The sequence below is a fragment of the Phyllobates terribilis genome, unplaced genomic scaffold, assembly GCF_046119375.1.
Source record: "Phyllobates terribilis strain yellow unplaced genomic scaffold, ASM4611937v1 Scaffold_4__5_contigs__length_816908805, whole genome shotgun sequence".
Taxonomy (NCBI): domain Eukaryota; kingdom Metazoa; phylum Chordata; class Amphibia; order Anura; family Dendrobatidae; genus Phyllobates; species Phyllobates terribilis.
The window spans coordinates 655547246-655691424 of record NW_027362764.1 but is presented as its reverse complement, the minus strand read 5'-3'; positions in this window follow the sequence as shown (position 1 = coordinate 655691424).

Sequence of the window (144179 nt, the reverse complement as noted above, 5' to 3'; positions counted from 1 at the left end):
GGTGGTGGCAAAGTGACTGGAAGCATTATCTGCTATCCAACCAACAACACTGCTCTGGTTTCAAAAGTGGTGTGCTGCGGTCCCCTAGCAATTGGAAATGGAAAGTCGGGCGACAAGATGTGGGTGTTTGTTGTGGCACAATTTCAGCTTGCCCATGGCCTTGGCCTCTGCATGCTCCATCAGCATTACGTCCACTTTCCCCTCCCTTGCCACTTGCCTTGCCCATTTTAATTGGAAGGCAATATTTTCCACGGTTGATACAAATGGCTGGATTTGTACCACAGTTATATGTGATACGTCTGAAGGACGTCAACTGTTTTAAATAGCGGGCTTGTAGTTTCCTATTATTCACAGTGACCTTGTGTGAATAGCTTCACTGACACACTGCTACAAACTCTAAATGGAAGACAATATTTTCCATGGACGCTACAAATGGCTGAATTTTCTACCGCAGTTATATGTGATACATCTGACGGACGCCCATGGTTTTAAATAGCGGGCTTGTAGTTTCCTACTATTCACAGCGACCACGTGTGAGTAGCTTCACTGACACACTGCTACAAACTGTAAATGGAAGACAATATTTTTCATGGTCGCTACAAATGGCTCGATTTGTATTGCAGTAACATGTGATATGTCTGACTGACGCCAAAGATTTTAAATAGCAGGCTTGTAGTTTCCTATTATTCACAGTGACCACGTGTGAATAGCTTCACTGACACACTGCTACAAACTGTAAATGGAAGACAATATTTTCCATGGTCGCTACAAATGGACTGATTTGTGCCGCAGTTATATGTGATACGTCTGACGGACGCCCACGGTTTTAAATAGCGGGCATGTAGTTTACTATTATTCACAGCGACCACTTGTGAATATCTTCACTGACACACTGCTGCAAACTGTAAATGAAGGACAATATTTTCCATGTTCTTTACAAATTTCTGGATTTTTATCACTGTAATATGGGATCACGTCTGGTGATGGAAAAGATCTGGCTTTATTCTGCAGTGCTAACAAGAAAATGGAGCAGTAAAATGGTGTACTCTGTATTGCTATTTGAGAAAATAATCAGGATTAAGATTAAAAAAAATAGCCCTGGCCACTGATATCTGGGGCTATGTCTACGGATATCGGTAACAGCAGGAGCAGACAGAATGTGCAATGGAACCTATTGTGCTGTATACACTGCCACAAACCCTGCCTGCATGCCTAACTCCTGCTATCAAGATTAATATATGCAGCTGCATTAGTCCTCAGAAGGACTGTTAGTTCAAATGGATATATATATACTCCAGGAGTACCACTATCTATGCCTAACTATTACACCATCAATTCTGTCCCTCACACAGCAGGAGCTCTCCCTACTCTGCCTGTTTCCGGGATAGACTGTGACGAGTCTAGCGTCACCAGGTCTTATATAGACCCAATGACACTATGCAACCCGCCAGTCACTGTAATGCCACAACCAACATGGCTACAGCATTACAGTGCGTGGCAGACAATCTTTGCATGTTCATTAGCTCTCTAAAGAGCACAAAACATGCAGGGCAAGTATCGAGCAGTGGCATCACTAATTAGGACAAGTCTGATTGACCTACCAATACCATAACATTTTTTGGATAATAGACACTTTGTGAATCAACATAGATTTATGGTGATAGATAGGGTACCTATTTAGAGAAGAGGGGTTGATAGATTAAGAATATTGAAAAAAGGAGCTACGTTGGATTTATCAGTTGGATTAGGTATGTCCAACTCTTTTTTGACCCCCTCCCTCTTTTTTCTCTATTTATATTGTTTTTTCTTTTTTTTGCTTTTTTTTTGCATTTTTTTTCTTACTTTTGTTTTGATATTGGTGACTGCATAATCTATATTTTAGTACTTGATGTAACATGGCTGTGCAGTCATGCGTCCACCATTTCTATGATGATAGATCGTGGTATGCAGTTGATCGTGTTCATCATGGCACCAAGATGTGGGGCCTTGTCCAGGATTAGACATATGCACAGTGAGCTGTATATTAATCATGCGGCCTTGATCATGTGACCTCGGATAGATGACGTGATGCGGCTAGGATTAGACATTGTCAGTGCTTTTTTATATAAAAACAAAAATCAAGAAAAAAAGTTCACATATTTCTTATTGCCACACCCGGAACAATTCAACCTATAAAATTGTCACATTGAAACACACACAGTAAAAATCCTGATTTTTAGTTATTCCAATGCAGAGAAAAATTAAATAAAATGAGATAAAAATAAGTCATGCAAAAAAAAATGGTATGACAGAAATCGTCATCTTGTTCCACAAAAAAGTTACAGCTGTCAGAATGCGGCGATAAATCTAAAAAAATTTTCAGGAAAAATGTATATCTGGCATTGATGTAATCATACTGACCTAAAGACTAGGGTTGTTTTATCACTTTTACCGCACGGTGATTTGCTTAAAAAAAATTAAAATTGTGAATTGTTATTTTGGTTCATTCTGCTTCTTAAAATCAGAATAGAAAGTTATCAAAAATCACTATGTAAAAATGATAGGAATAAATACTGCAACTCATCCTGAAAAAATGAAACCCACATACTGCTCTGTTTGCATAAAAATAGAAAAGTACATACTTACATTGGGGTTTATGTCTAAATTTCAGAAAAACAGGATTCAGACAAAACCCTCAATGGAAAAATACACTACGAGGGTCAGTCAATAAGTAATGCCTCCTATTTTTTTTCTCCTTAAATAAGGTAGTTATGTTAAATATTTGAATTTGGCACAATTCCTCAAATCTTCTTCTCCAATCCACAGCAATTGCAACTTCCTGCACCAACAGGTGGCAGGACTGTATCCATTTGCAAAATGGCTGACATCGATGTTCGTATTAGACAACGTTCTGTGATTGAATTCTTGCATGCAGAAGGTGAAACGCCCATTCGAATTCATCAGAGACTGAAAAATGTGTACGGTGATGCAACAGTGGATGTCAGTACTGTTAGACGATGGGTTCGTCGCTGTAACACAGCAGAAGGGCCATCACCGTTGGCTGATAAAATGTGGAGTGGCAGGCCAGTAACAGCAGTGACTCCAAGCAACATTCAGCGAGTCGATGACATCATTTGTGGTGACCGCCGGGTGACTGCAGATGAATTGTGTGGCATTATCTGCCTCAGTAAAGGCACTGTGATGAAAATTATTGGACAACTGGGATACAGAAAAGTTTGTGCACGGTGGTTCCCAAGAATGCTTTTTACCATGCTGGAATACATGCCCTTGTTAAACGGTGTACCAAGACTGTGGAAATGGATGGAGATTATATTGAAAAGTGACAAATTAATTGTTAATGTTGTGGTTTTCAACCTATGTAATTGCATTTGAATTTCTTGCCAATTAAAAGGAGAAAAAAAATAGGAGGCATTACTTATTGACTGACCCTCGTATAATGAGTCATATGGAGTCACTTAGACTCTATCTGGTTGCTTTCCTGCTGGTGTTCCATCTCTTTAGACAAGTACAAAAGCCCAATCAACCACGTTTCTGTGCACCACTAAAAAGGTGGACACCGCTGGGGAAGAAGCGATACGGAATTCTGAGTAACTTTGCCTGCCTCTTTAAAGCGAATGGTTTTGTCAAGGTTTTTGTCTGAATTATGTATTTTGGAGATTTAGAAGTAAATGCTCAGCATAAATCATTGAATGCATGTAAATTCATTCAAAGCAATTATATACCCCAAGTAATACCAATAAAATCTTTAGCTCTTCCTGCGTAAAACAAACTCCCACTCAGGTCCGTCATAGGTTGCTTTGTTACTGGTATCAGAGAGGCTCTGGGAAAGAGATATAGCTCCCCTAAAAAGGAAAAATTGAGGAATTATAGAAATTATAGAAATCACATGACTGATAGAGATGATATGCAAATCATGAAAAAATGGAAATGCAATTTTCTAAGCATCTCGATTTATCCAGAATGAGCACCACGTACAGAATGAGCACCACGTACAGAATGAGCACCACGTGCAGTTACACCACATTACTTTCATCGACATGCTATCAATGATTGATCAAGGAATGTTCTGCCATGCCCAGTCTCAAATTCTAGATCTGCAGGAGCAAAGCAACTGGGTCAGGAGTTAAATAGGGGATGGATCTGGCATTCCAGGGACTTTGCAGTGATGTAGGATTGTAGTTCTAATGATGACTCACACCGGGAAAAAAGACTTCCTGTTTCTACATAGAGTTTAGAAGGATTCAGCTAGTATGTTTTTCATCACATTATTTCATAGATCTAATGGAAAAGAGAATATATAGCTGGGTAGAAGGTCAAAATGATCAATTGTAAGTGCACAGTGCTGTATAATATGATGACTGCAATATATTAAGAGGATAAAAGCTTTGATGGGTGGAGTGTTTCTTTAACAATCTCATTAATAGCATGCCAAGATATTCAATTGCCTGTATTTCTGTATATGGTGCTCATACTCGATAATGAATAAGTCAAAAAGTTTTGAAAATTTGTGTTCTATTTTTTCAATATTTACACATTATTAACATGTCTTTTGATCCTGTGATTTCCATATTTGCATAATTCCTTGACTTTTCCTTCTTGGTGTTGCAATTTCAATGTTGTGAAATGTATATATATATTAACCTCTAGGGCATTCTTCACTTTGCGCTGGGGTTACCGAAGCTGAATAAGCCTCTGACATACTGTACATTCCAACTTTAACAGCAATAACTTGGAAGGACACACCTGTATCTTTATCACAGTATATTAGACCCAGTGCTCATTTCTGATGTCACGGGCACTGCTCCTGCCATCTACGAGTCATAATTGTAGATTTTTGTGGCAAAGCCTTCTTCATTTTGAACATTCATGTAACCCCTCCTCAATTGGGCGAATTTCCATTTTTGCACTTTCGTTTTTCCTCCACTTCTTCTAAAAGCCATAGCTTTTTTAATTTTTCCATCAACATAGCCGTATGAGAGATCAAGTTGTGCTTTTGAATGACTCCATTAATTTTATCATGTTACATACTGGAAAGCGGGAAAAGAAAAAGAATGCAGCAAAATAGCAAAAAAGCACAATTCCACACTTGTTTTTTTTTATTTACAGCGTTCATTATGTGATGAAAATAATTTAGCAGTAAGATCTTTCAAGTCAGTACAATTACCCCAATGCCAAATTGCATATATATTTTTTTTATTTAAATGGTGAAAAATAATTCAGAAATTTGTAAAAAAGAAAAAAAAAATTGCTTCTATTGCCATTTTCTAAGTCTTGTAATGTTTTAAATTTTTAAGTAATAGGGCTGTGTTCTCAGGACTTGAACCAGTGATTGCCTGGTAGCTTATGCCATGTACTGAAATACTACAATATTGTTAAGTATGGGAAAACCACAGTTATTATGAACGCCAGCTACAATCACGTCATTACAGCCATGGGGGTGTTCAGCATACCACCAGGTGTGATGGTAAAAATATTGGCACCAATGTGTGATTAGAACTGCATGCCCTCCAGGACATGCACTGTTAATGGCGTTGTCAAAGATTGTCAGCAACATTTAAAAGATTAACAGCCGTGTGTGGTGCTCCTCTCCAGTCAAGCAGTTAGAGGCTGATGATGGCTGATAACACAGCCATCATCTGCCAAGAAAGATGCGCACTCAGTCTCTGAGTCCACATAAGATACAAGGAACCAACATTTAATGTACCAGTACACATTGGGAAGGGTTTGAAGGGGTTATCCACCTTTAGACATATTTGTTTTCTTTTTTTATTTAAATGCATGTAGTTGTGGAGAAAAATCATTTTATCAATGTGGTTTCATTAAGAAATTTTTACAATTTGCCTTCAGTAGCCTCTGTGTCTTGCTGAAAAATGAGTTAACTGAAAAATACATCAGTCTGCTTGCTATGGTGGAGTTTGGCAGGAAGTTTTGAACTGTTCTGACTTTTTCTGCACTTCTTTTATCTGATTTAATACCATAAACTACTCCAAAATTAAATGTACAAGGACACAGAGAGCCCGTAAAAGCCAAACAGTATTTTTTTAATGCAATTCAGTTACAAATATGATATTTTTTAGCCCTAAATGCATTTAAGTTAAAAAAAATATCCTCAAAGGTGGGGTGGGTGAGATTCTTTGGGAATTGTACTAGTAACAAAAATATTTTAAAAGGCAAAAAAATTAAAGGCAAATTGCAGAACAAGTAAAGTAAGTTGCATATACTGTAAGTAAACTTTTTTTTTACTTTGAACCAAGTAAACTTTCCAAAATGTTCCATTAAAATTAACTGTGCCTCAAACAAATGTATCTTAACAGAGTCAGAAAAACACTAAGTACCTTTTTTCAGTATAATGTATTTTAAGGAAACATGCTAGTGCTTTCATTTGTAGATTCAACCTAAGAAAAGATTGCCACTGGAATAGCAAATAATCATCTGAGGCAACCTTCACAAATGAAAAGCTAGATTAAAAGAAAATGTTCGCAGCCTATACCAATGTAAAAAAACTACTTAAAAAATACTATATGTATTGTTCTGTGGATTTTCCAGATTAATTAATTACACAGTTAATTTTTTTTTTTTAGGAAAGAATATATATTTTTTTATTTTAGTCTAACCCTATTCCAAGAGCCATAACTTCACTTTGATGTTGATGTTGTGATTTCTTTTTTTTTTGTGTGTGTGTTTCTGTATGTATTTCTTAAACAATTAATTCTGAAATTTTTACTTTGCATTTCAAAACCCTGTCTATTACATGGTAAATGTACTGTATACTATGCTTCAAAGTGATAAAGAATAATTATATTTTTATGGTTTATGACTATTTTATGCCTGCTTTTTATAAAACATTTTGTACATGTTTGTTCCAAAAAAAAATTTTTGCTTAATGTTTTATTAAATGTCATTTTTGATTTTGTAGAAGGGGGCTTCTACTTTTTGATATATTGCTTTGGTATAGCTATAATACATTTATCAAAATAAATGAGAAATATACAAGTAACTGTTAGGCTGCATGCTTACTATGCGTTTTTCAAGCATTTTTGCGGCGGAATTTCAGCTTAAAAAACGCTTGGTAATACGTGCCCCATGGTCCCCAATGATAATCCGCATGTGCTGTGCACATGCTGCGGAAATTTCCGCTGCGGGTTATCATTGTGGAAAAAAACGCAGCATGTCCTTTAATTTTGCGGACACACAGTGTAATTGCCGCCATTGACTTGCATTGAAATGCTTAATATCCGAGTCAGCACATTTGCACACATGGATATTAAGCGATTCAATGTGTGGATGGTACCAGGGACGTCGGCGGTCGCGTGACCTGTCACATGACTCAATGATGTCATCGTAGGTCCTTCACACCACCGCGACACATACAACAGACCGAACGCAGCGGAGAAAATACCGGGGGACATCGGAAGGTAAGTATAATCTTTATTTTTTATTTTTTACCATTCTTATTCTTTTCTTTTAACTATTATTTGGTGACACTATATAAATCCATGCCAGTTGAATGGATTTATATAGTGTGACCAAGTTGTCAAGCACTTTTCCAAGTGATGCTAAAATTGCTTGGAAAAGCGCTTGATAACTCGCATGCAGAAATGCATGCAAAAACGCTTGACAAACGCTTCTACCTGGCGGGAAAAACGCATGTAAAATCCGCATGCGTTTTCCTGCCAGGGAGATGCGGAAAAAATCTCCAGCATTTCTGCATCATGGGCACATAGCCTTAGGACGCACCTTAAGTATTCTCTAATAGGCATTAGCTCAGGATAGGTAATGAGTGGCCCATTCATCAAGACTGGCATAGCTCATGCTCGCATTACAACAGTCTTGCTAAAGCAGCATAACATCCCTGGCGGCGTGCTTGCATGGTGCACCACCTCCCACCATGCAAGACCGCAATCTTACCTGTCAGTCCAGGCTGCACACTTGGCTCCAGTACCTGCTGTGTCCATGTCTCTTGCCTGATTGCTTAGGGCGTCGGCGCGGTTTCTGCCTGTTTCTTATAGCTACTGTGTGCACAGTCCTAATGCATCCCCAGCCTATTGCTGTGAGTCACTGGATACTTAAACCCCCTCCACCCAGTAGGAGGTGCCTGAGCAACACTTTCTTACAGTGTGTTCTGTGCAACTGTGAGTTGCCAGGTCCTGTCCTGACTCTAGTCTGTTTCCGCCACCCTGGGGGCTGAGTACCCAGAGCCGCTACCTGTATCTCTGACTTCTAGTCTGTTTCCGCCACCCTGGGGGCTGAGTTCCCAGGCTCATTCCTGTATCTTATTCCTGGTTCAGTTCCTGTCTGAACAGTGTCCTAGCCCGTTACCTGTTTGTCTCTATGTCCGAACCTTCCTTTTTCCTGCAGTGTCTGAACCTGCACCTAACTCCAACTCGTTGACTCTGTACTTCTGTTTGTGAGTTTTGTGTCCCCTCGCTACTTCATTGTAAGTACCTTGTGTGTATCTGGTTCTGCTCGTTCTGTTTCCCTGCCTCCATATTTACCCCCTGTGTTCTAGCTAGCTTCCTGTATTTTCCAGTCTGTTCCATGTGAACAGAGCCCTGTCCTGTCTGCCTTCACCTTCTGCTCTGTTCTGCTCTGCTTGTTCACCGCTCCGGTGGTTCACGACTCCGGCGGTTCCGCTCTGCTCCGCTTGTTCACTGCACCTGCGGTTCTGTTCTGCTCTGCTTGTTCACCGCTCCGGCGGTTCCGCTCTGCTCCGCTTGTTTACCGCACCTGCGGTTCCACTCTGCTTGTTCACCGCTCCGGTGGTTCCGCTCTGCTCCGCTTGTTTACCGCACCTGCGGTTCCGCTCCGCTTATTCACCGCTCCGGCGGTTCCGCTCTTCTCCGCTTGTTTACCGCACCAGCAGTTCCGCTCTGCTCTGCTTGTTTACAGCACCTGTGGTTCCGCTCTGCTCTGTTTGTTCACCGCACTGGCGGTTCCGCTCTGCTCTTCTTGTTTACCGTGCCTGCGGTTTTGCTCCGCTCTGCTTGTTCACCGCACCTGCACTTTTGCTCCGCTCTGCTTGTTCACCGCACCTGCGCTTTTGCTTCACTCTGCTTGTTCACAGCACCTGCGGTTTTGCTCCACTCTGCTTGTTCACCGCATCTACGGTTTTGCTCCGTTCTGCTTGTTCACCGCACCTGCAGTTTTGCTCCGCTCTGCTTGTTCACCGCACCTACGGTTTTTCTCCGCTCTGCTTGTTCACCGCACCTGCGGTTTTGCTCCGTTCTGCTTGTTCACCGTGCTTGAGGTTTTGTTCCACTCTGCTTGTTCACTGCACCTGCGGTTTTTCTCCGCTCTGCTTGTTCACTGCACCTGCGGTTTTGCTCCGTTCTGCTTGTTCACCACGCTTGCGGTTTTGCTCCGCTTTGCTTGTTCACCGCCCCTGCGGTTTTGCTCTGCTAGTCCACCGCACCTGCGGCTCTGTTCCTGTATCTCAGTCTGCACTGGTCCCTATCCAGCCTGCGTTCATACCTGCCAGTATCTGCCTGTCTGCATTCCAGCCGTGCCTGTCAGCACCCGCCTGTCTGCATACTAGCCGTGCCTGCCAGTACCCACCTGCCTTCATATCAGCCGTGCCTGCTAGTACCCACCTGCCGTCATACCAGCCGTGCTTGCCAGTACCTATACCAGCTAACCTGCTTGTTCCTGCATTCCCCGGTGTGGGTCAGCAGCTGTGACCGGGGTCTGACCTGGAGTAGCACCTGGTCCCTCTGCTCGGTTCGTCCCTGATTCTCGGAGTCAACTGAGCCGCCGTGTGACCTTGGTCAGACCGGGTTGATACTTAGTTACGCCCCTCCAGGCACTCCTCAGTTCATGGTCCAGTGGAATCACTAATCACGCTCACGCCAATCAGTCCGGGCGCGAGCGTAACAAGCAGAAGGTGCCAAATTCATTAAAATGCACATGCCACTTATTGAATTCAGAGTATCTTGAGTGGGGTGCACCTCCATATGCCGCACCAGAAATGCTACTCCAAAAAACTCAATCTTTTCAGAGGTGCTGGTCAGCTTTTTGGCTTATTTTCTAGTAAACTATTTGAAATGTTTTCTGACTGAGCACTCCTACCCCCATGAGCATAAGACTGGTTTTAATTAGTGCTGGATCCTACCTGCCCTTTTAATTTGTATATATAAAGAAGGTAAAATCCGGTGCCACATGCGATAAATCCTTTTATTCCAAAATTAAAAATCACAACATGTCGCTAGGAGGGGAACAACTGGACGCGTTTCGAGGACACAGCCCCTTATTCGTCAGTATCTTTTAATTTTGGAATAAAAGGATTTATCGCATGTGGCACCGGAGTTTACCTTCTTTATATATCCTTCCAAGTGTATGCTCGACACTAATCCGTGAGCCTGGGATTCCTGTGAGTATCAGGTGATATGAGCTAATTATCTTTTTTTAGTCCTTTAAATTTGTAGGCTTTTAACCTAGGGAAGATTAGTTAATAAATATTTGGTTTTTGGTCCCAAGAACGAAAGGTACACCTTGTCATATCTGGTGGGCACACATGAATTGCACAATTTATGCTGAGGTTCATGTTATAAGTATATTCTCTATGGCAGTAATGCAGTCTATATTTCATATATTCAATGTTTAAATACATTTAGCGCATACAGAGCGCTGTATACTTTTGTTTGTAACAAATGCTGTTCCAGTCAGGGACTACATAGCATTTCTTGTGTACAAAGCGGCAGTACATTTGATTAAATTGATGGGGGGTCAAGCCCCTGCTTCCGTCTCACCCTGGCTCCTTCCCAGCTCTGCCCTTTGTGGTGGAGTTGATTAAAACTAGGAAAATTTTGTGACTTTTCAACATTCTTATGCCAACTTTCTGGCATAATTGCTTTAACAAATCATGACAAGTTGTAGCTTTCTGCATTGGAAATCAAGGGGAAACGTTTGCCTCATTCCAGTTGTTGATACTTTGAATTTAGTTAGGTGCAGCATCACTAATATTAAGCAGGAAGGGGTTTGGAAAATTAATAACTATATATTAGAATTAACTACTTTCTAAAGTAAAAGAAAAACAATATCAGTAGAAAAAGTTAAAATTCACATTAAAAAATCCTAGCTATAGCTAGTAGATATGAGCAGAGTATCTGAAGTTTGAACTCGCTTACTTCGCAAAGTATTCCACACAAAATTTGATTTGTAGCGAATAAATATGTGCAAATCTCAATAGTGGAAAGCTTGTAATTGCTACGAAATTTAGGGAGAATTTTGCTGACCATAAGAGCTTACACTCTACAGGCAAGAGAAAGAGAGAACCCCACTGACCAAAAGAGCTTAAATTCTAGAGGAGAGAGAGAGGACCCCACTGACCATAAGAGCTTACATTCTAGAGGAGAGAGAGAGGACCCCACTGACCATAAAAACTTACACTCTGCAGGAGAGAGAGGACCCTGGTAACCTTGAGAGCTTACACTTAACAGAAAAGAGAGCGTTGTCTCCCCTGACCATAAAAGCTTATACTCTACAAGAGAGAGAAAGAGTGGACCCTGCTGACTATAATAGTTTAAATTTTACCAGAGAACGAAAGAAAGGACCCTGTTAACCATAAGAGCTTACACTCTATAAAAGAGAGAGACTTGCCTAGTGGTCCTGGAGATGAACAACACTCTGATGTACAAACTGTGCTCCACTGGGAGCCGCTGATCTGTGATGGCCAGGTACTGACTTCCACAAGGTATGATCACTAGATATCACAGTTACAGGTTATTACAGGGAGCCCTCAGGGCAGCACAAAATGACTTCACCTGCTCTCTGATGCTCCAGCAGTGTTGCATTTGGTGCTTGACCAGATATTAGTGATTGAATTTGCATGAAACTTTGAATTTCAGGAAATTAATCTCAAACTCAATCCTCCGCGGATCAATCTGCTCATAAGTAGTAGATACAATATTTTGATTGCATTGTTTAAGGGATGTTCAGAATAGCAAAAGAATGCAATTCTGGTCTTTCAATTTTTTTTGATCAGGTTGATTAGATTCACACATTTATAGATTGGACTGCTTTCTGATGCTCCAGCAGTGTAGGAAAGGGTGTCGGAATCTTAAAATTTTGGAATTCTGGTGACACCACGAATTTCAGAAAATTCAACTGAAACTCGAACCTCCGCAGATCGATCTGCTCATCTCTAATAGCCAGACAATGCACTGACTTAGCCACTGCAAGAACATTGGCTCATAAGGTACTGTATATAATAATGTAACAGTAGGTAGCTAATCAAAATATACTAGCTCCTCTATGCTTGAAATTAAAAAAAGAATATAATAATGTAAACAAAACAACAAAGAATGACTTTCACTGATGGTAAAGTACAGTGCTGTGGAAAAGTTTAGAAGGATATAAAAAATATGCTGCAAAGTAAAAATACTTTAAAAAATAGAAGTGCTAATGGTTTATTTTTGTCAATTAACAAAAAACAAAGTGAATGAATCAGTACAGCATCAAACCATCAATTCTTCTAGATACACTTGCACATATTCTTCGAAGAAACTCGGCAGGGAGGTTCCAAGCATTTTTGAAAACTAACCACATATATTTTGTGGATATCGCGTGGGCAAATCCTTCTGTCACTTCATGTAATCCCACACAGACTCGATAATGTTGAGGTCAGAGCTATTTGGGGGACATATAATAACTTTCAGGACTCTTTGCCCATCTTTACGCTAAACACAGTTCTAAAAAAAAATGCCTCGAAAACAGTTAAAAAAAAATTGAGAGAAAAAGCATGTGCCTTTAGAAAGCTTGCCATTGTTACATGCCTTTAAAAACAAACACTAAAAATATGAGTGAAGAAAGCCTTGCTGCACCAAATTCACTACACAAACTACTATATTAGCATTTGCAAGTATTTTAACCAGTTCACATACAGTAACTCTAAGTGGCTTCTACCACTTCTTCGCTTACCCATCCAAAAATGTTTTACTTATCATATGGAATGTTTGTATTCTGGTAATATCTATCCTGCAATCTGAATCTTTCCCCATTTTTCCCCATGGTTTCAAAAATGTTCTTTACTTATGCTTCTGTTGCATGCAACATTTTGGCGCATTTCGTCAAGAAAAGATTTTGCATGTCAGTCTTTTTGATAAATGTGCTGGAACAAGATGTGTCAAATTTATTATGAAACATCACTCAACGATTCTTGCATATCTTTCAGCTGCAGAGCACCATTTCGGGTTTGGAGTACATTCCTGCCATAATTGTTTGTGGCGTAAATTATAAAGAATATCTCGGCCGTGTAAACAGGAGCTCAAAAACAGACATGCATATTAAATGTTTTCAAGAAAAGATAAAAAATTTTAAAAAACTTTTTTTTTTTAACAAAATTTAACCCCCTTCCAAAGAATTATGTTATTAGAAATGCTTGGTGGGTACACGTCCAAAAGCCAGCACATGCAACAAATGCTGTACTCCAGTGGCATGTACAGATGTAGAATTTGACAAGTAAAACACGTTCAAAACAATTGTTTGTGATTGTGACTCACACTCATTCTGAGGTAGACAGGCACAGGTACGTAAATGTTTCGATAATGAGGAATTTTCTTTTGTATTTTTTAAAAAAAACTATTATTTCCCCTTAGCAAAAAGGATTGCACAAAAAATTAAAAAAAACTCATTACATGTATGTGACACATTGTCTCTGTGTGACATTGGTGTTAGATTTTATTTTCTGCAAAAAATATTTTCCTGCCTTGCTGCTGTACCATACAACTGTGGCCCATTTACCCTGGATAAGTAATTTTCGAATAAAGAAGATTTTTACATTTAGAAGTACTAGATTGAGTATTTAAGGAGATCATTGTATCTTATAGATTTCTTCTTCAGTTGCCTGCTGGCTGTCGTGCTCTTTACACTTTGTGTGTTATGGGACAAGCACACAATATGGAATGATGAGATGGATATTCCTCTCTTTTTATACTAAACCCATCTTCCTGTATGCTGCAGTTGTAAAAAACATTTCTATCTGGAGCAATTGTTTCCAAACGAAGAGAAAGATGATGGCACTCACAAATCTTCAATGTGCATTTATTCAGCAGTATAGTCTGTTTAGAGCAATTATCCAATGTTTTAGGGCTTTCCCTTTCCATCTCTGTTGCTGGGCTGTGAGCTCTCATATCCTATCACTATCATATTTCACCCTACAATGGTTGCTGAATTCCATGCCTAAGCTTTTATATATGTAATAGTAGTCCCTTCTGATTGGCCATCCTATACCATGTGATGGTTTTTATGGGAAATCACACACATTTGCGCTTGAGGCCCTGTGAGCCATCTGTGGTTGATGCAATCTCCTGCAATGTGCAAAAAGATAGTGGGCATTTTTTTGCCATATCGAAACGCAAATTGTTCAAATTCACTAGGACCAGTGAATTTCTCAAATTTTGACATAAATTTGATTAATATCAAAAAATTTTGCTAATCTTTAATGTTATCCAAAAAAAATCTAATGGTTCAAGAGCAGGTAAATCAAGAAATTATTATATTCTCATCACCAATATATCAAGAATTGATTCATGTTGCCAGGGCTAGATTTCAGGATTCCTTATTCTCAAGGAAGGAAATACACTTATTGGGTCATGCCTAATTTTTAAAATTTTTACCACAAATAGAGCTTCATTCATAAAACATGAAATTATTATAATCCATATTAATTTATTTCCTGAAAGTAGACACCTTGCACAGTATTAGTGAAACCACTTTCATGCAATTTTAGCAGCAATGCTTAACCCCTTTACCCCCCAGGGTGGCCAATTTTTACAATTCTGACCACTGTTACTTTATGAGGTAATAACTCTGGAATGCTTCAACGGATCCCACTGATTGTGAGACTGTTTTTTCTTGACATATTGTACTTTATGGCAGTGGTAAAATTTCTTTGACATGACTTGTGTTTATTTGTGAAAAAATCGGAAGTTTGGCAAAAATTTTGAAAATTTTGCAATTTTCAAACTTTGAATTTTCATGCCCTTAAATCAAAGAGATATGTTACACAAAATAGTTAATAAATAACATTTCCCACATGTCTACTTTACATCAGCACAATTTTGGAACCAACTTTTTTTTGGTTAGGAAGTTATAATGGTTAAAACTTGACCAGCGATTTCTCATTTTTCCAACAAAATTTACAAAACCATTTTTTTAGGGACCACATCACATTTGAAGTGACTTTGAGGGGCTTTTATGGCAGAAAATACCCAAAAGTGACACCATTTAAAAAAAACTTCACCCCTCAAGGTGCTCAAAACAACATTCAATAAGTTTATTAACCCTTCAGGTACTTCACAGGAATTTTTGGAAAGTGGAAGAAAAAAATGACCGTTTAAATTTTTTCACAAAAATGTTACTTTAGACCCCAATTTTTTTATTTTTGCAAGGGTAACAGGAAAAAATGGACCCCCAAAATTTGTTGTGCAATTTCTCCTGAGTAAGCCGATACCCCATATGTGGAAGAAACCACTGTTTGGGCGCACGGCAGGGTTTGGAAGGGAAGAAGCGCCATTTGACTTTTTGAATGTAAAATTTGCTTGAATAATTAGTGGATGCCATGTAGCGTTTGGAGGGCCCTGATGTGCCTAAACAATGGAAAGCCCCCTCAAGTGACACCATTTTGGAAGCTAGGCCACTCAGGTAACTTAACTAGATGTGTGGTGAGCACCTTGAACCCAGGTGCTTCACAGAAGTTTATAACATTGAGTCGTGAAAATAAAAAAATCAAACTTTTTCCACAAAAATGATGTTTTAGCCCCAAATTTTTTACTTTCACAACCGTAATAGGAATAAATGGACCCCAAAAAACTATTGTGCAATTTCTCCTGAGTATACAAATACCCCCATATGTGGAGAAAATACACTGTTTGGGTGCAGAAGGGAAGGAGCATTGTGTGACTTTTTGAAAGCAAAATTGGCTGGAATTGAGAGCGGACGTCATGTCACATTTGGAGAGCCCCTGATGTGTCTAAATAGTGGAATCCTCCCACAAGTGAGTCCATTTTGGAAACTAGACCCTTCAAGGATTTTATCAAGGGGTATAGTAAACATTTTGAAGCCAGAGGTACGACACAGAAATTGATAACATTAGGTCATTTGTCTTGAGCGCAAGTGGTCGCTACTTGAGTTTGCATCGGGTACTCGGGTATGCACCATGTATTGCGGGTGCTCCAGTGACATGCTTGAGTCCCCGCATCGCCTGTTTCACGGTTGTTAGACACCCAAAAAAAACATGCAGGGATCACTCGTGCATGGCAGGTAATCCCCGCCAGTTTTTTTTTTGCCGCAAAGCATATGGGACAGAGACTCGAGCATGTCACTCGAGCACCCGTTATACTCGGTGCATACCCAAGCACCCGATGCAAACTCAAGTAACAAGCACTTGCGCTCAACACTAGTCGTCATATCGCTATTTTATTTTCTTTACTTTTGAAAAAATCCCAACCCAACACAACCCTAATCCTAGTACAACCCTAACCCTAGCACAACAGTAACCCTAACCCTAGCGCAACCCTAGCCCAACCCTTATTCTAGCACAACCCTAGCACAACCCTTACCCTAGCACAACCCTTACCCTAGCACAACCCTAACCCTAGCACAACCCTAAGCACAGCCCTAACTCTAGCACAACCTTAACTCTAGCACTACCCTAACTCTAGCACTACCCTTACCCTAGCACAACCCTAACCCTAGCACAACCCTAACCCTACAGTTTATGTTTTACGCCTTTCCTCGTGCCGTATAAGTGGCTAGATGACTTTATTCTTCGGGTCAGAAAGATTACAGCGATACCAGATTTATAGCGGGTTTTTATTATTGACAGCTGTCACACACTAAAAGACGCTTTTTTTGGCAAAGACTAGTTTTTTGCATTGCCATATTTTAGAGCTTTCATTTTTCCATATTTTGGCCGACAGAGTGATGTGACGGCTTGTTTTTTTGCAGGACGAGTTGGCATTTTTAATGGTATCATTTTCAGGCATTTGACATTTTTTGCTCACTTTCTATTCCGATTTTTGGGAAGCAGAATAAACAAAAATCAACAATTCAGGAATAGTTTATTGGGTATGTTTTTATGCCGTTCCGCGTGTGGTAAAATTGATTAAGTCGGTTTATTCTTTGGCTCAGTATGTTTACAGCAGTACCACATTTATATTTTATTTATGTTTTGACACTTTTACACAATAAAAACTATTTTATAGAAAAAATAATATTTTTTGCATCGCTTTATTCTGAAAGCTATAACTTGTATTTTTCGGCTGATGGAGCTGTGTGGCAGCTTGTTTTTTGTGGACAAGATGACATTTTCAGCGGTACCATTTTTCTTTACATTTGCCTTTTGATCGTGTTTTATTCCATTTTTTGTTTGTCGGTATGATGATAAAGCATCGTTTTTTGCTTCATTTTTTTTTTATCGTGTTCACTGAAGGGGTTAACTAGTGGGAAAGTTTTATAAGTCATGTCTTTTCAGACGCGGTGATACCAAATATGTGTACTTTTTTTTATTTTATTTTTTTTTTTATAATACTATTTATTGATGGGTACATTATATTTTTATTTTTTGGGGATTATTTTTTTCATTCTTATTTAATATTTGTAAAAAAATATATATATATATTTTCACTTTCTGATTAATTTTTAACTTTTACACATTGTCCCACTATGGGACTTTCACTTTTTGCAGGCTTATCTCCTGTATAGCATAGGGATGCAGCACCATCCGTGTGCTATACAGCCTGTCAGTGCTGCACAGGCACAAGATACTGTGATCGCGCACTGCGCATGATCAAAGTGTCTTCCTGCTGTCTGGTGACCTGGATGTCATCATGGCGACATCCGGGTCACCATGACAACCACGGGACCCAGCCACAGACAGCGCGGGAAGCCGGTGAGGGGGTAAGTAACGGCACTTGCCTCCTCTTGCCACCAGTATGCTGCGATCGACTTTGATCGCAGCATTTCAGGAGTTAATGTGCTGGGAGCGGTGCGGGACTGCTCCTAGCACATAGCACCAGGTGTCCGCTGTGACAACCAGCTGACACCCAGCGGCGATTTTGCCCGCACAACCTGTGTGCAGGCAGAATCGCCGATGCGTACCAATACGTATCTGGTCCATAAGGCACAGATACAGTGGTGGCCAAAAGTATTGACACCCCTGCAATTCTGTCAGATAATATTCAGTTTCTTCCTGAAAATGATTGCAATCACAAATTCTTTGGTATTATTATCTTCATTTAATTTGTCTTCAATGAAAAAACACAAAAAGAATTGTCCTAAAGTCAAATTGGATACAATTCCACACCAAACCTAAAATAGGGGGTGGACAAAAGTATTGGCACTGTTTGAAAAATCATGTGATGCTTCTCTAATTCATGTAATTAACAGCACCTGTAACTTACCTGTGGCACCTAACAGGTGTTGGCAATAACTAAATCACACTTGCAGCCAGTTAACATGGATTAAAGTTGACTCAACCTCTGTCCTGTGTCCTTGTGTGTACCACATTGAGCATGGAGAAAAGAAAGAAGACCAAATAACTGTCTGATGACTTGAGAAACCAAATTGTGAGGAAGCATGAGCAATCTCAAGGCTATAAGTCCATCTCCAAAGACCTGAATGTTCCTGTGTCTTCCGTGCGCAGTGTCATCAAGAAGTTTAAAGCCCATGGCACTGTGGCTGACCTCCCTTGATGTGGACGGAAAAGAAAAATTGACGAGAGATTTCAACGCAAGATTGTGCGGATGGTGGAAAAAGAACCTCGACTAACATCCAAACAAGCTCAAGCTGCCCTGCAGTCCAAGGGTACAACAGTGTCAACCCGTACTATCCGTCGGCGTCTGAATGAAAAGGGACTGTATGGTAGGATACCAAGGAAGACCCCACTTCTTACCCTGAGACATAAAAAAGCCAGGCTGGAGTTTGCCAAAACTTACCTGAGAAAGCCTAAAACATTTTGGAAGAATGTTCTCTGGTCAGATGAGACAAAAGTAGAGCTTTTTGGGAAAAAGCATCAGCATAGAGTGTACAGGAAAAAAAAGAGGCATTCAAAGGAAAGAACACGGTCCCTACAGTCAAACATGGCGGAGGTTCCCTGATGTTTTGGGGTTGCTTTGCTGCCTCTGGCACTGGACTGCTTGACCGTGTGCATGGCATTATGAAGTCTGAAGACTACCAACAAATTTTGCAGCATAATGTAGGGCCCAGTGTGAGAAAGCTGGGTCTCCCTCAGAGGTCATGGGTCTTCCAGCAGGACAATGACCCAAAACAGACTTCCAAAAGCACTATAAAATGGTTTGAGAGAAAGCACCGGAGACTTCTAAGGTGGCCAGCAATGAGTCCAGACCTGAATCCCATAGAACACCTGTGGAGAGATCTCAAAATGGCAGTTTGGAGAAGGCACCCTTCAAATATCAGGGACCTTGAGCAGTTTGCCAAAGAAGAATGGTCTACAATTCCAGCAGAGCATTGTAAGAAACTCATTGATGGTTGCCGGAAGCGGTTGTTCGCAGTTATTTTGGCTAAAGGTTGTGCAACCAAGTATTAGGCTGAGGGTGCCAATACTTTTGTATGGCCCATTTTTGGAGTTTTGTGTGAAATGATCAATGATTTGATTTTTGCTTTATTCTCTTTTGTGTTTTTTCCTTGCAAGCAAATTAAATGAAGTTAATAATACCAAAGAATTTGTGATTGCCACCACTGTACGTATTAGTACGTATCATGTCAGAAAGGGGATAACATTTTGTAAAAAGCATACTCGTACAGAGTCATGTATAAGTTTAAAAGTTCAACCAAAGCAGATTCTGCTATGCACTAAATATTCTAAAATTGAGACAATTATGGCTTGAATTTATCATGATGGGAATATTTAAAATCACTCATCTGACTTAAAAGATAGAAGTTTTAAGCCACATGCACAGTTTGTTATTGCTGTTAAAAAAAATTGTTTTTGTTTTTTTCTTGGAAAAATAAATGCAAATCTATTGAAAGAAAAATTACTTAACTGTATGGTCGTGTTGTTGTTTTGTGCCAAATTTATCAAAATATTGTATAATATTTATTAAATTTGGTGCATCATTAGATAAAACACTTATGTCTGTAGCTGATTTTCCTGTTTTTCCTTCACCATTGAGTTTAGAATTGCAACTCTTTGGCAACATTTAAAAAGTCGTAGTTCATAAATATTTTTAATCAACTTTTTAGAAGCAGTAACTTTTGATGCCAAAAAATTTGGCTTAAAATCCTTGATAAACTGTGTCAAATATGTGCAGATTTCATACATGCCACTTTTTCTTGAATACATGTAGAATAAATATTATAAATATGTCCTTTTCTGACATGGCTATTTATTCTGTGCCCTGAGCTACTGTCTTTACTTACACTATTTTGCAGTAGATATAATGTTTTCATCATCTAAAATGTAATTCTAGTGTTTAGATTTTTCAGCAGACCCCCCGGCTGTCATGGCAGCCTATTGGCACCCTGTGATAGCGTCATGTGGCGCCAATGGGCCCAAAGACTAATGCGCACCCTGTTAAAAGAATATAATGGCTGAATATCGCAGTCTTCATCTGCCTGCAAAGAATTGGGTCCAGTTCCTGAGCCTGCAACAAAGTCAGGAAGCCCGCATATGACATAACTATACGTCATATGTTAGTAATGGGTTAACATAAACCAGACAGAATACATTTGTCATTTTGCAAGTAAGTTAAGAAAATTTAAGAAATCATGAATAATTTGTAAGGGGAACCTCACTTTTGGCTCTAAAAAGCAAAGCTTAGAAAGTTTTTAAAAAGTAAATCTGATTATTCCTGACCTTTATAATTTACAACATGTTGCTCCAGTCATATTAATTGCTCATATTCATATTGAAAGCTAATCTGAGTCTTGTTACTGTTTTCTTATTCTTTTTATTAAATGCTAAACTACCTGATTTCATGCTTCTTCTTGTATTTCTATGAGCCTTTTATTTCACTAAGCTGGTGATCCTTCATGCCCCATTGCACTTTGCATTTTTATCATAATGAAATATGTAAATGGAAAACACTCTTTTTTAAGACATATCTCTGTGGATTCATAGATCTGGTAAATCTCATGCCCATTGCCTACCAAATTCAAATTATTGTAGAAAACTGCATTATTGTAGACTATAATGTACAATGCTGGCATGTAAATACCTGGCACACACTACACAAAAGTGAATTTTCAGTAAATTTGACCACCATAGATAGGTTATACAGTAGGGAAAATAAGTATTTGATACACTACCGATTTTGCAAGTCTTCCCACTTACAATGGAGAGGTCTGTAACTTTTATCATAGGTACACTTCAACTGTGAGAGACAGAATCTAAAAATAAAAAACAGAAAATCACATTGTATGACTTTTATATAATTAATTTGCATTTTATAGCATGAAATAAGTATTTGATACAATAGAAGAACTGAGTTTCTGGTACAGAAATCTTCTTTTTTTGCAATTACAGAGGTCAGACGTTTCCTGTGGTTCTTGACCAAGTTTGCACACACTGCAGCAGGGATTTTGGCCCACTCCTCCATGCAGATCTTCTCCAGATCTTTCAGGTTTCAGGTCTGTCAGTGTGCAACATTGAGTTTCAACTCCCTCAAATATAGGTAATGAGTGCAGAGAAGGAGGACTTCTTAAAGAAAAACTAACAGGTCTGTGAGCGCCATAATTCTTGCTGGTTGGTAGTTGATCAAATGCTTATTTCATGAAATAAAATGCAATTTAATTATTTAAAAATCATACAATGTGATCTTCTGGTTTTTATTTTTAGATTCTGTCTCTCACAGGTGAAGTGTACCTACGATAAAAATTACAGACCTCTCCTTTCTTTGTAGGTGGGAAATCTTGCAAAATCGGCAGTGTATCAAATACTTATTTTCCTCACTGCATTTGCAGAAACCCAGTGAAAGATTAACTTCTTAGTATCTTTATACTGTATTATCAATTTGTTGTCTGAAAATTGAGAAATTCACATTTTAATAGTATGTAAATCAGATGTTAAGTGTTTTGGGTGGGAGAGAACACTTAAGAAATTATGTGGGTTATTAACATTGTTGTCACCTCCCTCTCTCGATTGTGGATGTACATCTGGCTTAAGGTGTCAGGCCGGAATTAAGCAGTCTAATTGCATTTGCGCACCAACTTGCCTTTCTAAGGCTTCAGAATTCTACTACCATGCACCAAATAATGCTGAAAGCAAGTGCCCTCAGGATGGCAAGTTAGTCTGCAGAAGCAAGGAGAACTGCTAATCTGTACAGTCAAGTGATTTCATGGCCAGCTACTGAAATTAGAAGTACGTTAGCTATCGATCAACATAAAGAGGGAGTCACCAAGAATGTTAATAATAACCCGAGGAGGCAAAATGAAGGGTCTAAGTGCATAAATTGGCCAATTCATGTATGCCCATCAACCGCGGCAAAATGACCTCCTTGTGATGGGTCCTGTGTACTTGATATACCACTCTTGGACTATAAGCCTACATTTAAATGGACAAACCTATCTCTACTGGGCTAAGAGCCTACAATTTCAGGGCTGGTAGAACTGATTAAAATCACCAGAAGGTCAATGGGAGGGGTGCATAGTCAGAAAAGAGGTGATTAAACCTCAAATAGTTAAATAAAGCAAAAACTGACTAGCATATCTTATAGTGTGAACATGTGGTTTGACCTCCTCTTTTCTGCATGCAGAGTTTACAGCAAACACACATTTGATATCTCACATTTTCAACACCATCCCCATATATTCCCAACAAGCACTAACTCCTCATCCTACCGTCACTCCAATGCAGATGCTTCTACTGATGTATTTTTTCCTGTTACTGGACCTGCTGTTTGGTTCATCACTGTGTCCCTTACAAAATAAAATACCTCATTTGTGCCCTCTAGATGGTAAAATTGCTGCCTAGAAAATATTAATACTCTCTGCAAGTGACCAAGAGTACAGTGCCCATATTTTGCTCCATGTGGCAGTTTGACTGTCATAACACTGTGAGTACTCCTATAAAAATAATGCTTCTTAAATGCCCACTAAACATTTAAAGCACCACTCCAGTAAGTTTTTTTTTTCAGCGCTGGAATGGTGCCTCTACTGTAAGGTCCCAGACTTTTAATCACCTTTTGGTGTCTTCACCTTTTTTCAGTGTCATTCTGGTCTTATGGTGACATTTTGTGACCACTACTTCTGACTGACCGTAACTCAGAAGTTATGTCACAAGCTCTCAATGCAAGTCTATGAGAACTAGAACAAGGCTCTCATAGACTTGTATTGAGTTGTGATCTCCGGCTCGCTCCAGCAAACACTTAAACTTCCGAAGACCGACGGGAGAGGTGATATGAAAGTACTCCCAGGGAACTTGGATTAGAAGCACCACTCCACCGGTAAAATAAAAAAACAAAAACACTGGAGTGGTGATTTAACAATGTCCCCTGAGTCCCCATTATAAACAGTAATAATGTCCTGAGTCCCCTCCTCGTACAGTACTAACGTCCAGATTCCCCATGTAAAGTAATAATGTTCCCTTAGTCTCCCCATGTACAGTAATAATGTTCTGAGTCCTCCAGGTACAGTCACCCTATACAAAGTATTATGACCTTACAACTCCCCTATACACAGTATGAAGAACCCTACAGCTCCCCTGTACACAGTATTATGGGTTCACAGCTCCCTTATTCATAGTATGATGTCCCCATAGCTTCTTGTACACAGTAGATAGCTTTCAAAGGCCTTATATACAGTATGATGGCCCACAACCACCCTATACACAGCATGATTTCCCCATAGGCTCTATACACAGTATATCCCCACAGCTCCCAGTCGGGGTGGAGGGACATTATAACCTATTTCATGCATTTCCCAGATCTTTGCAACTTTATTTGAAGGTAACAAAGATTTTGTTCACTTGATGAATTGACACATGTTAAAAGCACTGTGCACTTTTTAGAATGATTTATACAGTATATATACAGTATGTATGTTATGCAGCTTTCTTATATATGATGAAATACACTGCTAAAAAAATAAAGGGAACACTTAAACAACAGAATATAACTCCAAATAAATCAAACCTATGTGAAATCAAACTGTCCACTTAGGAAGCAACACTGATTGACAATCAATTTCACATGCTGTTGTGCAAATGGAATAGACAATAGATGGAAATTATTGGCAATTATCAAGACACCCTCAATAAAGGAATGGTTCTGCAGGTGGGGACCACAGACCACATCTCAGTACCAATGCCTTCTGGCTGATGTTTTGGCCACTTTTGAATGTTGGTTGTGCTTTCACACTCATGGTAGCATGAGACGGACTCTGCAACCCACAAAAGTTGCTCAGGTAGTGCAGCTCATCCAGGATGGCACATCAATGCGAGCTGTGGCAAGAAGGTTTGCTGTGTCCAGAGGTTGGAGGTGCTACCAGAAGACAGGCTAGTACACCAGGAGATGTGGAGGGGGCCATAGGAGGGCAACAACCCAGCAGCAGGACCGCTAACTCTGCCTTTGTGCAAGGAGCAACAGGAGGAGCACTGTCAGAGCCCTGCAAAATGACCTCCAGCAGGCCAAAAATGTGCATGTGTCTGCACAAACGGTTAGAAACCGACTCCATGAGGGTGTTATGAGGGCCCGACATCCAAAGATGGGGGTTGTGCTCACAGCCCAACACCGTGCAGGATGCTTGGCATTTCCCATAGAACACGAGGATTGGCAAAGTCTCCACTGGCACCCTGTGCTCTTCACAGATGAAAGCAGGTTCACACTGAGCACAATGTGACAGACGTGACAGAGTCTGGAGACGCCGTGGAGAGCGATCTGCTGCCTGCAACATCCTTCAGCATGACCGTTTTGGAAGTGGGTTAGTAATGGTGTGGGGTGGCATTTCTTTGGAGGGCCGCAAAGCCCTCCATGTGCTCTCCAGAGGTAGCCTGACTGCCATTAGGTACGGAGATGAGATCCTCAGACTCATTGTGAGACCATATGCTGGTGCGGTTGGCCCTGGGTTCCACCTAATGCAGGACAATGCCAGACCTCATGTGGCTGGAGTGTGTCAGCAGTTCCTGCAAGATGAAGGCATTGAAACTATGGACTGGCCCGCCCGTTACACAGACCTGAATCCGATTGAGCACATCTGGGACATCATGTCTCGCTCCATCCACCAACGTCACGCTGCACCACAGACTGTCCAGGAGTTGGCGGATGCTTTATTCCAGGTCTGGGAGGAGATCCCTTAGAAGACCATTCACAACCTCATGAGGAGCCTGCCCAGGCATTGTAGGGAGGTCATACAGGCAAGTGGAGGCCACACACAATACTGAGCCTCATTTTGACTTGTTTTAAGGACATTACATCAAAGTTGGATCAGCCTGTAGTGTGTTTTTCCACTTTAGTTTTGGGGGTGACTCCAAATCCAGGCCTCAATTGGCTAATAAATTTGATTTCCATTGATGATTTTTGTGTGATTTTGTTGTGAGCACATTCAACTTTGTACAGAACAAAGTATTCAATGAGAATATTTCATTCATTCAGATCTAGGATGTGTTATTTGAGTGTTCCCTTTATTTTTTTGAGCAGTGTATATATCTGTTGCTAGATTATATGTTTAGTTTTACAGTGGGTACCTATAAGAAATCTTAAGATTTGTATGGTTTTAATAAGAATGATGCAGCACATGCTAAAAGCACTTTGCACTGTCTATTAGAAATGTAGTGTTATCTTTTAGTGATGAGCGAGCACTAAAATGGTTGTGTACTCGTTGTTCGAGTCAAGCAAATTGGAATGCTCGAGTGCTCGGACCGAGTAATGAGCCCAAAGTAAGTCTATGGGAAACTCGAGGATTATTCCAGTGGAAAATCCCCGGCGGTCTGCAGAGGGCCTAAAAATTGCCCAAATTGATAGGAACAGTGCTCAAATGACATGGGAACAGCATAAGGAAGACCCATGGAAGCATTTCTGATTCCCAGGTCACTGCTGTCAACAACATTGTCAGAGGTACTACGCCACTTTTACGGACAATAAAACATACAAAAACGAAACCAAAAAGCCTTTTCCTGGGAAATATGTTAAGGAACATCCTTTCCAGGGTAATGACTTGTATATATGGCAAAATAAATAACCCAAAACATAAATGCTCCTCCACACCTTGGGTTATGTTCACACGTAGCATTTTTGATGCGTTTTTGCACTTTTGCCTTGCTTTCAACCGTGACAAATGCATTCACCGGGAAATGTCATTTTAACATTTTACAACCTTATCTGGCTATGTTGGGTGTGACACATCATCAAACACATCCTATTTCATTTATGATGGAAATTGTCTCTTCAGAGAGGAAGAGGACTAAAACTCTAGTGCCACCTACTGGAAGTAGCAATCCTAAAAGTCAATAGTGACCCTTTAACGAGCCTTATCACATGACTTAGGATTAAATACAATACCAGAACCTCAATTTGCAGACGCTGTGTTTCGGGGTACTGCCCCTCATCAGTGCAAAGTGTGAGTTCTGGTTTGGCTGGATGAGAGGCGTCAGACCGGTATCTAGGGGTAATATTTCTCCTTGCTGAGAGTGACGTGTTAAGCAAGTCAGGTGAGGGATTCTGAAAGTCACAATGACTATTTTGAAAGGGCCATCAGTCGGCTATGCTTTGTTGTTACCATTATTAACGAGTGGGTCTCCTATACTGTTATTGCGTATGCAGTGATTGCAAGGGCTGCCAAAAATTTGGACGCAACCTAATACCCCTTTGAAGAGACATAGAGGAGGGTCTCAGTAAAAAAAAAATGTTCCCATTATAAAGGAGCGGGTCTCCTATAGTGGTAATGCCCATGCTGTGACTGCAAGGGCTGCTAAAATTTGGGAAAAACTCCACTAACAAATTAAAGTCAGGAGAAAATGAAAGGATTCATCCAGTCTGTTCAGCGCTCCCAGGAGACAGGCACCAGGCAGAGGTATTAAAATTCAAACGAAATGATTCATCCAGTCTGTTCTGCGCTCCCAGGAGACAGGCACCAGGCAGAGGTATTAAAACAAATTAAAGACACATAGAGCTGGGCCACAGTAACGACATGTTCCCATTAGAAAAGAGAGAGTCAGCTATACAGTTATAGGGTATGCAGGGAGTCCAACGGCTGCCAAAATTTAGGAAAAACCCCACTAAGAATTCATAGACACATAAAGCTGGGCTACAGTAATGTGTATGACATGTTCCCATTAGAAAGGAGAGGGTCTGCTATTCAGTTATAGGGTATGCAGTGAGTCCATCGGCTGCCAAAATTTAGGAAAAACCCTACTAATAATTTAAAGACACATAGAGCTGGGCCACAGTAACGACATGTTCCCATTAGAAAGGAGAGTGTCTGTTATTCAGTAATAGGGTATACATTGAGTCCAATGGCTGCCAAAATTTAGGAAAAACTCCACTAACAATTTAAAGACACATAGAGGTGGGCCTCAGTAACAACATATTCCCATTAGAAAGGAGAGGGTCTCCCATACTGTTTGCCTATGCAGTGAAGCAGCGGCTGAGAAAAATTTGAAGGAACTCCAATGTCCCTTGCAAGTGACGTAGAGGTCGGAGGGACTTCTGCAATAAATGCTCCTGTTATTAGGAAGTGTGTCTCCCTTACTTTTTGCCTATGCAGTGAAGCAACAGCTGCTAAAAATTTGGAGGTACTTCAATGCCCCTTGCACGAGATGTAGAGGTCGAAGGGCCTCCTGAAAACAATTTTCCCATTATTAGGAAGTGGGTCTCCCATACTGTTTGCCTATGCAGTGAAGCAATGGCTGCCAAAAATTTGGAGTAACTCCAATGTCCCTTGCAAGAGACGTAAATATGTTGATATGGTAAATATGGTGGTGATATGGTGGTGGAGAATGAGGATGCGGAGAAGGAGGAGAACAAGAGCAAATAGACAAAATCAGGAAGCATATACCCATGTCTGAGTGTGAAGACAGAGGTGCATGGGAACAGAGTTAGACCTCCCAAAAAAAAGACACTGGATTGGAGTTTCTGTTACGCTACTATCATTCGGTGGTGTTGAAAAGTCTGGCCCAATCCAGCCTTTGTTCATTTTTACAAGAGTCAGCCTGTCAGCATTTTCAGTTGACAGGCGGATGCACCTATCGGTTATAATTCCACCGGCGGCACTAAAAATCCAGTCTGACAAAACACTAGCGGCAGGGCAGGCCAGGACCTCCAAGTCATAGAGAGCCAGTTCACGCCACGTGTCCAGCTTGGATACTCAATAATTATAAGGTACAGAGGAATCACGGAGGACTTTGGTATGGTTGGCTAGGTACTCCTTCATCATCTTCCAAAACTTTTCATTCCTTGAGAGAGTCCCCGCGCATCAGGGCTTGTGCGATGGGAGGGTCTGAGAAAACTGTCCCAGAACATTGACAGTGTTCCTCTGCCTCTGCTCGATTGCATTTGTGTCTCTCTCGCCTGTACGCCTTGGTTGTCCAGCGAACTGTGACCTCTGACGACAGCGTTTTCAGATGGGAATTTTTTTAATAATTCCTCAACAAGGGCCTTCTCGTACTACACCATTTTATTAGGTCTGTCCTGCAAGGGAATAAAAGACAGAAAGTTCTCCTTGTAGCTTGGGTCTAGAAGTGTCACCAATAGTGTTGAGCATTCCGATACTGAAATATCGGGTATCGGCCGATATTCGCGGTATCGGAATTCCGATACTTAATTCCAATACTTTTGCAATATCGTATACCGGAATCGGAAGTTCCCATAATGCAATGAGCCATTTTCATTTTATTCAGCCAATGAGGATCCTAAGAAGTGTGGGCACATCCTGTTAGGCATGTAGGCATCTTAACTAATGGCATGGCTGTGATTGGCTGCTGAAATGATGTCATGATGCACTATAAAAGCCTCCGCCGCCATTTTGAGCTCACTCTGCTGTGAATTCAGTTAGGGATAGGACGCTGTTGTTCTGAGGTACAGTTTTAGCTACCTATTTGGTCTATTCTGCTTTACCCAAGCTACTTTATAAATCGCTGTGCCTTGCAGTGCTAGTGCACAGTTCTCTGTGCTCTTCACCGCTTTCTGCAAAGTCTCTGTGTGTGAGTGCAGCTCACCCTGTAGTGTGTGCTTCAACCACGTCTGGTTGTAGTGCACTCGGTGTGTGTCACTGCCTCAAACATTGTCCTTTTTTGCCAATTCATAATTTTTCCTGATATCTCCTATTAGTGTGGTGGTTCCATCCGTATTCAGCTAAATTGGTTCCAAACACACTATATAGGAGTAGATAGAGAATTTTTTTTGGTCTTGCAGCGCTAGTGCACAGTGCTCTGCATCTGTACTGTTCACCGCTGTCTGCAAGGTCTGGTGTGTGAGTGCAGCTCACCCTGTAGTGTGTGCTTCAACCACGTCTGGTTGTAGTGCACTCAGTGTGTGTCACTGCCTCATACATTGTCCTTTTTAGCCAATTCATAATTTTTCCTGATATCTCCTATTAGTGTGGTGGTTCCATCCGTATTCAGCTAAATTGGTTCCAAACACACTATATAGGAGTAGATAGAGAATTTTTTTTGGTCTTGCAGCGCTAGTGCACAGTGCTCTGCATCTGTACTGTTCACCGCTGTCTGCAAGGTCTGGTGTGTGAGTGCAGCTCACCCTGTAGTGTGTGCTTCAACCACGTCTGGTTGTAGTGCACTCAGTGTGTGTCACTGCCTCATACATTGTCCTTTTTTGCCAATTCATAATTTTTCCGGATTTCTCCTTAGTGTGGTGGTTCCATCCGTATTCAGCTAAATTGGTTCCAAACACACTATATAGGAGTAGTTAGAGGCGCCTTTCTGCAGCATTGGGCCCTGCAGCCCCAGCCAGATTAGTATTAGCCTATTTTTTGCAGCCTCATCTATTGCATTGTAGGTTACCTTCCTACATTGTAATAGCTACAAAAAGTTTGTGATACTATCGTTATTACATCTTTAGGCACATCCAGTGTCTTTTTGTGACAAAAAAAAACCTAAATAAAGTTCACCAAACACTCCACTTTACAGTTGTGTAGGCCACATTAGCTCATATTAAAGTCTAGTCCACACTTTATAAAATTAGTGTTTCTTATACCTGTTAGCAGCTGTTCAGGAATAAGCACACTAAGCCCTTAGTACTTTTCTGCCTATCTTTATCAGTCTACCAAGATGAAGAAGGCAGGGAGTAAGGCATGTGGTCGTGGGCGTGGGCGTGGAGTTTCTGCAGGGAGAGGACGTGAGGATTCTGTGCCTGCAGGGAGAGGACGTGGGGATTCTGTGGCTGCTGCGGGCACCAGTGACTCAGCATCCCCCAGTTTTACCAGGGAACAGTCCTTTATGCGCAGCTTTGTAGGAGCTAGCCGTACCCCACTGCTGCGCGAGGACCAAATTGAAGCCATTGTCGGATGGATGGCAGCTAACGCATCGACTTCAATTAGTTCCAGATCCTCTCAGGTCCTGAGCACTGAAGAGCACCCATCTGTCTCTTCACCACCTGCCAAATTTCCCAGGCAGTCAGAGAGCCCTGGACAGGAGCCATCTCTACTTCTGTTCTCTGAATCTCTTGGCTTGGAAAGAGGGGGCCAGCCAAGCAGAATTCGAGAATTTGAAGAAGAGGTAGTATGCAGTGATGCGCAACCGTTTTGTCTCTCTGAATCTGAAGAGGCGGGTGGGCCAGTGCCTATGGTCAGCAGCACACCTCAGTACGCATCTGATGATGAGACTCAGGTGCCACTTTCTGGTGCGTACTGTGCTGTCGAGACTACCCAGGAGAAGCAGTTGTTTGAAGAGGGTGATGTAGATGATGAGGTCCTTGACCCATCATGGCGTGAGGGACAGGAAGGTGGTGGGAGCAGCTCTGAGGAAGAGATTCCCCGAACAGCCCAAAAAGGAAGGAGAGGGAGGGGGCAGACTTGGTTGCCTGTAGCCTCCACTTCGGCACCCATTAGGAGCATGGCTCTTCCAAAATCCAAAGCGGGCACTCCCAAGACTTGCAGTGCCTGGTCCTTTTTTGACACAGTTGCAGATGACATTTGCTTTGTCAAATGCAAGCTGTGTAATCAGAAGGTGAAAAGAGGGAAAAGTGTCAGCAACCTCAATACCACAAATATGTGGAAACATGTGTGGACCAAGCACGTGGTGGAGTTACAAAAACACACTGAAGACTTAGGCCAACCTACAGCGCCACCTACCACCTCTTCAGCTCGTGTTGTAGCCTCTTCCTCCAGCTCACACACAGCTGGTTCGGCTTCCTCACAGGATCGCCATGGAAGAATCTCTGGCACTGTTGTACAGGGACACAGTGTAATTCCACCCACAGCACCACTTTCCCAGTCATCCTCACACTCCCAGGCCAGTCTACAGCCATCGTTAACACAGGCATGGGAGAAAAGGCGCCCATACTCGGCAAACCACCCCCGAGCACAGGCTCTGAATGCTGGCATTGCTAAACTACTGGCCCTTGAAATGCTATCATTCAGGCTGGTGGAGACTGACACATTCCGTAACTTTATGGCATTGGCAGTCCCACAATACAACGTGCCCAGCCGATTTTATTTCAGCAGGCAAGCCGTCCCTGCCCTGCAACATCATGTGGAGGGAAAAATTAAACATGCGCTACAAAACGCCGTCAGTAGCAAGGTCCACCTGACCACCGATGCGTGGACCAGTAAGCATGGACAGGGACGATACCTTTCCCTCACTGCCCATTGGGTAAATGTTGTGGAGCCGGGTACAGATCTTGAGAGTGGCGCTGTACGTGTTCTGCCAACTCCAAGGATTGCAGGAATCCAGTCTGTACACATTGACTCCTCCTCATACTCCAGTTCCTCTGAATCAGCGCTGCAAGAGCCGTCACGGTCTACCTCCACATCGACCCGTGAACGGGTTACCTGTTATGGTGACCAATATGAGCACAGCCGTGGCCAAACGTCAACAGGCCATATTAAAATTAATTTCTTTGGGGAATCGAAGCCACACAGCGCAGGAGCTCTGGAATGCCATCAAGCAGCAGAGCGACGTGTGGTTTGTGCCAGCGAATCTCCAGCCAGGCATGGTAGTGTGTGACAATGGCCGAAATCTGGTGGCAGCTCTGGGCCTAGGCAGCCTCACTCACATCCCATGTCTGGCACATGTGCTCAACTTGGTCGTGCAGAGTTTTTTGAGGGACTATCCGGATCTTGATGCACTGCTTCACAAGGTCCGCATAGAGTGCGCTCACTTGCGGCGTTCCAGCAATGCAAGATCACGCATTGCAGCTCTGCAGCGCCGATTACGTCTTCCGGAACATCGCATCATATGTGACCTACCCACCAGGTGGAATTCAACGTTACATATGTTGGAGAGGTTGTGTAAGCAGCAGGCAGCAGTAATGGAGTACCAGCTGCAGCAGGCGCAAACAAGTCGCAGTGCGCGCCGTTCACACTTCACTACCACTGAGTGGGCCTCTATGAAGGACATTTGCCACGTTTTGTGTGCCTTCGATTATTCCACGCGGATGGCGAGTGCAGATGATGCACTAGTCAGCATGACTATCCCCCTTATCTGCCTGCTTGAAAAAACACTGCAAGCACTAAGGGACGAGGTTTTGGAAGAGGTGGAGAATGAGGAGTCACAAATGCCATCTGCTTCTCTACAGTCTGCGCAACGTGGTTCCTCACAAAGGCCTAGGCAGGGGACACTTTGTGAGGAGGATGAGGAGGAGTCAATGGATGAGGAAGACATCTGTCCAGAGGAGGGAGGTACACAATTCTCTAGTAGTCAGTATCTAGATTGAGGGTGGGGTGATGCAGAGCAGGCAGAGATCACGCCTCAAGCAGGGGACAGCGTTTCTTGGCAAGTTGGCAGTCTGCAGCACATGGTTGATTTCATGCTGCAGTGCCTGAGAAACGACCGCCGCATCGCCCACATTCTCAACACGGCTGATTATTGGGTGTCCACCCTCCTAGATCCTCGCCACCGGGACAACTTACAAAGCCTCATAACACCGTTGAACCGGGAGCGTAAAATGCGGGAGTACCAAGACGCACTGGTGCATTCCATCATGTTTTCCATTCCAACCGAGAGCAGTGCTGCTAGTGCTTTACAAAGCAGCTCAGTGCGTCGAGGCAGTGGAGGAAGCTCTGCACAAAGAGGGAGCAGAAGCAGCGCCTCAGCACAAGGCAAGACCAGTATGGCCGAAATGTGGCAAAGTTTTGTGTCCCCGCCGCCACAAATGTCTACACCATCACAGACGGCTCCAGTCAGCAGGAGGCAACGTTTCCGTCAGATGGTGACAGACTACATGTCTTGCCCTCTTAGTGTACTCCCAGACGGCTCTTCTCCCTTCAAGTTTTGGGTCTGTAAGCTGGATACATGGCCAGAGCTTAGTCAGTATGCATTGGAGGTGCTAGCTTGCCCTGCTGCTACTGTATTATTGGAACGCGTCTTTAGTGCCGCAGGTGGTGAACTAACAGACCGTCGCATGCGACTATCCTCCGATAAAGTTGACCGGCTTACTTTTCTCAAAATGAACAAGGCCTGGATCTCTCATGAATTTGCCAGTCCTCTTCCAGAATAAATAATTGGTTGGCAACAGTATCCAGGTATCCTGTTGTGTTCATGCTTCTACCACCTGAACTGTAATCCCTGAGCTCCAACACCGCCAGTTGGCGCTTGGAAGTACCATCTGCACAGTCAACACTTGCTGCCGTGTTATTGGGGTTCAGTAACGTGAGCTGTTCCCCTGCTGTGCGGACGGCAATTTCTCCTGCTCTGTCCACATTCTCACTACTACAGATTTTAAAGTTGCTCCAATTACACCTCTGGCTCCTTTGTTTTCAGTATTATCCCTGAGCTCCAGCACCGCCAGTTGGCGCTCGGAAGTGCCGTCTGCACAGTCAACACTTGCTGCCGTGTTATTGGGGTTCAGTAACGTCAGCTGTTCCCCTGCTGTGCGGACGGCAATTTCTCCTGCTCTGTCCACATTCTCACTACTACAGATTTTAAAGTTGCTCCAATTACACCTCTGGCTCCTCTGTTTTCAGTATTATCCCTGAGCTCCAACACCGCCAGTTGGCGCTCGGAAGTGCCGTCTGCACAGTCAACACTTGCTGCCGTGTTATTGGGGTTCAGTAACGTCAGCTGTTCCCCTGCTGTGCGGACGGCAATTTCTCCTGCTCTGTCCACATTCTCACTACTACAGATTTTAAAGTTGCTCCAATTACACCTCTGGCTCCTCTGTTTTCAGTATTATGCCTGAGCTCCAACACCGCCAGTTGGCGCTCGGAAGTGCCGTCTGCACAGTCAACACTTGCTGCCGTGTTATTGGGGTTCAGTAACGTCAGCTGTTCCCCTGCTGTGCAGACGGCAATTTCTCCTGCTCTGTCCACATTCTCACTACTACAGATTTTAAAGTTGCTCCAATTACACCTCTGGCTCCTCTGTTTTCAGTATTATCCCTAAGCTCCAACACCGCCAGTTGGCGATCGGAAGTGCCGTCTGCACAGTCAACACTTGCTGCCGTGTTATTGGGGTTCAGTAACGTCAGCTGTTCCCCTGCTGTGCGGACGGCAATTTCTCCTGCTCTGTCCACATTCTCACCACTACAGATTTTAAAGTTGCTCCAATTACACCTCTGGCTCCTCTGTTTTCAGTATTATCCCTAAGCTCCAACACCGCCAGTTGGCACTCGGAAGTGCCGTCTGCACAGTCAACACTTGCTGCCGTGTTATTGGGGTTCAGTAACGTCAGCTGTTCCCCTGCTGTGCGGACGGCAATTTCTCCTGCTCTGTCCACATTCTCACTACTACAGATTTTAAAGTTGCTCCAATTACACCTCTGGCTCCTCTGTTTTCAGTATTATCCCTAAGCTCCAACACCGCCAGTTGGCGCTCGGAAGTGCCGTCTGCACAGTCAACACTTGCTGCCGTGTTATTGGGGTTCAGTAATGTCAGCTGTTCCCCTGCTGTGCGGACGGCAATTTCTCCTGCTCTGTCCACATTCTCACTACTACAGATTTTAAAGTTGCTCCAATTACACCTCTGGCTCCTCTGTTTTCAGTATTATCCCTGAGCTCCAACACCGCCAGTTGGCGCTCGGAAGTGCCGTCTGCACAGTCAACACTTGCTGCCGTGTTATTGGGGTTCAGTAACGTCAGCTGTTCCCCTGCTGTGCGGACGGCAATTTCTCCTGCTCTGTCCACATTCTCACTACTACAGATTTTAAAGTTGCTCCAATTACACCTCTGGCTCCTCTGTTTTCAGTATTATCCCTGAGCTCCAACACCGCCAGTTGGCGCTCGGAACTGCCGTCTGCACAGTCAACACTTGCTGCCGTGTTATTGGGGTTCAGTAACATCAGCTGTTCCCCTGCTGTGCGGACGGCAATTTCTCCTGCTCTGTCCACATTCTCACTACTACAGATTTTAAAGTTGCTCCAATTACACCTCTGGCTCCTCTGTTTTCAGTATTATCCCTGAGCTCCAACACCGCCAGTTGGCGCTCGGAAGTGCCGTCTGCACAGTCAACACTTGCTGCCGTGTTATTGGGGTTCAGTAACGTCAGCTGATCCCCAGCTATGTGTCCGGCAAATTCTCCTGCTTTGTCCACATCCACTGTACTACGGATTTAAAACCTCCTCCAAATACACCTCTGGCTCCTCTGTTTTTAGTATTTACCCTGTGCTCCAATACCGCTAGTTGCTGCTCAGAAGTGCCGTCTGCACAGTCAACGCTTGCTCCAGTGTTATTGTGGTTCAGTAACGTCAGCTGATCCCCAGCTGTGTGTCCGGCAAATTCTCCTGCTTTGTCCACATCCACTGTACTACGGATTTAAAACCTCCTCCAATTACACCTCTGGCTCCACTCTGTTTTTAGCATTTACCCTGGGTTCCAGCACCGCCAGCTGGTTCTCGGTAGTTCCATTTGCTCTTGTACCTTCTACTACCCATCCGGGTTCCAGTACCGTCAGCTGGTTCTCGGCAGTGACTTTGGCACGGGTACTCCCTCCTGCCCAGCCTGGTTCCAGCACGCCAGCTGTTTCCGGGTAGTGTCAACGTCACTTTGCCTCCAATGCGTTGTCCTGTCGTGTTGCGGTCGGGTTAGCCGACTCTATGGTGCCTGCAGTTTAGGTGACTCCTATGTGGGCTGCGGGATCTGGCAATGAAGGCTAGTTCCATATTGCCAATAGGACAAGCACCCCCTGTAGGACTGTGGGTTTTGGTAACTGCGGCCGGCTCGCGGCCTTGAACTTTTTTTTACATGGGTACCTTCTGCTACCCATCCGGGTTCCAGTACCGTCAGCTGGTTCTCGGCAGTGCCTTTGGATTAGGTGCCTCCTTCTCGGTATCCAAGTTCCACGAACGTCTGCTGGTCCTTGGTAGTGCTTTCTGGCACAGGTACCTCCTGCTTAGTAACCGAGTTCCAGTACCGTCAGCTGGTCTTCGGCAGTTCCATTGGCTCTTGTACCTTCTGCTACCCATCCGGGTTCCAGTACCGTCAGCTGGTCCTCGGTAGTTCCATTTGCTCTTGTACCTTCTACTACCCATCCGGGTTCCAGTACCGTCAGCTGGTTCTCGGCAGTGACTTTGGCACGGGTACTCGCTCCTGCCCAGCCTGGTTCCAGCACGCCAGCTGTTTCCGGGTAGTGTCAACGTCACTTTGCCTCCAATGCGTTGTCCTGTTGTGTTGCGGTCGGGTTAGCCGACTCTATGGTGCCTGCAGTTTAGGTGACTCCTATGTGGGCTGCGGGATCTGGCAATGAAGGCTGGTTCCATAGTGCCAATAGGTCAAGCACCCCCTGTAGGACTGTGGGTTTTGGTAACTGCGGCCGGCTCGCGGCCTTGAACTTTTTTTTACATGGGTACCTTCTGCTACCCATCCGTGTTTCAGTACCGTCAGCTGGTTCTCGGCAGTGCCTTTGGATTAGGTGCCTCCTTCTCGGTATCCAGGTTCCACCAACGTCTGCTGGTCCTTGGTAGTGCTTTCTGGCACAGGTACCTCATGCTTAGTAACCGAGTTCCAGTACCGTCAGCTGGTCTTCGGCAGTTCCATTGGCTCTGCTACCCATCCGGGTTCCAGTACCGTCAGCTGGTCCTCGGTAGTTCCTCAGCTTTCTTGTACCTTCTGCTACATTTCCAAGTTCAAGCTTTTTGAAATGGTTCTTGGTAATCACTCTAGATCTCCCTGACGAGGACCCTGAAGACGAGGACCCTGAAGACCAACCCTAAGAAGACGAGGACCCCGAAGACGACGACCCTGAAGACGAGGACCCTGAAGACCACCCCGAAGAAGCCGAGGACCCTGAAGACCACCCCGAAGAAGACGAGGACCCCGAAGACGAGGACCCAGAAGACCAACCCGAAGAAGATGAGGACCCCCGAAGACGACGACCCTGAAGACCACCCCGAAGAAGACCAAGAAGATGACCCTGAAGAAGTTGACCAAGAGGACAAAGAAGAGAAGACAAGCAGCAAGATACAGAAGAACAAGAGACAGAAAACCGAGAAGCAGAAATACAAGAAGCTGCAGAACAAAAAGCGAAAGAACATTAAGCATAAGACTAAAAATCAGAGCAAAAGATAATATCTAAATTATAAGCAGAAGATGACTAAGCAGTGTATGGGGGTGAGTCCGTTCCTCCTCGTGGTGCCCCTGGAAAAGACCTGCTGCTGCAGGCCAAACTGAACGCGGACAAATCCTGTTGTAAATCTTTTGTGACGGGCAGAACGAAAGGTGTAATGTCCAACCTTTTATAGATAACAACTACAGGAATGCCTGCCACAAATAAGAATATGATGAAGAAGAAGATGAAGAAGATGAAGAAGTAGAATATGAAGAATGTAAAAAGAAAGAATAATACGAAGAAGGTGAAGAAGAAGAAGATGAAGAAGGTGAAGAAAAAGTGGATGAAAAAGATGCTGAGGATGATGAAGGAGAAATTGTGGGAGAAGTAAAAAAGAAGGTGAAGAGCATGGAAGTAGTGAAACATAAATATCTGACAAAATATAAAAATACTTAACATAGTCAATATTTCCGTAACTCAGAACGTCTTAAAAAAAAATATTAATTCCTGCTATTCCATTTGATTGGGCTAAACCTCTATGCCTTTATTGTCTCCCCCACCTCCCCCAATACATTCTACATTATTCTTAGTTGTTTTCCTTCATGTAGAATTAACCTACAAGGAAAGGAAGGGTTTATTTTCATTCCAATATTTCTGTCCCATTGACTTGCATTGGTTTCCGGTATCGGAATCGGCGATATCCGATACTTTTTCGGTATCGGTCCGATCCAATCCGATCCGATATTTCCCGATATCGGAAGGTATTGCTCAACACTAGTCACCAACCAATAATGACTGTCACCCAAAATTTGGACAATGCGAGGGTCACAGGAAAGGCAGCATTACATAAAATCAGCCATGTGTGCCACACTGCAAACAGGCAAGACTTCTGTGTACTCACCAAGAGGAAGACTGACCATGCTTTCCTCCTCATCCTCCTCCTCTTCCTCCTCCTCCATGTCCTCAGGCCATCCACGCTGAACAGACGGTATGACAGTTGTGCAGGTAGTACTGTCAATCACACAGGAAATTATCTCCTGTTCTTCCTCCTCCTCCTCTTTCTCATTGTCACCAAATCCACGTTGGGATGAGATGAGGCTGGGCTGTGTGGAATCACCCAGTATGGTTCCTTGCTCCATCTCATCGTGCTCCGCCTGCAATGCATCCTCTTTAATTGTGAGCAGAAAGCGTTTCAGAAGACAGAGAAGCGGGATGGTGACGCTAATTATGACATCATCGCCACTCACCATCTTGGTGGAGTCCTCAAAGTTTTGGAGGATGGCACATATGTCTGACATCCATGTCCACTCCTGAAGTCTCATGTATGGAGTCTGACCTGAATACCGATGGCCTTGTTGATGCTGGCAATCAACAACTGCCCTCTTCTGCTTAGAAATCCTTCCCAACATCTGCAGTGTAGAGTTCCAATGCGTGGGGACATCGCAGATCAGTCGGTGAGCTGAAAGCTGCAAACGCTGCTGAAGCACGGCAAGGGCGGCGGAAGCTGTAGCTGACTTTCTAAATTGGGCACACAGGCGGCATACTTTGACAAGCAGATCCGACCGGACCGATCTGGGTAAGTTTTGATAAACCACTGAACCACGAGGTTAAGCACATGGGCCAGGCATGGTAAGTGTGTGAGCTCGCCTCGCCTCAGAGCCGCCACCAGGTTCTGGCCATTGTCACACACGACCATGCCTGGCTGTAGGTTCAGCGGTGTCAGCCACAGATCTGTCTGGTGTTTCAGAGCTGTCCACACGTCTTCAGCATTGTGGGGTTTGTCACCTAAGAATATTAGCTTCAGCACTGCCTGTTGCCACTTGGCTGAGGCAGTGCTGCAGTGCTTCCAGCTTGCGATTGATGTGGTAATTTTGGAGATGGAGGCTGAAGAGAAGGAGGAGGTGCAGGAGCTGTAGAATGTGGGGGCAGCCCTGATTGACCCAGGGCCCGCATTCCTTGGCGTCGGGAGGACGTGTTCCGTCCCAAGGTCCGACTGGGTCCCAGTTTCCACTATGTTAACCCAGTGTGCTGTCAGCAAGATGTACCGTCCCTGCCCACAAGCACTTGTCCACGTGTCCGTGGTTAGGTGGACTTTCCCAGTAACTGCGCTGTTGAGGGCACGTCTAATGTTGTGGGACACGTACTCGTGTAATGCGAGGACGGAACACTGGGAAAAATCGGCTGGGGACCGAGTACGGAGGGACAGCTGCCGCCATGAGGCTATGGAATGCTTCCGTCTCCATGAGCTTAAAACATTTCGAGGGCAAGCATTCGCATAATATGTGAATTTAATAGTGTGGCCTGTGGGGTGTTGGCTGTGTATTTGTGCTTGCGTTCCAAGGACTGGGGTAGGGACAACTGAACCCTGCACTGGGATAAGGACGTGGACATGCTTCCTGATGGTGTTATTTGAGAGTGTGCAACGACCGGTGTAAGGCGGTAGGCATCTTGGCATGCACCATGGACAGGGGATTTGCGTGCACGCACAACAGCGGAACAAGCAGTGGTGTCACCCACAGACACTGTTGCTGCACCCTGGGGATCGGCCTACTTAGTCGGGTGCTTTGCTGCCATGTGCCTGATCATGCTGTTGGTGGTCAGGCTGCTAGTTTTGCTACCCCTCCTGATGCTGGCCTGGCAGGTGGTGCAAATGGCCTTTTTGGGGTTATCTGCAGAATCTTTAAAAAATAACCAGACTCGGAAAGACCTAACAGTTGTACTGGCAGCTTCTGTTGTTTTGGCATTATGAGGAATGCTTTCCCACCTTGTGTCTGTGGCCTCCACGCTGCTTCTTCCTGCCTGTTGTGGTGCTATCTCTTCCCTCTCTCTGTGTGCTACTGTCCTCACTCTGTATTTCCCCCTGCCAGGTTGGGTCACTTACTATATCATCCAGCACCTCGTCTTTCACTTCCGCACCCTGTTCCTGCTCCTGACTTTCTGGCAATTGTGTCTCATCATCATCAACATCAAACCTCTTGCGACAGTAAATGCACGTTCCCACTGTCACCTTCTTGTGACTGTGGCTGCTCCAATATTTGGGCATCGCTACACGCGTTCTCCTCTTGACTCGCTTGAAGCTAGCTGGGCGAGACACCCGAATCTACAAATGGAAAAGTGAACAGCTCTTCTGAGTGTCCAAGTGTGGGATCAGTTGTCTCCTGGCACTCGGCATGGTGGGAGGAAGGAGGATCAGGATGAAGATTATGCGGTCCATACTCACGGCTACTGAGACCTGACCGTGTGGAAGACAGGGTGGTGGTGGTGGTGGTGGCTAAGTGACTGGAATCTTTAGTGGGTGTTTATTGTGGCTCAATTTCAGCTTGCCCACGGCCACGTCCTCGGCCTCTGCATGCACCATCACCATCACGTCCACTTCCTTGTCCCTTGCCACATACCTTGCCCATTTTTAATGGAGGACAATATTTTCCACATTCATGAGAAATGGCTGATTTTGGAATGCAGTTATATGTGATATGTCTGACAGAGAACAACAATTTTAAATAGCAGGCCTGTAATTTACTAATACTATTCTTCACAGACACCTAGTGTGAACAGCTTGACCGACACACTGCAACAGAATGGAAAGTGAGGCCAATATTTTCCACGTTCATTTTAAATTTATGGATTTTTATCGCTGAAATATGGAACAGATCTGGCTTTTTTCTGCAGTGAGAACAAGCAAATGGAGCAGAAAAATGGTGTACTCTGGATTGCTTTTTAGGCAAATAACCAGGATTAGGATAAAAAAAAAATATTTCTCTGGCCCCTGTTATCTGGGGCTATGTCTACAAATATCTGAAATTATTATAGTAGCAGCAGACAGGACGTTCAATGGACCCTCTTGTGCTGTATCATACACTGCAGTCTGCCACATACACTGCCTACCTGTCAGCATTGATTATATGCAGCTGGATTAGTCCTCAGAAGGACTGTTAGTTCAGATGGATATATACAGGTGCATCTCACTAAATTAGAATATCATTTTAAAGTTAATTTATTTCAGTTCTTCAATGCAAAAAGTGAAACTCATATTATATAGAGTCATTATAAACTGAGTGATCTATTTGATGTGTTTATTTCTGTTAATGTTGATGATTATGACTTACAGCCAATGAAAACATAAAAGTCATTATCTCAGTAAATTTAAATAATTAACAAAAAACACATGCAAAGGCTTCCTAAGCGTTTAAAAAGGTCCCTTAGTCTGTTTCAGTAGGCTCCACAATCATAGGGAAGACTGCTAACTTGACAGATGTCCATAAGGCAGTAATTGACACACTCCACAAGGTCCCATTGTTCATATTTTATTTGGAAACCAAGGTCCCAGAGTCTGGAGGAAGAGTGAAGAGGCACACAATCCAAGCTGCTTGTGGTCTAGTGTGAAGTTTCCACAATCAGTGATGGTTTGGGGAGTCATGTCATCAGCTGGTGTAGGTCCACTGTGTTTCATCAAGACCAAAGTCAGCGCAGCCGTCTACCAGGAAATTTTAGTGCAGTTCATGCTTCTCTCTGCCGACAAGCTTTTTGGAGATGGAAACTTCATTTTCCAGCAGGACTTGGCACCTGTCCACACTGCCAAAAGTACCAATACCTGGTTTAAAAACAACAGTATCACTGTGCTTGATTGGCCAGCAAACTCGCCTGACCTTAACCCCATAGAGAATCTATGGGGTATTGTCAAGAGGAAGATGAGAGACACCAGACCTAACAATGCAGATGAGCTGAAGGCAGCTATCAAAGCAACCTTTGTTTCCATAGCACCTCAGCAGTGCCACAGGCTGATGGCCTCCATGCCACGCCACATTGATGCAGTAATTGATGCAAAGGGTGCACTGACCAAGTATAGAGTGCATTTATTAAACATACATTTCAGTAGGCCAACATTTCGGATTTTAAAAACATTTTTCAAGCTGTTGTTAGAAAGTATTCTAATTTACTGAGATAATGACTTCTGTGTTTTCATTGGCTATAAGCCATAATCAATCATCAACATTAACAGAAATAAACACTTGAAATATATCACTCTGTTTGTAATGACTCTATGTAATATTTGAGTTTCACTTTTTGCATTGAAGAACTGAAATAAATTAACTTTTTGAAGATATTCTAATCTTGTGAGATGCACCTGTGTGTATATATATATATATATATATATATATATATATATGTTGTGGAATACCTATACTAACAGGACGTTCAATGGACCCTTTTGTGCTATATCATGCACTGCAGGTTGCCACATACCCTGCCTGCCTGTCTAACCCCTGCCTGCTATCACCACTGAATATATGCAGCTGGATTAGTCCTCACAAGGACTTTTAGTTCAGATGGATATTGATATACTGTATGTTGTGGAATACCTATACTATCTATAAACAAGCAAATCTCCCCCTGACGCAGCAGCACCTCTCCCTACTCTGCCTGTTTCGGGGGTAGACTGTGAAAAGCATGGCGGCGCCCAGTCTTATATACACCTGATGATGCTGTGCGGCCAGCAAATCACTGTAATGCCCACAACCAACATGGCTACGGCATTACAGTGTATGTCAGGCAATCCCTGCATGTTCATTGGCTCTCTAAAGAGCACCAAACATGCAGGGAGGGGACCCAAGTTCCTGCCCGAGCAACCCGGAAATACTCGCCGAGTGCCGAGCTTGTCGAGCACAGTGATGCTCGGGCGAGTACCGAGCAGTGGCAAGCATGTTTGCTCATCACTATCATTTTTCTCGGTTAACCCCTTATCCGAGCATGTCGCTCATCACTAACGAGGATACATAGGGAGAGAATGTGTAATGGACATAATCAACTTACTGAAAATAATTTTGCCATCTATGTGGATCTAGAATTGGAATCAAATTCTATTGTACAAACTCTACTCCTCTGGGACCCATCGATGTCTGATTCCTGGGATGTTAAGGAAGCAGATGAAGTTGTGGCATTTGGAGCTCCAAATACTGCTGTCCAGAGGTGGGATGTGGAGAATAAAAATAATATGACAGAGCACAGTGAAGACAATATGATTCTTCCAATAGTGTAAATCACTAGTTTTGTCTCCAGCCATACAAGTGATATGATAATCCATGTGATCTCATAGCTGCAGGGCATTATGCGAAGACTATGCAGCAGCGTAAAATGCCATTAGCCCCCTCTGTGGTGCTGGGCAAGTTAGACTTTTTTGCAATTTCCCAATCCTCTGTGGGTCGATCTGCTCTTCTATATATCATTCCTGATATTTTTCAGCTAACATTTACTGTTATTGACTAGTATTGTGGTCTTGATCAACATGAATCCAACTATTGTTTAACCCCTTCATGACCAGAGCATTTTCCATTTTTGCGTTTTCATTTTTTGCTCCCCTTGTTCCCAGAGACATAACTTTTATATTTTTCGGCTAATATGGCTGTGTGAGGGCTTATTTTTTTATGGGACGAGTTGTACTTTTGAACGACATCACTGGTAAAAAAAAAAGTACAATTCCACAGTTGATTTTTGTTTGTTTTTTTACCACATTTACTGAATGCTAAAACTACCATTATGATTCTCCAGGTCATTACGAATTTGTAGATACAAAACATATATAGGTTATTTTTTATTTAAGTGGTGAAAAAAAAATCCAAAATTTGCTAAAAATAAAAAAATGGCGCCAGTTTCCAAGACCCATAGCGTCTCCATTTTTTGGGATCTAGGGAAGGATGAGGGCTTATTTTTTGCGTGCTGAGCTGACATTTTTATTGATACCATTTTGGGGTAGATCTGATGTTTTAATCGTTATTGCATTTTCTTGCAATTTTACGGCGACCAAAAAAAGCTTAATTCTGGCGTTTAGAATTTTTTTCTCGTTACGCCGTTTACCGATTGGATTAATTTTTTTTTATATTGATAGATCGGGCGATTCTGAACGCGGCAATACCAAATATGTCTATGTGGGATATGTCTATAAATTGTTTTATTTTGAATGGGGCGAAAGGGGGGTGATTTAAACTTTTATATATTTTTTATATGTTTAAAAACTTTTTTTTTTACTTTTTTCTTGCTTCAATAGTCTCTATAGGAGAATAGAAGGAGCACTTGCCTGATTGGCTCTGCTACATACAGACAATGAGCAGATCGCCTGTATGTAGCAGGTTTGCTCACTTGCTATGAGCGCCGACCACTGGGTGGCACTCAAAGCAATCTGGACATGCAATCTGTTGCAGACCCCAGGTTGTTATGCCAACCCATCGGTGACCCGTGATCATGTGACGGGGTCACCAGTGGGCTCAGTAAGTGACGCGTTTCCGGCGTGGCGCTGTTAAATGCCGCTGTTAGAGATTGACAGCGGCATTTAACTAGTTAACAGCCGCGGCTGGCTCACGATTCCACCCACAGCTGTTGCAGGCACATGTCAGCTATATAGATCAGCTGACATGTGCCAGATTCAACGCGGGCTCAGCACTGGAGCATGCGCTGAACAGGGGGTGCCGACATGGTGCGTACTATTACGTACCACATCGGAAAGGGGTTAAGGTGCATATAGTAAAATACTAAACTCTGAAACACAAAAAATGGCCCATTGTAATATTTCAAAAAAAGTTATCCAGTTTTGGATGACAATTGATATATACAACGTTTTATATTTGTTTTCAGTATACATGTGATTTCTAGCTATGATCCTGTTCTAGTGTAACTTACATCACTAATTTATTTAGAACCACATTTATATAACCTGGATACATGACCAGCTTTTTCTCTCTCCTTCCAACCTACTTAGTATTAAATAGTCGTCATCCTCACCGCTGAGTTTTTCCCTGTTCAGACTGGGCCTTTGTAGTTCTAGTATTTTAACGGAAGGTAAAGTCTGATCCTCTGATAAAGAAGAAGAACATGTACTCTCTACTTATAGCTACATACTGCCATTTGAACTGGAGTTGAGAAGTTGAGAAGCTCACACAAGGTTGCTTAGAGTTCTAATAAAACACTGGATCACTATATTGAACTGAGCAGTCAAGTGTATAGTAAGTGAAAGTAGGAAAGAGCCTGCTGAACTTGAACTGAAACTCCAGTCTGGAACCTATTCATAGAATATATTATAGAAACTGCATTGATAACCATGTTTTAACAGTAGTAGGAGTAGTAATCTGCTGGGTATGTGGACTTTTAAATAATGTGGTATAAACTTTACACCAACCCAACTAATAAATAACAAAATTGTCTAAAATGCAAGAAATAAAGCTATAAAATGCTGCATGTAATTCTAGCCATCTAATGGGCTACTCCATTTTACCTTGAAGATGAAGGTATTATCATATGGAAAAGTTATGTCTCCCCTGCAGTGGAGTCTTACATGATTAAGGTGGTAGCTACTCTGCTGCAAAGGGGTTGACCAGGACTGAACTATTGACAACCAGCACCTGCACTGATTAGCTGAAATTTGCTTTGGCAGCTACCGGATATGAGTCACGAGCAGAGTAAAATACAGCCTTTTTTATTGCTTAGTGGCCAAAGGCAAGTACTGCGCTTTATTTATTATTCATCATCACTAACAATGATCAACACAAATCTGCTCTGGCAGCAGCAGGAATAAAGCAGTAATATGAGGTGGGATATCTCAGCCTAATACATTACATAGTGGCCAATGATGAGTTCTGCGATTTTATCTCCCATTCAGTTTTACTTTATTTCCCATTTATTTAAATGTTAATGGCCACTAGGCAATTTATAAGGGCTGCTGTGCTCCTCTATATACAGATCAGGAGACCTCCTTGGCCATGGAATCAGTTTCACTGTGTTCTTTTTCGTAAAATCCAACAGATGTGTGTTTTGGATCACTGTCATGTTGGAAAAGTGCACGTCTACCAGGGGCAAGATGTGATGGCAGTATCTTTTCTTCCATAATGTCATCAATGAAATGTAGTTTCCCAACATCAGTAGCACTCATGCAGCCCCACATAAGGAAACGGCCACCACCATGTTTCACTGTGCATGCATTTTTTTTAATTAATTTTTAGCTTCTGTGTCGGGGAGCTGGTATTAAGTGTGAAAGTCCTCATATGATGACCTACTTAGCCATATGGATAGAAGCTTCCTTGACTTAGAGTACAGAAAACCATTTAAACATCATAGCAGCCTATAACTCCAGCAAGTTCAATATCCGCTATTGACTGACAAAACTGACATGTTTTATCAGGTTTCTAGCAATGTAGTCTTAAAGATTTTAACCACAACTCTGCCACCTACAAGAAACAATTCCAATAATGCTATGCACAGTAACTTAGTAAATAATTAGGCTTTTAAATGACCAGATGTATTATCATCCACATTCTAAAGTTGCTATGCTTGAATGCAGTTCTGAAAAGAAACAACATGCCACAGAGTTTATAAATGGTCAGCTTGTGGGTGATTGTAGATCTTTATGAGTTTTAAAAATACACTCCTCAACAATGAATAACAAGAAGGAAAAGTCACAGAATTATGGAAATCATAGGATGTTTAGATGTGTTAACTAATTCTGGGCCGCCCATCGACTTTAAATGTACGGGAAGTCCACTCTTTACTCTGAAGTGAAAAAGCTGAGGGAGCAGGAAGCTGACTATGCAACAGAGCGGGACTCCCCATTTAGAAGGCGGAGATGGTTTCTTACTATCTTTGCCTTCCCAATCGCTGAATACACAGCACTGGGCAAGCACTGTGTATACAGAATAGAAAGCGCTGACATCAATTTCTCCTCCGGACCCAGCGATCTTGTGAATAATGGGTGTAGAAAGAAAATAGGAGCTGCTTGGTGCTAGGAGACACAGTCAGCACTGCTATGCAGTTTAAAATATATTTAAATGTTGAAAAGCCGTAAAAAGGTCGTTTATGAAATTATATAGGGAACAATGTGTGAAATAAATGAAAAATAAATAAATAAAAAGCAGGCAAAAAATAAAAAGCTTCCACCAACCACCCAAACTGCTGCCAGAAACTATACCCCGTTGAAAAATAAAAATAAAAAAAATAAAAAGAAAGAATGAAAATAATATAAAATGTAAAATAAAATATATAATAATAAAGTATATAAAGTATAAAATGTATGCCACACAGAGCATGCACTTAAATATATAAAAATTATTTGAATATTCAAATAAGAAGAAACACATGTACTAAAAAAGGTACCTTTTCAAAACATCTCAATTTATTCAGTATCGAGTATCGGCGCCATGCACAGAAATACACCAACCTACATGCCTTCGCTCTATCAATGATTTTATTAATGTAATGTTCTGCCACGCTGAATGCACTTGGACAAGTAAATCATCAATATCTGCTGCTGACCCTTTGCAATTGCCGACTAATGATGTCCCAAATGTGCTCAATGGGAAATCAGTCTGGAGACATTGCAGGCCATGGTAGAGAGGTGTCTGGCTACTGTACATTATGCCACCCCAACACTTTAATCCCAGGAGTAGGACTGGTATGACATTTCCTTATGAAGGCCTTTTCATGGCTTTGGCCATGTAGTCTCCAGATGGAGACTGTAGGCAGGCATGAAGCAAAGTAGGCTATAATAGAGGTCTGTCCTATTCAAAATATTTTCCCGCTTTTGTACTGGACATAATGATAGCCAGACGTTGGCCTGGAAAATATATTGGCAATGACATGAAGAGGCCTTCACAATTGAATGTTGCACTGGTCCTACTTCCACGACTATGATGTGGGGTGGCATAATGTAGGGTAGTTTGACCATTTTAGTTTTCATTCCAGGCACACTAACAGCTCGACGTTACATTGATTTGGTCATGGAACCAGTGTTACAGTCATTTTTTCAAGGTGTCCCAGGCATTTTTCAATACGACAACGCCAGGCCGGAGTAGAGACTTCCATTTTTAGAAAAAAAAACAATATTAATTCAGACACTGTTAATATTAATGATCGAATAAACAGATGCTTGGTGATGGAGAGGTATGAGGAAACTATTTTAGTGACAGTGGTTCTACAAAAAGTTTCCTAGTTTTGGGTAGGACTTCTCTCTAACTTGCACAGTATTCATGTTAGACTGTAAAATGACATTCACTATTGCCAATCCCAAATATTTTACAAGTGAATGTACATAATATTTAACTGGATTTTCCAAATCATTGCATGACCTGCAGCTTGGGATTGCTGTGGCATTGTAAGCTGAAAGTGGTTTTGCTTTAAGTTACTTATGATATTAAGAAACTTATGACTAATGCACAGAGCCAACTTATGACATAATTTTATATTGAGGCTCATAAGTAGAGTTAAGCAAATTTCACAAAATCCAATTCAGGTAAATTCAATGGCCAATGGAAGCGTGGTTGGGAGGGGACTTGTTGCTATTTGAATCTGCTGAAAAGTACAAAACTCTTAGGGCGCAGATGGTCGTATAACACGCTCGATGATTGTATCATAATGCTCGGATTGGCTGGTGGACTCATCTAATCCGAGCATGACAGCATGTATTTCTATGCAGCTGTCACGATCGGGTCAGAAGAGTCGCTGGCCGGTTCCATGCACTGCAATGCGTTTGTTGTCCATGTTATACGACCGCCTGACTGCGCCCTTATACTCACCTCTTCTCGGCCCTCCTCATACCTGCCCCATTGCCTGGTCTTCTTCTTCAGCTTTCTACTCCTTCTGGAAACTCCTGGGTCTTCTCTCTTCTGTTGCTGTTGTTGGCTATGACCCCACCAATTTGTTGGTTTCCTGTAGATCAAATCCCCCCGAATTTGGATTCTTGTGAATCAGAATTTTTCAGAACATTTTTAACAAATTTGATTTGTTATGAATTGTTTTGCTCGTCTCTACTCATATGGCCGTTTCTTTAATTCTATATTTCTCTGATTTCATGAAGCATTGTTTCTAAAGGAAATATATTTCTTTATACTACTTCAATGGAGCTTGTATGACAGCGCACAGAGTGTGCATGGCTTCACACTAACAGACCTTCTGGCTCTGTACCATTATGCATGAGCCCTAGACCTGAGAATGCATGGATTTCTGAAAAAACTCAATCATAACTATTCTTCCCGATTTCTTTATAGCGAAATACAACATCACATGGGTTCTCTTTTTTTCCCTAAGTCGATCTTCAAAAATACTTGTATCCATCACCGCGCAGTCACACGTCCGGATCACTTTTACTTTACTGCAAGTGAATTATTGTAAACAAAAAGAAACAATGTTGTACCTGAGCAGCTTCTATCAATTATGTCCTTAATTCCTATCCAGGTTATATCTATCGCATTTAGAATTTGCTATACCAGTGAAATTTCTTTTAAAGAAAATGGTTTATACAGTTCACTTCCTGCTATAATCAAGGTCTTTCTAACCTGATATCTGAAGGTTATGCTTCAGTGAATAATTCAGTAGGTTAGTGAAACTGTAGCAGCCAAGAGAGTGCTAATCTTAGATGGAAGCTGTGAGGGATATTAAGAAACAATTGCAAAAAGTGACATATTTAATAGAGAAAGATTACTCTGTGCTACATCTATTTAATTTGAACTGAATAAATTTTGCTCATATTTTATGAGATGCTGTCTGCAAATTATGTGAAAATTCACAGTGTCACTGCATACTATGGCACAGAAGAAAGGGGTTTATTAACCATTTTACTGTGATTTTTGATGGCTTTCAGTCTTTCAACAGATATTTCAAAGAAACTGAAAATTCATTCTCTGCTGGACTCTTTTAATTTGAATCAGGAAAGAAGACAGGTATTTTACAGGCCGACAAATAACAAAAAGCAATAGGAGAAGCTCACGTAATGAGACTCCCTGATATAACTGAATTCCTTCTGGATTGTGACTGAGTTAAGACTGATATGTTCTCAATCTTCCTGGGGGAAATGTAGTTGATCCAGCTGAGACAAGTCTGAAATTATGGGTAAATGTAAGCGTGAAAAAAAAAAGAGAAAATGAAGTTTTGGGACAGAGGCAACTAAGTGCATATAAATCTGAAGTGTTCAAACTGAGAAGGCAATTTTGACATTCTGTGTTTTGTGCTTTGCTATAATGTGAATTTTGTACATGGATATTACAGCAAATACCAAAATGTGTTTCATGTTTAAAATGACTTATTTTTTTTTGGAATTGAGAAATAATGCTGCTTTACAAAAGGTTTACCCAGCGAGGTCTTTACAGCCGGAGGCATAAACCACATATGTTGATGCTTTACGGCTGGCTGGCTTAGTGCAAAAGTCTTCATATCCTCTTGCGACTGCCTACAGCATGTTTAATGTTTATGTTTTTATGGGCTGTTTTAAGATGAATTATACACCTCACCTGTCAATCTCTGATATGTAAGGTGCAAAGTTATAAATATTTGTATCAATATTTCTCTTTAAATTGTCAGTCATTAATTGTGCTGTACATTTCATATGATAGGGGACCAATATTGGAGATTATTACTTTTTGTCTTTTTCCACAGCAAAGTTGATAGCAGTGAATCCGCTATCAAATCTAAATGTTACAACAATTGGCTTTGGATGTGGATTTGCTATAGACTTCCTGCAGATTTCACCAATGAATTGACCCTAAAACATAACACCTCTGCAGTAAAACAATATAGTTCATATTATATATAAGAAACTCTCCAACATATGCATTTTTAGCACCATTTCTTATGTGTTTAATGTTGCTTGTCAGTCCAGGTTATCCATTTTTCATCTTTGCAGCTTTAGGAGGTAACAATCACACCAATGTTCAGGCATGGACCAATCTTTTTCTATGGGGTCGTGCACATGTCTACTGCGGAATAAAGTGGCAGCTTGCCTGAGTGGGATCTGAAAATCGAATCTCACTTGACTATGCAAGTCAATGAGTTTGTGGAAAAAATTGGACTGCGCTCGTATGACATCTGAGTGCAGTCCAGGTTTCACGGAATGACAGAATGGAGAAAAAGGACAAATTTATATTTCCATCTCTTCTACATCCGAGAAAGCAGGATCAAACTCTGATCTCCCCGATTCTCTCAGATGAGAGAAAATACAGTCGTGCGACCGTAGCCTAAATGGGAGTAGCTGTGAAACAAAGCATGAGAGCTTAACCCTTCCAGATATGTGACATATGTATGTTAAGTGCCAGGGCGGCTGAATGGAGGGAGTTCAGAAGCTGATCCCACACCATACTTGGCATATGCTGCCAGTGTTACATTGTTTGTAACAGCAGAAATCATAGCAAAGCTCTGATCATTGCTGCTGACCCCATAAAAATACTGGTGTCAATGTCTCAGAGCAGCATTTAGGCATGCAGTCCATTCCAGGTTCTGTTCCCCCTTGAGTCATGATCAAGGGGTGTCATGAAGGCCCCAATGGCTTCCTTGTGAGTACTCCTCTAAGTCCACGGCCCCACTCTCAGTATTTGGTCAGTATTCGGTCAGTATTTTTTCTCAGGAGTGGGAGCCAAAACCAGGTGAGGAACAATCAGAGAAAAGGTAGAATAGAAACAAGTCACCAATTCTGCATTTATCACCCACTCCTGATTTTGTCTCACCCCCCTTGAGAAAAAATACTGACCGAATGCTGATCAAATACTGATAGTGGGGCCGTGGCCTAAAACCCAGACACAGTCTTGGCATCAGTGTCATAGCAGACCGTGATTCTGCAATAAAATTATGTTGGAATAAGTGTTCAGACTTGCAAGTTCAAGTAGCCTAAGGGGATGAAAGAAAAAACTAAAAATAAAATAAAGCATTAAAAACAGAGTCATTAAAAAAATATAAAAAAAAATATTATAGGTACATCTGTAAAAGTCTGATTTATTAAAATCTATTTTTTTAACCCATATGGTAGATGCCATAAAAAAAGGAAATGAAAAAATTGCCAGTTTATTGCCAAATAAATCATGCAAAATGTCATGTGTACCCCAAAATGAAATATATAACAACGTTGTCTCTTCATGCAAAAAAATAAGCCATCATACAGCTCCATTAATGGAAAAATAAAAAAGTTACAGGTTTCAGAAAATGGTGACACAAAACTTTTTTTATACAAATTTCAAATGTTTTTTAGCACTAAAATAAAAAAAAAAAAACTATATTAGTTTGGTAATGCTCTAATAGAACTGACCTAAATAATAATCTTGCTTAGTCCTTTTTAACACAATAAATGTAAAAATAAAATCCAAGAAACTATTGGAGAAATATATATTTTTTCCATTTTTCAGCAATAAGAATTTTTTCCACATTTTCTAATATATTGTATCGTAAAATTAACGGTATCATTCAAAGCTACAGCTCATCCTGAGAAAAGACGAACTGTCATACGGGTGTTTGGCAGAAAAATAAAAGTTGTGATTCTTGGAAAAAGAGAGGAGACTAAGGTGTAAAAATGAGAATTGGGCATGGCAGAAAGGGGTTACAGTATGCCTCAGCCTATTTACTTTCTATATAATCATTTAGGAGAATATATAGCTTTTATACATACAGTATACTGGTGCAAGGACAGACACAGGCAGAGGAGGGCCCCACCGCCTCCACACACTGCAAAGACATGTTAACTGCAAGAATTGATCGAAGAATCGGTAGCAAAGTAATTTTTAAAACCATAATAGGGCCCCTTTCTTACGCCATGACTTGTCTGAGCCCCATTTCTTTGATCCTTCCCTACTTCTTGAATGTGCAACTAAATGCTAGGGCTGAGTCTGATGACACAAAAACATTCAGGGAACTTTGCCTTCCAGGAGTCTTCTGCAACACCAGGAGATTTGTCAAGTCTTCAAGGAGTCCAGGAGGTCTCTATTTTTTCAGGATTATTCAGGACATTCTGTAAGTATGCTTTACAAACATTTTAGTACAATCATCAAAATGATACATAACACATTATGTTATGTAGCTTCATAGGAAAATGTGTAGACTGTAATACTGTAGTATTGTAGTATATAATATGAGCGACCAAACGATCCCTTTAGGGCACTGAAAGAATAAAATACAGATTGAAATAATATTTTCTAAAAAAATTATAAAGATATACCAAAATTTAAATCTCCCCCATTTTGCTGTAAACATAAAAAAAAAACATATTTAGGCTATGTGCGCAAATTCAGGATTTGAAGCAGAAATTTCTGCAGCATTTTTGCATCTCTTTGGCAGGAAAAACACTGCGGAAAAAAATGTGCCTTTTCCCGATTTTCTTATGCATTTTTTAAGTATTTTGTGACTTTTTTTGTACCGAAATGAATGCTGTTGGGAGCTAAATAAAATTATTTGAAAAAAGAAATGTGGGACATTGCTTTAACCCATCGATTGCTTTCATAATTGGGGTGAGTATATTGGTTAATTTAAGAATGTGTCTGTTGTATTTCAAATAAGGTGTTTGCTCTGTGTCTGTGTGTGTACTACTGTTTACTTTCGTTTAATTAGGTTTGGTAATGAAAGGGTCTGATTGACACCTTGTCATCACCAAACAAAAGAGCCAGGTGTCAGCTAACCCCATATACCCATTAGCATTTCTATTCATGTCATTTCTAGGGCAGCTGAGTGCTGCTATTTTTAGACTAGGAAGGTGCAATTAGGCAAAAATGGTCCCTGGCTACTATTAACAGCTCACAGCTGTTTCATTAGCCTCTACATCCCCACGAACAGCAACAAGCAGCACTTTGGACGCAGCGTATTCTGGCTGCGTCCAAAATGCGGTGTTCTAATGCTGCACTTTTGTTGTCGGTAAATGTGAATCCACCGCATATAATAGCACTTCAATCGGTGAAAATCTGCAGTGGAGACTAGCGTGTCCACTACTGAAATTGACTTGTGGGTGAGTTTGGGTACGTGGCCACAATCAGGAGCCGCTGCGGGTTTGAAGCTGTGTGTTTGTACAGCATCAAATCTGCAGCATCCAGATGTTACAGTATAGTGGATGGGATCTTTAGAAATCACATGTCCACTATACGTGCACCTGAGGCTACGGATCACCTGCGGAGACTGACATGCGGCACATCTTTCAGGACTGCAGCATGTCAAGTTCTCTTGCAGAGTCGCTAGTCTCCGCAACAGAAATTTGACCACTAGAAAGTATTGAATGTGATAAATCCACATGGTTCAGTGAACACATGTGGATTTACCTGCGTTCAATACAATGCAACGTTTTGGACGTAGCAAAAATATTTGGACTGCATCCAAAGTGCTGCTATGTCTGGATCGTGGGCACATAGCCTAAAATGTTAAAAAAAATTGACAGGGGCTCCCAAGTCATTTTTATAAGCAGCAGAGGGAAAGCCGACCGCTGGGGGCTGATATTAGTAGCCGGGGAAGGGGGGAAGGGGCCATTAGCCAACAATGTTCCCTGGCTATTAGTAACAGCCCACAGCTGTTTGCTTAGCCTTTACTGGCTAGATTACAGGAGGACCCCAGAAAAAAATTGACATAGGATCCCCCTATAAAATCTAACCAGAAAAGGCTAAACAGACAGCTGCGGGGTGATATTAACAGCCAGATAAGGGGCCATATATCCTGGCCCCCTCCACGGCTAATAATTTACCCTCTCAGCAGTCCCATAAGATGCGCCAAATTTAGCGCTTAGCCTCCGATCTTCCCACTGCCCTGTAGCCGTGGTGAGTGGGGAAATGGGCTTGGGATTCATGTCAGCCTTGCATTGGTGGCTGACATGAAGCCCAGGTTAGTAATGGAGAGGCGTCTATAAGACACCCCCATTAATAGCCGCGTAGTAAAGTTTTTGCCCCTTTTTTAATAAAATATATGGCCAGAATAAAGTATTTTAATGAAATAAAAATACACATGGTTTTAATAATTTTTTATTGCATGCCCAGGCCACAAATCCCTCGATCTTATATAAAAAATGAAAAATAAAAAACAACCATATCCCTCACCTGTCTTCCGTCATGACTAATCCAGATTGTCCTTTGGCAATCCGGGTCACTTCTACAGTAGAGAAATCAGCAATCACTGATGTCACTACTGTAGAAGACAGCAATGTACACTGACAGGAGTGTAAAATCACTCCCATAAGTGTACATGGCTCTACTGCAGGAGTAAGGTCACTTGGGTTCATCAGCTGAAGATCAGCAGATCAGCCTCGGTGACCTCAGCATCAGTGGTACTTGGGAACATTCTTGAGAATGTTCCCATGCACCACCGATGCTGTAAAGTGAGGTCCAGGAGCTCTCAGTTGATTTTCAGCTGAGAGCTCACGTGACCTCAGGTCCTGGCAGCGCAGCAATGTACACTGACGGGAGCGAGCGTGCTCTCGTCAGTGTACCGCTGGCCGCCGGGCTGATCACATCGCCGGGGACATCACGATGACCAGGAGGACACCGGGTGGTAGCAGACAGGTGAGGATTGTGTTTTTCTTCTATTTTTTTACTTTTTTTATTTTTTACACAGCACGCAGCCCCGGCTTGGCTGAGGACGCTACGACTCCCCTGAGCCACGCCTCTCTCTCGCTGTTATCAGCGAGACTGGCGGTCGGATAATGGGAGTAGTAGTCTTCCCCAGCCGACCTGGGTACCATTGTATGCGCGTTTTTGCAGCGTATTTGACCCATTAACAAGTCAAATATGCAGCAAACAACTGCAGCATATCCGCACATATATTTATACCTGTGGATTTACTGCAGTTCAATTAAAGTCAATGGGCGGGAAACACTGCAGAAACGCTACATAGAATTGACATGCTGCGTATTTAAACGCAAGGACAATCCTGAGCGGAAAATTCCGCATCATGTTCACAACACATCAGGATTGTCATTGCATTAGTTGGCAGATGGATTACATAGCGTTTTTGATGCATTTCCACACGAAAACGCATCAAAAACGCTACGTGTGCACTTAACCTTAATATCATTGTGTCCATAAAATTTTGATCTTTTAAAATAATAAATTATTTAAATCTTACATTAACACCATAAAGAAAAAAATTGAAAAGCCACAATTGCCATTCTTAGGTAATTATACAAACTGCAAAAAATTCAATTAAGAGCAATCAAAATATCATATGCCCCCAAAACTATATTAATTATAACTACAGCTAGTGACACACAAAAAACAAGCCATCACACAGCTTTATTGACAGAAAAATAAAAAACTTACGGGTCTTGGAAAATGTCAACGCGAATAAATTTTTTTTGCAAAGTTACAAAAAAATTTTAACCACTTAAATAAAAATAAAAAACTTAACAATTTGGTATTACTGAAATTGTACGGACCTTGAAAAACATATTGCTTGATCATTTTTACAACACAATAAACTCTTTAAAAACAATTTTGTATTTTACACCATTTTATCCACCTTGGAATTATTTTCCCATATTTAATATGGTCATTCAAAATTAAAACTCACTCTCACGTAGTTCTGTCTATGAAAATGTAAAAAATAAAAAATATATTGTTTTTGAAAGAAAAAGAGGAAAAACAAAAGCACAAAAATGAAAAATTGCATGTTATTGAAAGTGATAACGTTTGTAAAAAAAAAGTAGACATAAAATAAAAAGCAATCACTCTTTGAACTCATATATGGGTTTACCCTTGTCAGTAGATGCTTTGACAACAATACGAATAGTTTACTATTATGCATTTGTATGCTCAATTACACCTGCTTTGCCACACCAGGATTATGAAGATTCACAGCCCAACAATCTTTATATTCAATCATTATGTATTCTTTACTGGGAATATTGGCAATTTAAATCTATTAAGTTAGCAAGGACATGGTATTCTATCAACTGCTCTACATCCTGCTCCATAGGAGCTGAATATTTACACCTTTGCATCTAGGAACTAAAGGAGTACTGATGTGGTAGTCTTATTTTGTTGGGTTCCTCCTGTAACTATACCGAAATGTATGGAACAAATATGTATTGAATTTATAGCATGATAGGTTATTTATTATTGCCATGTATGCAGCCTTCAAGCTCTGGGGAATCTTCCTATCCAGATTGTATTCTGTTGTGATAATGTCTGATTATTTTATGCTCCTTTAGGCTTTACCACCATTGAACTTGTCCCATTACTATTAGGGAATATGGACACCAAAGAGTGGCTCCTGGGACCCTTCTCTATGATTCAGAGAGGAGAGCGAATAACAAGCGACAGCTCTTAGGGGTTGTCCATATGCAGAGAAGAGAGAGTAGCACTCACCGATTCTTTAAGAACACTTCTTTATTCTTTTACATTAAAAGCGATGAGGCAGGGAAGCATGTGAGACACATTACGGAAGACAGCCATTTCGTGCTCCGGGATTTTTCACATCACATTCTGTTATAGGGACTGAAATAGGAAAATAACGGATGTGCTGTCCAACACCAGTGGCAACAGGTGACCATAATTAATTTCCTTGTCAGTTTGTTGGTGTCTTGGATGCTGAACCAAAGGAGATCAGTTGATTCAATCTATATCAAGGGTCAGTCTAGACAGGCTGGTCACAATATGGCAATCATTTCCCAATGGTTGGGTAAGAACAAATCTCTGAATTTTAACTTTCACACATTTCAGGAAGTAGACCAAACACCAGCAGCTTCAGCTTTCCAACTATAATGATAATGTCCCATAAACGGGAACATAACTGCAATTCATCAGTGCTGAGCCAGCTGTCAGTCAGTGCCGGGGTGTGCGTACAGCCACCGCTCATAATGCTGAGAGTGGTGACTGTAGCTGTACCGGCATGTATGATTGAAAGCAGGCAGTACCCAGGAATAATGTAAGGTGCAGGAGGGTCGAGCTTCTGCTCCATATCACCCTGGCACTTTACAGGAAAATTGTGTCCCAGTCCCAGGGTGCTGTCTTGTGTAGGGTGCATTACCCTGAACTATCCCTTTATCCACTGATCTTGTCAGCCCCAGGGATTTCCCATTAAGTCCCACAGTATATCTGAGATCCATTATCTTTACATCACGCAGTTCTACATCCATCTTTCTCTGTACAGAAGGGGTCAAGGTGCTCTCCATAGCAACTTTATCAAGTCTTAGGCTCCGGACATTGCAGAGATGTCTGCAGAGAGTCTTGTAAGGTCTCATACCACCCAGAACACTTCGTACTCACTTCTGCTGTCAGACCACTGCACCTTGAACTTCACCTTGTCACTTAACCAATGAACTCTCCTTTAGAAACAAGATGCAGTCTCCATTTTACTGACACTAAACTATCCCACTGTGGGCTAGACCAAACACTTAATTGTATCTGTCCCTGCAGCCTGTTGCTGGGTAGATCTCCCTTACAAACACTGTGCATCTTATAGAAGTATGCACTAAGCACGATACACTTAGAATGTTTATCACACTCTATATTATGTGCTAAATCTTCATCTGTATCTTACCCTATGCAGTTCTTTGCTGTACACTACCAACACGATCTATCTTTATCCTAAGCACTAAACTATGTGTCATCCTATGCTTACCCTATACTCATGCGGGAGTGCACCTTACTCACACTAGGCATTACCTTCACAGTACCTACACAGCAGCATCAATACCTAAAACACTATGCATTACTACACATTACATTCCCAAAACAGCATGACATAGTTCACACTTGACATATTACAATACATGTACAAAAATGCCTGACACTTCACTTTACGCGATTGTTGTCTTCTGGGGCAGGAACACGACAGTCACTGTCCACACATCATTTTCTCCCGGGTTCTGCATTTTCAGTAAAGCGACGGGGCACCTTCATAATGCAATTAAGCTGCAGATTAACCCTATATCTGCAGGCTAGAAGCATTATCTGATGTGGTAGGTTCCTTTTAAAATGTGTTAGATATGTGAAAATGTATAGCAATGAAGTTGCACATGAGACAACAACTGGTTATTACTTATTTGCAAAATGTTATATCTGTACATCACCAAACAACTGATTTTGGGAGCACCATAAGCAATATCTTAGATTGATTTTCTGTACATGAGCTTTAAAGCAGACCTTTCACTAAGTCAAAACTGGCCAGTTGTAGTTCTCACTTTATTCCTGTTGCTCCACTGAGTATTCTTTTTTTTTTAAATCCACTATACAGTACAGGTATATGGGTCTCTTTATTTTTTTAACCTGATTTGCTAATTTGTATGGTCTTTACCGAGGAGAAATTGCTCATAGGAATCTCTTGGGGCAAGTCTTTAGGCTGCTCTGCATATTTCCCCAGTTAGCCATACACTCTCTGTGAAGACCAATTTAAAAAAAAAAAGATTACAAAAATTCAACATACAGAGAGGCAGCTGAAATAAGATAAATATATAATAGATATGTGTAAAAACTAGCCACTTTGCAAAGTCTGAATGATGACTATTGTTAATAAATAAATACTATACAGTACATTAGCAAGATATTATCAAATTAGTTTGCTTTTTTTCCATTAATTAAAAAGTATTGAAAGTTTTGACTTTTGAATTTCCGAAGTTCATTGAACTTTTTAAAATAATTGATTTGCATTGGATATAATATTTGCCTAATAAAATATGCTAAAATATAGATTGTGATACACACAATTTCTGAGGTAGATAAATACAGTTGATTGTCTGAATTTAATTTTAGGGAATTATTTTCTATTTTTAACAAACAATTTTCCTATCTTCACAAAAAAGATTGCACAAGAAATGAAAATCCTCAGTATTGTTGCTTGTGATTAGCAAGCACACCATGTCAGACACTGATTTCAGCCATTTTTCTGTGGCTCGCTGCTTCCTTGTGCATAAAGAATCAAAAAAGTGTCATTTAAATTCAAATGCAGCAGGACAGATGCCAGTTACACCATAGGGCTAAGTTCACAAGACAGTACAAAAAATGATTTAGAGTTGCATCCAGAAATATGGGATGATTTTTTTTGTCACTTGTGCAATCCATTTTTTTTACAGCAACAGCTTTCAATCATTTACAAGACCATTTACAGTTTCCTATGGTACAGAACCGCAATGTATCCCCTATAAATTGGATGTTATACTGTGGCTCGGCATGGCATCTGATTTTTTTCTCACACCCATAGACTTGACTGGGTGAGTTACATCCAATTTTTGGAGGAAAATTAAGTCAGTGAAAAAAAACGTTCATCTGCACTGCACCATTGAATAACATTGATCGGAGTGCAATCTGTTTTTTAATGGACAGCTCTCAGATCGAAAATACGGTTGTGTGAACGATTGCTATCACTTTTCAATCGCACTGTCTGGCACTGCTTCTAGCATCTCCCTATCACTCTGTCTCCTATCAATATCAATTAAATATCTAGATTTTTTTATCTTCCTCAGTGCTGCATTTGTATAACATGTTGCTGTCTGGAGTATTTGTGCAAACTTTTAGTACTTTTTCTTTCTTACTATATTGCTGAGCTTTGAGCTCTGACGTCCTCTCATTAATATAAATCACCCAAAAATGAGTTACTCTATGTGATGTAATAGCAGCAAGGCATTATAGGAAAGCCTACATGGTCATGCCTGAGGTCATGTCAGCCTTCTGTGGCTCATGCAATCTTCTGCAATGTGTAAAAGGTGGGCAAGCATGTTTTGGGGTGATTCTCGTGAATCAAATTGCGAAATTTTTTGGAATTCACCAGAAACTGCAAATTTTATAAAATTTAGCACAAATTTGATCCACATTTGTAGAGATCAGCAGATTGTTGTGTGGTCAATGTTAGTGTTCTCTGGTTGTAGGCAGGAGCTGCAGGAATTTCCTGAGGTTCTGGCAGCTCTTGATTCGCAGTGATCTATACTGCATGCGGCAAATCATAAGATGAGCCTGGGATCCTGTAGGGTAAAGAGATTTGCGCAGCTCATATCCACAGCAAGAGAACATTGACCTGGACAGTGGACTAGGGTTGCGAGAAGCGATCTGCTCATCTCTACCCATCAATTTTATTGATTTTTCTTTTATTAAAATTTGTATTTATACTGTAGCAGGGTAGCACACATTGTTGTATACATAGTAACTGGACATCAAGCTAAAAAGAAGGTTGGATTGTGCATATGATATAAAAGAAAATTACATGAGTCTGTTGACATGCTTTAATGGCTGATGTTCCAGTTATCAAACTTAAAATATGATTTGTGTTATGTGAGGCTATCAGATGTTTGCAGCACACAACTGCTGAGTTGCTAGACTCTGTGAAATAATTCTAAATTACTATTGCAAAAATGGTCTTTAAAATATAATCAAATTTGAAATCTATTTAAAATGAAACATGCACAATGGTCGTAAAAAGTAGCTTGGTGTTAAAACAGAGCAGTGATATTGCCACCTAGTGGGCAAAATACAAACTACTATTGTACATATGATTGAAATAATTTTTTATGAATTTCATTAAAATGTTCTAAAATTTCATTAATAAATTATTAAATTATGCTATTATTAAAATATTAATCTGATCTTGATTTCTTTTTATTCTTAATTTTTTTAAGTATTGATAACTTTAAAATGCATGATTTAATGACTTAAACAATATAAAATTATTTTGTATGCTGTGCATGCTACTCAGGCTTCTGGACTCTTTTCTGAATAGTATGCAAATGACCACCCTATTATGACAAGTTGGTCAGGTATTGCACTGTGCCCAGGGTCATGGGCAGGTGCAGTACAACAAATGACCAATACTTCACTACATTGACATGAGAGGTTGACTATTTGCATATCAAGCGGAAAAAAGGTTCAAAGGTCCCAATCTCTTGTGTCAGTCTTTTACCTGTGGCAGGAGCAAGAGTCAGTGCAGGGTATACTTCATTAATATATAAAAGTCCCACAATTATAGATTCTCTTTAACCTGTTAACTCCCAAAGATGTCTGGATAGTCAACATGATTCCATCGCTATATTCCTCATTTATTTCTGTTACAGAGCTGCAGATCGCACTTAAACAAGCGCTCCTATGAAAGTTTTAATCCTCTTAATATATTGCAGTCATCAAATTATATAGCACTGTGTACTTACAATTGCTCATTTTGCCTTTCTACCCAGATAATTGTTTTCTTTTCTCTGCGCTGTGCAGAAACAGGAAGACTCTTGTCCCTGCAGAAATCATTCCCCTCTTCAAGTCCTGATCCTGCTGCTCTGTTTCTCCCCCTGCCAGCGACTTTTGCAGTGACTCATGAGTCATGCAGATAAATTGACCTCGTGTTTCTACATAGAGCTTAGAAGGATTCAACTAGTCAGTTTTTAATCACGTTGATATCATAGACCTGATGGAAAAGAGAATAATTAACAGGGTGATAAGGCAAAATGAGCAATTGTCAGCACACAGTTCTATATAGTATGATGACAGCAATATATTAAGAAGATATAAAAGTTCATGGGCATGCTTCTTTATAGGTATTAAATGAGATTAAGAAATAAAACTGTGTGATTTAGTGATAAGTGGATAGTTTGAAATTCAAATTCATCAGTTCACATGGATTTGTCCCAAGAAATTTGATGCGCAGCAAAGTAATTCATTATGCATTGAATGATCTCAGAGTGGCCCAACCCTGAGGCCTGGTTGTAACTGGAAATCCCGGCCTATAGTGAATATCAGGCAATTGAGGTACGCAATGAGTGAAAGAAGAGGGATTCAGGACTGGACGGCAGTCTGAGGCCGAGAGGTATAAGGTTTTTTTTTTCATATTTTTACCATTTTCTGTCACTTTTCTGTTTATCAAAACGGCAGCCCGGCATTTTTATTTTGCGATCTTTGCAAAATTAATCGAAATGTATTCAAATTCATGTTCAAGCACAAATTTCAGGACATTCAACTGGAACTCGATCCTTCACGGAACGATCCACTCATCTGTAGTCTGCTTGTTTCCCCAGAAATAGTGCAGATTATGGCTGATACTGCAGCTTATCCCTATTTATTCAGGTGAAGGAAGTTGAGCAGCAGTAGTGATTTAATATAAATTAGTAAAATAACTTAAATACTACAGACTAGATGCTCTTGCAGACAATGCACCCACAAACATAAGTGAAAGAAGAAGTCATACATCAATAAAATCCAGAAATGTTGCCGTCTTCTCTGGGCCAAAGCTCATTTAAAATGGACTGAGACAAAATAGAAAACTGTTCTGTGGTCAGATGAATCAAAATGTGAAATTCTTCATGGAAAGTACAGACGCCGTATCCTGCTGACTCAAGAGGAGAGGGACCATCTAGTCTGTAATCCATGCACAGTTCCTGTATCTCTGATAGTATGGGGCTGCATTAGGGTGTTCAACACGGGAAGCTTACACATCTTGAAAGACACAATCAATCCTGAGCATTATATAGAGGTTTTAGAGCACACATCAAGACAATGTCTATTTCAGGGAAGGCCTTGCATATTTCAGCTAGACCATGCTAAACCACATACTACATCCATCACAGCAGCATGGCTTTTCAGAAGAGTTTGGGTGAGGTGTAGTGTTGATCGAGCACTAAAATGCTCGGGTACTCGAAGCTCGGGCCGAGCTCGCCATGATACTCGGGTGCTCGACCCGAGCAACGAGCCCAATGTTAGTCTATGGGAGACCCGAGCATTTTTGCGGTGGCACCCCCGGCAGTCTTTTAAAAGCCTAACAAGTGCCCAAAACGATAGTGACAGTGCTCAAATGACATGGGGACAGCATGGAGATCTCCCCAGGAAGCATTTCTGACCCCCAGGTCACTGCTGTCAACAACGTGGTCAGAGGTATTAAGCCACTTTTACGGGCTCACAATAAAACGTTCAAAAACGAAACTGAAACTTTTTTCCTGTGAAATATGTTAAGAAATTTCTTTTCCAGGGTAAAGACTTGTGTATAAGGTAAAATAAATAACCAACAACAAAAATATTCGTCCACACCTTGGGCTATGTTCACAAGTAGCATTTTTTATGTGTTTTTGCACTTTTGTATTGCTTTCAACTGTGACAAATGCATTCACCGGGAAATGTCATTTTAACATTTTACAATCTTATCTGGCCATATGCTGTGTGACACATGCATAAAGTGCTGAAAAGACATGGGAAAAGCATGGGGAAGACCCCTGGAAGTATCTCTGACACCCAGGTCACTGTTTAAAAGTGTGCCCATCATAAGTGATCCTTGTCGCATCAGAAGATGCAGACTTGCAACTATCCCCGTGCAAGTTCTAGTCCCAGGGCAGTGTTCAATTGTACCTCCCCCATTCCTTGCAATACAAGCGCAAGAATGCAGCCTGCCACCCACCCACCCCCAGGCTGCAATACTATGCTGCTTGCTTACTTGCACTTGCAATTGGGCCTTTTAGGCATGTGGAGGCGGAATCTGGCCACCACGTCATGGCTGCGTTGGCGGCCTGGAATCCATACTCAGTCCCCAGCCGCCCGGCGGCCAGGTGTCCATGCTCGGTCCCCAGCCGCCCCGCGGTCGGGTGTCCACACACGGTTCCCAGCCGCCTGGGGGCAGCCGGGTGTCCATAAACGGTCCCCAGCCGCCCCTATTTCTCCTTGGAACATCCCCCCACTTTTCTTAGCCCGGCCTGCTTAAGGGCAGCATTGGATGAGCCCACCAGAGAACCAGACTCCTCTGGTGGGCCCTGGCTTCTCCATCATGGGAGTTGAGAATGCTAAGGTGAGGAGCATGATGATGATGACAGAAGTTAGCATCTGCTTTGTTTTCTTTTAATGCAAGCGTAAGTGTGCAGCCTGCCACCCACCCACCCCCAGACTGCAATGCCATACTGCTAGCTTGCACTTGAAATGGGGCCTTTTAGTTTGGAGGAGACCGAAGCTGGCCACTACCTCATGGCTGCTTCGGCAGCAAGGTATCAATACTCAGTCCCCAGCCGCCCCTATTTGTCCTGGTGTGCCTTATACATAAGATTAAGCGCGTATACCAAAACATTACCTGTGCCCTCCCAAGTGCATTTAATGGGAAGGAGAGCCTATTCCACTGTAGTGTGTGCATGCCAAACTCCTGTTCATGGTACATGCGAAGATGCCTCCCACCCTGCACCTGTCATTGCAGACTTGCAACTATCCCCGTTCAAGTCCTTGTCCCAGGGCAGTGTTCAATTGTACCTCTCCCATTCCTTGCAATGCAAGCGCAAGTATGCAGCCTGCCACCCACCCACCCCCAGGCTGCAATACCATACTGCTTGCTTGCTTGCACTTTAAATTGGGCCTTTTAGGCATGTGGAGGCGGAATCTGGCCACCACGCCATGGCTGCGTCGGCGGCCTGGTATCCATACTCAGTCCCCAGCCGCCCGGTGGCCGGATGTCCCTGCTTGCTCCCCAGCCTCCAGTGGGCGGCCGGGTGTCCATACTCGGTCCCCAGCCACCCCTCTTTGTCCCGGTAACCTTTCCCACACTTTTCTTAGCCTGGTCTGCTTTAGGGCAGCATTGGCCGAGCCCACCAGACAACCAGACTCCTCCGGTGGGCCCTGGCTTCTCCATCAGGGGAGTTGAGAGTGCCAAGGTGAGGAGCATGATGAGGATGATAGAAGTTAGCATCTGCTTTGTTTTGTTTTAATGCAAGCGCATGTATGTAGTAGCGGCTAGGCCTGAGGTGGTCAGCGTTTTGGCGCATATCCTACCTCCTCCGAGGATTGCTGGATGTTTTCCTGCTACTATCCAAGTTCTATGACTCCCGTTAAAACAAAGCTTCAGGTGATAAATGATGGATGAGGTAGTGGCAAAGGAGAAAGAGCAGGAGGAACAGGGACCATTCACATCAATATCAGGCCAGTCAACCAGATATGTCTTGTAGGATATGTTTCTGTAACAAAAGGAGCGGTTCGGCTACACAGTTATAGGGCATACAGTGAGTGCAATGCCTACCAAAAATTTCGAGGCACTCCAATGCCCCTTGGAAATGACATGGAGGTCAGAGGGCGTTAACTAAACCTTTTTTTCCATTTATAGCAACTGGGTCTCCTGTGCACTGTTGGCCTAAGCAGTGAATGGAAGGCTTTCCAAAAATTATGAGGAACTGCAATGCCCCTTACAAGAGCCATGCAGTACAGCATATTACAAACATAAGTCCCATTATTGGGGAGTGGGTCTCCCATAGGATTTGCTTATGCCTTCCAAGCAAAGCTTCCAAAAATTAGGACGGAGCAACTTGCAATGCCCCTTACAAGAGCCATGCAGTACAGCATATTACAAACATAAGTCCCATTATTGGGGAGTGGGTCTCCCATAGGATTTGCTTATGCCTTCCAAGCAAAAGCTACCAAAAATTAGGGCGGAGCAACTTGCAATGCCCCTTACAAGAGCCATGCAGTACAGCATATTACAAACATAAGTCCCATTATTGGGGAGTGGGTCTCCCACAGTCTTTGCTAATGCCATCCAAGCAAAAGCTGACAAAAATAAGGACGGAGGAACTTGCAATGCTGGCTCCCTGGTGGTATAGTGGTGGTGGAGGCTGAGGATAAGGAGAAGAACATAAAACAGCCGAAATGAAGAAGCGTATACCCATGTGTGGGTGTGAAGCGGTGCATGTGAAAACACCTCCCGAAATAACACAGTGGATTTGACTTTATGTTACTCTGCTGTCATTTGCTCTATAAAAAAACTTTTTTACGGGCATCATAAACACCCTTTAAAAAAATTAGGTGGGTGTTGCATCACGGACCACGGTCACCCTGGTGATATGGTGGTGGAGGATGAGGAGAAGGAGGAGGACATGAGCAAATAGCCAAAATCAGGAAGCATATACCCATGTGTCGGTGTGAAAAGGTGCATGTGAATACACCTCCCAAGAAAAGACACTGGATTGGAGTTTATGTTATGCTGCTATCATTCAGTGGTGTTGAGAAGTCTGGCCCAATCCAGCCCTTGTTCATTTTGATAAGGGTCAGCTTGTCAACATTGTCAGTTGACAGGCGAGTGCGCTTATCAGTTATAATTCCCCCAGCGGCACTAAAAACACGCTCTGATAACACGCTAGTGGCAGGGCAGGCCAGGACCTCCAAGGCGTACAGAGAGAGTTCATTCCAAGTGTCCAGCTTGGATTCCCAATAATTAAAAGGCACAGAGGAATCACAGAGGACGCTGGTACGGTCGGCAAGGTACTCCCTCACCATCTTTTGAAACTTTCCACTCCTTGTGAGAGTACCCCGCGCCTCAGGGCCTGTAAGCTGGGCGGGTCTCAGAAATCTGTGCCAGAACATTGACAGTCTTCCCCTGCCTCTGCTTGATTGGAATTGCATCTCTCTCGCCTGTACACCTTGGTTGGGCAACGAACTGTGACCTCTGCCGCTAGAGTGTTCAGATGGGAATTTTTTTAAGAGTTCTGCAGCAAGGGCCTTCTGGTACTGCCTCATTTTTGCAGACCTCTCCACCTCAGGAATAAGAGAGTGTAAGTTCTTCTTGTAGTGTCTAAAAGTGTCACCAACCAGTAATGACTGTCACCCAACATTTTGACAACGCGAGGGTCACGGTTAAGGCAGCGTAACATAAAGTCAGCCATGCGTGCCAGACTGGTAACGGGCAAGATTTCCGTGTCCTCACCAAGATGACGACTGACCATGCTCTCCTCCTCCTCCTCCTCCCCCCTCTCAGGCCACCCACGCTGAACCGACGGTATGACACTTGTACAGGTACTACCGCCTACAGCGCATGATAGCAGCTCCTGTTCTTCCTCCTCCTCCTCCACCTCCTCTCCCTCATTGTCCCCCAATGCACATTGGGATGTGATGAGGCTGGACTGTGTGTAATCGCCCACTACGGCTTCTTGATCCATCTCATCATACTCTGGCTGCAATGCCTCCTCTTTAATTCTCTGCATAGAGCGTTGCAAAAGACAGACAAGTGGGATGCTGACACTAATGATGGCGTCTTCGCCACTCACCATCTTGGTGGCCTCCTCAAAGTTTGTCAGGATGGTACATATGTCAGACATCCAGGTCCACTCCTGAGGTCTTATGTGTGGAGTCTGACCTGAATATCGACGGCCTCTTTGCATCTGATACTCCACAACTGCTCTCTTCTGCTCACAAATCCTTTGCAACATGTGAAGGGTAGAGTTCCAACGTGTGGGGACATCACACACCAGTTGGTGTGCTGGAAGCTGCAAACACTGCTGCAACACAGCAAGGGCGACGGAAGCTGTAGCCGACTTGCGAAAATGAGCTGACAGGTGGCGTACTTTCACGAGCAGATCTGGCAACTCGGGGTACGATTTAAGAAACCGCTGAATCACGAGGTTAAGCACGTGAGCCAGGCATGGTACGTGTGTGATCTCACCTCGCCTCAGAGCCGCCACCAGGTTACGGCCATTGTCACACACGACCATGCCTGGATGTAGGTTCAGCGGTCTCAGCCACAGATCTGCCTTCTCTTTCACGGCTGTCCACAACTCACAAGCAGTGTGAGGTTTATCACCTAAGCTTATGAGTTTCAGCACAGCCTGTTGCCGCTTGGCGGAGGCAGTACTGCAGCGCTTCCAGCTTGTAACTGATGTGGTGATATCTGAGATGGAGGCTGAACATGAGGAGGAGGAGGAGGAGGATGATGCGCAGGAGCTATACTCTGTGGGGGCAACTATGACTGACATAGGGCCCTCAATCCTCGGTGTGGGGAGGACGTGTTCCGTCCCAAGGTTCGACTGGGTCCCGGCTTCCACTATGTTTACCTAGTGTGCCGTCAGAGAGATGTACCGTCCCTGGCCACAAGCACTTGTCCACGTGTCCGTTGTCAGGTGGATTCTCCCAGTAACTGCGTTGTTGAGGGCACGGCAGATGCTTTGGGACACGTGCTTGTGTAGAGTGGGGATGGCACACCGGGCAAAATAGTGTCGACTGGGGACCGAGTACCGAGGGACGGCCACTGCCATAAGATTGCGGAAGGATTCCGTCTCCACCAGCCTAAAAGGCAGCATTTCCAACGCAAGCAGTCGTGAAATGTGCGAATTTAGGACTGTGGCCTGTGGGGCGTTAGCTGCGAATTTCCGCTTTCGTTCAAAGGTCTGGGATATGGGCAATTGAACGCTGCGGTGGGACGTGGACGTGGACGTTGATGCTGTTTCTTGAGAAATTGCCATAACAAGTGAAGACTGAGAGGAGGGGGTATCTTTACATGCAGTATGGACAGGGGATTGCCTTGCACACACAACAGGGGGTTCTATTGCACGCACAGCAGTGGAAGAAGCAGTGGTGACACCCGCTGACACTGGTCGTGGTCCCTGGGTTTCGCCCCACAAAGTCGGGTGCTTTGCTGCCATGTGCCTGATCATGCTGGTGGTGGTCAGGCTGGTAGTTTTGTCACCCCTGCTGATGCTGGCATGGCAGGTGGAACATAAGGCCTTTTTGGGGTTATCAGCAGAGTCTTTAAAAAAATTCCAGACTCTGGAAGACCTACCGCTTGTACTGGCAACGTCCCTCGTGTTGGTGTTACAGGGAACGGTTGCCCACCTTCTGTCTGCAGCCACCACACTGCTACTTCCTGCCTGCTGGGGTACTCTGCCTCCCTCCCCCTGTGTGCTGCTGGCCTCACTCTGCATGTCCTCCTGCTACGTTGGGTCAGTTACTAGATCATCCACCACCTCCTCCTCTTCCACTTGCGCACCACGATGCTCCTCCTCACTTCCTGGCAATTGTGTCTCGTCATCGTCCACCTCTTGTGACAAATTGCCAGCGTCGACTTCCTGTGGCCGTGGCTGTTCAAATATCTGGGCATCGCTACATGGTATCTCCTCTTCCTTGTAACATACCTGGCGGCGTCCTTGCATAGTGGTCCATCTCCCACTGTGCAAGAGCGCGCACTTGATTTCCAGTCCAGACTATCTCTCTGGCTTTCCTCCATGCTGTCTGCTTGCCTCTGTTTCTTCTGCTTAAGGGCGGCGCCCGATCACTTCCTGCTTCTTGCTGCTGCTGCGAGCACACCCCTTGTGCGTCCTCAGCCTATTGCTGTCTATCACCTGGTATTTAACCCAGCTCTTTCCTGGAATCCTTGGCTGAGCATCTTGTTTTGTCAGTTGGCCTTTGGTCGCTGACGTGCCTGGTCCTTTCCTGTTCCCTGCCTTACGGTATCAGTTCCCGTGTCTGAACTGTGTCCTGTCTGTGCACTTTAGCCAGCTACCTGTCTGAACACGCTCTTAGCCTGTTCATCCTGCCTTCTAGGGGCTGCATACCTAGATCTGTTTCTGTGTTTGTTTGCCTGTCTGTCAGCCTTCCTGAGGCTGTATTTCTAGGCCAGTCTGAACACGCTCCTTGCCTGTTCATCCCGCCTCTCTGGGGGCCGCATACCCAGACTCGCTCCTGTCTCTCGCTGCAGTGTCAGTTTCTGTCCGAACGCTCAGTTCCTGTCTGAACACTCTCCTACCTTTTACCTGTTTTGTTTATATGTCGGTCCCTTCCCTTTTTCTGCAGAGTCTGTACCTGCTCCTAACTCCTGCTCGTAGTTGCTGTACTTTCGTTTGTGAGTTTAGTGTCCACTCGCTACTTCATTGCAAGTATCTAGTGTGTATCTGGTTTGCCTTGCTCTGACCCTTTGCTCGCTGCTCCGGCAGTCTCACTCTGCTCTGACCCTTTGCTCGCTGCTCCGGCAGTCTCGCTCTGCTCTGACCCTTTGCTCGCTGCTCCAGCAGTCTCTCTCTGCTCTGACCCTTTGCTCGCTGCTCCGGCAGTCTCGCTCTGCTCTGACCCTTTGCTCGCTGCTCCGGCAGTCTTGCTCTGCTCTGACCCTTTGCTCGCTGCTCCGGCAGTCTCTCTCTGCTATGACCCTTTGCTCGCTGCTCCGGCAGTCTCGCTCTGCTCTGACCCTTTGCTCGCTGCTCCGGCAGTCTCGCTCTGCTCTGACCCTTTGCTCGCTGCTCCAGGCAGCCTCATCCTGCTCTACTCTTGCTCACCGCTCCAGGCGGTCTCGTCTTGCTCTGCTCTTGCTTGCCACTCCGGGCGGCCTCACTCTGCTGTGTTTGTCCACCGCATCTGCGGTTCTGTTCCTGAGACCCAGTCCGTACTGGGTCCTATCCACTCTGTGCTCCAACCTGTCGTACCTGCCAGTACCTCCCTGCCTGCATACCAGTCATGCTTACCAACATCCACCTGCCTGCATACCGGCCGTACCTGCCAGTACCTCCCTGTTTGCATACCTGTCGTGCTTGCCAGCATCCACCCGTCTGCATACCTGCCATGTCTGCCTGTACCCACCAGTCTGTGTGCCAGCCTAACCTGCCTGTTCCTGTATTCCTGGGTGTGGGTCAACAGCCGTGTCCGGGGTCTGACCTGGAGTAGCACCTGGTCCCTCTGCTCGGTCCCTCCTTGGTGCACTGGTGTCGTATGCCGTCGTGCGACCTTGGTCGGATCAGGTGGATACTTAGTTACGCCCCTCCAGGCATTCACTCTCCGGTACGGTCCAGTGGAATCACTACATATACACGCACACGCCAGTCAGTCCGAGCGTGTGCATTACATTCCACCGTATCAGGCAAGGGGCACAAATATGGAAATGGACCAGTGAACAGCTCTTCAGAGTGTCCAAGTGTGGAATCAATTGCTGTCTGACGACACTCGGCATGGTGGGAGGAAGGAGCATCAGGGTGAGGAGAAGTATGCGGTCGAGACTCACGGCTACTAAGAGTTGACCGTGTGGAAGACAGACCAGAGATGGTGGTGCCCAGGTAACTGGAAGTATTATCTGCTATCCAATTAATAACCTGTTCACACTGATCAGTTCTCAATACTGGTGTTGTTCTGTGCTTCCCTAGTAATTTGGTCAAGAAGTGGGAGCGAGAAGATGTGGCTGTTGGTTGTGGCACATTTTCACCTTGGCCACGGCCCCATCCTCTGCACGAACCATCACCAGAACGTCCACTTCCACGCCCCTTGCCACGCGCCTTGCCCATTGTAAAGGAAGTAAAATAGCTTACACTTGCACTATCAATAGAAAAAGGGTAATAAAAAGTAGATTAGAACCGTGGAAGAGGAAAACCACAGTTCTATTTCTCAGGCCTACACCCGACTCTTTTAAACAATCTGAACAATCAGGGAGAAACTATTACTGTTTTTCTTTACGTAAAAAATAACAAAACCTGAATAATAGAGATTTTTTACCGTGGAATGGCAAAACCACAGTTATTGTTTACTAGGTTATACCAGACTTTTTTAAATATATAGATTTGCGGCTGAACAGTGAGCGACACACTCAAACTGTGTTTTTTTAGATATCAAAGGCCCAAAACTGGATAGTACAGAGATTTGACCCGTGGAACTGCAAAACCACACTGGGATTTGTCGAGCCAACACCAGACTATTTTCAACAGATATATTTTTGTGTTACAACAGTCAGGAGACACTACTGTTTTTCTTTACGGAAAATATACCAAAACCTGAAAAATAGAGATTTTTTACCGAGGGATGGCAAAACCACAGTTATTGTTTACTGGGGTATACCAGACTTTTTTAAATGTATAGATTTGCGGCTGAACAGTGAGCGACACACTCAAACTGTGTTTTTTTAGATACCAAAGGCCCAAAACTGGATAGTACAGAGATTTGACCTGTGGAACTGCAAAACCACACTGGGATTTGTCAGGCCTACACCAGACTATTTTCAACAGATCTACTTTTGTGTCACAACAGTCAGGAGACACTATTGTTTTTCTTTACGGAAAATATACCAATACCTGAATAATAGAGATTTTTTACCGTGGGATGGCAAAACCACAGTTATTGTTTACTGGGGTATACCAGACTTTTTTAAATATATAGATTTGCGGCAGAACAGTGAGCGACACACTCAAACTGTTTTTTTTTAGATACCAAAGGCCCAAAACTGGATAGTACAGAGATTTGACCCGTGGAACTGCAAAACCACACTGGGATTTGTGGAGCCAACACCAGACTATTTTCAACAGATATATTTTTGTGTCACAACAGTCAGGAGACACTACTGTTTTTCTTTACGGAAAATATACCAAAACCTGAATAATAGAGATTTTTTACCGTGGGATGGCAAAACCACAGTTATTGTTTACTGGGGTATACCAGACTTTTTTAAATATATAGATTTGCGGCTGAACAGTGAGCGACACACTCAAACTGTTTTTTTTTTAGATACCAAAGGCCCAAAGCTGGATAGCACAGAGATTTGACCCGTGGAACTGCAAAACCACACTGGGATTTGTCGAGCCTACAACAGACTATATTCAACAGATATATTTTTGTGTCACAACAGTCAGGAGACACTACTGTTTTTCTTTACGGAAAATATACCAAAACCTGAATAATAGAGATTTTTTACCGTGGGATGGCAAAACCACAGTTATTGTTTACTGGGGTATACCAGACTTTTTTAAACATATAGATTTGTGGCTGAACAGTGAGCGACACACTCAAACTGTGTTTTTTTAGATACCAAAGGCCCAAAACTGGATAGTACAGAGATTTGACCCATGGAACTGCAAAACCACACTGGGATTTGTCGGGCCTACACAAGACTATTTTCAACAAATATATTTTTGTGTCACAACAGTCAGGAGACACTACTGTTTTTCTTTACGGAAAATATACCAAAACCTGAATAATAGAGATTTTTTACCGTGGGATGGCAAAACCACAGTTATTGTTTATTGTTGTATACCAGACTTTTTTAAATATATAGATTTGCGGCTGAACAGTGAGCAACACACTCAAACTGTTTTTTTTTTTAGATTCCAAAGGCCCAAAACTGGATAGTACAGAGATTTGACCCGTGGAACTGCAAAACCACACTGGGATTTGTCGAGCCTACACCAGACTATTTTCAACAGATATATTTTTGTGTCACAACAGTCAGGAGACACTACTGTTTTTCTTTACGGAAAATATACCAAAACCTGAATAACAGAGATTTTTTACCATGGGATGGCAAAACCACAGTTATTGTTTACTGGGGTATACCAGACTTTTTTAAACATATAGATTTGCGGCTGAACAGTGAGCGACACACTCAAACTGTGTTTTTTTAGATACCAAAGGCCCAAAACTGGATAGTACAGAGATTTCACCCGTGGAACTGCAAAACCACACTGGGATTTGTCGGGCCTACACCAGACTATTTTCAACAGATATATTTTTGTGTCACAACAGTCAGGAGACACTACTGTTTTTCTTTACGGAAAATATACCAAAACCTGAATAATAGAGATTTTTTACCGTGGGATGGCAAAACCACAGTTATTGTTTACTGGGGTATACCAGACTTTTTTAAATATATAGATTTGCGGCTGAACAGTGAGCGACACACTCAAACAGTTTTTTTTTTAGATACCAAAGGCCCAAAACTGGATAGTACAGAGATTTGACCCGTGTAAGTGCAAAACAACACTTCTGTTTCTCTAGCCTACACCTGACTGTTTTCAACAGATATATTTGTGTCTGAAAAATCAGAGACACGCTTTTTTTTTTGGGGGGGGACACCAAAAGGTTAATAAGACGGGTATTTGTACAGTGTGAAGGAGGAAAAAAAAAGAGGATTTAGATGAAAAAAAAAAAAGGATTTTTTCCTGTTCCCTGAGACCTGGAGCTAAGTCCAGCAATTTCAGCAACAGGAGCAGCACAAAGGACTGTAATGCAGCGTTTGCTGGTATAACCACTGCGTCTCCTATACAGCCTGCCTGCCTGATATCTGGGATGGATATTAGTCCTGAGAAGGTCTGTTTGTTTGGTCTGGCAGCCTTTACAGACCCTACACTAACTATTTTGCAGTTTATATCTCTCCCTAAATCAGCAGCGCTGTCCCTACACTGTCTGATCCGGAGCAATTGTGTCCAAGATGGCAGCGCCCGGTTTTAAATACTCGAGGTGACGCTGTGCGGCCAGCCAATCACTGTAATGCCCACAACCAACATGGCTGCGGCATTACAGTGACTGGCTGGCAATCCCTGCATGTTCATTGGCTCTGCAAAGAGCGCCAAACATGCAGGGCGGAGACCCGAGCTCCCGCCCGAGTAACCCGGAAATGCTCAGTGCTCGCCGAGCATCCCGAGTAGCGTGATGCTCGGGCGAGTACCGAGCAGTGTCGAGCATGTTCGCTCAACACTAGTGGGGTGCTCTTTGTTCTATTGCGAATAAAATGTGGCTTCAAGAGATTTCCAAATCATTGCCAACACCAGACTATTTTCAACAGATATATTTTTGTGTCACAACAGTCAGGAGACACTACTGTTTTTCTTTACGGAAAATATACCAAAACCTGAAAAATAGAGATTTTTTACCGAGGGATGGCAAAACCACAGTTATTGTTTACTGGGGTATACCAGACTTTTTTAAATGTATAGATTTGCGGCTGAACAGTGAGCGACACACTCAAACTGTGTTTTTTTAGATACCAAAGGCCCAAAACTGGATAGTACAGAGATTTGACCTGTGGAACTGCAAAACCACACTGGGATTTGTCAGGCCTACACCAGACTATTTTCAACAGATCTACTTTTGTGTCACAACAGTCAGGAGACACTACTGTTTTTCTTTACGGAAAATATACCAATACCTGAATAATAGAGATTTTTTACCGTGGGATGGCAAAACCACAGTTATTGTTTACTGGGGTATACCAGACTTTTTTAAATATATAGATTTCCTTCTTTCTTTCCATTTTACACAGTGTCCCAACTTTTTTGGAAAAGGGGTTGTACTAAATGCTGTTTTTCGTGTGCCTAAAGAAACATTTTGTTCGATTATCAAATTAGGGTGCACGGTGCACCCTTGGAGTAGCCAAGAGATTTAATTCATTGTTTTGTGCCCTCAATTAGAATTAACTGCAATTTCCCTCTGTGTTGATTGACAGTGCGTGCTTAGCCTGAGCGAGAGCTGCTTAAAAAGAATCCTCCAGTGTGAGCGCACAGAGTGCAACAGCAAGACCCAGCGTCCATGCTCATAAACCTCTCTGCTGTGGTCGCCTGCTCCTAGGATACAGGTTTCAGAGAGATGAGGAAAGGGTTGGAGGATCACATTGATGCAGCAGAGAGGAAAGACCTCTGAAAATACGGACGCTGACTCATCAAACATATGCATCACACCCAACATGATGGAGTGGGGACTAGTTAAAAATATCAGTGCCTGAGGACCGAAGCATAAAGAATGCCAAAAAGGAGCAATTGGAGAACATTGGGATCAGTATATGGAGGGCAGAGGAGAGATGAGCATAATAGCTTAATGTTTTTTAAGCTCCTTCCAGACCTACAGAAACAAGCAATATGGCGGTGGGTTAAATTAATTAGAATCTGACTTTTAGAGAAAATTTGTAGCGAAGTTTATTAGTTTAGAATCTACTTGCTCATCTCTAGTGACAATCTCTGTACCGTGCTATGGAATATGTTGGTACCACTTAAGCATAGAAATATATTACTTATAAGTCAGCTTAGAAAATTAGTAAAATAATTTAGTGTATAGAGTAATTCACTAGTTAAAAATGGAGTCAGTGATTTATTGCCGATCATTTCTAACTATATCCAGCAAAATAAATATAAAGAACTAATAATGACTAAAAATAATTGGGGTGATTTAAAATTTGTGACAACGCAGACTTAATGATTAATAGCACTGCTGTCTTCTTTCTGTATTAAAAAAAATACCTGTATGCAGCATGGAGGCAGACAATTGATAAGGGATTTTAGTGGGACCGTGTATCCTCCCCAGTGGCTATAAATATACTTACTCATTATCTCCTTTTCTGTTTTGTTTGTGTGCATTGAAATCAACAAATAAAATAATAGTAATAATGGTAAGAATTGATGATAGATATAAACTGTCAATGAAATCGGGTACTGCATTCGCTTTTAATGAGCAGCGTTGTGTGCGCAGTCTTGAAATGATAGCAGGTTCAGATTACTCTGCCTGAACTAGCAAAATTGTGTCCTAGTTAATCAGTATCACCTGGGAGTTGATTATCTCATCAAGATATTTGGAACGCCGTAGTTACTCTCCATCTCCTGCACAATGGAAAACATAGTGAACCGTGAGACTGGATGATTTACTTTCATTTAATCTGCTGATTTCTTATTGTACACTATGTTTCAAGTGTCATTGGCAAACTTTACATTCATCATGGCTTATTACCTTCCATATTAAGATGAGATTATCATGATAATTGTGTACAATAAGAATAAAGTCTTGGAGGATTCGTCTTGACGTTTGATTTGATATCACATTACAGATATGGCTACGATTCTGAAAGGAAGGAGTTTACAGAGTTCTTGTTCTTACTTTTAGAAACTAAGGGGTAATGTTTCTCCTAGTAGAGAGTGATGTGCTTAATATGGCAGCCAGGGTAAGGAGACTTATAGGCCATACAATGATTCCCTGGGAAGTTAAAAATGCAAATTGCCTCTTCAGAGATAAAAAGGACTAGAACTCTAGTGCCACCTATTGGAAATAGCAATCCTAAATGTCAATTTCGACCATTAAATGAGCCTTGCCACATGACTTAGGATAAAAGCCAAACAAGAGTCTCAATTTGCAGAAACGTGTTTCAGGGTGTTGCCCTTTCTCAGTGCAAAACATGAGATCTGATTTGCCTGTGTGAGCGGCCTCTCTAAGAAGTAACATTTCTCTTTGTGGAGAGTGACATGCCTTACATGCCAGGGTAAGGAGACTTATAGGCCTTGAAATGCAAAAGAATCGAATTGATTATGGAAATGACACTCCAATCAAACTCTAATCTGAGGCAGCTTAGTGTGATCCAATTATCGGATGAGAGAAATGTAGCATAGATGAGGAGAAGATGGAGAACAAAATTTGTGTGAGTCCGCTGAAATCGGTCTACACTCAGATGTCATCCGAGTGTAGTCCAATGTTTTCCGTATATCCATTGACTTTAATAGGTGAGTGGCTTCCGATTTCATAGTGAAATCGCCAGAAAGATTCGGTCAGCGAAAAAAATTGGTAATCACCACTGACTCATTAAATAACATTGGTCTGAGTGCTATCCGATAAAAAATCAGATAGCACTCATCGGATAAATATGGTGGTGTGGGGCGAACCCTAAAATTTAAGATTTTGTAATCAGTTATATTAATCCTACTTTCATGTTATTGGTTATAAAGTCTTCTATGAAACTCAATCTTGTCAAAATTTTGGAAATTGTTCTTGAATTCAGTTAGATTTTGATTAAAAGCTTTTTTTTTCCAAGGAGGTGTACTCATTTTGCTGAGCACTGTAATATATATGTATACACACACACACACAGTAGGGAAATTAAGTATTTGATATACTGCTGATTTTGCAAGTTTTCCCACTGACAAAGAATGGAGAGGTCTGTAATTTTTATGATATGTACACTTTAACTGTGAGAGACAGAATCTAAAAATAAAAACCAGAAAATCACATTGTATGATTTTTAAATAATGTAATTGCATTTTATTGCATGAAATAAGTATTTGGTCACCTACCAACCAGCAATAATTCTGCCTCTCACAGACTTGTTTGCTTTTCTTTAAGAAGCCCTCCTACTCTGAACTCATTACCTGTATTAATTGCAACTGTTTGAACTCGTTACCTGAATAAAAGACATCTGTTCTCACACTCAGTCAACCAATGACAACACACAACCAATGAAATCTGAGATATCTCCGATGGGAGATAAGTCAGGAGACACTGCAGGCCGGGGTAGCATGTTTGGTCACACAGGTTGATCACAGAAGCACGAACAACATGCGATCTGTTGTTATTTTAAAAAGGGCTCCTGGGACCCTCTGGAGAAATTATAGTACCATTGGTTCAAGAACCTAATGTCATGCTAGGTATGGGAGGGACCCAGCATACGACGATGGGAAAAGGGGAAGTCCAACAACTAGGGAAAGGGAGAGTGGAGACCCCTAAGCTGATCTAAAAACACCCTGACTCCCCTATCATCCCTAAATAGGTTCTGCACCTATCGCCAAGCAGGATACCTTAGCCCTGGCTGACCCTAGAGCTAGGCCCTAGGTAGGGAGGGGGAGGGGTGAGCCCTAGTCAGCCCCACTGCAACTAAACACAAACAAGGAAAACAGACAAGGGAATACACTTAGCTTTCAGAAGACACCAGAGAGATCATGACTACAATCCACAAAGGAATTCCAAGAAGAATCTAGCTCATGGCTAGAACTCCAGACCTGGACAGAGGAATTTACTCTGTCACCAGCGATTCTCTGGACTAACTGAGTGTATTTAAAGATCCTGCAAGGGTGGGTTAATTAGCAGCAGAAGGTGGAGATCACCGCTGGGTCCTAGAGAGGGAGGGATGATGAAAAGATCAAGAAAGTGTATGCAAGGCCAAGCGCAGCGACCTTCTACAGTCAGATCCAGAATGACTGTCTGTCAAACCTGACACACCCGTAGCACCTAATCAATCTATCGCCAAGCTGTTAGTGTACCTGGAAAGAATACTAGAGGGGTCTTGCTACCAAACATTATGCCACCTACACCATAATCCTAGGAGTAGGACTGGTGCATCATTCCCTCATGCCTCTTCATGGGTTTGAAAGCAGGAGATACTAAACTCCCATGGATATCATTCACAAGGTGAACACCACTAAATTGAATTATAGTTGTATTAGGCAAAGGGGGAGAAGGAAAAAGGATTGTAAATGTGTGAATGATAAAATGTAAACTTTTATTCTGATAATTAAAATGATTAAAGAGAATCTGTCAGCAGGTTTTTGCTATGTAATCTCACAGCTCCATGAGGCAAGGACAGAGACAAAGATTACAGCGATGAATCACTTAGCTTACTGGATGCAGCAGTTATGATAGAGTTACAGTTTTCTCTGCTGCAGATCTAGCAGAGCTCAGTGGTTGAGCAGTGTATAACCAGCTGACACCACAGCTTTCTGTGGACATTGTATAATGACAGAGAGCAACTAATCATTGCTAGCGGATGGGTTGGACTAGGAGACAAAAAGCCAGTTGTCCTATAGTGGTAATTGTTTTCTGATAAAACACTGATTGTATTGAAGCAGAAAAACAAAGTCCATTAATGGACACATCACTGGAATGAGGATTTCTGCTCCTTAAAATGATGGAGTACTTACTGTAGATTAAATAGTAAAAACCTGCCGACAGATTCCCTTTAAAATTACTATTCATGATTATTAGTATTATATAATTATGGATCAGGGTAGATAATAATAATAATACCATCCTATTACAAAATTCAGAGTGCACACACCTGGTATAGTAAGTGTGAGTTGAAAATGGAGCTGATAATTTCCGTCAATTGAGTGTGCAATGGATATTCTACCAAATAATGCCATCCTAGATTGAGTCCCCAATGTTTTATGTTGCCCAGTCAATGGTTAATTATAGAATTTTCCCAAAGAGATAGGTGATATGCGACATACTTGATATGTGCTAATATTGTGTACTGTCATACTACTATGCTGTCTGTATAATCTTAAACACTGTATCCTACTAAGAAATAGTGATTATTAGTGATGAGCTAGCACTAAAATGCTTAGGTATTCGTTGTTCAAGTCAAGCAAATTGGAATGCTTGAGTGCTCAATCCAAGCAACGAGCCTAATGTAAATCTATGGGAAACTTGAGCAATTTTCCGGCAGTCCCCCCAGTCATCTGCAGAGGGCCTAAAAATTGCCAAAATCGATGGGAACAGTTCTCAAATGACATGGAAACAGCATGGGGAAGAACCCTGGAAGCATTTCTAACTCCCAGGTCACTGCTGTCAAAAATGTTGTCAGAGGTATTGTGCCACTTTTACGGACTCACAATAAAACATGCAAAAACGAAACCAAAATGGATTTTCCAGGGAAAAATGTCAAGGAACATCCTTTCCAGGGTAATCTTGCATCTAAGGTAAAATAAATAACCAAAAACAAAAGTGCTCCTCCACACCTTGGGCTATGTTCACATGTAGGGTTTTTGATGCGTTTTTGCACTTTTACATTGCTTTCAATGGTGAAAAATGCTTTCACCGGTAAAGGTAATTTTAACATTTTACTACCTTATCTGGCCATGTGGTGTGTGAGACATGATCAGACACATTCATACAGTGCTGAAAAGACATGGGGACAGCATGGGGAAGACCCCTGGAAGCATCTCTGACTCCCAGGGCACTGCCTAAAACTGTGGTCATCTCATCAGACATTTTTGGCAGCGTGACAAATATTAAACTCCATTTAAAATGGGCAAGGTTTGTGGCAAGGGAGGGGGAGGTGATGATGATGGTGGTGGTGCATGCAGAGGCCTTGGGCAAGATGAAACTGTGCCTGCTGTGGGAGCACAACAAACACCCACATCATGTCGTACTACCTTCCTATCCCAATTTCTAGGGGGCCACGGAACACCACTATTGAAGACAGAGAAGTGTGAAAAGGTAATTGGTTGGATAGCAGATAATGCTTCCAGTCAGTTGCCACCACCAACGCCTTGCACATGGTCCAGTCTCAGTAGCCATGAGTCTGGACCAGATTATTATAATTACTTTATCGCCAATTATTCCATGGCGCCTTACATGTGAAAAAGGGTTATACCTCGCAAAAACAATTACAACAATCTTGAACAAAAATGTGACAGCAACTGGTACAGGAGAGGAGAGGACCCTGCCCGCCATGGCTCACAGTCTACAATGGATACAGTAGGTGAGGATAGAGCTGGTCGTGCAGCGGTATGGTGGAGTGATGGTAACTGCAGGTTGTACACTTGTCGGAAGAGGTGGGTCTTCAGGTGCTTTTTGAAGGTTTCAACAGTAGGCGAGAGTCAGAAATGTTGAAGTAGAAAGTTCCAGAGAAGGGGGAATGCACGGGAGAAATCTTGTATGCGATTGTGGGAAGAGGAGATAAGAGGGGAGTAGAGAAGGAGATTTTGTGGGGATCGGAGGTTGCGTGCAGGTAAGTACTGGCAGACTAGGTCACAGATGTATGGAGGAGACATGTTGTGGATGGCTTTGCATACCAAGGTTAGGGTTCTGAACTGGAGTCTCTGAGCAATGGGGAGCCAGTGAAGAGATTGACAGAGAGGGGATGCCAGGGAATAGCGAGGGGACAGGTGGATTAGAAGGGCAACAGAGTTTAGGATTGATTGGAGGAATGCAAGAGTGTTAGGGAGGCCACAGAGCAGGAGGTTGCTGTTATGTTCTGCTACCAAAGCTAAGGAAAGAGAGGAGATCTGTCCCTACTATAAGACTCAGCTGAATCCCTACGATGTAACAGGGAACCTGATCCTGCGATCAGACCTGCTAAAGTCCTAATCTAGTCTGTACGGAGACCTATAGATTTGGGGAGGGAATCCCTACAAGTACTAAGGACTGGGAGGAATATGGGACACCTCCTAACAGAAATAGTAGCAGACAGACGAACAAACAAAATAGATAGAACCTAGAGGTCCGTAGACCAAGCAAACTAACAGAGTTAGATACAGAGCACAGGCTAGCTAGAAAGTAGATATACAATGAAGTCCAGCAAAGCCAGAAGGGCGGAGCAGGATTAAATAGGCCAACAAGGTCATGTGACCAGCAAAGGAAAAAAAACCTAACAGCAAGGTTCTAACAGTACCCCCCCTTCTAAGAGGATCCTCCGGATCCCCTAGGACCAGGCTTATCAGGAAATCTCCTGTGAAACGCTCTGATAAGTCTGGACGCGGAAACATCATCTGACCTCACCCAAGAGTTATCCTCGGGTCCGAAACCTTTCCAGGCCACAAGATACTGCAAACTACCTCTATACCGTCTAGAGTCAAGGATGCGAGAAATTTCATATTCCCCGTCCTCCACCACCGGAGGAACAGAGGCAGAGGCGTCACCATCCGACACAACAGCTTTTTTTAACAGAGAGACATGAAAGACCGGATTAATTCTCCAGGAGGTAGGAACCTCCAACCTAACAGCAGATTGGTTGACAACCTGAAGCACCTTAAAGGGCCCTACAAACTTGGGACCCAATTTCTTAGAAGGAATCCTCAACCGCAGATTCCTAGAGGACAACCAAACCATGTCACCAACAGCGAACAAAACCTCCTGTCGTTTCCTATCAAAGTAGTCTTTAGATTTTCTGTTGGCCTCCTGAAGATTACCACGCACATCCGTCCAAACTCTTTCCAAATCACCGGAAAAATTCTCCTCCTCAGGCACGGCAGATCCCAACTTGGAGAACGACCCAAACGACGGATGTCTCCCAGAACAACAAAAAAAAGGCGAACAACCAGCAGAAGAAGATGTATGATTGTTCAGAGCAAATTCGGCAAGTGGCAGAAACTCAGACCACCCCTCTTGATTGTCTGCCACAAAACAACGCAAGAACTGCTCAACATCCTGGTTTTTCCTTTCTGTCTGGCCATTAGATTCAGGATGATATCCGGACGAAAACGACAAATGAATTCCCAACCTGTCACAAAAGGCACGCCAAAAACGAGCCACGAACTGAGGACCCCTATCAGAAACAATGTCAGTAGGAACGCCATGAAGTCTGACAATTTCCTTGACAAAGGCCTTAGCGAGAGTTTTAGCGCAGGGCAGTTTGACGAAGGGAACCAAGTGACACATCTTGCTAAAACGGTCCACGACCACCCAGATGACAGTAAAACCCTCAGAGGGGGGAAGGTCAGTTATAAAGTCCATAGCCAAATGTGTCCAAGGAGCACTGGGGACCTCCAAAGGACAAAGCAACCCCGCAGCAGGAGTATGTGAGGACTTAGATCTAGCACATATAGTACATTGGCGCACCCACTTAATGACTTCCTTCTTCCATCCAGGCCACCAAAAACTGCGACCCACCAGTCTCTTGGTCTCAGAGATTCCGGGATGACCTGCCAACCGAGATTCGTGACACTCAACAAACAAATCTCTCCTAAAGGTCCCAGGCACAAACAACCTCCCATGAGGAGTGTTAGATGGGGCATTCTCCTGAGCTTTAAGAATCTCATCTTCCAAAACGGAGTCTAAAGCAGCTATCACAACACCTTCTTGTAAAATGTTTTCCTCTTTCTCAGCACCGACTATGGGAGAAAAACTGCGAGACAAGGCATCCGCCTTAACATTCTTAGTACCAGGGATGTAAGTAACGGAGAAATTAAACCGCGAGAAAAACAGTGCCCACCTAGCCTGACGGGCATTCAGGCGCTTGGCAGCGTCAAGATATATCAGATTTTTATGATCCGTAAGAACCTGAACGGGAAATTCCGCACCTTCCAAGAAGTGGCGCCAGTGTTCAAATGCGAGTTTAATAGCCAATAATTCCCGATTACCAATATCGTAATTCAATTCAGTCTCCGAAAATTTTTTTGAAAAAAATGCACAGGGATGTAATCCATCCCCGTTATCCTGCGACAATACTGCGCCAACCCCCACAGAGGAAGCATCAACCTCAACCAAAAACGGCCTAGTAACATCAGGCTGCATAAGGATGGGAGCAGAGGTGAACCTCTCCTTGAGATACACAAAAGCTTCAATGGCCTCAGAAGACCACTGAACCGCATCAGCACCTTTCCTGGTGAGATCAGTCAGAGGTTTGACAATACTAGAAAATTTTTTTATGAATTTTCTATAGTAATTGGCGAAACCCAAAAACCTCTGTATTGATTTCAAACCAATAGGCCTAGGCCATTCCTGCACAGCCTGAACCTTAACCGGATCCATCTCAAAACCTTTGCTGGAGATAATGTAGCCCAAAAAACTAATTCTCTGTACAGCGAACTCACATTTCTCCAGCTTAGCAAAAAGCGAATGGTCCATTAATAACTGTAATACCTCACGCACGCTCCGCCAATGAGACTCCAGATCTGGCGAATAAATCAAAATGTCATCCAAATACACAACCACATTTTTACCGATCAAAGGTCTAAGGATGTCATTAATCAGATTCTGAAAAAATGCAGGAGCATTAGTAAGACCAAAAGGCATAACCAGATTCTCAAAATGACCCACAGGAGTGTTAAAAGCAGTCTTCCATTCATCACCCTCCTTCATGCGCAACAGATTGTATGCCCCCTTAAGGTCAATTTTAGAGAACCACTTGGCCCCCAATAACTGGTTAAACAGATCAGGAATCAATGGCAGTGGGTAAGGATTGCGTACCGTAATTTTGTTAATCTCACGAAAATCCAGACAAGGACGTAAACCGCCGTCCTTTTTTTTTACAAAAAAAAATCCAACCGCCACAGGAGACTTAGAGGGCCTAATGTGACCGGCGGCCAAACTTGTCTGTATGTATTCCTCCAAAGCCTTCCTCTCAGGAATAGTAAGGTTAAATAAACGACTTTTAGGAAGAGTCGCTCCAGGGACAAATTCAATAGAACAATCATAGTCTCTATGGGGAGGCAAAACCTGCGATTCTTTCTCAGAAAAAACTCTCCAAAAATCCTGAATAGGAACAGGCAATTCTCCCCTATCCAAAGCTGCAATACGCCCGTTACAACACTTGTCATAACATTTATGGCTCCAGGATTTAATTTCACTGGTAGACCAATCCAGTACAGGATTGTGAAATTTTAACCAGGGCAAACCCAATATTACTGGAGAAGGCAAGTTATTCAACACTACCAAATCCAATTTCTCATGGTGAACACCATTAATAGTGAGAGGAAATTCACTGACCTTGAGAGTAATATTCTTCAAAGGGGAGCCATCCACAGAAACCACAGCAATGGGGGATGATAAAGGTTCAGGTTTTAAATTGAGTTTTTCCACGAATCCCCCATCAATAACATTCAGTGTAGACCCGCAATCAACAAACACCCGAAATTCCATTAATTTTTCCTGAGCAATCGTGGAAGCAGCTAAAAATATACCCTTGGAATTTAAACAGGCAATACGGGCGTGACTGACCATTTTTTTTTCTTTCTTCATACGAAGCTCACAGCCTTTAATCAAATGACCAGATTTCCCGCAATAGAAACACAAGCCTTCTGAAAAACGACGGTGTTTTTCTTGAGAGCGAGGTGCCACCGATCCAATCTCCATCGGTTCACCACTGTTAGTACACACATTATCATAACCAGAAACTGACATAGCAGAGGATTTGCTCTCATTAACCCTAGCACGCAGTCTTCTGTCCACCCGTATAGCTAATTGCATAGCCTGTTGCAAATCCTCAGGTGTAGGATAAGCAATTAGCAGGTCTTTAACCTTTTCACTGAGCCCAGCAAGAAATAGACTTTTCAGAGCAGAATCGTTCCACCCTGTTTGAGTGGACCAACGACGAAAATGTGTACAATATTTTTCCATATTACCTGATCCTTGTTTTAAACGTCTCAACTCAGTCTCAGCTGATGCCACACGGTCAGGATCATCATATAATAGTCCTAAAGCAGAAAAAAAACTATCCACTGATCTGAAGCATGTATCACTAGGTTGCAAAGAAAAGGCCCACTCCTGAGGCTCTTTGCGCAAAAGTGACATTATGAACCCTACGCGCTGGGATTCATCCCCAGAGGACTTGGGTCTCAAACGAAAATACAATAAGCAAGCATTTTTAAATGAAAAAAATTCTCGATGTTCACCAAAAAATAAATCCGGCAAACATACCTTAGGCTCCAAGAAATATGCTCCAGGACAGTTACTCACGTGCTGACGGAGCTCGGCCACTTCCAGAGAGAGTCCCTGCAGGTGTTTAGCCAAATCCTGAACCGACACCATGATGGAACAAAAAAAAAAATCTTTCCTTAGAGAATTTACAGGCTGGACTTACTGTTATGTTCTGCTACCAAAGCTAAGGAAAGAGAGGAGATCTGTCCCTACTATAAGACTCAGCTGAATCCCTACGATGTAACAGGGAACCTGATCCTGTGATCAGACCTGCTAAAGTCCTAATCTAGTCTGTACGGAGACCTATAGATTTGGGGAGGGAATCCCTACAAGTACTAAGGACTGGGAGGAATATGGGACACCTCCTAACAGAAATAGTAGCAGACAGACGAACAAACAAAATAGATAGAACCTAGAGGTCCGTAGACCAAGCAAACTAACAGAGTTAGATACAGAGCACAGGCTAGCTAGAAAGTAGATATACAATGAAGTCCAGCAAAGCCAGAAGGGCGGAGCAGGATTAAATAGGCCAACAAGGTCATGTGACCAGCAAAGGAAAAAAAACCTAACAGCAAGGTTCTAACAGTTGCAGTCGTCGAGATGGGAGATGATGAGGGCGTGCACTAGTGTTTTTATAGAGTCGTGGTTGAGGAATGTGCAGATCCGGGAGATTTTTTTCACTTGGAGTTGGCATACTCCTGATCCTACTTCCTCCCACCATTCTGAGACAACTGATCCCGCACTTGGACACTCCGAAGAGCTGTTTTGTTCATCTTTCCATTTATAGATTCTGGCCTCTCGCTCAGTCCGCTCGGAAGTAGAAAGCTCTGGGATATGTGGTTTAAAGGAGAGATTAGAGTCCAGGGTTACCTCAAGAGCTGTTCATTTTTCCATCGATAGATTTGGGCCTCTCGGCCAGCCCGGTTCAAAAAGGGCAACAGAAGATCGCATGTAGCAGTACCAGAAGGCCCTTGTTGCGAAATTATTAAAAAAATTCTCATCTGAAATTGCCGGCGGCGGAGGTCACAGTTCCTTAGACAACCAAGGAGTACAGGTGAGGGAGACACAAATACGATGCAGCAGAGTCAGGGGAACACTACCAAACGTATAGGACAGTTTTCTCCGACCCTCCCAGTGCACAGGCCCTGATGCGCGGGGTACTCTTACAAGGAGGGAAAATTTTTTGAAGATGCAGAAGAACTACCTTGGCGACCGTACCAGCATCCTCCATGATTCCTCTCTGTGTCTTAGAACTGTTGAGTATCCAAGCTGGACAAGTGGCTTGAACTGTCTCTCTATGCCTTGGAGGTCCTGACCGCTATCGTTTTGTCAGATATGGGTTTTAGTTCCGACTTATCAAAATGAACAAGGGCTAAAATTGGCCAGATTTCTCAAAAACACCACCAGATGATAGCATTGAACATAAACTCAAATCCAGTGGTTACTTTTTGGGGGTCTCTATTCCCATGCACCCCTTCACACTCTGACATGGGTATACACTTAAGAAATTGTTGTATTTTATGTCGCCCTCTTCCTTCTTCGCATCCTCTACCACCATATCACCAGGGTGACCATCATGCCATGCCCACATTATTTTTTTAAGGTTGTTTCTGATTAGAGACAAATGAATATTTCAATATTCGTTTTGAATTATGATCGCCATTTTTGCAATATTTGCCAATGTAATTGTCCAATATTCAACAAACATTGCCGTACACTATTGGATTCAATGGGGGTCAACAGCAAATGCATATACAACACCTTCAAACGGGACCAAAAGTTGCCAAAACACATCAATTTAGGGACAGACACCAGGAAAGTGCCATGAATTGACCCAGAGTACAAGTAGTAAAATTATTAGTATTATTTATTATTATAGCACCATTTATTCCATGGCGCTTTACATGTGAAAAGAGGTCACCGACTGGTACAAGAGGAGAGAGGACCTTTCACGTGAGGATGCGCAAACAGTCTATAAGTGATATGTGAGGATACAGTAGATGAGGGTACAGGTGGTCATGCAGCGGTATGGTGGAGCGAGGGTTACTGCAGGTTGTAGGCTTGTCGGAAGAGGTGGGACTTCAGCTTTCTTTTAAAGGTTTCAACAGTAGGAGAGAGTCTGATATGTTGAGGTACTACAGAGTTCAAGAGTAGGGGGATGCACGGGAGAAATCTTGTATGTGATTATGGGATAAGAGAAGAGTAGAGAAGGAGATCTTGTGAGGATCGGAGGTTGTGTGCAGGTATGTACCGGGAGAAGAGGTCACAGATATATGAAGGAGACAGGTTGTGGATGGCTTTGTATGTCATGGTTAGAGTTTTGATCTGGAGTCTCTGGGCAATAGGGAGCCAGTGAAGAGATCTTATAGATTGCAATCTTATAGATTGCTGGAGCCAGTCCACAGTAAAAAAGCAGCCGTTGAGTGTCCGAGAACCTTCCCACAGAATTTTCTTAGCCAGGGCTGCTTCTCGGCCGAGCTGGAAGGGCACACCAGAGAACCAGAGACTCCTCCTGTGGGCCCTGGCTTCTCCTTCAGGACAGTTCAAACCTTTCAGGTCGTGTTGATGATAGAGGCCATCATCCCCTTATCTTGCTGCTGGTACTTTTCTGTGGGAATCTGCTTGGCTCCTACCAGCCTGGAATATTTCCAATGAACTATGGCACAACGGCATGGTATTAGCAGTGCCTCCAGTAGCGAAGCCATCCACAATTTCCTTCTCTGGAATTGTAATTGGTAGACTGAGAGGCTTCTCAAATTCATTAGTTTCTCACAAAGGAGCTGAAGATACTGAGTAGCAGTAGTTGCAAGTTTCTCCGGCATGTTAAATTTCAGTGGGATAACAGAGAGGGCAGCACAGTGGCTCAGTGGTTTGCACTGAAGCAATGCCACGCTGGGGTCCTGGGTTCAAATCCAACCAAGGACAACATCTGCAAGGATTTTGTTTGTTCTCGCCGTGTTTTTGTGGGTTTCCCCCTCAGTAAAAAAGCAGCCAAAGAGTGTCCAGGAACCTTCACACAGACTTTTCTTAGCCAGGGCTGATTCTCAGCAGGGTTGAATGGGTCCACCAGAGAACTGGAGAATCCTCCAGTGGGCCCAATGTTCTTCAGTCTCACACTGTTTCTTTTATTTCACCAGTCATATTCTTTAGCTCAGTGAAAGGACTGGCATAGAGGGAAACCGTATGTACTCCGGCTTTCAATTCTCCCAGAAAGTCCGTGAATGCAGCTTGCTGCATAAGCAATGGCATCCGTCCAACATCAGCTCACACTTCTTTGTGGTGCTTCGACACACAAAGATCTTTCTTTCGCCTTGAATTTCAAGACTACAGAGTTGGGCAATGGCCTGATCTGCTATGCGGTTAGAGAAATATCATGCATTGCATGTCCAATCCACAGTAAAAAAAGCAGCCATAGAGTGTCTGGGAACCTTCACACAGACTTTTATTAGCCAGGGCTGCTTCTCGGAGAGAGTTGTATTTCCCCAACTTTCAACAACTCTACAGAGGTTTGCGGTTTGTCACCTAAGGATTAAGCATATTAGTTTCAGCACAGCCTGTTGACGCTTGGCCAAGGCAGTGCTGCAGTGCTTCCAGCTTGTGACTGATGTGTTCATTTTGGAAATGGAGGCCGAAGAGGAGGAGGAGGTGCAGGAGCTGAGCAATGTGATTATTACATTACATTGGCGAGTCTGGTTTTTATACTAAAGATATGACTGTGTTTTTATTTATTTATTTTTTTACATCTCTTCAAATGTGTATTGGCATGCGTCCTAATTTTTGGCAGCCCTTGAAATTGCTGCATATGTAAAAACAGTATAGGAGACCCACTCCTTAATAATGGGAAGGACAATTCAAATAGATTTTATATCCTAGAATATTAATTGTATTATCTGAAAGTTGTTTATGGATGAGGTACCGCAGTATGGATAGCGTATTTCACGGATCCAGGCAGGTATTATTGCCTTAAACTGTGTGCTTCTGGTGCTGCCCAAAAAAAAAAAAATCTATTCTATTCCCTAGCGATAACGCTGTTAGATGCATTTACAATAGGGAAAGGTGCTGCTAGGTGGTATCATCAGCTCCACATGAGTGTTCCTCTGTTCATGTTCATTCTGGTCGCCTAAATGTCCTCCAGTCCATAATTTTTGTTTTTAGTATTTATTTTGCCTTATATATAAGTCATTACCTGGAAAGAATGTTTCTTAACATTTTTTCCATTTTACCTTGTTTTTTGTAATTTTTTTTTTAGTCTGTAAAAGTGGCCTAATACTCACATAGAACATTGTTCACATATATGCTATTTGTCAGTGACCAACTATGAATAGGTCTGAAACCACAACTGCAATACTTTAAATGGAGTGTAATATTTGATACACTCACAAAAATTGCTGGATTATTACGGCAGTCATATGGGATCACGTCTGATCATTGAAAAAAGTTTCTCTGCTTGCACAATACAGTAATGATAATAAAATAAAACACAAATGGCTATATTCTGCGAACAAGCAAATGTAGCAGTAAAATGGTGTACATTGACACACTGCTGCACACTCTAAATGGAGGACAATATTTTCCACATTCACTACAAATGTCTGAATTTGTAACGCAGTTATATGTGATACATCTGACGGACACCCACGGTTTTAAATAGCGGGCCTGTAGCTTACTATTCTTCACAGCAAACTCATGTGAATAGCTTCACTGACACACTGTAACAAACTGTAAATGGAGGCCAGAATTGGCTGAATTTGGACCGCAGTTAAATGTGATACATCTGATGGACACCCATGGTTTTAAATAGTGGCCCTGTAGTTTACTATTCTTCACAGTGACCTGGTGTGAATAGCTTCACTGACACACTGCAACAAACTGTAAATGGAGGCCAGAAATGGCTAAATTTGGACTGCAGTTATGTGTGATACATCTGAGGGACACCCACAGTTTTAAATAGCGGCCCTGTAGTTTACTATTCTTCACAGTGACCTCATGTGAATAGCTTTGCTGACACAGTGCAACAAACTGTAAATGGAGGACAGAAATGGCCAAATTTGGACCACAGTTATGTGTGATACGTCTGACGGACAACCACGGTTTTAAATAGCGGGCTTGTAGTTTACTATTCTTCACAGCGACCATGTGTGAATAGCTTCACTGACACACTGCAACAAACTGTGACTGTGAGACTGTGACGAGCATAGCAGCGCCCGGTCTTATATACACCTGATGATGCTGTGCGGCCAGCCAATCACTGTAATGCCACAACCAACATGGCTACGGCATTACAGTACGTGGCAAGCAATCCCTGCATGTTCATTGGCTCTCTAAAGAGCGCCAAACATGCAGGATGAGGACCCGAGCTCCTGCCCGAACAACCCAGAAATACTTGAATACTTGCCGAGCGCCGAGCTTGTCGAGCAGGGTGATTCTCGAGCGAGTACCGAGTAGTGGCGATCACAAACTAGTGATTGTATTTGAAAAACTATTGTTACATATAATGATTCACTTCAAAGCATGTTACTGTATTCTTAAGCAATAATTATTTAAATATATGTGCTATACAATTTCAATAGTATTTCCTTTATTAATTGGCCCCTGGAAGAAGCTGGAAGAAGCCGAAAAAGTTGAGAAACATGTGTCTTGAAAGCTCCTGATGGTTTGTGCATACAGTGTTTGACACCTTAGGCTTGGATTGTGATGTACAATTTCACTTGCAGTTCAGACAATATCATTATATGGCATTTTTCTAATCTGATGATCTGTCCATGCATCCATCCTCTTGCAATCATTTTAGTTTATTATTGATCACACAACCAATATGAAAGAACAATCCGCCCAAATGATAAACCTAATTGTAAACTGCTGTGGAATATGTTGTCGCTTTATAAATAAATTATTGTTATTTAACCTAGATCTCTCAGTTCAGAAATTCAGTTTCTCTCAGTTGGCGATAACTGGCAAGTCGACGAACAGGAACTATCACACATTTATACCACATGACATGATTCAATCTTTGAGGTTTCTTGTGGTTAAAAAAAAATTGTTTTCAATCTGACTTTATGCCCTCCTCGCCAACATGCAACAGATTGGATCTTGGTGCATGAAAATTTGATCACTTACAGATCTAAGCAACAGTTTCTGTACCACTGTCGCAATTTGCATAACCTTATTGCTTTTTCTTTAAGCTTTTGCAATTTCAATGTTAAGTGGAGAGAGTGTGTGTGTGTGTGTGTGTGTGTGTGTGTGTGTGTGTGTGCAAGCATTTACAGTAATGGCAAAAAGTGTTAGCATCCTTGAAATTGTTCCAGAAAATTAAGTATTTTTCCCAGAAAATTATTGCGAATACACATGTTTATTTCCTTTGTGTGTATTGGAACAACACAAAAAAAAACAAAGAAAAAAAAAAGGCAAATTGGACATAGTTTCACATAACACCCCAAAAATGGGCCGGAAAAAGTTGAGGGCACCTTTCCAAAATTAAGGGTAAAAAACTTTGTTTCAATTATGTGATGCTCGTTCAAATACCACTGGCAGGTAAGAGGTGTGGGCAATATGAAAATCACACCTGAAACCATGTAAAAAAGGCAGAAGTTGATTCAATATTTGCATAGTATGTCTGTATGTGCCACACTAAACATGGAAAACAGAAAGAGGAGAAAAGAACTGTCTGAGGACTTGAGAACCAAAATTGGTTAAAAATATCAACAATCTCCAGAGATCTTGATGATCCTTTGTCCACGGTGCGCAACTTAATCAAGAAGTTTACAACCCATGACACTGTAGCTAATCTCCCTAGACGTGGACGGCAGAGAAAAATTGATGAAAGGTTGCAATGCAAAATAGTCTGGATGGTAAATAAGTAGCCCCAATCAAGTTCCAAAGAAATTTCAGGTGTCCTGCAGGCTCAAAATGCATAAGTGTCAGCGCAAACTATCCATTAACATTTAAATAGTGATGAGTGAGCACTAAAATGCTTGGGTACTCATTGTTCGGGTCGAGCAAATTGAAATGCTCAAGTGCTCGGTCCGAGCAACGAGCCCGATGTAAGTCTATGGGAAATGTAAGCATTTTTCCAGCGCCACCACCCCCAGCGGTCTGCAGAGGGTATAAAAATTGCCTAAATTGATGAAAACAGTGTTCAAATGATATGTAAACAGCATGGGGAAGACCCCCGGAAGCATCTCTGACTCCCAGGTCACTGCTGTCAACAATGTTGTCAGAGGTATTACGCCACTTTTACTGACTCACAATAAAACATACAAAAACGAAACCAAAGTGGATTTTCCTGGGAAAAAAGTTAAGGAACATCCTTTCCAGGGTAATGACTTGCATATAAGGCAAAATAAATAACCAAAAACAAAAATGCTCCTCCACACCGTGGGCAATGTTCACATGTAGCGTTTTGAATACGTTTTTGCACTTTTGCATTGCTTTCATCGGTGAAAAATGCATTCACTGGGAAATGTCATTTGAACATTTTGCAATCTTATCTGGCCATGTGGTGTGTGAGACATTATCAAACACATCCTGTTTCATTTATGAAGGAGGGACTCTGAAAGTCACAAACACTATTTTTATAGGGCCATCAGGCGGCCCTTACTATTCATAAAGGGCCAGCAGACAGCTATGCTTTGTTATTCCCATTATTAAAGAGTGGGTCCCCTATACTGTTATTGCTTATGCAGTGACTGCAAGGGCTACCCCTTTGAAGAGAAATATAGGAGGGTCTCAGTAAAATAAATGTTCTCATTATAAAGGAGTGGGTCTTCTATAGTGGTAATGCCCATGTAGTGACTGCAAGGGCTGCCAAAATTTGGAAAAATCCCAATAACAATTTAAAGACACATACAGTTGGGCCACAGTAACGAGTACGACAGGTTCCCACTAGAAAGGAGAGGGTCTACTATACAGTTATAGGGTATGCAGTGAGTCCAACGACTGCCAAAATTTAGGAAAAACCCCACTAAAAATTTAAAGACACAAAAAGCTGGGCCACAGTAATGAGTATGACATGTTTCCATTAGAAAGGAGAGGGTCTGCTATCCAGTTATAGGGTATGCAGTGAGTCCAAGGGCTGCCAAAATTTAGGAAAATCCCTACTAACAATTTAGACACATAGAGCTGGGGCACAGAAACATGTTCCCATTAAAAAGGAGCGGGTCTCCCATACTTTTCTTGAGTATGCAGTGACTGAAATGGCTACCAAAAATTTCGAGGCACTCCAATGTCCCTTGCAAAAGACGTAGAGGTCGGAGGGCTTCCTGAAAACAGTGTTCCCATTATTAGGAAATGGGTCTCCCATACTGTTTGGCTATGCAGTGAATGCTGTCAAAAATTTGGAGGAACTCCAATGTCCTTCGCAAGAGACGTAGATATGTTGATATGGTAGATATGGTGGTGATATGGTGGTGGAGAATGAGGATGAGGAGAAGGAGGAGGACAAGAGCAAATAGACAAAATCAGGAAGCATATACCCATGGGTTTGTCTTCTGGGTGTGAAGACAGAGGTGCATGGGAATAGAGTTACACCTCCCAAAAAAGAAACTGTATTTGAGTTTATGTTACACTGCTATCATTCGGTTTGGTTAAGAAGTCTGACCCAATCCAGCCCTTGTTCATTTTTATAAGAGTCAGCCTATCAGCATTTTCAGTTGACAGGCGGATGCGCCTATTGGTTATAATTCCACCAGTGGCACTAAAAACCAGCTCTGACAAAACGCTAGTGGCAGGGCATCTGCATGCACCATCACATCCACTTCCCTGTCTCTTGCCACGCACCTTGCCTATTTTAAATGGAGGACAATATTTTCCACATTCACGAGAAATGGCTAATTTTTGAACGAAGTTATATGTGATACGTCTGACAGAGAACCACGGTTTTAAATAGCAGTCCTGTAGTTTACTAATACTATTCTTCACAGAGACCTAGCGTGAATAGTTTGACCAACACACTGCAACAAAATGGAAAAGGAGGCCAATATTTTCCACGTTGAGTTCAAATTTCTGGATTTTTATCACTGTAATATGGAAAAGATCTGGCTGTATTCTGCAATGCTAACAAGAAAATGGAGCAGAAAAATGGTGTACTCTGGATTGCTTTTTAAGCAAATAACCAGGATTAAGATTGAAAAAAAATTTGCCCTTGCCCCTGATACCTGGGGTTATGTCTACAAATATCTGTAAGAACAACAGCAGCAGACAGAATGTTCAGTGGACCCCGCTGTATTAGGCACTGCAGTCTGCCACATATGCTGCCTGCCTGCCTAACTCCTGCTATCACCACTGAATATATGCAGCTGGATTATTCCTCAGAAGGATTGTTAGTTCAGATGGATATCTGTATATATTGTGTAATACTTATACTAACTATGATCAAGCAAATCTCTTCCTGACTCAGCAGCAGCTCTCCCTACTGTGCCTGGTTCCGGGGTAGACTGTGACGAGCATAGTGGCACCAGGTCTTATATAGGCCTTATGACGCTGTGTGGCCAGACAATCATTGTAATGCCCAAAATCAACATGGCTACGGCATTACAGTGAGTGGCAAGAAATCCCTGAATGTTCATTGGCTCTCTAAAGAGGGTCAAACATGCAGGGTGGGGACCCGAGTTCCCACCTGAGAAACCAGGAAATACTCGACAAGCTTGACGAGCACCGTGATGTTTGGGCAACATTTGAATGAAATGAAACTCTATGGCAGGAGACTCGGGAGGACCCCACTGTTGACATAGAGATGTAAAAAAGCTAGACTACAGTTTTCCAAAATGTTTGTGAGTAAAGCACATTATTCTACTGTTTACCAGAAACGGAATGAGGCCTACAAAGAAAAGAACAGTCAAATATGGTGGAGGTTTAAAGAGGTTTTGAGGTTGTTTTGCTGCCTCTGGCACTGGGTGCCTTGACTGTGTGCAAGGCATCATGGAATCTGAAGATTACAAAAGGATTTTGGGTCACAATGTAGTGCACAGTGTCAAAAAGCTGGTTTTGCGTCCTTGGTTATGAGTCTTCCAGCAGGATAATGACCCCAAACATACTTCAAAAGGCACCCAGAAATGGATGGAAACAAAGTGCTGAAGAGTTCTGAAGTGGCCAGCAATAGATCCGTTTCTAAATCACAAGGAACATCTATGGAGAGATCTTAAAATTACTGTTAGGAAAAGGCACCCTTCAAATATGAAAGACCTGGAGCAGTTTGCAAAAGGAGAGTGGTCAAAAAATCCAGTTGAGAGGTGTAAGAAGCTTTTTGATGGTTATAAGAAGAGATTGAATGCAATTATTTATTCAAAAGGGTGTGCAGTAAAATATTAAGCTGCGGGTGTCAACAATTTTGTTCGGTCCAATTTTGGGGTTGTGTGAATTTATGTCCAATTTGTCTTTTTTTCTGTTTTTTTGTTGCTCCAATACTAACAAAGGAAATAAATGTGTATAATTAATCTCGTTAATTAACATTTATATATATATATACATATATATATATAAACTAAATATATAAATATATATATATATACTGTATATAGATAGATAGATAGATAGATAGATAGATAGATAGATAGATAGATAGATAGATAGATAGATACAGTGGCATGTAAAAGTTTGGGCACCCCTGGTCAAAGTTAGTGTTATTGTGAACAGTTAAGCAAGTTGAAGATGAAATGATCTCTAAAAGGCCTGAAGTTAAAGATAACAGATTTCCTTTGTATTTTAGGCAAAATATATATATTTTTTAATCTTTTACATTTTAAAAATGACGAAAAAGGAAAATGGACCAATGCAAAAGTTTGGGCATCCTGCATGGTTAGTACCTAGTAGCACCCCCTTTTGAAAGTATCACACCTTGTAAAAGCTTTTTGTAGCAAGACAAGAGTCTTTCAATTCTTGTTTGAGAGATTTTCATCCATTCTTCCTTGGAAAATCCTTCCAGTTCAGTGAGATTCCTTGGTCATCTTGCATGCACTGCTATTTTGAGGTCTAGCCACAGATTTTCATTGATGTTCAGAAGAGGGGACTGTGAGGGCCATTGTAAAACCTTCAGCTTGCACCTTTTGAGGTAGCCTATTGTGTATTTTGATGTTTGTTTAGGATCATTAACCATTTGTAGAAGCCATCCTCTTTTCAACTTCAGCTTTTTACCGATGGTGTTATGTTTGCATCAAGAATTTGTTGAAATTTCATTGAATCCATTGTTCCCTCCACCCGTGAAATGTCCCCTGTACCATTGGCTGCAACACAACCCCAAAGCATGACTGATCCACCCCCATGCTTAATAGTTGGCGAGATGTTATTTTCCTGAAATTTGGTGGCCTTTTTTCTCCACACATACCTTTGATCATTGTGGCAAAAGACTTCTATTTTAACCTTTTTGGTCGACAGAACTTGTTTCCAAAATGTATCAGGCTTGTTTAGATGTTCTTTTGCATACTTCTGATGCTGAATTTTATGGTGAGGCTGCAGGAGAGTTTTACTTCTGATGACTCTTCCATGAAGGTCATATTTGTGCAGGTGTCTCTGAACAGTAGAACAATGAACCACAAAGCTAGAGTCTGTTAAATCTTTCTGTAGGTCTTTTGAGGTCAAGCGGGGGTTCTGATTTGCCTCTCTAGCAATCGTACGAACAGCTCTCACTGAAATTTTGCTTGTTCTTCCACACCTTATGTTGACCTTCACTGTTCCTGTTAACTGCCATTTCTTATTTACATTTCAAACTGAGGAAAGGGAAACTTGAAAACACTTTTCTATTTTCTTATAGCCTTCTCCTGTTTTATGGGCCTCCACCATTTCCATTTTCAGAGTGCTAGGCAGCTGCTTAGAAGAACCCATGGCTGCTGTTTTTTTGGCATAAAGTTAGAGGAGGCTTGGTTTTTATAAAGCTGGGAAATTTTCATCACCTGGCATTTACTAACGATGCTAGAGAACAAGCCATTACCCTAACAGGCTAATTAAGGTCAGAAACCTTGGTCAAAATTATCAAAGCACACAAATCTCCAAGGGTGCCCAAACTTTTGCATAGGCCCATTTTCCTTATTGTAATTTTTTAAAATGAAAAAAAAGACCATCTATATACTTATTTGCCTAAAATACAACTGAAATATGTCATCTTTAACAATATGCCTTTTAGAGATCATTTCATCTTCAACTTGCTTAACTGTTCACAATAACAGTGATTTTGACCAGGGGTTCCCAAACTTTTACATGCCACTGTAGATAGATATAGTAGTCTGTATATATGTGCTTGTATACATACAGTGAAGGAAATAATTATTTGATCCCATGCTGTTTTTGTAAGTTTGCCCACTGACAAAGACATAAACAGTATATAATTTTAAGGATAGGTTAATTTTAATATTGAGAGATAGAATATCACAAAAAAAATCACATTGTATAAATTAGATAAATTTATTTGCATTTTGCACTGAGAAAATATTTGATTCCTCTGGCAAATAACACTTAATACTTGGTGGCAAAACCCTTGTTGGCAAGCACAGCAGTTTGACATTTTTTGTTGTTGATGATGAGGGTTGCGCACATGTCAGGAGGAAATTTGGTCCACTCCTCTTTGCAGATCATCTCTAAATCATTAAGATTTTGAGGCTGTCGCTTGGCAACTCGGAGATTCAACTCCCTCCATAAGTTTTCTATGGGATTAAGGTCTGGAGACTGACAAGGCAACTCCATGATCTTAATGTGCTTCTTGAGCCACTCCTTTGTTGACTTGTCTGTATGCTTTGAGTCATTGTCTTGCGGAGGGAAGGAAGTTGTCACTCAGGATTTTACGGTACATGGCTCCATCCATTCTCCCATTGATGCGGTGAAGTAGTTTTGTGCCCTTAGCAGAGAAACACCCCAAAAACAATGTTTCCACCTCCATGATTGACAGTGGGGACGGTGTTCTTTGTTTCATAGGCAGCATTTCTCTTCCTCCAAACATGGTGAGTTGAGTTAATGCCAAAGAGCTCAATTTTTGTCTTATCTGACCACAGCACCTTCTCCCAATAACTCAGAGAATCATCCAGGTGTTCATTGGCAAACTTCAGACTGGTCTGCAAATGTGCCTTCGTGAGCAGGGGGACCTTGCGGGCACTGCAGGACTATAAACCTTTAAGGCGTAATGTGTTACCAATGGTTTTCTTGGTGACTGTGGTTTCAGCTGCCTTGAGATCATTAACAAGGTCCCCATGTAGTTTTAGGCTGATCTCTCACCTTCCTCATGATCAAGGATACCCCATGAGGTTAGATTTTGCATGGTGCCCCAGATCGATGTCAATTGACAATCATTTTGTATTTCTTCCATTTTCTTACTATTGCACCAACAGTTGTCTCCATCTCACCCAGTATCTTACTTATGGTTTTGTAGCCCATTTCAGCTTTGTGCAGGTCTATGATCTTGCCCCTGACATCCTCAGAAAGCTCTTTGGTTTTGCCCATGTTGTAGAAGTTAGAGTCTGACTGATTAATTGAGTCTGTGGAAAGGAGTCTTTTATACAGGTGACTATGTAAGACAGCCGTCTTTAATGCAGGTAACGAGTTGATTTGGAGCGTCTAACTGGTCTGTAGAAGCCAGAACTCATAATGGTTTGTAGGGGATCAAATACTTATTTCTCACTGCAAAATGCAAATAAATTTATCTAATTTATACAATGTGATTTTCTTGATTTTTTGGGGGGGATATTCTATCTCTCAATGTTAAAATTAACCTACCCTTAAAATTATAGACTGTTCATGTCTTTCTCAGTGGGCAAACTTAAAAAACAGCAAGGGATCAAATAATTATTTCCTTCACTGTATGTATATATGTTAGAACCTTGCTCTTAGGTTTTTTCCTTTGCTGGTCACATGACCTTGTTGGCCTATTTAATCCTGCTCCGCCCTTCTGGCTTTGCTGGACTTCATTGTATAACTACTTTCTAGCTAGCCTGTGCTCTGTATCTAACTCTGTTAGTTTGCTTGGTCTACAGACCTCTATGTTCTATATATTTTGTTTGTTCGTCTGTCTGCTACTATTTCTGTTAGGAGGTGTCCCATTTTCCTCCCAGTCCTTAGTACTTGTAGGGATTCCTTCCCCACATCTATAGGTCTCCGTACAGACTAGCTTAGGACTTTAGCAGGTCTGATCGCAGGATCAGGTCCCCTGTTACATCGTAGGGATTAAGCTGAGTTCTATCGTAGGGACAGATCTCCTCTCTTTCCTTAGCTCTGGTAGCAGAACATAACAGTAAGTCCAGCCTGCAAATTTTCTAAGGAAAGATTTTTCTGTTCCATCATGGTGTCGGTTCAGGATTTGGCTAAACACCTGCAGGGACTCTCTCTGGAGGTGGCCGAGCTCTGTCAGCACGTGAGTAACTGTCCTGGAGCATATTTCTTGGAGCCTAAGGTATGTTTGCCGGATTTATTTTTTGGTGAACACCGAGAATTTTTTTCATTTAAAAATGCTTGCTTATTGTATTTTCGTTTGAGACCCAAGTCCTCTGGGGATGAATCCCAGCGCATAGGGTTCATAATGTCACTTTTGCGCAAAGAGCCTCAGGAGTGGGCCTTTTCTTTGCAACCTAGTGATACATGCTTCAGATCAGTGGATAGTTTTTTTTTCTGCTTTGGGACTATTATATGATGATCCTGACCGTGTCTCATCAGCTGAGACTGAGTTAAGACGTTTGAGACAGGGATCAGGTAATGTGGAAAAATATTGTACTCATTTCCGTCGTTGGTCTACTCAAACAGGGTGGAACGATTCTGCTCTGAAAAGTCTATTTCTTGCTGGGCTCAATGAAAGGGTTAAAGACCTGCTAATTGCTTATCCTACACCTGAAGATTTGCAACAGGCTATGCAATTAGCTATACGGGTGGATAGGAGACTGCGTGCAAGGGTTAATGAGAGCAAATCCTCTGCTATGTCAGTTTCTGGTTATGAGAATGTGTGTACTAACAGTGGTGAACTGATGCAGATTGGATCGGTGGCACCTCGCTCTCAAGAAAAAGACCGTAGATTTTCTGAAGGCTTGTGTTTCTATTGCGGAAAATCTGGTCATTTGATTAAAAGCTGTGAGCTTCGTATGAAGAAAGAAAAAAAAATGGTCAGTCATGCCCGTATTGCCTGTTTAAATTCCAAGGGTGTATTTTTAGCTGCTTCCACGATTGCTCAGGAAAAATTAATGGAATTTCGGGTGTTTGTTGATTGTGGGTCTACTCTGAATGTAATTGATGGGGGATTCTTGGAAAGACTCAATTTAAAACCCGAACCTTTATCATCCCCCATTGCTGTGGTTTCTGTGGATGGTTCTCCTTTGAAGAATATTACTCTCAAGGTCTGTGAATTTCTTCTCACTATTAATGGTGTTCACCATGAGAAATTGGATTTGGTAGTTTTGAATAACTTGCCTTCTCCAGTAATATTGGGATTGCCCTGGTTAAAATTTCACAATCCTGTACTGGATTGGTCTACCAGTGAAATTAAATCCTGGAGCCATAAATGTTATGACAAGTGTTGTAACGGGCGTATTGCAGCTTTGGATAGGGGAGAATTGCCTGTTCCTATTCAGGATTTTTGGAGAGTTTTTTCTGAGAAGGAATCGCAGGTTTTGCCTCCCCATAGAGACTATGATTGTTCTATTGAATTTGTCCCTGGAGCGACTCTTCCTAAAAGTCGTTTATTTAACCTTACTATTCCTGAGAGGAAGGCTTTGGAGGAATACATACAGACAAGTTTGGCCGCCGGTCACATTAGGCCCTCTAAGTCTCCTGTGGCGGTTGGATTTTTTTTTGTAAAAAAATAGGACGGCGGTTTACGTCCTTGTCTGGATTTTCGTGAGATTAACAAAATTACTGTACGCAATCCTTACCCACTGCCATTGATTCCTGATCTGTTTAACCAGTTAATGGGGGCCAAGTGGTTCTCTAAAATTGACCTTAAGGGGGCATACAATCTGTTGCGCATGAAGGAGGGTGACGAATGGAAGACTGCTTTTAACACTCCTGTGGGTCATTTTGAGAATCTGGTTATGCCTTTTGGCCTTACTAATGCTCCTGCATTTTTTCAGAATCTTATTAATGACATCCTTAGACCTTTGATCGGCAAAAATGTGGTTGTGTATTTGGATGACATTTTGATTTATTCGCCGGATCTGGAGTCTCATTGGCGGAGCGTACGTGAGGTATTACAGTTATTAATGGACAATTCGCTTTTTGCTAAGCTGGAGAAATGTGAGTTCGCTGTACAGAGAATTAGTTTTTTGAGTTACATTATCTCCAGCGAAGGTTTTGAGATGGACCCGGTTAAAGTTCAAGCTGTACAGGAATGGCCTAGGCCTATTGGTTTGAAATCGATACAGAGGTTTTTAGGTTTCGCCAATTATTACAGAAAATTCATAAAAAAAATTTCTAGTATTGTCAAACCTCTGACCGATCTCACCAGGAAAGGTGCTGATGCGGTTCAGTGGTCTTCTGAGGCCATTGAAGCTTTTGTGTATCTCAAGGAGAGGTTCACCTCTGCTCCCATCCTTATGCAGCCTGATGTGACTAAGCCGTTTTTGGTTGAGGTTGATGCATCCTCTGGGGGGTTGGCGCAGTATTGTCTCAGGATAACGGGGATGGATTACATCCCTGTGCCTTTTTTTCAAAAAAAATTTCGGAGACTGAACTGAATTACGATATTGGTAATTGGGAATTATTGGCTATTAAACTCGCATTTGAACACTGGCGCCACTTCTTGGAAGGTGCGGAATTTCACGTTCAGGTTCTTACGGATCATAAAAATCTGATCTATCTTGATGCTGCCAAGCGCCTGATTGCCCGTCAGGCTAGGTGGGCACTGTTTTTCTCGCGGTTTAATTTCTCCGTTACTTACATCCCTGGTACTAAGAATGTTAAGGCGGATGCCTTGTCTCGCAGTTTTTCTCCCATAGTCGGTGCTGAGAAAGAGGAGAACATTTTACAAGAAGGTGTTGTGATAGCTGCTTTGGACTCCGTTTTGGAAGATGAGATTCTTAAAGCACAGGAGAATGCCCCATCTAACACTCCTCATGGGAGGTTGTTTGTGCCTGGGACCTTTAGGAGAGATTTGTTTGTTGAGTGTCACGAATCTCGGTTGGCAGGTCATCCCGGAATCTCTGAGACCAAGAGACTGGTGGGTCGCAGTTTTTGGCGGCCTGGATGGCAGAAGGAAGTCATTAAGTGGGTGCGTCAATGTACTATATGTGCTAGATCTAAGTCCTCACATACTCCTGCTGCGGGGTTGCTTTGTCCTTTGGAGGTTCCCAGTGCTCCTTTGACACATTTGGCTATGGACTTTATAACTGACCTTCCCCCCTCTGAGGGTTTTACTGTCATCTGGGTGGTCGTGGACCGTTTTAGCAAGATGTGTCACTTGCTTCCCTTCGTCAAACTGCCCTGCGCTAAAACTCTCGCTAAGGCCTTTGTCAAGGAAATTGTCAGACTTCATGGCGTTCCTACTGACATTGTTTCTGATAGGGGTCCTCAGTTCGTGGCTCGTTTTTGGCGTGCCTTTTGTGATAGGTTGGGAGTTCATTTGTTGTTCTCGTCCGGATATCATCCTGAATCTAATGGCCAGACTGAAAGGAAAAACCAGGATGTTGAGCAGTTCTTGCGTTGTTTTGTGGCAGACAATCAAGAGGGGTTGTCTAAGTTTCTGCCACTTGCTGAATTTGCTCTTAACAACCATACATCTTCTTCTGCTGGTTGTTCGCCTTTTTTTTGTTGTTCTGGGAGACATCCGTCGTTTGGGTCGTTCTCCAAGTTGGGATCTGCCGTGCCTGGTGAGGAGAATTTTTCCGGTGATTTGGAGAGAGTTTGGACGGATGTGCGTGGTAATCTTCAGGAGGCCAACAGAAAATCTAAAGACTACTTTGATAGGAAACGACAGGAGGTTTTGTTCGCTGTTGGTGACATGGTTTGGTTGTCCTCTAGGAATCTGCGGTTGAGGATTCCTTCTAAGAAATTGGGTCCCAAGTTTGTAGGGCCCTTTAAGGTGCTTCAGGTTGTCAACCAATCTGCTGTTAGGTTGGAGGTTCCTACCTCCTGGAGAATTAATCCGGTATTTCATGTCTCTCTGTTGAAAAAAGCGGTTGTATCGGATTGTGACGCCTCTGCCTCTGTTCCTTCGGTGGTGGAGGACGGGGAATATGAAATTTCTCGCATCCTTAACTCTAGACGGTATAGAGGTAGTTTGCAGTATCTTGTGGCCTGGAAAGGTTTCGGACCCGAGGATAACTCTTGGGTGAGGTCGGGTGATGTTTCCGCGTCCAGACTTATCAGAGCGTTTCACAGGAGATTTCCTGATAAGCCTGGTCCTAGGGGATCCGGAGGATCCTCTTAGAAGGGGGGGTACTGTTAGAACCTTGCTCTTAGGTTTTTTCCTTTGCTGGTCACATGACCTTGTTGGCCTATTTAATCCTGCTCCGCCCTTCTGGCTTTGCTGGACTTCATTGTATAACTACTTTCTAGCTAGCCTGTGCTCTGTATCTAACTCTGTTAGTTTGCTTGGTCTACGGACCTCTATGTTCTATATATTTTGTTTGTTCGTCTGTCTGCTACTATTTCTGTTAGGAGGTGTCCCATTTTCCTCCCAGTCCTTAGTACTTGTAGGGATTCCTTCCCCACATCTATAGGTCTCCGTACAGACTAGCTTAGGACTTTAGCAGGTCTGATCGCAGGATCAGGTCCCCTGTTACATCGTAGGGATTAAGCTGAGTTCTATCGTAGGGACAGATTTCCTCTCTTTCCTTAGCTCTGGTAGCAGAACATAACAATATATCTACACATACACACACTGCATAGGTATATATACATAGTAGTATACAGATTGTAGACAATATTTGCGTATATTTATTTTACTGACTTATATAGCGCCATTAATTCCACTGCTCTTTACAAACATTATCTCCACTGTCCCCATTAGCGCTCACAATCTAAACTCCCTACCAGTATGTCTTTGGAGTATGGGAGAAAACTGGAGTACCAGGAGGAACCCCACCTAAACACAGGGAGAAAGTACAAACTCCTTGCAAGTGTTGTCCTTGGTTGGATTTGAATCCAGGACCCCATCACTGCAAGGCTGCAAGGCTAACCACTGAGCCACCGTGCTGCCCTGCATATATATTGTAATGCACACACCCGGACTGACTGGCATGTGCATGTTTAGTGGTTCCACTGTGCCATGAACCGGAGAGTGCCTGGAGGGGCGTAACTAAGTATCTCCCCGATCCGACCAAGGTCGCACGACGGCATACGACGCCAGTGCACCAGGGAGGAACCGAGCAGAGGGACCAGGGTCTACTCCAGGTCAGACTCCGGACAGGGTCGTTGACCCACACCGGGGAATACAGGAACAGGCAGACTAGAGCGCAGGCTGGGTAGGGTCCAGTACAGACTGGGAGACAAATTCAGAGCCGCAGATGCGGTAAACAAACAGAGTCAAGCAAAACCGCAGGTGCGGTAGACAAGGCTGAGCAGAGCAGAACCGCAGACGCGGTAGACAAGGCTGAGCAGAGCAGAACTGCAAACGCGGTAGACAAGGCTGAGCAGAGCAGAACCGCAGACGCGGTAGACAAGGCTGAGCAGAGCTGAACCGCAGAGGCTGTAGACAAGGCTGAACAGAGCAGAACCGCAGACGCGGTAGACAAAGCTAAGCAAAGCGAAACCGCAGATGCGGTAGACAGGGCAGAGCAAAGCGAAACCGCAGACGCGGTGGACAGGGCTGAGCAAAGCGAAACCGCAGACGCGGTAGACAGGGCTGAGCAAAGCGAAACCACAGACGTGGTGAACAGAGCTGAGCGAAGCGAAACTGCAGACGCGGTGGACAGGGCTGAGCAAAGCGAAACCACAGACGCGGTGGACAGGGCTGAGCAAAGCGAAACCACAGACGCGGTGGACAGGGCTGAGCAAAGCAAAACCGCAGACGCGGTGGACAGGGCTGAGCAAAGCGATACCACAGACGCGGTGGACAGGGCTGAGCAAAGCGAAACCGCAGATGCGGTGGACAGGGCTGAGCAAAGCGAAACAACAGACGCGGTGGACAGGGCTGAGCAAAGCGAATCCGCAAACACGGTGGACAGGGCTGACCAAAGTGAAACCGCAGACGCAGTGGACAGGGCTGAGCAAAGCGAAACAGCAGACGCGGTGGACAGGGCTGAGCAAATCAAAACAGCAGACGCGGTGGACAGGGTTGAGCAAAGCGAAACCGCAGACGCGGTGGACAGGGCTGAGCAAAGCGAAAACGCAGACGCGGAGGACAGGGCAGAGCAAAGCGATACCGCAGACGCAGTGGACAGGGCTGAGCAAAGCGAAACCACAGACGCGGTGGACAGGGCTGAGCAAAGCGAAACCACAGACGCGGTGGACAGGTCTGAGCAAAGCGAAACCGCAGACGCGGTGGACAGGGCTGAGCAAAGCGAAACCACAGACGCGGTGGACAGGGCTGAGCAAAGCGAAACCGCAGACGCGGTGAACAGGGCTGAGCAAAGCGAAACCGCAGACGCGGTGGACAGGGCTGAGAAAAGCGAAACCGCAGATGCGGTGGACAGGGCTGAGAAAAGCGAAACCGCAGATGCGGTGGACAGGGCTGAGCAAAGCGAAACCGCAGATGCGGTGGACAGGGCTGAGCAAAGCGAAACCGCAGACACGGTGGACAGGGCGGAGCAAAGCGAAACCGCAGATGCGGTGGACAGGGCAGAGCGGGCAAGAACCGCCGAAGCGGTAAGCAAGGCAGAGCAGAGGGGACAGGGCTCTGTTCACACGGAACAGACTGGAAGGGAAAGGCAGAACCAGGTACACACAGGATACGTGCAATGACGTAGCGAGTGGACTCTAAACTCACAAACGGGAGTACAGAGACAACGAGTAGGAGATAGGTACGGGATCAGATTCTGCAGGAAAAGGGAATGTACGGACAGAGAGCAAAACAGGAAACAGGCTAGAAGAGTATTCAGACAAAAGAACAGACACAGCAGCAAGATACAGGAGCGGGTCTAGGAATGCAGCCCCTAGAAGGCGGAACGAACAGGCTTGGAGTGTGTACACCCAGGCCTGGAAATACAGCCTCCAGGATAGGCAGAAGACAACAGGCTAGAAGATAATACAGACAGGACACAATTCAGACACGGGAACTGATACCGAAGACAGGAAACATAAACGGGACCTGGCATATCAATGACCAGAAGCCAACTGACAGAACACAATGCTCAGGCATAGGTTAATTGGAGCAGCTGGTTTAAATACCAGGTGACAGACAGCAATAGGCTGAGGATGCACAAGGAGTGTGCCTGCAGCAGGTACAAAAAGCAGGAAGTGATCGGGCGCCGCCCTTAATCAGCAGAAACAGAGGCAAACAGACAGCATGGAGGGAAGCCAGAGAGACATTCTGGATTGGAGATCAAGTGCGCGCTCTTGCACAGTGGGAGATGGACCACTATGCAAGGACGCCGCCAGGTATGTTACAGTACCAACCCCTTACGCCCCCTCTTCTTCAGGCCTGCCAGAATCTTCCGCAGGGAATTCGAGGGCCAATCCTTTACTACAAGGATATCACTTCCACTGTCCACAGGAAAAACTGGTCTCATCTGGGTAGCTAGGATGCTACCTCCTATTCAGCCATCCTCAGCAACAGACGAAACGGGTGGGGTACCAGGAACAGCACACAAGGAAGTCTCTCTCCACATATTTTCTGATGGCACCCCAGAGGGTACAGAAGACAACTGGAAGTCCTCCGCCGGGTTGGAGGGGGGCAGAGACTCGGGGGTAACCTCCGCTTTGGAGTACACTTGTTCAGACTCACTGGAAGAAGCAGGCGAGGTATCAGGTACCGAGTATAGGAGAGTCTCTGTCCATTCGCTATCAAGTAGCACCCCGAAGGGTTCAGGATACACCTGGAGGTCCTCTGCCGGATCAGAGGAGTGCAGAGACTCGGGGGTAACCTCTGCTTCAGAAAACTCTAGGTCGGACTCACTGGACGAAGCAGGCAAGGTATCGGGTGCCGAGTATAGGAAAGTCTCTGTCCATTCACCACCAGGTGGCACCCCGAAGGGTTCTGGAGACAACTGGAGGTCCTCCGCCTGGTTGGAGGGGTGTAGAGACTTGGGAATAACCTCTGCTTCGGAGTACACTAGGTTAGACTCACTAGGCGAAGCAAGCGAGGTATCAGATCCAGGATATAGGAAAGTCTCTGTCCATTCACCACCAGGTGGCACCCCGAAGGGTTCTGGAGACAACTGGAGGTCCTCCGCCTGGTCGGAGGGGTGTAGAGACTCAGGAGTAACCTCTGCTTCGGAGTACACTTGGTTGGACTCACTGGACGAAGCGAGCGAGGTATCATGTACAGAGTATAGGAGAATCTCTGTCCTTTCACTACCAGGTAGCACCCCGAAGGGCTCAGGAGACAACTGGAGGTCCTCCGCCAGGTCGGAGGGGTGAAGAGACTCATGGGTAACCTCTGCTTCGGAGTACACTAGGTCGGACTCACTGGATGAAGCAGCCGAGGTATCAGGTACCGAATATAGGAAAGTCTCTGTCCATTCGCTACCAGGTAGCACCCCGAAGGGTTCAGGAGACAACTGGAGATCCTCTGCCTGATCGGAGGGGTGTAGAGACTCGGGGGTAACCTCTGCTTCGGAGAACACTAGGTCGGACTCACTGGACGAAGCGGGCGAGGTATCAGGTGCAGAGTATAGGGAAGTCTCTCTCCAATTGTCATCAAGTGGTATCCCGGGGGATTCAGGAAGCAACAGGGGGTTCTCCGGTGTGGATTCTGGGTGGGCAGCAGTCTCTTCGGGCAGGAGAACTGTTGCGCTACCCACGCACATTACCCGTCGGGGCTGCTCCGGGATACTGGGAAGTAAAGCTTTGGCAGGGACTTCAGGGTTAGGGTCCTCGAAGACCATAAAAAAGGCCACCAGGAAGGCCTACAGGTCAAGTACGACAGGATCCCATGCTTCCCATAGGGGGTGACCCATTTCAAGGCATCACCCGCTAGGTAGTCAATCATAAAGGCCACTTTAGCCCAATCGGAAGGAAAATAGAGAGGGTAGGCCTAAAAGTGTAGCATGCATTGCTCCACAAATGCACGACTTTGTTTTGGATCCCCAAAGTACCGTGGCGGATCCGCTGGAACGAGTGCAGAAAGCTCCATCTGGACGGGTGAGAAATTTGCCTGGAACTCAGCTAGTAGCAAAAAAAATAAATAAATAAATAAATAAATTTCTTCTAGATGCACGTATTCGCTGGAAAACGTCTCAGAGAGCGAAGGCCGTGGGGCTCAACGGGAACCATAGCCTGAGCATGCTGTAATGCACACGCCCGGACCGACTGGCGTGTGCGTGTTTCGTGGTTCCACTGTGCCATGAACCGGAGAGTGCCTGGAGGGTCGTAACTAAGTATCTGTCCGATCTGACCAAGGTCACACGACGGCATACGACGCCAGTGAACCAGGGAGGAACCGAGCAGAGGAACCAGGGTCTACTCCAGGTCAGACTCCGGACACGGCTGTTGACCCACACCGGGGAATACAGGAACTGGCAGACTAGAGCACAGGCTGGGTAGGGTCCAGTACAGACTGGGAGACAAATTCAGAGCCGCAGATGCGGTAAACAAACAGAGTAAAGCAAAACCGCAGGTGCGGTAGACAAGGCTGAGCAGAGCAGAACCGCAGACGCGGTGGACAGGGCTGAGCAGTGCGAAACCGCAGATGCGGTGGACAGGGCTGAGCAAAGCGAAACAGCAGACGCTGTGGACAGGGCAGAGCAAAGCGAAACCGCAGACGCGGTGGACAGGGCGGAGCAAAGCAAAACCGCAGACGCGGTGGACAGGGCTGTGCAAAGCGAAACCGCAGACGCAGTGGACAGGGCTGAGCAAAGCGAAGCCACAGACGCGGTGGACAGGGCGGAGCAAAGCGAAACCGCAGACGTGGTGGACAGGGCTGAGCAAAGCGAAACCGCAGACGCGGTGGACAGGGCTGAGCAAAGCGAAACCGCAGACGCGGTGGACAGGGCTGAGCAAAGCGAAACCGCAGACGCGGTGGACAGTGCTGCGCAAAGCGAAACCGCAGACGCGGTGGACAGGGCTGAGCAAAGCGAAACCGCAGATGCGGTGGACAGGGCTGAGCAAAGCGAAACCGCAGATGCGGTGGACAGGGCAGAGAAAAGCGAAACCGCAGACGCGGTGGACAGGGCTGTGCAAAGCGAAACCGCAGACGCAGTGGACAGGGCTGAGGAAAGCGAAACCGCAGACGCGGTGGACAGCGCTGAGCAAAGCGAAGCCACAGACGCGGTGGACAGGGCGGAGCAAAGCGAAACCGCAGACGCGGTGGACAGTGCTGAGCAAAGCGAAACCGCAGACGCGGTGGACAGGGCTGAGCAAAGCGAAACCGCAGATGCGGTGGACAGGGCTGAGCAAAGCGAAACCGCAGACGCGGTGGACAGGGCAGAGAAAAGCGAAACCGCAGATGCGGTGGACAGGGCTGAGCAAAGCGAAACCGCAGACGCGGTGAACAGGGCTGAGCAAAGCGAAACCGCAGACGCGGTGGACAGCGCTGAGCAAAGTGAAACCGCAGACGCCGTGGACACGGCTGAGCAAAGCGAAACCGCAGACGCGGTGGACATGGCTGAGCAAAGCAAAACCGCAGACGCGGTGGACAGGGCTGAGCAAAGCGAAACCACAGATGCGGTGGACAGGGCTGAGCAAAGCGAAACCACAGACGCGGTGGACAGGGCGGAGCAAAGTGAAACTGCAGACGCGGTGGACAGGGCTGAGCAAAGCGAAACCGCAGACGCGGTGGACAGGGCTGAGCGGGCAAGAACCGCCCTAGCGGTAAGCAAGGCAGAGCAGAGGGGACAGGGCTCTGTTCACACGAAACAGACTGGAAGGGAAAGGCAGAACCAGGTACACACAGGATACTTGCAATGAAGTAGCGAGTGGACTCTAAACTCACAAACAGGAGTACAGAGACAACGAGTAGGAGATAGGTACGGGATCAGATTCTGCAGGAAAAGGGAAGGTAGGGACAGAGAGAAAAACAGGAAACAGGCTAGAAGAGTATTCAGACAAGAACAGACACAGCAGCAAGATACAGGAGCAGGTCTAGGAATGCGGCCCCTAGAAGGCGGAACGAACAGGCTAGGAGCATGTACACCCACTCCTGGAAATACAGCCTCCAGGATAGGCAGAAGACAACAGGCTAGAAGATAATACAGACAGGACACAGTTCAGACACGCAAACTGATACCGAAGGCAGGAAACATAAACGGGACCTGGCATATCAATGACCAGAAGCCAACTGACAGAACACAATGCTCAGGCATGGGTTAATTGGAGCAGCTGGTTTAAATACCAGGTGACAGACAGCAATAGGCTGAGGACGCACAAGGAGTGTGCCTGCAGCAGGTACAAAAAGCAGGAAGTAATCATGCTCCGCCCTTAAACAGCAGAAACAGAGGCAAACAGACAGCATGGAGGGAAGCCAGAGAGACATTCTGGATTGGAGATCAAGTGCGCGCTCTTGCACAGTGGGAGATGGACCACTATGCAAGGACGCCGCCCGGTTTGTTACACATATACAGTAATATATATATATACATAGCTACATACACACACATATATACACACAAAAAATTTTAACATTGAAATTGCAACACATACTGTATGTATATACAACCCCTGGCAAAAATTATGGAATCACCGGGCTCAGAGGATGTTCATTCAGTTGTTTAATGTTGTTGAAAAAAAGCTGATCACAGACATGGCACAAAACTAAAGTCATTTCAAATGGCAACTTTAGGCCTTTAAGAAACATTAAAAGAAATCAAGATAAAAAATGTGGTACTCAGTAAGGGTAATTTTTTTTAGATGAAGCAGAGGGAAAAAATTATGGAATCATGAAAAACAAATACACAAAAGAACACCCCAATACATCACTAGTATTTTGTTGCACCACCTCTGGCTTTAATAACTGCTTGTGGATTCATAACTGGCTTAGTGATCGGACTCAAAGGGTGGTTGTAAATGGCTTCACATCCAGCTGGATGAATGTCTCAAGTGGGATACCACAGGGCTCTGTCCTGGGACCTGTATTGTTCAACATCTTCATCAATGATTTAGATGAAGGAATTGAGGGTAAACTGATTAAATTTGCTGATGACACAAAGCTAGGAGGGATATCTAATACTAAAGAAGAGAGAGAGAGGATTCAAAAAGACCTAAATAAACTGGAGCAGTGGGCAGCAACCAACAGAATGGTTTTTAACAGGGAAAAATGCAAAGTACTACATATGGGCAATAAAAATGAAAAAAGCATATACAGAATGGGAGGAATAGAGCTAAGCAACAGTACATGTGAAAAAGACTTAGGTATACTAATAGATCATAGACTGAACATGAGTCAACAGTGTGATGCAGCAGCAAAAAAGGCAAATACAATTCTGGGATGTATTAACAGAAGCATACAGTCTAGATCACGTGAAGTCATTATCGGTCTTTACTCCTCTTTGGTCAGACCTCATCTGGAATACTGTGTACAGTTTTGGGCACCACATTTTAAAAAAGACATAGACAAACTGGAACAAGTTCAGAGAAGAGCGACCAGAATGGTGACTGGTCTGCAAACCATGTCCTATGAGGAACGGTTGCAGGATTTGGGAATGTTTAGCTTGCAAAAAAGAAGACTGAGAGGAGACTTAATAGCTGTCTACAAATATGTCAAGGGCTGTCACATTGTAGAAGGATCATCTTTATTCTCATTTGCACAGGGAAAGACTAGAAGCAACGGGATGAAACTAAATGGGAGGAGACACAGATTAGATATTAGAAAAAACTTTTTGACAGTTAGGGTGATTAATGAGTGGAACAGGCTGCCACGAGAGGTGGTGAGTTCCCCTTCAATGGACGTCTTCAAACAGAGGCTGGACAGACATCTGTCTGAGATGATTTAGTGAATCCTGCTTTGAGCAGGGGGTTGGACCAGATGACCCAGGAGGTCCCTTCCAACTCTACCATTCTATGATTCTATGATTCTATGATTCTGAGGCATGGACTTAATGAGTGACAAACAGTACTCTTCATCAATCTGGCTCCAACTTTCTCTTATTGCTGTTGCCAGATCAGCTTTGCTGGTTGGAGCCATGTCATGGACCATTTTCTTCAACTTCCACCAAAGATTTTCAATTGGATTGAGATCCGGACTATTTGCAGGCCATGACATTGACCTTATGAGTTTTCTTTCAAGGAATGTTTTCACAGTTTTTGCTCTATGGTAAGATGCATTATCATCTTGAAAAATTATGTCATTGTCCCCAAATATCCTTTCAGTTGATGGGATAAGAAAACTGTCCAAAATATCAATGTAAACTTGGGCATTTATTGAAAAATGTAATGACAGCCTTCTCCCCAGTGCCTTTACCTGACATGCAGCCCCATATCATCAATGACTGTGGACATTGGCATGTTCTCTTCATGCAGTCATCTTTATAAATCTCATTGGAACGGCACCAAACAAAAGTTGCCCAATGCAGATTAGTGATTCATCACTGAATATGACTTTCAGCCAGTCATTCACAGTCCTCGATTGCTTTTCCTTAGCCCATTGTAAACTTGTTTTTTTCTGTTTAGGTGTTAATGATGGCTTATGTTTAGCTTTTCTGTACGTAAATCCCATTTCCTTTAGGCGTTTTCTTACAGTTTGGTCACAGACATTGACTCCAGTTTCCACCCATTCGTTCCTCATTTGTTTTGTTGTGCATTTCCTGTTTTGGAGATATATTGCTTTAAGTTTCCGGTCTTGACGCTTTGATGTCTTCCTTGGTCTACCAGTATGTTTGAATTTAACAACATGCCCATGTTGTTTGTATTTGGTCCAGATTTTAGACACAGCTGACTGTGAACAACCAATATCTTTTGCAACATTGCGTGATGATTTATCTTCTTTTAAGAGTTTGATAATCCTCTCCTTTGTTTCAATTGACATCTCTCATGTTAGAGCCATGATTCATGTCAGTCCACTTGGTGCAACAGCTCTCCAAGGTGTGATCTCTCCTTTTTAGATGCAGACTAACGAGCAGATCAAATTTGATGCATGTGTTAGTTTTCGAAATGAAAATTTACAGGGTGATTCCTTAATTTTTTCCTCAGAATTGAGTGATTCCATAATTTTTTCCCTCTGCTTGGTCTGAAAAAAAATACCCTTACTGAGTACCACATTTTTTATCTTGATTTCTTTTAGTGTTTCTTAAAGCCCTAAAGTTGCCATTTGAAATGACTTTAGTTTTGTGCCAAGTCTGTGATCTGCTTTTTTTCAACAACATTAAACAACTGAATGAACATCCTCTGAGCCCTGTGATTCCATAATTTTTGCCAGTGGTTGTATATAGATTTTTCTTTTGTTACTTCCTTTACTGCCTACCATCTCCATCTTGGGACTCTTTTTAGAGTATTTTACGATTTTTGCAATTATATTTCAGAACTTGAATTTGGTGTATTTGGACATGAATGAATTGGATGCTTATTATATCACTATTATACTAATCTTATGACCTCACACACTCTCTTCTATGAATAATACCTTTTTGGGTTATTAGATAGGGCATGCAACAGATCCTGTTTAGGGTCAGTACAAATTGAGCGGGGGCACCACATCGTTTATAGTAGGGTTCCAACATACGTGGTTAGGAAGGGCCTCAAAGGGCTGATGATTTTTCTGGTGCTGCATTCAAATACTGACGTTGGTACTTGTGCTATATTTATATACTAATAATGGTTTTTCTTTATTTTTTACTAATAAAGGTGCTTCTGATGATGTATTCATCTACTAATATTGATTCATATGCTGTATGCAAGTAAAGATGATAGCTATGGTATTTTTCTATCATGAGACAACTGTGGTTTGAAGATTTGGGATTTTTTGTTGAATAAATATTAAAGTTAAAATGTACTTTGCTTATACAGTACAGACCAAAAGTTTGGACACACCTTCTCATTTAAAGATTTTTCTGTATTTTCATGACTATGAAAATTGTACATTCACACTGAAGGCATAAAAACTATGAATTAACACATGTGGAATTATATAGTTAACAAAAAAGTGTGAAACAACTGAAAATATGTCTTATATTCTAGGTTCTTCAAAGTAGCCACCTTTTGCTTTGATGACTGCTTTGCACACTCTTGGCATTCTCTTGATGAGCTTCAAGAGGTAGTCACCAGAAATGGTTTTCACTTCACAGGTGTGCCCTGTCAGGTTTAATAAGTGGGATTTCTTGCCTTATAAATGGGGTTGGGACCATCAGTTGTGTTGTGCAGAAGTCTGGTGGATACACAGCTGATAGTCCTACTGAATAGACTGTTATAATTTGTATTATGGCAAGAGAAAAGCAGCTAAGTAAAGAAAAACGAGTGGCCATCATTACTTTAAGAAATGAAGGTCAGTCAGTCCGAAAAATTGGGAAAACTTTGAAAGTGTCCCCAAGTGCAGTTGCAAAAACCATCAAGCGCTAAAAAGAAACTGGCTCACATGAGGACCACCCCAGGAAAGGAAGACCAAGAGTCACCTCTGCTTCTGAGGATAAGTTTATCCGAGTCACCAGCCTCAAAAATCACAGGTTAACAGCAGCTCAGATTAGAGACCAGGTCAATGCCACACAAAGTTCTAGCAGCAGACACATCCCTTCAACAACTGTTAAGAGGAGACTTTGTGCAGCAGGCCTTCATGGTAAAATAGCTGCTAGGAAACCACTACTAAGGAAAGGCAACAAGCAGAAGAGACTTGTTTGGGCTAAAGAACACAAGGAATGGACATTAGACCAGTGGAAATCTGTGCTTTGGTCTGATGAGTCCAAATTTAAGATCTTTGGTTCCAACCACCATGTCTTTGTGCGACGGAGAAAAGGTGAATGGATGGACTCTACATGCCTGGTTCCCACTGTAAAGCATGGAGGAGGAGGTGTGATGGTTTGGGGGTGCTTTGCTGGTGACACTGTTGGGGATTTATTCAAAATTGAAGGCATACTGAACCAGCATGTCTACCACAGCATCTTGCAGCGACATGCTATTCCATCTGGTTTGCGTTTAGTTGGACCATCATTTATTTTTCAACAGGGCAATGACCTCAAACACACCTCCAGGCTGTGTAGGGGCTATTTGACCAAGAAGGAGAGTGATGGGGTGCTACACCAGATGACCTGGCCTCCAAAGTCACCAGACCTGAACCCAATTGAGATGGTTTGGGTTGAGCTGGACCGCAGAGTGAAGGCAAAACGGCCAACAAGTGCTAAGCATCTCTGGGAACTCCTTCAAGATTGTTGGAAGATCATATCCGGTGACTACCTTTTGAAGCTCATCAAGAGAATGCCAAGAGTGTGCAAAGCAGTCATCATAGCAAAAGGTGGTTACTTTGAAGAACCTAGAATATAAGACATATTTTCAGTTGTTTCACACTTTTTTGTTAACTATATAATTCCACATGTGTTAATTCATAGTTTTGATGCCTTCAGTGTGAATGTACAATTTTCATAGTCAAGAAAATACAGAAAGATCTTTAAATGAGAAGGTGTGTCCAAACTTTTGGTCTGTACTGTATGTACATAGAAAGTAAACAGTGACCTTCCTGCAAATTACAGTCAAGCAAAGATCATAATAAACTGTCAGTGCCTAATAAATGGGAGATAAACATACCATCCTGCAGGTACTTCTACTAGGTGTGGCAATCTAGACTCTTTGAGACAAATTTCTTGTTTGTGATGTTTGACTAACTTATAAGAGATAAGAAAGGTAAGTATTAACTGAAGCATCAGAAGCAGAGATAACAACATACATTCAAGAGATAAATATGTCTACACTATGAAAGTCATACTATTTTGAGACACATACATGTTGGCTTCCTAGAATATATATTTGCTTTTTGGGAGGCTAATTAAAGTGTTTACACTTAACTAATGAGGTCTCTGTGAACACATCATGAACAGGTGTATACATTTAAAATGCAGACATATTTTTTAGTTGCTGCTGCATATTCTACAATAGTTCCGTATAGGACTAAAGTCAACCATATATATTATAACGTTCTTGGCAAAATGGTTATCAAACTGACAACTATTTACCTCTATTCATGGGCAATAATAAACTAAGAGTGTAGAGTGTTCATGCGAATGCTCGTTCCTAATCATAAACTTATATAAACATGCTACTGATTGCAAACACCATTAAATCATCATTGTCGGCAGCACATCTCCCCATGTGAAACAGCTGACAATAGTCATGCTGTATGTAAATAATGATCAATATTACCAATAATTCTGTCCCCAACCATCTTGACTCGGCCCATGTTAAACTATTATTATTTATTTATATTGCACCATTGATTCCATGGTGCAGTACATTAGAAGGGGTTACATACAAAATAGAGATTACCGGTACAGGGGAAAGCGTGATGTAATTTATTGTGATAGATAGATCAAATGGGGAAGATACGTGAGATGGAGGAAAGCTTATGAGTTAAGATTTGTCCACATTGAGCTTGAGGAAGCGAGGAGAGAAGAAGGAGGATATGGCTGATAGACACACTGGGATTCTGGACAGAAGAGAGGTGACTAGTGATGAGCGAACGTGATCGCCACTACTCGGTACTCGCCCGAGCATCATGGTGCTCGACAAGCTCAGTGCTCGGCGAGTATTTCCTGGTTGCTCGGGTCCCATCCCTGCATGTTTGGCGCTCTTTAGAGAGCCAATGAACATGCAGGGATTGCCTGCCATGCAATGTAATGCCGTAGCCATGTTGGTTGTGGGCATTACAGTGATTGGCTGGCCGCACAGCATCATCAGGTGTATATCAGACCTGGCGCCGCCATGCTCGTCACAGTCACTCCGTATCAGACAGTGTAGGGAAAGCTGCTGCTGTGTCAGGGAGAGATTTGCTTGTGTATTAGGTAGTGTAGGGAGAAAAACCGTACATTACACATATCCATCTTAACAAACAGTCCTTTTGAGGACTAACTAATCCATCTGCAGAGATATCAGGCAGGCAGTGTATATAAGCAGGCAGGCAGTGTATATAGCAGGCTGCAGTGCACATAGCATAAGAGGCTACATTCCAGTTCTATCGGCTGCTGCTGTTAGATATTTCTGGAAATAGGCCCAGGTCTCAGGGGCCAGGAATAATTTTTTTTTTGCATCTTAATCCTCATTATTTGCTTAAAAAGCAATCCAGAGAACACGTTTTTTCTGCAACATTTGCTTGTTGGCACTGCAGAATACAGCCAGGTCCTTTCCATATTACAGCGCTAAAAATCCATCTATTTAAAACTGTGTTTTCTCCATTACACGAATCACATATACGTTGTCAAAAAATACTGCCATTTCTGGCCTCAATTAAATTTTTTTTTTCAGTGTGTCAGCAAAGTTTTTGACACTGGTTTGCTGTTCAAAACAGTTACCTACAGGCCAGGTATTTAAAACTGTGTTTTCTCCGTCACATGGATTACATATACGTTTTCAGAAAATATTGCCATTTCTGGCCTCCATTAAAAAAAAATTTCAGTGTGTCAGTGAAGCAATTGACACCAGATTGCTGTTCAAAATAGTTACCTATTGGCCAGGTATTTAAAAATGTGTTTTCTCCGTCACATGGCTCACATATACGTTGTCAGAAAATACTGCCATTACTGGCCTCCATTAAAAATTTCTTTCAGTGTGTCAGTGAAGCAATTCACAGCAGTTTGCTGGTCAAACTACTTACCTACAGGCCAGGTATTTAAAACTCTATTTTCTCCGTCACACGGATCACATATAAATTCGCTCCAAACTCAGTCAATTGTAGTGAGCGTGGAAGATACTGTCCTCCATTTAAAATGGGCAAGGCACGTGGTAAGGGACAGGGAACTGGACGTGATGGTAATGGTGCATGCAGAGGCCGAGGACGAGGTTGTGGGCAAGCTGAAATTGTGCCGCAACAAACACCCACATCTTCTCGAGTGACCTTCTTGTCCCAATTTCTAGGGGACCGCAGCACACCACTATTGAACCCAGAGCAGTGTCAAAAGGTTGTTGGCTGGATAGCGGATAATGCTTCCAGTCACTTAGCCACCACCACCACCACCCTGTCTTCCACACTGTCAAGTCTCAGTAGCCGTGAGTCTGGGCCGCATATTCCTCACCCTGGTCCTCCTTCCTCCCACCATGCCGAGTACCCAGAGACAACTGATCCCACACTTGGACACTTGGACACTCTGAAGAGCTGTTCACTTTTCCACTTATAGATTCGGGCCTCTCGCCCGGTCCATTTGAAGCGGGGGAAGAGGAGATCGCGTTTAGCGATGCCCAAATATTTGAGCAGCCCCGGTCACACGAAGGTGATGGTGGGAAAGTGTCACAAGAGGTGGACAATGATGAGACACAATTGCCAGAAAGTCAGGAGGAGGACCAGGGTGCGGAAGTGGAAGACGAGGTGGTGGATTATATAGTAACTGACCCAACCTGGCAGAAAGACATGCAGAGCGAGGACAGCCGCACACAGGGGGAGGGAGGCAGAGCACTGCAACAGGCAGGAAGAAGCAGTGTGGTGGACGCAGACAGAAGGCAGGCAACCGTTCCCCATAACACCAACACGAAGGAAGTTGCCAGTACAACTGTTAGGTCTTCCCGAGTCTGGTTGTTTTTTAAAGACTCTGCCGATAAGCCCAAATAGGCCATTTGCAACACATGCCAGGCCAGCATCAGCAGGGGTGGCAAAACAACCAGCCTGACCACCACCAGCATGATTAGGCACATGGCAGCAAAGCACCCGACTTTGTGGGCCAAACCCCAGGGTCCAGGAACAGTGTCTGCGGGTGGCACCATTGCTTCTTCCGCTGTTGTGGATGCAAGCCACTCCCCTGTCCATGGTGCATGCGAAGATGCCTCCTGCCCTGCACCTGTCATTGCACACTCTCAAGTAGCAGCATCAGGAAGCACGTCCATGTTCTTGTCCCAGTGCAGCATTCTGTTGTCCATACCCCAGTCCTTGGAACGCAAGTGCAAATATGCAGCCAACGCCCCACAGGCCACACCACTAAACTCTCACATTTCTCGACTGCTTGTGCTCGAAATGTTGCCTTTTAGGCTCATGGAGACGGAAGCATTCCGCAACGTGATGGTGGCGGTCATCCCTCGGTACTCGGTCCCCAGCCGCCACTATTTCTCCCGGTGTGCTGTCCCCGCATTACACAAGCGCGTGTCCCAGAACATTAGCCGTGCTCTCAACAACTCAGTTACCGGTAAAGTCCACCTAACCACGGAAACGTGGACAAGTGCTTGTGGTCAGGGATGGTACATCTCGCTGACGGCACACTGGGTTTACATAGTGGAAGCCGGGACCCAATCGGACCTTGGGACGGAACACGTCCTCCCGACACCAAGGATTGCAGGCCCTAGGTCAATCAGGGTTGCCCCCATGGTCTACAGCTCCTGCACCTCATCCTCCTCAGCCTCCTCCTCCTCTTCAGCCTCCATCTCCGAAACGAGTCACAAGCTGGAAGCACTGCAGCACTGCCTCAGCCAAGCGGCAACAGGCTGTGCTGAAGCTGATATGCTTTGGTGAAAAACTACACAATGCTGAAGAGTTGTGGACAGCTCTGTAAGAGCAGGCAGATTTGTGGCTCACACTGCTGAACCTACAGCCAGGCATGGTCGCGTGTGACAATGGACGGAACTTGGTGGCGACTCTTAGGCGAGGCTAGCTCTCACACGTACCATGATTGGCCCATGTGCTTAATCTCGTGGTTCAGCGGTTTCACAAATCCTACCTGGAGCTGCTGGATCTGCTTGTTAAAGTACGCCCCCTGTGTGCCCATTTTAAAAAGTCAGCTACAGCTATCGCCGCCTTTGCAGTGTTTCAGCAGCGTTTGTAGCTTCCGTCTCACAGACTGGTGTGTGATGTCCCCACGCATTGGAACTCTACACTGCAGATGTTGGGAAGGATTTGTGAGTAGAAGAGGGCAGTTGTTGAGTACCAGCATCAAAAAGGCAGTCGTTATTCAGTTCAAACTCCACACATAAGACCTCAGGAGTGGACATGGATGTCAGACATATGTACCATCCTCCAAAACTTTGAGGACTCCACCAAGATATTGAGCGGCGATAATGCCATAATTAACGTCACCATCCCGCTCCTCTGTCTTATGAAACGCTCTCTGCTCACAATCAAAGAGGATGCATTGCAGGCGGAGCACGATGAGATGGAGCAAGGAACCATACAGGGTGATTACACACAGCCAAGCCTCATCTCATACCAATGTCGATTGGGTGACAATGAGGAAGAGGAGGAGGAGGAAGAGGAAGGACAGGAGCTAGTTTCATGCTCTATAGATGGTACTACCTGCACAGCTGTCATACCGTCTGTTCAGCGTGGATGGCCAGAGGACAGAGAGGAGGAGGAGGAGAGCATGGTCAGTCATAATCTTGATGAGGACACGGAAGTCTTGCCTGTTAGTAGTCTGGCATGCATGGCCAATTTTATGTTACACTGCCTTTCCTATGACCCACGCGTTCTCAAAATTTTGGGTGACAGTCAGTACTGGTTAGTGACACTTCTAGACCCACGCTACAGGGAGAACTTTATATCTCTTATTCCTGAGGCGAACAGGTCTACAAAAATGGGGCTGTACCAGAAGGCCCATGTTGCGGAACTGTTAAGAAAATTCACATCTGAAAATGCTCTCGGCAGAGGGCACACTTTGTTGGACAACCAAGGAGTACAGGCGAGAGAGACACAATTGCAATCCAGCATAGGCAGGGGAACACTGTCAAAGTTCTAGGAAAGTTTTCTCAGACCCTCCCATCGGACAGGCCCTGAGGCGAGGGGTACTCTCACAAGGAGTGCAAAGTTTGGGAAGATGCTGAGGTAGTACCTTGCCGACAATACCAACGTCCTCCATGAATCCGCTGTGCCTTTTAATTAGTGGGCATCCAAGGTGGATACGTGGAATGAACTGGCTCTCTATGCCTTGGAGGTCCGGGCCTGCCCTGCCACCAGCGTTTTATCACAGCGGGTTTTTAGTGCCGCTGGTGGAATTATAACTGATAAGCTCATCTGCCTGTCAACTGAAAATGCTGACAGGCTAACTCTTATAAAAATGAACAAGGGCTGGATTGGGCCAGACTTCTCAACACCACCGAATGATAGCAGCCTAACATAAACTCCAATCCAGTGTCTTTTCTTGAGAGGTGTATTCCCATGCACCTTTTCACACCCACACATGGGTATACGCTTCCTGATTTTGGCTTTTTGCTCTTGTCTTCCTCCTTCTCCTCATCCTCCACCACAATATCACCAGGGTGACCGTGGTCCATGATGCAACACCCACCTAATTTTTTTAAAGGGTGTTTATGATGCCCGTAAAAAAATTTTTTATACAGTATGTTCATGTATATCCCCCAGGGGTAAATGTTTGTCAGCCCATACACTTAGTGCATGAGCATTACAAGCATAGGAGGCCTGCTCCTTTCTAATGGGAACATTTTTTTATGAGGCCCTCCTCCACGTCTCTTCCAAGGGCCATTGAAGTGCCTTCAAATTTTTGTCAGCCCTTGCATTCACTGCATAGGCCAACGCTATGGAAGACTCTCTCCTTTCTAATGGGAATTTGTCGTTACTGTGGCCTTGCTCTGTGTGTCTTTAAATTCTTAATGGGGTTTTTCCTAAAATTGTCAGCCGTTGGACTCACTGCATACCCTATAACTGTATAGCAGACTCTCTCCTTTCTAATGGGAACATGTCGTACCTTGTTACTGTGGCCCTGCTCTGTGTGTCTTCAAATTCTTAGTGGGGTTTTTCCTAAAATTGGTCAGCCGTTGGACTCACTGCATACCCTATAACTGTATAGCAGACCCTCTCCTTTCTAATGGGATCATGTCGTACCTTGTTACTGTGGCCCTGCTCTATGTGTCTTTAAATTCTTAGTGGGGTTTTTCCCAAATTTTCGCAGCCCTTGCAGTCATAGCATGGGCATTACCACTATAGGAGACCCGCTCCTTTATAATGGGACTATTTTTTTTTCTGAGACCCTCCTCTATGTCTCTTCAAAGGGCAATTTTTGGCAACCCTTGCAGTCACTGGATATGCAATAACAGTATAGGAGATCCACTTGCTAATAATGGGAGCAACAAAGCATAGCCGGCTGATGGCTCTCTAACAATAGCTAGTGCCGACTGCTGGCCTTTTAAGAATAGTAAGGGCCGTCTGATGTCCCTATATAAATAGACTTTATGACTTTCGGAGTCCCTCCATCATAAATAAAACAGGATGTGTCTGATGATGTGTCACACACCACATTGCCAGATAAGGTTGTAAAATGTTAAAATGACATTTCCCGGTGAATGCATTTGTCTTAAAAAAAAAAACGTAAAAAAAACAAAACAATAGGATCTTTCTTTAGTATAAAAAACAGCGTCACCAATTTAACAACAATGTAATCACATTGTTCAGCTCATGCACCTCCTCCTCCATCTCCGAAATGACCACACAGTCACAAGCTGACAGCACTGCAGCACTGCCTTGGCCAAGCGGCAACAGGCTGTGCTGAAGATAACATGCTTAATGCTTAAATGACAAACCGCCCAGCGCTACAGAGTTGGTGAAAGCTGTAACACAGCAGCCTGATCTGTGGCTCTCATCGCTGAACATACAGCCAGGCATGGTCATGTGTGACAATGGGCGGAACCTGGTGACTGAGAAATGACAGCCGGGTTAGATACGGTTTCCCTCTATGCCAGTCCTTTCACCGAGCTAAAGAATATGGCTATGGTGAAATACAACTCCCACTGAGAAGCTGTTTCAGATTGAAAAACATTGTGCCCACCAGAGGATTTGATTCTGAGGGCTAACCTTTTTCACCCGCTTAAGAACCCCATAGCAGCTGCTATCATGAACTCTCCTGAGGTAGAAGCCAAGGCACACGAGAGGATTATCTGGTGGGACCATCCAACCCTGCCAAGAAGTAGTCCTGGCTAAGAAAAGTGTGTGGAAAGGTTCCCGGACACTCTATGGCTGCTTTTTTACTGAGAAGGAAACACAAGGAAACACTGGGATTTGAACCCAGGATCCCAGCGCAGCAAGTCTTCAGCGCTAACCACTGATCCAATGTGCTGCCGTTCACCCTCTAATATCTAACAGGCTGGAGAAACTTGCACCTACTGCCACTCTATCTTCAGACCTTTGTGAGAAAATGTATTTGGGCAGCCACTCAGTCTACCAAATAAAATTCCTGGGAAGGAAATTGGGGATGGCTTTGCTATTGGTACTGGGGGCATTGCTAATACCATGGCGTCGTACCATAGTTTGCTGTAAATATTACAGGCTGGTAGGAGGCAAGCAAATTCCCACAGAAAAGCACCAGCAGTAATGTTCAGGGACCCGCGCTTGTAGAAGACGGAGACAACACCGGGAGAAATAGTGATGGCTGGGGACCGAGTATGGACACGAGGCATGAGGCATGTGGTTGTGAAAAGCTTCTGCCTCCATGAGCCTAAAAGGCCACATTTCAAGTGCAAGCAGCTTTACAGGACTTCCTGTGAGAAATGACACGCAGGGTAGATAGGGTTTCCCTCTATGCCAGTCCTTTCACCGAGCTAAATACAACTATCAGCAAAAAAAGTTGTGGACTGGCTCCGTACCGTCCCTGGCCACATTCACCTGTCCACGTGTTTGTGGTTAGGCAGTCCTTCCAAGTAAGTGCACTGGGGAGGGCACGGGTAATGTTGTGGGACCCGTGCTTGTGGAAGGCGGAGGCGATACCGGGAAATATAGTGGCGGCTGGGGACCGAGTATGGATACCCAGCCACTGCCGGCATGAGGTTGTCAAAAAGCTTCCGCCTCCACAAACTTAAAAGGCCATATTTCAAGTGCAAAGAGCTGCCCAGAAATCTGGCAGTTTAGTGTTGCGGCCTGTGGGTGGGTGGCTGGTTTCATACTTGCACTTGCATTCCAAGTAACAGAAAACTAAGCAGATGGTGGCCTCTATCATCATCATGGCCTCACCTCAGCACTTTGAACTCTCCTGAAGGAGAATCCAGGGCCCGCCGGAGGAGTCTCCGGTTCTCTGATGGGCCCATCCAACCCTGCCGAAAAGCAGCCCTGGCTAAGAAAAGTGTGGGGTAAGGTTCCCAGACACTCTATGGCTGCTATTTTAAATGTGGATCCGTCATGCTTTGCATGTTATTTCTCAAACCGCATTACAGATGAAGCCATTGTCCAACTCTGTATTCAATAAATTAAATGCGCAAAAGAAAGATGTGTGTGTGTCATAGCACCACCGACAAGTGCGAGTTGATGTTGGACGGGCTGCCATTGCTTCTGCAACAAGCTCAAATACAGGACTTCCTGGGAGAAATTACACGCAGGGTAGATACGGTTTCCCTCTATGCCAGTCCTTTCACCGAGCTAAATACAACTGTCAGCAAAAATACGTTGTGGACTGGCTCCGTACCGTCCCTGGCCACATTCACCTGTCCACGTGTTTGTGGTTAGGCGGTTCTTCCCAGTAAGTGCACTGGGGAGGGCACAGGTAATGTTGTGGGACCCATGCTTGTGGAAGGCGGAGGCGATACCGGAAAATATAGTGGCGGCTGGGAACCGAGTATGGACACCCGGCCGCCGGGTGGGTAACTGCCTGCATACTTGCGGTTGCATTCCAAGGAATGGGGTAGGGACAACTGAACGCTGCACTGGGACAAGGACATGGACAGTGATTGTTGCAAGTCTGCAATGACAAGTGCATGGCGGGAGGCATCTTCACATGTGCCAAGGATCACTTATGATGGGCACACTTTTAGGCAGTGACCTGGGAGTCAGAGATGCTTCCAGAAGTCTTCCCCATGCTGTTCCCATGTCTTTTCAGCCATGTATGCATGTGTCTGATGATGTGTCACACACCACATGGCCAGATAAGGCATTGTAAAATGTTAAAATGACATTTCCTGGTGAATGCATTTGTCTTGGTTGAAAGCAATGCAAAAGTGCAGAAAAGCATCAAAAACGCTACGTGTGAACATAGCCCAAGGTGTGAAGGAGTATTTTTGTTTTTGGTTATTTATTTTGCCTTATATACAAGTCATTACCTTGGAAAGGATGTTCCTTTACATATTTCCCAGGAAAATACATTTCGGTTTCGTTTTAGTATGTTTTATTGTGAGTCAGAAAAAGTGGCGTAAAACCTCTGACAACGTTGTTGACAGCAGTGATCTGGGAGTCAGAGATGCTTCCATAGGTATTCCCCATGCTTTCCCCAAGTCATTTGAGCACTGTTCCCATCGATTTGGGCAATTTTTAGGCCCTCTGCAGACCGCCGAGGGGAGCCACCTGAAAAATGCTCGAGTTTCCCATAGACTTACATTGAGCTCGTTGCTCTGGTCGAGCACCCGAGTATTCCAATTTGTTCGACCCGATCAACGAGTACCTGAGAATTTTAGTGCTCTCTCATCACTAGAGGTGACGTTTGGGACAGAGAGTTAGATCTGAGTGTCATCAGCGTACAGATGCTAATGGAAGCCATGGGACTTTATGAGCTGTCTCAGGCAAAGGGTGTAGATGGAGAAGAGCAGGGGTAATAGGATGGAGCCTTGAGGGACTCAAACAGACAGAGAGCGGGATGAGGAGGTAGTGTGGAGTGGGGGACGCTAAATGTGCGATTGGAAAGGTATGAGGAAATCCAGGATAGGACAAGATCTTTGTCGCCAAAGGAAGAGAGGATCTGTAGTAGGAGGCAGTGATCAACTGTGTCAATTGCAGAGGACAGGTCTTGAAGGAGGAGTTTGGAGAATTGTCTGTTAGCTTTGGCTGTATGTAAGTCATTAGTAATTTTGATCAGGGCAATTTCAGTGGAATGGTGGGGACAGAAGCAAGATTGTTGGTTGTCGAAGATAGAGTTAGATGGGAGGTCAGAGGAAAGTTCAGCGTGAACATGTTGCTCAGGGAGCTTGGAGGCAAATGGGAGCAGCGATATGAGGCGATAGCTGGACAAAGCAGTTGGGTTAAGGGATGGCTTTTTGAGGATGGGCATGATTATGACATGTTTGAAAGCAGAGGTTAAGGGACCATAAGTTAGTGATAGGTGGAAGAGATGGGTTTGGGATGGGATGAGTGTAGGGGTGAGGTTGGGGTGGAGGTAGGATGGAGTTGAGTGTACAAGTCTTGAGGTGTAATTTGGAGAGGAGCCAAGTAAGCTATCCTTCAGTGATGTTGGAGAGGGAGGTTATAGGGGAAGGGCAATGGTCTGGAAAACAAAGGGGTTGTGGTGGTTGGACAATAAAGACTTGCCTTGTTTGGTCAATCTTGTTTTTGAAGTGTGTGGCAAAGTCCTAAGCAGATATGAGGGAGGTTGGAGGGGGCAGTGGAGGGCAGAGGAGGGAGTTGAAAGTGTTAAATAACTGTTTGGGGTTGTAGGACAAGGAAAATTCAAGGGATGTAAAGTAGGCTTGTTTAACAGAGGTGAGGGCTGATTTGAATGCGAGTGCTGCTTGTTTGAGTGGAGTGAAGTCATCTTGCGAATGTTTTCTTCCAATACCGCTCCGCAACCCTGGACGCTTGCCGAAGGTTTTTAGTGAAGTTATTGTTCCAGAGTTGTCTACTGATTCGTCGCACTCTGCCATGCACAAGAGGGGTGACCGAGTCAATAGTTGATGCGAGATTGGCATTGTGGAGAGCAGTGGTGCTGTCTGTGTCGTGGAGTGAAGATATGGATGTCAGTGGTAGAATAGAGTCAGAGAGTGTGTGAGTGTCTAGATGTGCAAGGTTTCTGGGGGGGTGTGCTAGTTGCTGGACATGGGTGACAGGTGAGGAGGACAGGGATGAAAATTTGAGTAGATGGTGGTCAGATAGGGGTAGAGGGGTGGTTGAGAGGTTAGATAGGGAGCAGAGTCTGGTAAAGATAAGGTCTAATGTATGTCCGTCTGTGTGGGTGCCTGAGGAGGACCTCTGATTAAGTCCAAAAGATGAAGTAAGCGACAGGAGTTTGGATGCTGCTGACTGGCTGGTGTCAGTGGGGATGTTGAAATCTCCCATATGATGGTGGGAATGTCAGTAGAGAGAAAGTGAAGAAGCCAGGTGGAGAATTGGTCAATAAAGGCAGTGACCGGGCCCGAAGGTCGGTATATGATGGCCACTTGGAGGTTGGAGGGAGAGTAGATGCAAACAAAATGGACTTCAAAAGAAGGAAGAATCCGGGAGGGTAGAGGTGGGATTGGGTTAAAGGTGCAGTTGGTAGAAAGGAGAAGACCCAGTCCTCCACCATGTCTGTTACCATGGAGAGGAGTGTGGGTGAAGTGAAGGTCACCGTAACACAGTGCAGCAGGGGAGGCAGTGTCGGAGGGTGTCAGCCATGTTTTGTTGATGCCCAGGAAGGAGAGATTATGAGAGGTAAAGAGGTCATAAGTCACATAAAGCTTATTGCTGACAGAGCAGGCATTCCATAGTGTTCCAGAGAGAGGGAGTAGAGGGGTGGGCGTCAAGGGCACATGTTTTACGTAGGAGAGGTTGTGGTAGTTTATATTTGGTTGGGAGTGATAGGAGGGGTAATTAGCTGAAGGTGTCAGCTGTGGGGGTCCAAGATTGGGAGATATGTCACCAGAAGTGAGGAGAAGCAGAGAGAGGGAGAGCAAGTGGGAGAAGAAGAGTGGCCAGCTGTTTTAGGTTTGAGTAGGATAGATCTGAATTAAGGAGCAGGTCTGCAAATGAGGTCAGGTGGGGAAGTAAGAGGGAAGGAGAGATGATTAATTGGTTAGAGGGTGCTGGGGTTCGGGGATAGCGAAGAAGATTGAGGATTAGGAGAGCAAAAACTGTAAGGGCGTATGTAAGCATAATGAAAGATTTAGTGTGAGGAGAAAAGAGAAACTAAGTACATTTAATAAATAGTTACTTGTACTTTCTGGTCACTTCTGGAATATTTCTGCTACACACTTTAGAGCCACACTTATGAGACAGACCATGGTCCTAGCAGACCTGGGTTTCTAAATTTATAAAGCTTTAAGAGCATATGGAATGGGCCAGGTGTGAGCAGGAGGGAGGAGCCACAGGGACACAAGTCAAAAAAACACATGGGATAATTTGGAGACAGAGGCTAGAATTGTATTCAGGAAAAATACAGATAGAGACAAGTGTGTATTAGCATCAAAGAATTGAGGTGATAAACATGCAGACTGGAAGCCACATACCGGGGGAGACAGTTAAATTCAATATGAAAAGGCAATCAGGAAATATGCACGGTGATTGGGCTTAATGGACTTAAATGAGCAGCAATCATTAGTGATGAGCGAGCACTAAAATGCTCGGTGCTCGTTGCTCGGGTCTAGCAAATCATAATGCTCGGGTGCTCTACCCGAGCAACGAGCCAAATGTAAGTCTATGGGAAACTCTAGCATTTTTCTGGCAGCCAATTCGGAGGTCTGCAGGGGGCCTATAAATTGCCCTAATCAATAGAAACAGTGCTCAAATTACATGGGAACAGCATGGGGAAGACCCCTGGAAGCATCTCTGATTCCCAGGTCACTGCTGTGAACAATGTTTTCAGAGTATTACGCCACTTTTACGGACTCACAATAAAATATACAAAAACAAAAACAAAATGGATTTTCCTAGTAAAAACGTTAAGGAATATTCTTTCCAGGGTAATTACTTGTATATAAGGCAAAATAGACAATCCCCCAAAAAATGCTCCACCACACCTTTGCCTATGCTTGCACGTAGTGTTTTTGATGCATTTTTGCACTTTGGCATTGTTTTCAACAGTGATAAATACCTTCACTGGTAAATGTAATTTTAACATTTTACAACCTTATCTGCCCATGTGGTATGTAAGACATTATCAGACACATCCTGTTTCATTTATGAAGGAGGATCTCTGAAGGTCACAAAGCATATTTTTATTGGGCCATCAGGCGGCCCTTACTATTGTTAAAGGACCAGCAGTTGGCCCTCATTATTGTTAGAGGGCCATCAGCTGGCTATGCTTTGTTGTTCCCATTATTAAGGAGCGGGTCTCCTATTGTGGTAATGCCCATGCAGTGACTGTCAGGTCTGCCCAAAATTTGGAAAAATCATGATACACCTTTGAAGACACATATAGGGCGTGATTTAAAAACAAAAAAATTCCCATTATCAAGGAGCAAGTCTCCTATACTGGTATAGCGTATGTATTAACTGTAAGACCTGTCCAAAATTTGGAAAAAACCCAATACCCCTTTGAAGACACATAACGGTCCTGATTTAAAAAAATAATTTCCCATTATTAAGTAGCAGGTCTCCTATAGTGGTAATGCCCATGCAGTGACTGTAAGGCCTGCCCAAAATTTAGAAAAACCCAATACACCTTTGAAGACACATAGAGGGCCTGATTTAAAAAAATAATTCCTATTATTAAGGAGTGGGTCTCCTATACTATTATAGCGTATGCAGTAACTGTAAGGGCTGCCAAAAATTAGGACGCACTCCAATACCTTTTTGAGGAGACATAGAGGAGGGTCTCAGTAAAAGAAATGTTCCCATTATAAAGGAGTGAGTCTCCTATACTGCTATAGTGTATGCAGTACCTGTAAGGGCTGTCAAAAATTAGGACGCACTCCAAAACCCCTTTTAAGAGACATACAGAAGGGCCTCAGTAAAAAAATTGTTCCCATTATAAAAGAGTGGGTCTCCTATACTGTTCTAGCGTATGCAGTACCTGTAAGGGCTGCCAAAAATTAGGATGTACTCCATTACCCCTTTGAAGAGACTCATAGGAGGGCCTCAGTAAAAAAATATTCCCATTATAAAGGAGTGGGTCTCCTATACTGGTAATGCCCATGCAGTGACTGCAAGGGTTGGCTAAAAATTGGACCCACTGCAATACCCCTTTGAAGAGATGTAGAGGAGGTTTTTGTTTAAAAAAAATTGTCACCATTGTTAAGGAATGGGTCTCCTATACTGGTAATGCCCATGCACTAAGTGCATGGGCTGAAAAACATTTACCCCTGGGGGGTATACATGAACAGAACATACTGTATAACATACAGAATGTTAGAGGAAAACCAGCTTCTGTTCCTCCTCATCCTCTTCCTCCTCCTCCTCATTATTATTATTATTTATTATTATAGCACCATTTATTCCATGGTGCTTTACATGTGAAAAAGCAAAAACAATTACAATAATCTTGAACAGAATGTGAGAGCGACTGGTACAGGAGGAGCGAGGACCCTGCCCTCGAGGGCTCACAATCTACAAGGGATGGGTGAGGATACAGTAGGTGAGGGTAGAGCTGGTCATGCAGCAGTATGGTGGAGCGGTGGTTACTGCAGGTTGTAGGCTTGTCGGAAGAGGTGGGTCTTCAGGCTCCTTTTGAAGGTTTCCATGGTCGACGAGAGTCTGATGTGTTGGGGTAGAGAGTTCCTGAGTAGGAGGGAAGCACGGGAGAAATTTTGTATGCGATTGTGGGAGGAGGAGATAAGAGGGGAGTAGAGAAGGAGATCTTTTGAGGATCGGAGGTTGCGCACAGGTATGTAACGGGAGACTAGGTCGGAGATATCATTAGCACCCTATCCACGCTGGGATGAGATGAGGCTGGGCTGTGCGGCATCACCCTGTATGGTTCCTTGCTCCAGCTCATCGTGCTGCCCCTGCAAAGGATCCTATTGAATTGTGATCAGCGAGCATTTCAGAAGACAGAGAAGTGGGATGGTGACACGGTGATTAAGTTAATTATAGGATCATCTTTGTTCACCATCTTGATGGAGTCCTCAAAGTTTTAGAGGATGACACAAATGTCTGACATCCATGTTCACTCCTTAGTTCTGATGTGCGGAGGCTGTCCTGAATTCCGACAGGCGTGCTGAAGCTGGTACTAAACAACTGCCCTCTGCTGCTCACAAATCCTTCCAAACATCTGCATGGTTGAGTTCCAATGCGTGGTGGCATCGCACACCAGTCGGTGAGCTGGAATCTGCAAACACTGCCGAAGCATGGCAAGGGCGGTGGAAGCTGTAGGTGACTTTAGAAAATGGGCAAACACGCGACTTACTTGGACAAGCAGCTCAGGAAAATACGGGTAGGTTTTGAGAAACCACTCAACAACTTGGTTAAGCACATGTCTAGGCATGGTACGTGTGTGAGGTTGCTTAGCTTCAGAGCCGCCACCAGGTTCCGGCCATTGTCACACACGACCATGCCTTGCTGTAGGTTCAGGGGTGACTGCCAGAGATCTGCCTGTTCTGTTACTGCTGTCAACAAATCGTCATAGGTGTGCATTTTTTCCCCTAAGCATATTAGCTTCAGCAGTGCCTGTTGCAGCTTGGCCAAGGCAGTGCTGCAGTGCTTTCAGCTTGCAACTGATGTGGTCATTTCAGAGATGAAGGCTGAGAAGGAGGTGCAGGATTTGTATAATGTGGGGGCAACCCTAATTGACCTAGGGCCCACAATTCTTGGTATCGGGAGTACGTGTTCCGTCCCAAGGTCCGACTGGGTCCCAGCTTCCACTATATTGACCCAGTGTGCCATAAGCAAAGTGTACCATCCCTGGCCACAAGCACTTGTCCACGTGTCTGTTGTTAGGTGGACTTTCCCAGTAACTGCGCTGTTGAGGGCACGGCTAATGTTCTGGGACACATGCTTGAGTAATGCGGGGATGGCACACCGAAAGAAATAGTGGCGGCTGGGGACCGAGCACCGAGGGACGGCCTCCGCCATCAGGTTGCGGAAAGATTCCGTCTGCACAAGCACACAATGCAACATTTCAAGCACAAGCATTCGAGAAATGTGTGAGTTTAGTAGTGTGGCCTGTGGGGCTTTGGCTGCATATTTGCTCTTGTGTTCCAAGGACTGGAGTAGGGACAACTGAATGCTATGCTGGGACAAGGATGTGGACGGTGACGGTGACAGCAGAACAGCCAGTGATGTCACCCGCAGACTCTATTTCTGGACCCCGGCGATTGGCCCACCTGGTCGGGTGCTTTGCTGTTATGTGTCTGTGCATGCTGGTGGTGGTCAGGCTGATAGTTTTGCTGCACCTGCTGATGCTGGAATAGCAGATGTTGCAAGTGGCCTTTTTGAGGTTATCTTAAAAGAACCAGACTCTGGAAGACCTAACAGTTGGACTGGAAACTTCCGTTGTGTCGGTGTTCCAGTGAATGGTTGACTGCCTTGTGTCTTTGGCCACCACACTGCTTGTTCCTGCCTGCTTTGCTGCTATGCCTCCCTCCTCCCGCGTGCTGCTGTCCTCGCTCCGCATGTCACCTTGCCAGGTTGGGTCACTGACTTCATTGTCCACCACCTCGTCTTTCACGTACACACACTGGGCCTCCTCCTGACTTGGTGGCAATTGTGTCTCATCATCATCATCCACCTCTTGCGACAGTTTCCCACTCTCACCTTCTTGTGACCGTGGCTGCTCAAATATTTGGGCATCGCTAAATGCGATCTCCTCTTGCCCAGCTTGAAGCTGGCCGGGCGAGAGGCCCGAATCTATAAATGGAAAAGTGAACAGCTCTTCGGAGTGTCCAAGTGCGGGATCAGTTGTCTCCGGGCACTCGGCATAGTGGAAGGAGGAATATGTGGTCCAGACTCACGGCTACTGAGACTTGACTGTTTTGAAGACAGTGTGGTGGTGGTGGCAAACAGACTGGAAGCATTATCTGCCAGTAAATTCTCCCAGGATTCATTATTGAGGCAGCTCAAGAAGCAAAATACAATGAAAATTGGAGATAATGACGGACATCAAAAAAGATTTGTGTTCAATTTTAAATTTGGTCCCATGGATAAAATAATCCGTTCGTCTATTATTAAAAACTGCCATATTCTCCATTCTGATAGGAATCTTCAGAATGTAATAACAGAGATACCTCTCAAAATGTAACATAGCTGGCGGTGTCCTTGCATAGTGGTCAATCTCCCACTGTGCAAGAGCGCGCACTTGATCTCCAGTCCAGTCTGCTAGCCTGGCTTCCCTCCATGCTGTCTGCTTGCCTCTGTTTCTGCTGCTTAAGGGTGGTGCTCGATCACTTCCTGTTTCTTGTAACTGCTGCGGGCACACCCCTTGTGCGTCCTCAGCCTATTGCTGTCTGTCATCTGGTATTTAACCCAGCTCCTCCCAAGAAACCCTGCCTGAGCATTGTGTTTCATTCAGTGTGCTCTTTCACTCTGAATGTGCCAGGTCCCCTTCTGTGTTTGCTTGCCTGCCCTTCCTGGAGGCTGTATTTCCAGGCCTGTCTGAACACACTCCTTGCCTGTTTGTTCCGCCTTCTAGGGGCCGCATACCTAGACCCGCTCCTGTATCTTGTCTGTCCTGTCTGAACACGCTCCTAGCCTGTTCCTCCCGTCTTCTAGGGGCTGCATACCTAGACCCGCTCCTGTATCTTGCTACTGTGTCTGTTCTTGTCTGTATTCTCTTCTAGCCTGTTTCCTGTGCTTCTCTATGTCCGTACCTTTCCTTTTTCTGCAGAATCTGAACTCGTACCTAACTCCTGCTCGTTGTCACTGTTCTTCCGTTTGTGAGTTAGTGGTCCACTCGCTACTTCACTGTAAGTACCCTGTGGGTATCTGGTTCTGCCTTTCCCTTCCTGCCTGTTCTGTGTGTACAGAGCCCTGTCCCCCCTGCTCTGCCTTGCTCACCGCTCCGGCGGTTCTAGCCTGCTCTGCCTTGCTCACCGCTCCGGCGGTTCTAGTCTGCTCTGCCTTTGCTCACCACTCCGGCGGTTCTGGCCTGCTGTGACCCTTTGCTCACTGCTCCGGCAGTCTTGCTCCGCTCTGACCCTTTGCTCACTGCTCCGGCAGTCTTGCTCCATTCTGACCCTTTGCTCACTGCTCCGGCAGTCTTGCTCCGCTCTGACCCTTTGCTCACTGCTCCGGCAGTCTCGCTCTACTCTGACCATTTGCTCACTGCTCCGACAGTCTCGCTCCGCTCTGACCCTTTGCTCACTGCTCTGGCAGTCTCGCTCCGCTCTGACCCTTTGCTCACTGCTCCGGCAGTCTCGCTCCACTCTGACCCTTTGCTCACTGCTCCGGCAGTCTCGCTCTGCTCTGACTACTCTTGCTCACTGCTCCGGCAGTCTCGCTCCGCTCTGACCCTTTGCTCACTGCTCCGGCAGTCTCGCTCTGCTCTGACCCTTTGCTCACTGCTCCGGCAGTCTCGCTCTGCTCTGACTACTCTTGCTCACCGCTCCAGGCAGCCTCGTCCTGTTCTACTCTTGCTCACCGCTCCAGGCGGCCTCGTCCTGCTCTACTCTTGCTCACCGCTCCAGGCGGCCTCGTCCTGCTCTACTCTCGCTCACCGCTCCAGGTGGCCTCGTCCTGCTCTACTCACGCTCACTGCTCTAGGCGGTCTCATCTTGCCCTGCTCTCGCTCACCACTCTGGGCGGCCTTACTCTGCTGTGTTTGTCCGCCACATCTGTGGTTCTGTTCCTGAGTCCCAGTGTGTACTGGGTCCTATCCCGCCTCTTTTCCTACCTGTTATTGCCTCCCTGTCTGCACTCTAGCCGTGCTTGCCTGTACCCCCCTGCCTGCATACCCGCCTGCCTGCATACCAGTTGTGCCTGCCTATACCCACCAGTCTGTGTGCCAGCCTAACGTGTCTCTTCCTGTATTCCCCTGTGTGGGTCAACAGCCGTGTCCGGGGTCTGTCCTGGAGTAGCATCGTGTCCCTCTGCTCAGTTCCTCCTTGGTGCACTGGCTTCGTATGCCGTCGTGCGACCCTGGTCGGATCGGGTGAATACCTAGTTACGCCCCTCCATGCATTCACTCTTCGGCACGGTCCAGTGGAATCGCACGCACACGCCACTCAGCCCGGGCGTGTGCATTACAGCATGCTCAGGCCATGGTTCCCGTTGAGCCCTACGGCCTTCGCTCTCTGAGACGTTTTCCAGCAAGTACGTGCATTAACAATAAATAAAAAAATATATATATATTTTTTTTTCTTTAGCGGAGTTCCAGGCGAATTACGCACCCGTCCAGATGGATCTTTCTGCACTCGTTCCTGCCGATCCGCCACGGTACTATGGGGATCCAAGACAGAGTCGTGCATTTGTGGAGCAATGCATGCTACACTTCAAGTTCTACCCTCTTTGTTTTCCCACCGATCGGGCTAAGGTGGGATTCATGATGTCTTACCTAGTGGGTGATGCCTTGAAATGGATCACCCCCATATGGGACGCACAGGATCCTATCGTCCTGGAAATAATGGCCTTCCTGGTGGCCTTTCTAATGGTCTTCGATGATCCTAACCCGGAGGCTCCTGCTGAAGCTTCACTTCCCAATATCCCGGAGCAGCCCCCGATGGGTAATGTGTGTGGGTAGCGCACTAGTCCTCCTGCCCGAAGAGACTACTGCCCATCCAGAATCCACACAGGATGACTACGCTCTTCGGAATACTTCTCCCAACCTCAAGAGGCAGTCCAGACGTGCTAGGCGTAGAGGCAAGCTGTCACGCCTGGGTCTGTCCTCGCAAAGACCTCCTGATCCCAACCTTGAAGTCCCTGCTGAAGCTTCATTTCCCTGTATCCCAGAGCAGCCCCTACGGGTAATATGCGTGTGTAGCGCACCTGTTCTCCTGCCCGAAGAGACTTCTGCCCACCTAGAATCCTCCGGGATACCACCTGATTACAAATGGAGAGAGACTTCCCTACACCCGGTACCCGATACTTCGTCCGCTCCATCCTGTGAGCCTGACAATGGGTACCTCAAAATGGTAGTTAACCCCGAGTCTCTACACCCCTCCGACCAGGCGGAGGACCTCCAGTTGTCTCCAGAACCCTTCGGGGTCCTACCTGGTAGCAAATGGACAGAGTCTTCCCTATACTCTGTACCTGATACCTCGCCCGCTTCTTCCAGTGAGTCCGACCTAGTGTACTCCGAAGAAGAGGTTATCCCCGAGTCTCTACACCCCTCCGACCAGGCGGAGGACCTCCAGTGGTCTCCTGAACCCTTCGGGGTGCTACCTGATAGCGAATGGACAGAGACTCTCCTATACTCGGTACCTGATACCTCGCCCGCTTCTTCCAGTGAGTCTGACCTAGTGTACTCCGAAGCAGAGGTTACCCCCGAGTCTCTGCACTCTTCCAACCCAGCGGAGGACCCCCAGTTGTTTCCTGAATCCTCCGGGGTACCACCTGATAAAAAAGAGACAGTGACATTTCTACACCTTGTACCTGATACCTCGCCCATTTCATCCTGTGAGCTTGACAAGATGTACCCCGAAGGAGAGGTTACCCCCGAGTCTCTGCACCCCTCCAACCCGGCTGAGGGCTTCCAGTTGTCTCCTGAACCCTCTGGGGTGCTACCTGATAATAAGTGGAGACAGACTTCCTTGTGTGCTGTTCTTGGTACTCCACACGTTTCGTCTGTTGCTGAGGATGGCTGGATAGGAGGTAGCATCCTAGCTACCCAGAGGAGACCTGTTTTTCCAGTAGACAGTGGAAGTGAACTCCTTGAAGTGAAGGATTGGCCCTCGAATTCCCTGCGGAACATGCTGGCAGGCCTATAGAAGAGGGGGCGTAAAGGGGGGGTACTGCAACATACCTGGCGGCGTCCTTGCATAGTGGTCGATCTCCCACTGTGCAAGAGCGCGCACTTGATCTCCAGTCCAGTCTGCTAGCCTGGCTTCCCTCCATGCTGTCTGCTTGCCTCTGTTTCTGCTGCTTAAGGGTGGCGCTCGATCACTTCCTGTTTCTTGTACCTGCTGCGGGCACACCCCTTGTGCGTCCTCAGCCTATTGCTGTCTGTCATCTGGTATTTAACCCAGCTCCTCCCAAGAAACCCTGCCTGAGCATTGTGTTTCATTCAGTGTGCTCTTTCACTCTGAATGTGCCAGGTCCCCTTCTGTGTTTGCTTGCCTGCCCTTCCTGGAGGCTGTATTTCCAGGCCTGTCTGAAGACACTCCTTGCCTGTTCGTTCCGCCTTCTAGGGGCCGCATACCTAGACCCGCTCCTGTATCTTGTCTGTCCTGTCTGAACACGCTCCTAGCCTGTTCCTCCCGCCTTCTAGGGGCTGCATACCTAGACCCGCTCCTGTATCTTGCTACTGTGTCTGTTCTTGTCTGTATTCTCTTCTAGCCTGTTTCCTGTGTTTCTCTATGTCCGTACCTTTCCTTTTTCTGCAGAGTCTGAACTCGTACCTAACTCCTGCTCATTGTCACTGTACTTCCGTTTGTGAGTTAGTGGTCCACTCGCTACTTCACTGTAAGTACCCTGTGGGTATCTGGTTCTGCCTTTCCCTTCCTGCCTGTTCCGTGTGTACAGAGCCCTGTCCCCCCTGCTCTGCCTTGCTCACCGCTCTGGCGGTTCTAGCCTGCTATGCCTTGCTCACCGCTCCGGCGGTTCAAGCCTGCTCTGCCTTTGCTCACCGCTCCGGCAGTTCTAGCCTGCTCTGACCCTTTGCTCACTGCTCCGGTAGTCTTGCTCCGCTCTGACCCTTTGCTCACTGCTCCGGCAGTCTTCCTCTGCTCTGACCCTTTGCTCACTGCTCCGGCAGTCTCGCTCTGCTCTGACTACTCTTGCTCACCGTTCCAGGCAGCCTCGTCCTGCTCTACTCTTGTTCACCACTCCAGGCTGCCTCGTCCTGCTCTACTCTTGCTCACCGCTCCAGGCGGCCTCGTCCTGCTCTCCTCTCGCTCACCGCTCCAGGCGGCCTCGTCCTGCTCTACTCACGCTCACTGCTCAAGGCGGTCTCGTCTTGCCCTGCACTCGCTCACCACTCTGGGCGGCCTTACTCTCCTGTTTGTCCACCACATCTGTGGTTCTGTTCCTGAGTCCCAGTGTGTACTGGGTCCTATCCCGCCTGTGTTCCTACCTGCTAGTGCCTCCCTGTCTGCACTCTAGCCGTGCTTGCCTGTACCCCCCTGCCTGCATACCCGCCTGCCTGCATACCAGTCGTGCCTGCCTCTACCCACCAGTCTGTGTGCCAGCCTAACCTCTCTGTTCCTGTATTCCCCTGTGTGGGTCAACAGCCGTGTCCGGGGTCTGTCCTGGAGTAGCACCTGGTCCCTCTGCTCGGTTCCTCCTTGGTGCACTGGCGTCGTATGCCGTCGTGCGACCCTGGTCGGATCGGGTGAATACCTAGTTACGCCCCTCCAGGCATTCACTCTCCGGCACGGTCCAGTGGAATCACACGCACACGCCGCTCAGCCCGGGCGTGTGCATTACACATAACATATAGACGTGGCCCCAACCTTAAGGATAATTTGGTCAAAAACGGAATCATAAATCCCTCCTCCAACTGGCGTAATAAATCTAATGTGAGAGGAAACTACAGATGTGGCTTGTACAGTTTTCATTTAAATCATAATCCTATTCACTTTGGGGGGATCAGTCATGGGTCACGGATCTGACCTGCAGAACTCAATACGTAGTATACATCATTATGTGCCCATGTGGCAGGTTTTATATAGGCAAAACAATCCGGCCATTATTCATAAGGTTTAGGGAATATTTTAACTCCATCTCCTCGAGCAAAGGCTTTAGCAGATTGATTGAACATGTTCGCACAGCACACTGTGGTAACCCAGAAGCCTTGCGGTTTGGAGGCTTGGAAAAAGTTTCTTTACCTATTCAGGGTTGGTAACCTAAATAAAATCCTCCTTTGCAGAGAAGCCATATGGATCTTCCGTTCTGGTGTGCAGGGTCCGCCAGGTTTAAATGAAAAATTGGATATGGCGGTATTCCTGTATCTGTAATTTAAAATTTCACTGTTCACTTGTTTTAATGGTTGTTTTAATGGTTTCCTTTGTTTTTTGGTGTGTCATTATGATGTCAAGTGGGGTGGAGCTTATTGTTTTTAGGCGCTCATTAGTGTTGAGCGAGTATGTTCTATAAACCCTTTCGCCGAGTATGCTTGGGCCGAGCTCCGAGTATTTACAGCTGCTCGGTGATATGGTTAAATCGCTCCCGTGTGCATGATTTGCAACTGTTTGACAGCTTTATTACATGTGAGGAATATCTATTTCTTACACATTCCTCACATGTAATGAAGCTGTCAAACAGTTGCAAATCATGCACACGGGAGCGATTTAACCTTATCACCGAGCAGCTGTAAATACTCGGAGCTCGGCCCGAGCATACTCGGACAGAACATACTCGCTCAACCCTAGTGCTCATCCCTCTCACACCGTCTTATACCTGGACCCGTGGAAGCATGCTTGTCATGCAAAATGGCAGTCATCCTAACGTCTGATCCATGACCCGCTCACCCACATCCTTGTTTTAAAGATTGCGTAAATAAAGCAGAAGAATTTCACCTCACAGTGTGCCACCTGTTCATAGCCGTGCAGCTGATTCACAGTCCAAGACTCCCGAAAGAGGTAGGAGCTGTATGCGTAGTGCTGGTTTCTGAACTTTACTTGCAATTATCTGCTATCCAACAAACAATCTTTTTACATTGCTCTGGCTTCAAGAGTGGTGTTCCATGGCCCCCAAGTAATTGGGACAGGAAGGATAGCTTGACATTATGTGGGTATTTGTTGTGCTCCCTCAGCAGGCACAGTTTTATCTTGCCCACGGCCTCGGCCTCTGCATGCACCATCACCATCATGTTCACTTCCCCGTCCCTTGCAGCGCGCCTTTACCATTTTAAATGGAGTGTAATATTTGTCCTGCTCCACAAAATGTCTGTATTATTACCACAGTAACATGCGATCACGTGTGATGACCACGGTTTTAGGCTGTGGCCTTCTAGTATAGTATTGGTCAGCGACCAAGTGAGAATAGGTTCAACAAAATCAGCTACCATGTAACCTCAAAGAGTTAAAAACAACAATATTAGAAATAATTAATCAACGGACTACATGTATCAAACCTGTGAACACACAGAGGGCACTGATGGGTCACCCAACGTACAGGAGAAAACCTTTTTTTTCCCTTCTAGTATACTGCCAACACTAAGATGTATCAATTCAGACTTTAAGTAATTAGATCTAGATAATTTCTACACAAATTGCTCTAGCAAGAGGGGCTTACTTAGTCATGTGCCTTATCCCTTTATAATCTGAGACTCCTCCTGATACTTCCACAAAATGGCAATCAGAGAACAGGACCCAATCAACACATATTCAACAGTGTCCTCAAAAAATATAAAGTGACATAGTGTAAACAAAGTGACAAATTGCACACTTAAAAAACATTTAAAATACAGATAAATGTTCACTTGATTAATATGAAAAGAAACTTAGTCCCTTTCACTTACTTTTGAGGACACTGTTGAATATGTGTTGTGGAAGTATCAGGAGGAGTCTCAGATTATAAAGGGATGTGGCTCATGACTAAGTAAAACCCTCCTGCTAGAGTAATTTGTGTATAAATTTTCTATATCTAATTACTTAAAGTCTGAATTGATAAATCTTAGTGTTTGCAGTATACTAGAGGAGAAAAAAAAGTTTTTCTCCTGTACATCGGGTGGCCCATGAGTGCCCTCTGTGTGTTCACTGGTTTGATACATGTAGTCCGTTGATTAATTATTTCTAATAAAGATCTCTGTTTTTAACTCTTTGAGGTTACATGGTAGCTGATTTTGACTACTCAAAGATATTGAGACCAATAATATGTGTTAGCATTTATGTAAATTGAACATGGCGAGTTTCTTGACTGGTCCCATAAATACTGACTCATGGATTGAGAATGTGAATCAGGTTTTTCTTTGTCCGAACAGGGGACGAAGTCTAACAGTTTTTTGTCATTCAAATCTCTGTTTAATGAATTATATTCTGCCTATAAGGAACAAATTAGATCTTCGTGGGAGCTGAAAGCATTGGAAAATTGTGTAAAAAACAGAATAGTACCAAAAGGGTTGCGTATCAACATTCAGCCTTCACCAAGATTGAGTAATCCAAATTTTTTGGAGATTTGGTTAAAGGAATCTGTAGATTCATCTCTATGCTTTGTGCAAATACTTTTAGAAGAGGAAAGGAAAAATTTTGAGGAGTGTAACAAATTTTTGAACTCCAAGATTGAAAACATTCTTAAACATAAAGCAGACCCCGAGTATCATAGGCGTGAGAACATTCTCCAGGCTTCTGTGGAAAAATTCCAATCTAGCCTTAAAGAAAGAAAACATAATCAATTTCTTCAAGATTTTAGAGAGTTTAAGGAAAATCAGGTATTTAATTTTGGGATAGATAAACCCAATATAGTATCATCCTCTAATTTAGAATCATCAGATTTGGATAGATCAGAGAGAGGGGACAATATATCATGCAGGGGTAGAGGAAGATCGTATCGACCTAGATGGAGAAACAGAGAAGGAGGGGCAGGACGGAGGAATTTCCAAAGAAACAGGGGAAATATGGGGAGACCATATACCACCAGATCACCCTCACCCTCAAGTGGACCGTCTTCCTCCTCTTTTTAAGAGCTGAGTGCCCTCAGAGAATATCCACTGAGGAACAGATTACATTAAATAGGAATCTAGTTAAGGCTAAGTGCCGACGATGCAGAAATGCCGCAGATTTTTTCCGCTTCTTCCTGGCAGGAAAAACGCACGCGGATTTTACATGCATTTTTCCTGCCAGGTAGAAGCGTTTGTCAAGCGTTTTTGCATGCGGGTTATTAAGCGCTTTTCCAAGCGATTTTAGCATCACTTGGAAAAGTGCTTGACAACTTGGTCACACTATGTAAATCCATGCAACCGGCATGGATTTATATAGTGTCACCAAGTAATAGTTAAAAAAAATAATAAAAATGGTAAAAAATAAAAAATAAAGATTTTACTTACCTTCCGATGGCACCCCCGGTATTTTCTCCGGTCCGTCTGGTCTGTTGTATGGGTCGTGGTGGTGTGAAAGGACCTGCGATGACGTCATTGAGTCATGTGACAGGTCATGCGACCGCCGACGTCAGAGGTCATGTGACCTGTCACATGACTAAATGACGTCATGGCAGGTCCTCACACCACCGCGACCCATACAACAGACCGGACGCATCGGTGAGGAGACCAGGGGCCATCCGACGGTAAGTATGATTTTTATTTTTTATTTTAGATTCTTTTTTTAACAGGTTCTATGGTACCTGGGTCTGGAGGAGAGTCTCCTCTTCTCCAAACCCGGGTACCATCCGCACATTGAACCGTATGATATCCGCATGTACAGATGCAGTGATGCAGATGTCATGCGGTCCAATGCAAGTCAACGGCGGCAATTACGCTGCATGTCCGCAAAATTAATGGACATGCTGCGTATTTTACCGCAATGATAATCCGCAGCGGAAATTTCAGCAGCATGTGCACAGCACATACGGATTATCATTGGGGACTATGGGGCACGTATTACCAAGCGTTTTTAAGCATTTTCGCTGCGGAAATTCCGAGGTAAAAACGATTGAAAAATGCATAGTGGGCACGCAGCCTAAAAATCTATCCAGCCATACCCTGAGTGATTTAGAAACCAGCGTTTTGAAAAAAGGTCTGTCTTTTGTGCCGACTAATCAGTTCAACTGTTTCTAAT